The sequence below is a fragment of the Anguilla anguilla genome, chromosome 3, assembly GCF_013347855.1.
Source record: "Anguilla anguilla isolate fAngAng1 chromosome 3, fAngAng1.pri, whole genome shotgun sequence".
Classification (NCBI taxonomy): Eukaryota; Metazoa; Chordata; class Actinopteri; order Anguilliformes; family Anguillidae; genus Anguilla; species Anguilla anguilla.
The window spans coordinates 31704376-31848554 of NC_049203.1; the positions used below are offsets into that span (position 1 = coordinate 31704376).

General features: G+C 39.4%; 2 protein-coding genes and 3 long non-coding RNA genes across 9 annotated transcripts; 4 read left to right on the forward strand and 1 right to left on the reverse strand.

Moving 5' to 3' along the window:
* The first annotated feature begins 2972 nt into the window (after positions 1–2972).
* On the forward strand, positions 2973–63662 carry LOC118223927 (glutamate decarboxylase 1). Of its 4 annotated transcripts, none has more exons than XM_035411012.1 (17): positions 2975–3387; positions 4911–5081; positions 7399–7461; positions 10521–10679; positions 13492–13734; positions 23268–23358; positions 49380–49492; positions 49646–49761; positions 50251–50330; positions 50422–50476; positions 54398–54514; positions 57670–57734; positions 57821–57899; positions 59601–59750; positions 60758–60865; positions 61502–61591; positions 61730–63662. In XM_035411012.1, exons 2-17 carry the CDS (start codon positions 5006–5008, stop codon positions 61901–61903), a joined length of 1779 nt encoding a protein of 592 aa, XP_035266903.1. In that variant the 5' UTR covers positions 2975–3387; positions 4911–5005; the 3' UTR covers positions 61904–63662. The 4 variants fall into 4 exon arrangements, with proteins under 4 accessions (XP_035266906.1, XP_035266903.1, XP_035266904.1 ...); XM_035411013.1 differs by lacking the exon at positions 2975–3387 and adding an exon at positions 3413–3782; XM_035411014.1 differs by lacking the exon at positions 2975–3387 and adding an exon at positions 4641–4667.
* A 25736-nt stretch (positions 63663–89398) lies between these two features.
* On the forward strand, positions 89399–107230 carry LOC118223434. 2 transcript variants are annotated; one of them, XR_004764441.1, is made up of 3 exons: positions 89399–89825; positions 89922–90017; positions 106666–107230. It is a non-coding gene; the product is annotated as an uncharacterized LOC118223434 (long non-coding RNA). The 2 variants fall into 2 exon arrangements; XR_004764440.1 differs by having other exon boundaries at positions 89410–89671.
* LOC118223433 lies at positions 94664–95507 on the reverse strand. Its single transcript, XR_004764439.1, has 3 exons — positions 95283–95507; positions 95058–95125; positions 94664–94882 (listed from the first exon to the last, which is right to left on the reverse strand). It is a non-coding gene; the product is annotated as an uncharacterized LOC118223433 (long non-coding RNA).
* A 13381-nt stretch (positions 107231–120611) lies between the features above and the next one.
* On the forward strand, positions 120612–121293 carry LOC118223430. The gene has a single exon (XM_035409936.1). The coding sequence runs from the start codon at positions 120643–120645 to the stop codon at positions 121276–121278; it is 636 nt and encodes a 211-aa protein (XP_035265827.1). The 5' UTR covers positions 120612–120642; the 3' UTR covers positions 121279–121293.
* A 5277-nt stretch (positions 121294–126570) lies between these two features.
* LOC118223435 lies at positions 126571–127607 on the forward strand. The gene is made up of 2 exons (XR_004764442.1): positions 126571–126619; positions 126869–127607. It is a non-coding gene; the product is annotated as an uncharacterized LOC118223435 (long non-coding RNA).
* Positions 127608–144179: the final 16572 nt, after the last annotated feature.

Consider the following 144179-nt stretch of genomic DNA (forward strand, 5'->3'; position numbering starts at 1 on the left):
GGATGAGAGATGGAACTTCCACTTGATCGGCTCAGACCAAAAAAAAGCACATATTCCAGTGGCCAGGCGTGCCAGGGCGAAGCGGGCTGTCAGTAAGCACCAGAGGGCAGTGAAAGAGCGTTTCGACAGTGTATGAAGAGCAAAAGAAACACTCATCCTACTGTCAGACTGGGTCCGCACCCATAGACCCCAGTGGCAAATACATCACAAATATTATATGTATCTTATTATAAATCATTTATTTACTACATTTTCTATCAACATTTCCACCCTGTTAGGTTTACACAACTAACAGGGGGGAATTTTTTCAACTATGTTAGCCCTAGCTCTGTGAGTAATCATGATCTAGCTAGCATGAGACCCAACATGTGAACAGCATTTTACTTCTTATATAAAACAAGTTTTGAAATTATAAAATGTAATTCATTTTCTTAATAAAGTAGCCTAACAGGGTGGAACTTTAAGGTTGTGACAAACAGGTTGACATTACAAAACTTGGAACAAAAAGATAAAACTGGCAGTTCATACTTACTTCAGTTGGCTCTGTTGAATTCCCTCCAAAGGAAATGATGTCATTTTCTGAACATTATGTCATGGGAAGTGTAGGCTTCTGTAGGAGAAAGACTACAAACTAACAGGGTGGAAAATTATTTCAGGGACACGCAGTAAATCACAAAAATGATTATTAATTTTTTTATTTTCCATGAAAAATATGTATGATTAGAAACATTTGAATTTGGTCTAGGGCGACACATTCATTAGAAGGACAATATCAGTCACGAGAAGCAGAGACATGAATTTACAATGAGTCTAAAGTGGAGTTTGATACTGAATGGGTTTCTGTTGGATGGGGGGGGGGTGCGGAGTTGCTTACACGGATATCAAATATCTAAATATTGAAGCAAGCAACCTAAAAACTGTCTGGGGTGCACACAAAAGCCCGGGTAGGTGTGAAAATGACCCCAGAAGTGTTATAAAGTGAAATTCCCCTTTAAAGATGCTATAGGAAAGTTTTTAATCTAGACAGATTTTTTAAATTTTAATATAAGACATCAACAGAGCTTGCAGAAACATGCAGTGTGACAGTAGACTATGTAGCATGTTTCAGTGTGAAAGTAGACTATGTAGCATGTTTGGGGCTCTGATACATCTCTTAGGAAGGCTGCATTTGTTCACAATTCACATAAATAATCAACCCCTGCAATGTCAGGCTCAGGGGCCTTGGACAAATGAAAGGCAGAAAGACCCATAATACAACACGACTCATACAGACAGCTTTCACTTGTGTACCATACCTCCTGCCCAAGCTGATAAGTTTAAACATATTTACAGTAATCTGTCACCATTACTGTGTCTATCCTGATTGAAGAATTCCTTCCCAGCATCCTGCCATCTCATTCAGTTGTTATTTCCTTTGTATCCCCACAGATTTCTCCCCTTCTGAGTCCAGGTTCTTGTATTACTCCCACAACTTTCATTACACAAGTAGAGATAAGGTTTGTCCTATTGTTACATGTGGCCCAGTTCCAGTCACTCCAGTTTTACAGCATTTCACTTATGCCAGTTATTTTAGTTTTCCTCTTAATCTATTCAGTGATTTATCCGTTCCTCTTACTGGGCTTATGTCACTTTGACAGCTGTAAGGTCTCTGTGCCACAATTTTGGCAGGTTGTCAAAGCTCCATTTGCAGAGATGACTTTTTGATGGACCTTTTCCTAGTAGGTTTTTGCAGTCAGGGATGCATATTGTACATGATATATTTCCTCAGGTGATATAGTTTCAACATTACTCATGTCTTTCACGTGATTTTGCAGGTATTGACGTGTAGCATGCGTGGTTTGTGAATGGTCGTGCCAGACTGAATGCCGTTGTTACGAAAACGAAAGCAAACGCTCTTGGTTTTCATCATCTATTCTGGGATTTTGTTTGACTTTTTACGTCATAACATATCTATTGACGTAAAAAAAAATTTTTTTTTATAAGTCTCAGCTCGATGTATTTAAAGAGTCATTTTGATCTGGTTGACGTACTTGTAGCCTACTTTCATCGGTACTGCCATCACAGAGCGCCATCTATCGAATACTTTGTTCTCCAGCCCGCTGTAACCTTAATGTCGTCAATAATAATTAATTCAAGACTATTGTAAAGACAAGCGATGCTGAAAATATACTATCTATTTGCACTTCATACGAATATTTTAACTAATCAGATAGACATACAGATAAGCTGTACATATTTAAACTATTGTCTTACTTTGCCAAACATAACCTACATGGCTATAATTTAAGTTTATATTAGATTCAGAACTGTTATTTACCTTTCAAAAATAAAATAATCCTGCATAAAATAGTCCTTACGTGAGAGACAATACGTCTGGAAACCGAAGACGTATTTTTAAAACGTCTAATGCACATAGCCAATTCAATTTTCCAAGTGGCCCACGTGCGCCAGGAGCTGTCCAAATCTCAAAGACAGCGCTCATGCCCGGATTTCCATGAACGAACGTGAAAATCTGTACACGTAGGCGAATCTAGAGGCTGTGGGATAGCAATGCCGACTTCCACCGACATCATATTACTCAAAACCCCTAAACACGCAGCCCTCGGTCGCCGGCTGTTGCTTGCCTTGCCTATTTATAAGACTCGCCTCTGGTTTGCAATGTATTTCAGGAAGGACCGATTGAGAATGATTAGGCTTAATCATCACCAATATATCACCAATGTTTGAATTGCTTCGCGTTTCTTTCCACGCGTCAATTCGTTAATGATTTACTTGCATGCATGACGTTATGCAGTTAAACATGATCATCGTTTTTTAGTTTGTCTTATTTCATTAATTTTACCCGTACAGGACCGGTACTGCCTACTTTCAAAAACACACTGTTCATATGGCCGGTGTCTTTGACGAGAATTGTATTTGAATCACTACTGCCACCTTGTGGATTTAAGCTCGAGTCAGCTGTTCAAACTGTTTAATTCTAATGTGGCGTTCATTTTTAAAGGGGAAAACGAAAAAAAAAGAGATTATCTAAAAGAGGATGGTGAATCTTAGAAAATGCTAATTTAAGGGCAGATTGTTACAAAAAAATTTAGAAGTATTGAAATACTGATAAACAAACAAAATGCGCATATTAAATACCCTCTAGTATTTCCCCATTTTCTGTATGTAACAATTATCATCAATATCAGCAGATGAAACGGCCCTCCCCTGAAGGAAAAAACAAGGGTTGTTTAAGTATGAAGCGGAATTGACTTCATGAGGACCAGACACCTGATTACTCCTCTTTCCCCTTCTTCGGTCCGCTTACGAAATGTCTCGGGGACGTATTGTGTTACTCATAGGGTCAAACTTCCAAAGTCCTTCACCATGATCGGGATTTTAATCGAGGTAAGAAGCCCAAATCAATCACCTGGAAATTCGCGTTATTGCAGAAGAGAGACACGTATTTTGCTACTACTTGTTATTTATTTATTTTGCCTACAAATCGGATCTGTAAGATATTGGAAGAACTCCATTCAGCACCAGGGGAGGTGTTGGCGTGACTCATACATGCGTAGTAACGGATAAATAGACGATTAATTTAAAGAAATCTACAAATCAAACACGCCAACAAAAAGGTCACGGTGGATGGAAATTTTGCAGTCTATTGATATTCACACCTTGTTTCTCTTGGAGTGTTATAACTGCACTTAACATTGTATGGCTGTAGGCTTTAATTTGGTCGTTCTGAAATAGTTTATTTGACTCTAATACCTATACAACGGTGGCTGGTGGCAAACACGGTAAGAAACACGAGCTGTCTGTCCTGTGAGATGGTTCTATGAGCAGTATTATTTAAATATTAGATGGACGATTGTAAGCAAGCGTTCAAAATGATAAAATATTAGGTATGTCTTCCTACACATTCCTGGATTTACTCCAGCAAAAGGAGGGTTTTCTTTTGAAGTGTTAATTTTTTATTGCAATTGCAGTTTTAACCGGTTAAGTTGCCAATTATTTTACATTTCCTTTAAATATATGTGGTAAGTTTTTTTGTTGTAGGCTATATCATAAACTGTGTCAGATTATTACTTTGTGATGATTATTGACAGACCTTTTTCCGTATTGAGAAATCCAAATTCTGTTTTGAATATCAACAGTTTCAAGATTTAAGCTGGCCTACACATCAGTGATAAAATAGCCTGTACTGATTAGTTGTTTTGTGTTAAACATGGTTTAAGGTTGACCTTCATAGTACGCTACGGGCAGCTATGGGTGTCTTATTATTTAATAATATGGAATTGAGGTCGATTTTGAAAAATTCTAATTTGTCCTGAAATGATTTATTTGTATTGAAATGTAGTTTATCTGTCACTTTTATGCTGATACAATTAATTTAACTTAACGGTCCTTCGAACCGGTTCTGTTTGCATACACTGGAAGGTTCCAGATTTACCTAAAACAGCGCTTAAGCGTCAGTCTTCGCCTAAAATAAACTTTTACCCATAATTTTGTGCTCAGGTCACGAAATAAGTGGACTTCTGTAAACAAAGGAACTGTAAATGAAAATCGTCATTGCAACCGGATTTGCAGTGGTCAATTCCCATATAATGTAATGCTTGTGATTGTGTCAGAAGAGCATTTCTGCGTTTTTATGCCAGCCGCAACCTGGTCCGTGATTAACACGTGTGAGCAACCTATATGAATAGACATAATAATGTACTGAGAAAGCCTGGTTATATTAAATTTAGTAACAAGCGTCTTCCCTCGCCGTTTTTTTATCTTCCTAATTCATGCTGCAATTAATCAGTGGAAATAACTTCATGTTATTAAATTAATGTACATTTGTAATGGTATTTTGCACAATTACATGATTAATTATCCGTACACATTCTGGGTCAGACTCTAAATAGTCTCTCCTTTCATTGCAGTGAATTGTCACTGTTCGTCTTTGGTAAAATAAGACTGGTTTCAAAGAAAGTGACAGCAAGCGCGGTGGAGTGAGGACTTCTGTATCTCAGGACTGATGGCGGCGTCTGCACCTTCCTCCTCTGGCGGTGATCCGGATCCCAACTCGACTAATTTACGACCGCCATCCACAAGTAGGTCTATCACAGATAAATCGCTGTTTCACTTGTGCTATTTACTCTGTAGGTATCCTCATTAATCACCTCCATGAGATTAAAAAAAAAACAGCACAATTCGAAATATCTCTTATCCAACAAATCATTACAACATTGCCTGCGCAGCGGACCTCCCGCATTTGCTTCGCAGGCGAACCTGGTTGTGAACATTGGTAATGTCCTTTAAAAAATATTCTGAAAGGAATAATAAAGGACGAATTGCTATGATAACATCGAATTTTCTGTGTTGATGAGGAAAGATTAAGCTTTCTGAAAAAAATGTCATACAAATCAATTTGTATAATAATAACATTATTATTATTATTATTATTATTATTATATGACTGACTTAATTTTCCATTTATTGAGCGGATGAAGTCATTCAACGGAATTCTATTTTAGTACTGGTCTGGGGTTTTTAAATCCCTGGTTCTTTTTAAAGCGTCAATCTATGCGTAGTTCCAAGTATAATTACGTGAAAGTGGCACTAATTGGAATCACCCTGAATCGACCCTAATGGCTTTCATTTTGCTCGGACTTGAATTGTGAGGAAGGGAATGGGGCGAAGATAAAAACGGTTAACAGTCCTGTCTCGACAATTTGCACGGTAATGTACAGGAAGAAAAGCGGATGGTATAATTACCAAGCCAGCAGAATACAGCTATTCTAGAAAAGATTAACTAGTCAGATAAATATTATCTTTATGTAGGCAAGTTTCCAAAACAGAATTCTGTCCGTATAACCAGATAATTCTATGTAACGACGTTACATGCCATGCATGACGTACAATGGATTTGTATGTACATATATATATATATATATATATATAAACTATTCCTCTTAGATCCATTATATGTTGTAAATTGTTTCATTCTTTCCTAGACCTATGATATGTTAAAATGTTATAGCCAGAATTTTTTAATCAGTAAGAAGGAAGAGCTTCGTATTAAAATTAAACGATTCATGATGGGAAATCATTTCGAGATTGACAGTTGAAGATCATTTTAAATGTTTACTATGAACAATTTTATTTTTCCCATCAAAATGTCGTGTTGACATGCTTTCTGTTGTCATTGCCATGCTGCCAGGCTTTATCTCGCACTCACTGACCGCACGCTGCTCGCGGTGTCAGCGGCTCTCGGCATTGCTGTCGGCAACATCTGGTCAATTTTATACTACCAGAAAAGTGAACTACAGAAATGATAGGAGCGTATCATTCAACATTAAGTGCTGAAATCATTAAACTAATACAATGTACATCCAAATAAATTATTATTATTATTATTATTATTATTATTATTATTATTATTATTATTATTAATAATAATAATAATAATAATAATAATAATAATAATAATAATAATGATAATAATAATTTATTTGCATGGAGAAGGTGACAATTTTATAAGCAATGTAGGCTAATAACCAAAATAATAAATTGACTGTAGTGGCAGAATTCGCGCGAGGATAGCATGTTACAGTTTAAAAGAGAAAGTAGGTGTGGTCAACTTCTAAAATCAAAATGAAAGTGCTCTTACTGTGCCTTAATCCGTTTGTATTACGACTTTCTTTTCTTTAGTCGAATATCATTAACGTCCATGCATTGTTCAGCCCCCGAATGTGAATTTTGCGACTTTTATGTTTTATATTCTTGTATAGAGGTGTGTATATTGCTGCATACCGTGTAGCCTACGGCATCTGTTCACGTGTTGTTACAAAATGTTGTGCATGTTGTACTGTGTACGTTCAGAGGACGCAGTGCGTTGGTGCGCTGCTCGGATAAATCAGTGCAGTAGAAGATAACGGATCGCCTAATGATCCGACAAGCGCAATAGCAGGGCTATAGGAAGGAAATCTCTCGCGTCCTGATGTGTTTTTGGATCAACTATGTCTCAAGCTGGCCGATGGCTAGTCATGCAAGACCGATATAGTCAAATACTATTTTTCACCCAATTAATTCCTGAACTCTTCCGACCCCATTTCATGCCCGTTTGTTTTAAACCCCCACTTTGCAAGATATGTGCCAACGTTTATTAGACATTTAAGTCTCAGATGGCCTTTATTGATTGCCTGGTGTGACACCAGAACATTTCAGATGTTTGAGAATAATAACAAACCCCACAGAAGCTCCTCATCATAAGTCTAACCCAGAATTGGCTTCGTTTAAATGATGTCAGTCTCAACTCACCTTCAATACATCTTTCCCCCATTACGCGGTTTTTAGTGTGGTTTTATCAGGCTTATATGTAAGTTGCACATTAGGTTATTCAATAGTTTTCCTAAACATTTTTTTTAGCCTATGACTCGTGGTGTGGAGTTGCACACGGATGTACAAGAAAACTCGGAATGAAGATCTGTGGTAAGTTTTAGACCATATTGCATTAAGAAGATATTCATTCCACGGGTGTCTTCGTTATTAATCTATGAAGGGGACGTGATGAGTTAAATTATCACTAAAAGAAGGAACCCGAAACATCATCGTTAAGCCTCAACCGTTTTCATCGCAAAATGATTCCCATTGAGAATTGTTTTGTTTTCTGTTCGTGTTTTGCAAAATGACTGCATATAGTATACGCTACTGAAGTAGGCTATACTAAGATTTAGGTTCATGTGAAAGATTGCTTCGACTGTCACTGGTGGTGTCATTTCTACAAAGGTCATTGAACACTCATTTCGCGTACAGGCCTTGTTCTAAATTCTGCGTTTCATCAGCGTCGGCTAGCCTATATGGCGTTCAGTTTCTGTTGCAAACATTTGCCCAGGACAAAAATCACCCATCAACATATTCTTCGTTTAACTGCAATGATTCCGAACAACCTCAGTGTTCTTGTCATGTCCGTCCCACGAAAACAACAAACGCGTTAAGAAAATCTTATCATAGGCCTGCATGATTGTGCTTGAATATTCTGCCATTTTACCTAACTGCTGTATTTATAGGGGGCGCATGATCCGTGGTGAAAATGTCAACCATTTTAGATGTCATAGCTGCTTTTTAAAGTAAGCCTTAAGGGTCGGTTATTCTTCTTATTTTTTACACAATATTTTTTTCTTAGGTTACGCAGATATTGGACGCGTGTGTGTTTCTATGGATAGGCTATATATAATGGGTTTCGTCATGCATACGCATTGCCAATGTACAAATTTCAATCAGAATGAAAACAATATGGTATTTCCTAAAATAGGCAACTTGTAAACCCAATCTCCTAAAAAATTATCTCCTCATCGCAAGTACCACGTGGTTTTAGCGTGGTTTCCCGTCCGTATAATCTATGTTATTGCCTAACACCGTTTATGCGCTTGTCAGAATAAAATGATTTTTTAAATTATTATTGTTAAGCTGTACTGGTTGTTCTGAGATTACCGTATTCCACTACTCGTCAGGGTCATAGGTAGACACACGAACAATCCGCCCTCTTTTGTTTTTAAAGTAAGATTTCCCTAATCAGACATTAAAATCATTTGATCTTTATAATTAGGGACCGACCAAATATTCTTGAAATACTTCATCAAACGTTTACGTTGTGTGTGTCATCCCTAGAATTTTGAAGGTAATATGGCCATTGTATTCTGCATGGCAATTGAAAATACATATAACAATGTTGTTTCAAACCAGGAGGTCTACCATTTTCTAAACCATTTTTATTTCACCATGTCAGCCCCCTCTGACGCAAGGGTATCTGCTGAACATTAGCAGTGGCTTCCACGGAAGCAGTAGGCTATGATAGACGTTTAATTTATGGACGATAGCAACCCCACAGGCCAGTGCGAAGTCGCTTTGTGCGTAGGGTATAACGTACATAGTCGGGGATCAAATATAGAAAAATCTATATTTTTAACAGTAATAAAATAACGCTTTGTGGTCTATCACGGATTTGCAGCTTGAAGTCGTTAGCCCTTGTAGGCCAGAACACGCTTATACAGGTTAAAATGATTAACGAGAACCTTATTAAATAGCTATTCGTCCGGGTCCTGTTTTTCTGAGATAGCTGCAATTTAGGGAGAGTAAATGTATTATCTCACGAGGATAAGGTTTCAAGTAGAGTGTGATATCGTCAACGTAGGCTATACATTGTTCATTTTTTTTATTTAAGTGAGAAAATTGAGCGTAAATACAATAACCGAATTCAAATGAAATTGCTGTAATTACGTACATCTTAATATATAGTATATTAGCCAATTGTTTTTTAATTGTTTAATTTTAAAGAATAGTTCGATAAATCAAAATATGAACATTGGTCGTTGACGTTCGAACTATATGGTATTCCAAATAAAAGATCTTAGTATTTAAACAGCAAAATTGGCCCTGATTTTGGTCTAAACTGACCATTTAAAATTTTGTGGGAAAATTCGGAGAACATTCATATTTTCTTCATAATATCAATGTTCTGTATTGTCCTAATTAAAACACCTACATAGCTATGAACACGTCTGTGTTAACCCAGATTTTCATTGTTCTGTAGGCCTATACATATTACACGAAACAATACGCTTACCCTGGTCTTTCTGAAGTAAGTGACGTTCATAAAAAGGAGGCTGTGATATTAAATATTTTCTTTGAATTTCTTCCCTGTACACCCGAATGTCACGTATTGTTCTTTTTTTTTTTTTTTTTGTTTTGTTTTCTCTGGCCAAATGGCTTCTGTGTTCTGTGCTTCCTATGATATATTTAATTTGCTAAAAATTCTGGTAGTATATCTTTTCACATTTATGGGTAACAGTTATTATCACACATGAATCCTTAAACCGTGAATCTGTGCAGTTGTTGCAAAACAGTTACTGTGGCAATGTCTGAAATTTGTAGCCAATATAGACGGCTTTGGAACTGGCGTTTCCACATTTCTTTCAATTTGGATACATGATGAATTGTTTACAGTAGCTACACCATACTAATTAAAATGTAGGCCTAGAGTTGCGTTCGAGCATTTCGCTTGATAAAAGTTTAATAAGAACATTCGTTTTTTGTAGCCTATATGTGTTCCATTGTAATATGAGACAATAACAATAATGCCCCGCATTGCTTTTTGCTCAGTCTATACATTCTGGCTGCAGGCTGTACTGGCATTGATTCGTTATGTACTGTGTCCTCTCCAAAGCCTGCTCACCGAAGTGGAATTTGTCTGAGGGGCTTAATAGGAATTTACCACTGGACTAAATGACTATTTGTTTCTGCATGACTGGCTTTTGGTGCTGATGTCACGGGGCTCAACCTCCCACAGGCTGTTCGCCTCCTATAAATATACTTCTCTCGGGCGACATTAGAATAACCTAAAAACAATATAACGGTACCGCCTGCTTATAGTTGAGAGGAAGAAACATGTGTAGCCTGTAAAAATAATTAGTAAGACAACACAACAATAACAATGCTGGGGAGTGGTAACCATCTGTGTCATCCGTCTTCTGTAACATGTAACAACCTAGGGTTCTTGCAGAAGAATAACAGCTTTGAGGAGAAGAGCAGGATTGTCAGTTCCTTCAAGGAACGCCAATCTCCCAAGAACCTCCTGTCTTGTGAAAACATCGACAGGGACTCGCGGTTTAGGCGCACGGAAACGGACTTTTCAAATCTGTTTGCCAGAGGTGAGTGCATTTTCCATTTTGTTTTGTTTTCCATCGTTGTGTGTCTGTTATATATAAACGACTTGTTTGTTCTGACAATTCTACACTGCAGTTTCACAAATGTAAGCACACGGATTCACTAAAAGTTAAAATCTTTCTCGGGTAGTTATTTTGGCGTCTCCCAACGTGATTCTGTGGTTTTAACCGAGTGGGGAGCCCAAGGTGGATTTTACACGGAAATCCACAGCAACTTTTTATAGATCTTCTGGGAAACTTTAGTAGATAAACATTTAAACGTGCTAAATTTAGTTAAAATAGTTTGGTTTCCTTACAGAGCTGCCTGTCTAGTTCCAAGGTATAAATGTAAATATAAGTGCCGCTCAATGTTCCGATTGAGCACGTAAATATAACGAAAAACAACTAGTTCAAAGTTGACTGGTTTTTATAAGATGTGCTATCTTCAGAACGAATTGAATTGCATTTTTAAAAATTCCGACGATTTCATTATTCTATTTGTGATTTATTTAAATATATTTCCAATATGCACATTAGGCATCACGTGAAACTGGGTTTTACCAAAACCACACAAAATTAACTTTTTGTTGCAAGAACATGTACAAGCAAAGTATTCACATTGTATTTGATAGTGCAGTAGTGATAGTGATAGTCCAAAATTAAATTAAAGTGGAAATGCAACACACAGTTTGTGATGCCAAGTCACTATGTCAAAGGGAAAAATACAGAGCAGCCCAGGCAATTTATTAAAAAACACCCACCATACAATAACTTTGTGCAGTTTAATCGGTTGCTGATGTATGGGTCAAAGTTTGTCTTGGTCAAAATTACCCCCAAGAATTCCAGTTCAGAACAGTATGTTCACGAATGGAGCATACTATTTAAATAATATGAATATATCCTTTTTATAAATAATCAATGAAATGCGAGCTGTGCTACACTTTTTAGTTAGTGAGTTAGTGATGGAATTTAACCCTTTTGCGCGCATGCCAAATCTGGCCAATCCTTGCCCATTTAGGGGGTACCCTATTTAAAGCTTTATAACTCCAGCATCACAGAGACGTAAAATTGGCTTAAATTATACAATTTACAATACTAACTTAGATTAGTTTATATTCATAATTTAGGAAGAAATAAAGTGCCACTAAGGCAAATGTTCAGGCAAAAAAGCAAAAATGAATTTGCTCTTTTTTTGTTTGCAATGAAATACTGAGAGACCCCATATATGCAGCAGGTTAAACTATACATGTCCTGCATCAAAAAATACTTGACCACAAATCCATAAAATCTAAGGGTGGATATGTAGAACTACTAAAAATCTATGAAGCAAAAACTAAGCAGTGTACCCAGCGTCTCCAAATCTACCCAAAATGTCTATGTTGTAAATCACAACAAATTCACGTATTTCAATACAAATCAACTGTTTTGACTCAAGAAACTCACTACTGTATCATTTTCAAGTGGGAATTACAAGCTTTCCGTCAGTACAGTGGTCTACAATATCTAGGGTTCCAGAAACATATCCAAAATCTCTCCAAAAATGGATAAGATGCTTTTTGATATCAGATTAAAAAATAATGCAAAAACATTGTCAGAAAATGCGGTACAGTACCTAAATTTGTAATTCTTGTATGGGGATGGGGATGGGACGACATGAAAACAATATTCAACCATCCACCAGGTCTTGGCAATGTTCCAACTCTCTCGTCATAACTGGTGTACACAACACAGAAAACTATTGAGCTACCAGTGAACACTTACATTACAGTGTGAAATATCCTCATTATAAAATACCACTAACCTATTTAAAGACACTCAATTTCAAAAATAACCAAAATATTTTGAGCAGTAATACTTACATAGTGATGAAATGTTATCTGTGTTCAGTAGATAGAGACAGAGACAATGTTGTAGTTCTCTCCTCTTCTGTGTTACTCCAGAAAACGATGTCAGCTAGGTCTATCAGCAAACATATGGTTTAGCTATGCTCAGAAGTCCTCAATAATAATAATATTTTCCAAGAAATTACGAAAATCATTGATAACGTTTCGTCGGGTGCAGTGTCTTTTACTGCTACCACATAGTGAATACATAAGTGAATGCCATGATGAGAAAACATTTGGTTACGCGGAGCTATAAAACGCTATTCCAAAAGCAAAATTAAACGTTATACAGCGTTAGAAAGCTTATACGGTCACCTACTGAATAAATGAATTGTCAATCAAGCCAGACTGTACTAAAAAGGGTGACAACGCCATGAACAACATGTATGTTATGTTACATAAAAGCATTATGTCATGGGTGGGGGGTGTAGTTGCCAATGAGACTGCTGGGAGGGGGTGCTTGTTAAATGTATGACCAGAGCGACAAGGGGGTGCTGCAAAACTCAGAATTCAGCATAGTTGTCGTGTATCGTCTACTAAGGAAACTAAAACAGAGTTTCTGTTTTCAACTCATACTTTGGTTGCAGGAGCAATGAATGTCTGAGTTGAACAATTTGGGCATGCCAGCGTGCCGACTACTGGGGGGTTTGCGCTAAGTGGTTAACGATGACATGGAAAACACTAAATTTAAACTGTGACCCAAAATAGAAGCCTAAATAGTTGAATGAGGCATTTGACACACTTGGGTGAACTGAACCCTTAGTTTGTTTATTGAAAATGGCCACTGCAGTCTTTCTGTAAAGGCCAACTACAATGACTTACAGTAGTATACCTTTAGGTGTACATTTGCTTCGGTAATGGTTAAAGATGTGCTAGCAAAATTTATTCAGAGGACATCACAGTTCTTATGTGTGTGTATATATTCTTAAATATAGACTTATTACCAGCAAAAAATGGGGAGGAGCCGACAATGCAGTTCTTGCTGGAGGTTGTGGACATTCTCACAAACTATGTCCGGAAGACCTTTGACAGATCTACAAAGGTCCTGGACTTCCATCACCCACACCAGCTGCTTGAAGGCATGGAAGGTTTCAACCTGGAGCTGTCAGACCAACCTGAATCATTGGAGCAGATCTTGGTGGACTGCAGAGACACCCTGAAATATGGAGTGAGAACAGGTAGCCGCCACAACACACACACACAGCACCCTGACAAATAAATAGCCCTGCCAAAGATTTTACCTGTCAACATTTAGGCCCTCCAGAGGAGAGTGGGGGGGGGAGGAAATGTCGGTATAGAGCCTCTCACCTGTGAGGACTTTGTGCCAGGCAGGGATTATTTATGTATTTATTATTTTTAAAATTACTTCCTGGGATATGATGTCTGACAAGTACAAAAGAAGCAAAGATTGTTCAACAGTGAGTAACTGCGAAAGAGAGTTGCACCTGTTTCACAATGCTCATTTGTCTGTGTGAAACCATAATGTATTAAACGTCCATATGCTTTACCAGAAGTAAACAAACCTGGCCATGAGGCAGGTGATAACGCAGACAAAATAAAAGGCCTGTCTTATGGAAGATAATACAGATGCTATTCAGGGGAGGTGCTATTCAGGGGAGGAGCACAGTGTCTTCAGCTGAAGAGATAGTTTTTTCCTTTTCTGGTATACATTTTGTATGCATGATTTTTAGCAGCAAAAATATCTTCTACATCTAGCTAGCTAGCAAGCAATAATATACTGTATATATCACTGTTCATATTTTGAACTTGCTGACTAGCAAGTAGTTGTGCTTCCTCAATTTACATGATAATAACTAGCTTATTAATAAAATGAATAAAACGTATTGCGTTGAAAGCATTCTTGAAATGGAAAAAAAATAAGTGACCATCCTTGTATGAGCAAAATCTAGAAGTCCCAGTATGGCGTAGCCTATCAGTTTGTTTTGGAACCTCCCATTCTTGAGCCCACCCAATGTTGAAAAGACAGGTTCCGGTGCAGCTGCCAACACAGAAATATATCATTTTGGAAAGAAAGTTGTTTTAAGAACTCATTTAACAAGGGTAGGCCTATTCTTCAGTTTTAAAAGCATCAAGTTGTTACACTAATAATTCTAAATTCCATAAATGTAGGGCCAATCAGGACACTGCTGTCAAAATTCCACTCTCTTAAACATCTCAATAAGAGCTTACTTTTACTTTAGTAGTAAAAGTTTGCAAAGACAAATGGACAGCATAGAACAAACAGTATGATTTTTGACAATCTCTGGTGTCGCCTTGCTAGTTTTGCATGGGGCTCATTTCAATCACTGATTTTGACTTTTTGCAACCTCGGTCGTTAGCTTAACCCAATGGAGGATGCAAGGAAAGGATGTGGGGGGAAGTTAGGAGGACGGAAGAATCAAGGAAACGTGTATTGCAATGGAACGTCCTTGCTCAGCCAACCATCACTTTGAAGCGACATCAATTACTAATGACGTGTTAGAGCAGCTGTATCACCTCTCACTGGGCTAGTAAAGGATTTTTCTGTAGGCCTACTGTATTCTTGGCTCAGCTTGTATTTCCACAGAAGATGGAATGTACTGTTTTATTAGCCCCTGTTATTCACTGTAAAGTTACCACCATTATTTTAAATTATTTTTCCCATGGAACATGACAGATGCGAAAACTAAATCTGAAATATTGTGCATGTTGTCCCTCACTTAGGCTAAATGTGAGCTGTTCAATTTGCAGTGTCCCATGCACACATTCACAACAAACTGTTCTTTACAACTGTGTGAATAAGGATACATTGTTGAGTCTATTTTTGAGTTATTTGCATTCAACGGTACGATCATAGGCTAAATGTGACATAATGCATAGCCAACATACGGTGAAAATAAATATTGTTTTGAAAGGATTAGGGTTAACATTAAGAATTGAGGGTTGCTTTCCATGCGCAGAAACAAACAAACATAATAATATGGGAAACAAAAATGTCAGAAATATTATACTTAAGCTTAACTATAATGTTTTTGCTCTGGTACTTCATTCACAAACATGTCTTTTGTTAGTCTTAATGAATTATAGTCCTTTATAATAACTGGAAAGGAACAGTAAGCACATTTGTGTTGGGATGTTCCCGCCATGTGGAGAGGTGGATTATTTAGGGAATACGTCATGCATTAGAAAAAAGAAAAAATCTTCCAGAAAGGCTGCACTCATGTATCCTCACTGAAACATTCTCGGGGAGCCTCCTAGCTCCTCACTCCTCCAATGAGCATTTAATGGATTGGAAAGTCCATAAAATTGGCTAACCTCAAATGGTTTCTGGGTCATGCAAGGAACATGTGCTCATTCAAATCACTTATTTTCGCTCCTTGCATACTTTCCTTTCCTCCACTCCTTAGCTCCACCTAATGGAGGATGCAAGAGAAGGATGTGAGGAAAAAATATGAGGACAGAGGAATTGAGGAAATGTGTATTTGGCAAATAGACGTCTTACACTTCCACAGTACTGTTGGAAAATTGTATGGAGGATATTTTTTGCATACTGCCCATCGGGCATGAAAAAATACACACTAAACAGTTGGCAGTATGTTTATTAGACAGTGCATATTTTGAGGACACAGTAGTTAGGAGGCAGAACCAGCTCACTCAATAGTACAACTTACTCATTAGTAGGCTACGCAAGTGTGCTGATTCAGACGTGGCCAAGGACTGATAAAATAAGCGATTGGTAGGAACCCATAAGTCATCTTGAAGCCAGAGGTGGCACAACTTTGTTTCAGGTAAATTCAACCATTATCTTACATGCCCCATAAATGCTGTTGTGAATTTCACTGGCATGGAGAGAAAAAAACCATGGAAAAAAAACTTCAGTACACTACTTATTAGTAACCAGCAGTGAAAGTCACAGGTTATTTTCATACATTTAAGATTACAATCATTTTATTGCAAATGAACTCAACTGCGATTCCCCCCCCACCCCCCACATATCCCCTCTAGTCCCTCTACGTACTCTATTGTCAGAGATGTCAAAGCGCATGGTCAACCACAGTGCAGCACCCGGGAGAATTTACTTGCTCAAGCGCTATGCTGGGGATCGAACCACCAAGCTTCAGAGTAATCACTATTTTCAGAGTAAATTCAGAGTAATCACTATTTTCATGATTTTAGGCTTATTGACTTACATAAAGATTGCATTCCCTTTCAACCGTTTCATAAACTGAACAAGGGACTGCTTCCACCAGTTTCTTTTTCACTTTATCCACTGACACAACTTCAATTCTTCAGCCAGTCCACGCTTGGTGCTCATACAGTTGCCCAGTTTGTGTGTTCGTTTTCGACCACCCACTAATCAGAAGCGAGAACCCACTGTTGTCAGGCTGAATTTCGAGTAATAGGTTTTGAAGCCACCTCTAGCACTGCAGAAATGTATTCTGTCTAACATAGTTATTACACTGAATATGTCACCTGAATATTGCAAGCCACATAATTTGATTAAGTAATGCATATTAATTTCTCTGAAAAAAATTGACAATTATCGATGTTGAAAATCAGATCACCCTTTGGTCATGTTAATGGAAACAATTATTTTCCTATGACATTCAGACCACATTGACCGGGAAAGGGATTTATTTGGAGCAGAATAGCTTAAAGCCAAACCTACCTTTGTAAATTGTATGTAGTCACACAACCAGTCATTATGTGAAATGCTTTGGATAGCATTGTAAATTTTCCAATTAAAATAAAACAATCTGAAAATACAGGCACAGTCTGCAGCTGTGCTTGTACCAAATTGGAACTGTCTGTGGTGCAGATTCTTCCTCATGCGCAGTTGTTTAGTGAGCAATACTTGCTTAGCTTGATATTGCTTTGATTCTGAAGTTAGTATGATTTGTTGACAGAATCACATACTCATGTAAAACATTTATGCAAAGGAAATTTCTGAATAGTTAGTATGTCCAAAGGGAATTTGTGGGTGCAATTAATATATACAGAACTATCATCCAGCATTTTTGTTTTCAAAACACACACACACACACACACACACTCACACAAATACACAAAATATATAGAATTTATATTTTTGGGATAGCCAACATGGTTTCTGCAAGGGAAGGTCATGCCTGACAGACCTGCTGACATTCTGGTCAATGTGCTGTAGCAGTAAAAAAAAGCCAACAGGATGCTGGGATACATAGCCAGGAGTATTGAGTATAAATCTAAGGAGATCATACTCACCCTATACAATACCCCCACACTTTGAGTATTGTGTGCAGCTCTGGGGACAGTACTACAAGAAGGATGTAGAGGCGCTGGAAAAGGTCCAAAGACGGGCAACCAGATTGTTTCCGGGTATAAAAGAGAAGTGTTATGAGGAAAGGCTTGAGATGCTTGGACTTTTCAAGCTTAGTAAAAGGATACTTAGGGGTGATTTGATTGAGACTTTTAAATTTATTAAAGGGATTAACAAAGTGAACTACAGGAAATGATTCAAGTTGAGTTCAGTTAGCAGAATGAGGGGGCATAAATGGAAACTGGCAAAGGGTATATTCCACACAGATGTTAGAAAATATTTTTTCACACAGAGAGTGGTCAATGTGTGGAATACCTTGCCTGGACATGTAGTGGAGGCAGAAACACTGGGGGTATTCAAGGCCCGCTTGATGTAGTGTTAGATACTATTTAGCTTTTAGGTAAACTAAGCATTAAGTACAGTTTAGTGGTAGGAATATACGAGCAGTATTGGGCTGAATGGCCTGTTCTCGTCTTACGTTATGTTACGTTATGTTATGTTATGTTATCTCTTCTCATCGATCTGTTATGTAGGACTAGAGGTTAATATCCCTTAATTGCACACGTGAGACATGCTGCCAAGACTCTGCGGGATGGTCAAGTGAGCGATGGCATCCTCTGGCTTATCAAGTGGCGCCCTCTTTCCTCGATGTTTCACTGATAGGCCCACGACACCTCCAGAGGGTTCAGCAGTGAATCCCGGCGTCCCGGGCTCACCCCCTAGATGCCGTCTGCTCACTTGAGGGCCCAGGTGGAGTCCTTTCTCTTCATCCAGAGCCACTGACTACCCTTTTCAGCAGTTCTGGAGAGGTCTTTGACTGCCTGCCGGTGGGCCTTCCCTCGCACTCCCGTCTCTCGGAGTAGCCTTGATATTGATGTGGCTACAAACCCTCTGCAGCCTACTTCGATCGGTCGGACCTTTGCTTTCCAGCCACATTGTTGCACATCGGCTGCAAGAACAGCGTACCTCAGGTCCTTGCACTCGTAGGCCTCCTCCACTGCATCCTCCCAGGGCACTGTAAGCTCAATGATATAAACGAGATGGAGTGAGGTCGGCCATAGCACAAAGTCTGGTCTGAGGTTGGTTGACGCAATCTCAGCTGGGAAGCAGAGCCTCTGGCCTACGTCTGCCACCATCTTCCAATTGCGTGCCCCGCCTAGCCGCCCGGTGTCTGGTCTTGATGTGGCGAGTCTGGCTTGACCCTCGCCTTCCCGGACAAATGCTGTTGCCAGCCAGTGGGATGATGGGGGAGGAAGGGTGTTGACACTCATCCGCCGACTTTCCAGCACTGCTGTGAGACACCGTAGCACCTGGTCGTGCCGCCAGGTGTATCGGCCTTGAGTGAGGCTGGTCTTGCAGCCCACCAGGATGTGTTTTAGTCTTGCTGGAGTCGGGTAGAAGGAGCATGTGGGGTCTTCTCCGCACCACTGGCTGAGATTTTTGGGAGATGGCAGGACATCATAGACAGCCTTGATGGTGAAGCTTGCTCTGAATGTCTCCATTTCCCACAGCTCTTTCCAGGAGATCTTTCTCTTCTCCACTCCCTCCCATCTCATCCATCCTGAGCGACAGCCTTTGCGCAAATGGATCACTCGACTCTGCTAGTATCATCTCCAGTCTTACTTTGGCGCACTTGTACTCCTCTGAGAGACTGGAAATGGGTAGCTCTAGGACTCCTTTGCCGTAGAGCCCTATGCTGAGGCACCTGGGAAGACCAAACCACTTCCTTGCGTATGAGCTGATCAGTCTCTCCAGCTTTTCCACCTTCGAGATTGGAGCTTCGTATAGGGTTAGTGGCCACATGAAGCATGGAAGGAGCTCAAACTGCATTCACCAGAGCTTCAACTTGCCAGGGTGTGTGGTTCCGTCAATGCTCTCCAGGCCACTGACGACATCCTTCCTGAGCTGATCTACTTGCTCTGTGTCTTTGAGGGATGCGTTGTACCACCGCCCTAGACTCTTCACAGGCTTCTCATCGTCTCATCGCCAATGTAAAAGCGTTGGTCTGACAGCTTCCCCTTGACGATGGAGATGCTTCTGGACTTGCTCGGCTTGATTTTCATCCAAGCCAGCTCGATGTTCTCTTGAAGCTTTCTCAACAGCCGTACAGTACAAGCCTTGGTCGTGGTGAGTGTTGTGAGGTCGTCCATGTATGCTCTGACAGGCGGCAGCCTCAGGCCAGGTCTTATGCGCTGTCCTCCAACCACTCATCGAGATTCTCTTATGATCACCTCCATGGCTATGGTGAAGGCTAGCAGGGAGATGGTACAGCCAGCCATGATTCCCACCGTACTGTCATAATGTTTCAAAAAATTTTCCTTGTGCAAGATACGTTTAGTGTTAAGATATTTACATAGAAACATAGATCAAATAGATCACTAGCTAGATAGCTAGTTATATAGACAGCTAGATAACAGAACTCTAGATAGCTAGACAGATATATCACGAGATAACTAGCTAGCATGTGAATCAACTGAAACCCCGAAATGGTCAGAAATCGCGTTTTTGACATAGAACCTTGTTTATCTGAAAATGTCTCAAATGTACTACTGAAAGAACAGGAGAGAAGAATCCTTAGAATAGCGGTTAGTACAGTTGAACGCAGCACACAACATTTTTGGACCTTGGACTTAAAATGGTGTGATCGTATGTAGTTAGCTAATCAGAATAAAACGACATACCATCACACCTGCCGCTGAAGCACTCTGCCTGGCTGCGAGGATGGGGAAATCCTTATATGGTCATACCGGTCGTAGGACAAGCCACATTGCACGCACTGAAATTAACCCAGATTTGGGATTTTTGGTGGAATTATTTTGAAAAATCAGCCCCAGGGAAGACATTACAAGGGATGGGATTAACTAGTTAAACCATCATGTCTTGTGTAAAAAATGTATTGACTTTATATTTCCTCTGAGAAAATTGGCCTCTTTTCAGACTTTCCCCATTGACTTAACATTGGGTGGGTAGGGTTTCAAGTTCTTTTTGCAACCAGGCGTTGCAGTTCAGTCTGCAGCCACTGGGGTAAAATGCTTCACTAATAGAGGCGAGTTGTTGGCGCTTGGTTTGGGTCCACGTGTACCCTTAGAGGGAAGAGTCACTGCAAATAAATACAAAAGCCACCGCGTTTCCACCGCAGGAACTTTACCCCGGAACTAGGAACCTTTTGAGGAACTAGGGTCTAAATTAAGTTCCGGGGACTTTATTTTACCCCCAAAAAAGTCCCTGTTCGGGGGGTAGTACTTTCCAAAAGTACCGGAACCTTTGGGGTGGGGCGCAAGCGCTGAAAATTTCTGATTGGTCGACTACTTGCAGTGTTTTATTTCAACCGCCATTTAAAAAAATCTGCAGCCGCAAACCGATTTATTTTCATAATAACTTTTATGTTATGCGGCGCAGTAGCCTACTTTTGGTTATAGCCTGCCTACGTCTTGGAATTATAACGTGTGCTCTTCTGTTCTTTTCTTGCTTTAGTATTCGTTTTATAAAATGCTAAGCATTCGTGCTGGGACAGAATATTACGTACCAAAACATTCAAATGGTTTAATTCGGTTGCTGAATATTTTCTTCCGGATTTTAGATTCTTAGATTCCCTGCAGCTTCACACCTCTGTTCCCACTGCAAGAGAGGGAGCCCCTGGTCCCCTCCCCCTTGGACTATGTGCCCAAAATCCACTTCCCACAGTCTCCCAGCCCTGACTCCACCTTACCAGGAATTCACCTTTAACTGGTTCCTGTAGAGCCTGAGTTTTGTGCAAAACAGTGGACTGTGTGGCACAAGGACGCGGGCAAAAGGAGCATGTACTCAAGGGCCTCCCACAGTACAAGACTAGGGATGGAAAAGCCCTGGAGGTGGATGTGGGAAGTGCAATGGCTCCCACTTGCCTTGTTCATCATGGTCAAGTGGAAGTGATTGACAGAAGATGCCCTCTTTCCAGGGGTTAAGGGCCACCTTCCCTCGGCTGCCAAAGAACAGCCATCAGCTGTTTCGCTTGGAGAAAAAACTGGCAGCACTTCCAATCACCACCTTTGGATTACCCACAGGAACTATGTCCAACAAGTTGTTTCGTTTCCAGCTGAATGTAGTGTTGCATCGAGGTATCAGTCTAAAGGTGTTACTCTGTATTTTGTTCCTGTTTGAAGAAAGGTGTTGAACAGTACGTTCATTAGGAAGTTCTCTGTATGGACCTATATGCTTGTTGTAAGGGTGTGCTTATGGGTGATTGTTAGCGACTACGTCTGGTATACTCCTCTGACGAGTGATGACAGGGTCCGAAGGCTATTTCTGTGAGTGGGACACTCAGTGATGGGACAGTGATGCAGCACATCAACCCCCTGAGAAGCAGATCCAGGCTGCATCGAGCAGTTGAAACCCTATCAGATCACAGACCAGACAGTGAAGAATCCCACAGGGTAATGGAGCTTAAGAAAGTGACTGCGGGATAGATGCTACGCTGCACACGCACATCACACTTGTGGCTCCTCCAGATGGGATACTGGCTCTGAAGGACTGTCAAGATTACCAGATGCAACAGGGCTCTAACATAACCCTTAACACAACACAACTGTCTAGTGAACGTCCTCATCACAGGACAAAAAGGACTTTCAGTTAACGCAATGACTGGAGACATCTCTTGTTGGGCATTACAGAATGCAGAGAGATGTCTCCACTACACAGCTGGACTCTGTTCCAAAAGATGGACTATGGTTTCAAGACAGTAATCAAAGGTGGACATTGATTGGAAGAATTGAAGCACTTTGTAAATGCAGTGTATTGTCATGTCTGGTAACCCCCTTCCCTTGTCTTTCTTACTTTTCTGAAAACTGAAGCTACGTGAAGGTACATGTTTGTGTGAAGGGGTTATCACCTATAGGGGTGGTAATAAACACTTCACAGAGAGGGAATGTCTGACATGTAATTCACCATTTGGTCGTTCTCAGCCACAGTAAGCTTCAAAGTGCTCAGCCAGCATAGCCTGGAGAAACGACAACGCAGGAACTGGAGGGTTACAATCTGAGGGTGAATCTGTGTGTGTGTGTGTGTGTGTGTGTGTCAGAGAGGGTGTCCATGCCCCTGCCCCCTCCTATTTTTACCAGTTAAAATATGCGGCTTTCTTTTAGTTTTTACTTACGTTTGGGAAACCTGGAAGCAAGAAGTCTTGTAACATTTGGAAGTAGGCATCTGAGTCCTAACCTAACGGTTGATGCATTTGTGTTTTGTATTGAGAGTGCTGGATGTCAAACAAGGGTGTTAACAGTTAAACTGCTGGGTTCTGAAAATGAAACATATTCCAATTAATCCTCACCTTGCTGGCCATGTGTGTATATATATATATATATATATATATATAAACTGTAAACTGTATAGTTTCTAAGGCTTGAGATACAACTGAAAAGTTTTATTGTGTAGCTAAAGAACATGTTATGTGCCTAGGTCATCCCAGATTTTTCAATCAGCTATCTACTGGACTTGACATCATCGGGTTAGCTGGAGAATGGCTCACCTCCACTGCAAATACTAACATGTAAGTTGCTTCCTTTTTTTGTTTGTTTGCTTACAATTGTACATCACCTACAGAAACATGTTTGCTTTGTCCCAGTCATTGAAGGTGCATACAGTAAATTTAGAAGTGTTTTTTAGAAGTGTAAATAATATAGCTGGGATGCTATAGTGAACACTTTGCATCTTAATGCACCAAATTAACCCATGTGATCTGGAAAGCAACACAAAACAATGAACCTAGCACCCCTATACATGTGCAATTACATGGCTTCCAAAAGCCATGTTACACTTTAAATGCTTCTATTATTGTTACACCTGTCAAATGAATGACAAATCCTCCCAGACAGTGAAATTACACAAAATAGCAATGCTTATTATATGATGTGTTTGAAATCAGGGTAAACCAGGATGAAAACCATTTGTTAATGAAAGGGTGCCATCGATAGTTTGTTTGCAATTTTCAGATAGCATTGCTTTTAATGTCACTTTGTGAGAGGACACTGTTGTACTATTATGGCAAATCGTTACGATTCAGAGTAGTTATAAAAATTGTATGTCAGAACCTTCATTCCAGAGGCTGTGATCCATTGGCACCATAATACCTTGGTTTTCAGCAATATTGTGATTGTGAGTACAAGAGACCTACAGGCAAGTTAAATTGCATATTGATCAGTGTGCACATTTACACATGGCCTAGCTGTGTTTTATGTTATCTGATTTGCAATGTCCACCCATAGAAAGATAAAACCATAAGATACGAAGAGAAGTGGCCAAATTTCTCCATTCAATCTAGACTTGGTGGCTGGACTTTGATTGACTGTAGAACAAAACAGATAATGACTCCATTATTTCTTTCCCTTGGAACGATTAGTTGAAAGAGATAGAATGCTAATAAGGGGTGCAGTGAGTAGACGTATCCTAGATACAGGTTAATGCTCCACTGACCACAGCTCATTGTGAGCTGGTGTTCGCAGATTACCAGCTGTGACCACACAGTCACACAACTGGTCCCCTGTGGTAGTGAAGGAACTGATCAGAGTATCAGATGACCATGTTTTTGTTCTGATGTTAACCATTTGACCCTTCCTCACTGACTCCATTGTGGCTTGAATAGCTTTTATGTCACAGGTATGTGAAACACAGTGCCTCTTGGAACACACTGTCACATTTTGTACTAGTTCTAGTTTTGTACTATTCCCACAAATTAAAAGAGTCAATGGCACTGTAAATTTACATGGGAGTGATGTAGTAAAATAACTGGTATCTAGAATTAATTCTGTTCTAGTATCATATGGCAACAAAAGACATGCCACAGTCTGCTAAATCCACATTGTTTTTGAGTTCATTTGGTAAAATTTTATTCACAGTTGCTGTTTGCATGCTCAGTGGTTTAAGGCTTCTTTTGACAGAAGACATGTTCCCTCTCATTGCAGTGATATTTGAAGCAATATATGTAGGTCATGTGTTCCTTGTGTTTTTTAATGTCTGGAGTATGAAAAATCAAATATGGTCACAGATTCAATCATGCCTTTTCTATAGCTAGCCCCTGCACAATTGAAGCCAAAAAATTGTTAAAGGCTAACTTGTTTTAGGGGGGCACAGAGGTGCAGTGATTAACCTCACAGCAAGAAGGTCCTGAGTTTGGGCCTTTGACCAGGGCCTTTCTGTGAGCATGTTCTCCCCGTTCCATGTGGGCTTCCTCCGGGTACTCAGGTTTCCTCCCACAGACCGAAACATTGTAGTAGGCTAATCTGAGACTCAATATTGCCTGTAGATATGAGTGTGTGTGCCCGGTGATGGATTGGTGATGTATCCAGAGTGTATTCCTGCTTCTCTCCCAATGGATGCTGGGAAAGGCTCCAGCCCCCTCATGCCTTGACCAGGAATAAGTTGATTAGATCATGGATGAACAGATAACTTTATTTACCATCATCAGAAGCTTTATTATTATTCATTCTGCCCTTTTGCAGAGAGATTTTCTATCCAATAAATTGGTCTTTCCTGGACTGGTGAAAATCTCAGTGAGTGTGTGAGCTGTGTGGTAGTGATAGATGTATTACATTCAGGTCGCCGAGTACAGTGCTTTGAAAAAGTATTTGCCCTCTTTTTGATTTCCACAATTATTGCATATTTGCCACACTGAATTGTTTCAAATCTTAGGTAAAATGTAATATTAGACATTAGGGAGTAATGACAAAACATATTATTATTGCATTTATTTAATTAACAAGCACGGAACCGCCCAGACCCACGGCGCAACTCACTTCCACAGACACATTTAACTGGCACCACTTGCACATGCGTCCTAGTAATGAAGCACCACCTGCACATGCGTCCCACAAAATGTCCCTCAAAAGTCGTCCATGAGTGAGTGAGTGCGTGACCACAATTTGCCATGCATAGCCCACGGCGCCAGTTCGTGGTAAAAAGTTATCAAACACCCATATCACCCTTGTGAAAAACTAATTGCCCTTTAAAACTTAATAACTGGTTGCACCAGTAATAACTGAAACCAAATGCTTCCTATAATTTGATTTCAGCCTTTTACATTGCTGTGGAGGAATTTATTCCACTCTTCCTTGCAGATCTGCTTTGATTCAGATGATTCATGAACTGCTCGTAAGAGGTCCTGACACAGCATCTCAGGGTTTCCGCCAGTGTATTGCAAGCCCGGTGGCTATTAGTTCGTTTGTGTGTGAGTCAATGATCACACTGACTTGGAACAAACCGCCGGTTTATTAAGAATATAAAACCTGTGTGTGCAAAAACAACGTTGAGTGAGTCTACTTGCATGACCGAACTAGAACACGTTGATTGGCCTAGCCATGAACACACATACAGGTACAGTGGCTCATAATGGACAAACATAGCCAAATGATCTACATCCCCTTCCTTTAGCTCACACCTCCTATATAAAACAAAATAGCACAGGGTAAATATCAACATTACGGAACATTTTTCTTACCATGTTGTTTTCCGATTTTCGGTAAACAACCCAATGATGATATTCTTGGTTAAACTTAAGATTATCCAACAGCAAATTAAGGTGGATGAACAAATCACTTTACCAGGTAGACCTATTCATAAGGCAGAATTCATCATGGTCAATTTCCACAGACGCGCTTTTGCCTTTCATCTACGATCATTTTTGCATTGCAGAGAAAAGTTCGCGGGAATCAGTGCAGTGCAGTGATATGCTGCTACAGTTGCCTATATATTGCATGACAGAAACAAATTAACATTAGACCTTTGTTTCAATAAGAACAAAATAATTCACCCATATGTAGCCTATGTCCTTTTCCCTGGGCTTCCACGAAGTCCCAGACTATGGCTTATATGTCCCGATTGATGCTTTTTTAAATGTTATCCTTTGTAGCCTATATGTACGTATTTATTGAAACTATCACAACGTCTCATCTTAACGGACTCTTAAAGAGATTAGCAGATGATCTCTAGTAGGCATAGCTTCCTCTTCTGCAATATTAGATTGATGTAAAATGATTATGACAACACTTGTTATATTAAAACGTCATTCACAAGCCTTTACAAGTGAGACAATCGATTCGCTTGGCATCGATTGATAAACTTTTCAGCACCTCAGTGAAGGCCAGCTCCAACTTACGATGTACCTTTACGTTGTACCTTAAGAGTTGCCTTAAGGTATAATCTGGGAAACACTCGTAAAAAAGCGGTTTCCCTTAAGAAGGTATACCTTAAGAACCTTTGTAAAACGTTAATGTACATCGAAACTCGGAAACGCAGCCCTGTTCTTTATCCTCATTGTGCATAGAGTGACGTTGAACACTTGATGCTTCCAACTATCACAAGCTAACAGTACCTAGCAAGGCACAATTTCTTTAGTAGGCTAACTAACCTCGTTACAAACTATGTTATCACTTCATCTCGTCGGTAAGTACATTCTTTTTATATTAACTTAAGCAGTGTGGATGTAACATTAAACTAGTAGCATGAATGTAACGTTCGATACATTGTAACATTACATGATTTATTAATCACCATCGAAATAATGACTTCACTTGTTTATTAATAACTTAGCTTGATGACATTGATGTGCACGACAACGTGGTCATTTACCTAACTTAGCTAGCTAGCCAAACAGTCAGTAACACAGATACATAGTATTTTGTTGTTGTTGAAATGTGCCCAGCAAAGAGAGCAAACTTTTTTTTGGTCAGTGACATTTCCTTCTGACATCTACGACGGCAATCGCAAACACAACATTTATTTAGCCTTTTTGTAGGCTATAGCTATTTCCATGGATAAAATCGCATTTATTATTATTATTATTATTATTATTATTATTATTTATTGGTAAAAACATTTATTTCATATCCAGGGAGATAGCCAACTACTTGCACGTTACATGACATGTGTAGCCATTTAGTAATACGATCGAATTTCAAGCTAAAAAATAACGCGTTAATCCAGAGAAATTGCTGAGTTGTCTTAGAATCTTTATTGCAACAGAATGTATCAAATCTGTTTTGCAATGCGCAGCTGTCCGAAAAACATGCTGGCTTCGATAAGCGGAATCGATAAGCTCGGAGCCATACGATTCCAATGAATAGGACAACTTGGAACCAGTTCGCGATTCCGATCCCTATTTAAATGCGCCCAGCATTCCAAGGCTTGTTGTAAGATTCAGTAGCCAATCAGGACTTGAATACAAGTTTTTTGTAGAGTGCAAAAACTTTGATATTATTTATTTTAATTTCTTTTGTTGTTGTTGAAATGTGCCCAGCATTCCAAGGCTGTAAGAATCAGTAGCCAATCAGAACTTTTTTCAAGTTTTTTGTAGAGTGCAAAACACTTTGATATTATTTATTTTAATTTAATTTAATTTCTTTTGTTGTTGTTGATAACACAGAATTCCCAGTCTGTACATTGTTGTCAGATTCTTTGTAAGACTCTGCTATGCTGTAAATAGTTGTTGATTTTTTTAAATGTGTGTTGAATAAATGACATAACAACATTCACGTTACGTAGTGATATTTTTAAATCTCCGGTCAGCTTTTAGCACTGACTTAATGTAGGGCCCTATGGAATCTGTGTTATGGCTTTTTTAAATTCTCAATTCCGCGATTCCGTCCGTGATTCTGTTATCACAGAAACTATAGGGCCCTACCTTAATGCTGCCATCAGTCGCGGGCCCGTGCTGGGCCCCCATCAAGAAAGACACTTGGCCACCGGCCCGGGCCGGGCCGCCGGCCCCCGTCAAAAGATACTTGCCACCGGGCCTAACAACTTTTCTGGGGGAAACCCTGCATCTCTATTGGGTTCAAGTCCGGACTTTGACTAGACCACTACAGAATTTTTATTTTGTTTATTTTCAGCCATTCAGATGTAGACTAATAATGTTCTGGTAGAGAGCAAAATTCATGGTTCTTTCAATAATGGCAAGTCATCCAGGTCCCGAAGCAGCAAAGCTTCCCCACACCATCACACTACCACCACCATGTTTGATTGGTGGTACGGTATGATGTTCTTACTGGGAAATGCTGTATTTGTTTTAAGCCAGCCATATTGGGACCCCTGTCATCCAAAAGGTCCCTCTTTGGACTCATCTGTCCATAGAACAGTATCCCAAAACGCTTGGGGATTATCAGGTGCATTTTTGCAAAAGTGAGATGAGCATTGATGTTTTTCTTGGTTAGCAGTGGTTTCTGCCTTGCTACTTTTCCATGAATCCAATTTTTGCCCAGTCTTTCTTAGTGTAGAGTCATGAACACTGACCTTAGCTGAGGCTAGAGAGTTGGCAGTTCTTTGGATGTTCTTCTGGAGTCTTATGACTGGTAATTGGATGACTGGTGGCTGCGCCCTTGGAGTAATTTTGGCATGCCGACCACTAATGGGAAGATTTATCGCTGCTCCAAGTGTTCTTCATTTGGAGATAATGGCTTTTACTGTGGTTTGGTGGAGTCCAGAGCCTTAGAAATAACTTTGTAACCCTTTCCTGGCTGATATATTTCAACAACCTTTTTTCTCATCACTTCTGTAATTTCCTTTGATCATGGCATAGTGTGCTAGTCCAAACTTGTTGACTACTTCACTCTGATGGTAAGGTTGATTATGAGTGAGGTTTAGATTCAACAGTGCTGGCTGCAATCTAGCTGGGCTGTGTTCAATCAACTGAATCTAATTATCAATTAAATATGGTTAATTGGTTGATTGAGAAACTGAGAGGGTAATTCCTTTTTCATATGGGTGAAATGGCTGTGAAATGTGTTTTTTTTTTGTTTACTCAGTTTCCCTTTGGTCTAATATTACATGTTGTCTAAAGATCTGAAACCATTCAGTGTGACAAATACCAGGAAGGAAGGGGGCAAATACTTTTTCATGGTACTGTACATGCTAATTATTTGCAGTGAACAACTAGGAAATCCTCAGTTATAATTACTTCTGACATATTAAATATGTTCAGAAAATTGTCCTTAGGGAAATTATCAGGATAATTTCACTGTTGTCACAATTATAGCATGTGGATTTTTTTTTGGACATTGTTCAATGGCCTGAATTATTTTTACAAAGTCTACTTTTGGTTTCCATTTTCTACTCAAGGAGCTATATGCGATAATCTGCTGTGTTACTGTTTTTATTATGCCATGCCATGCTTTAATTGTTTTTAATAGGTCATCTAAAGGCTATGAAATTGCTGGTGAGTAGACAGTGGGAATGCCAGATAGGACAGAGCCAGTAAAGGCTGGCCTGACAGTTAAAACACAATGCCTGGACAGACCATATACATCTATTTGCTCTTATTTCACAACTGAACTGCCAACAAAGGTAAACTTTGTAAGTACAGATTCGTAAGTACTTTGTAAGTACATTTATCATTACTTACACTTACTGTGTAAGTAATGATAAATGTTGATTAAACTCAACATTTATCATTAAAAAAACATATTTAGTGACATATGTATATTTTTTGGTGCCATATGATAGCCTCGAAACCAAACCTTATGGACTACTTCGGTCAAATGAAGGGCCCTGTTTTTTCCCATGGCGCTGCACAGGACGCTGCCGTGGGCTATGCATCGCAAATTGTGGTCACTCACTCACTCACAGACGACCTTTGTAGGAGGTGCGCCTTGGGTATGGACGGTTTCGTGCTTGTTCAGCTTTCTGCACCATAGACTCTGGCTTGTTAGGAGCTTTGTGTTCCTCCAGATCCCTGCAAAGGAAATATAATTCAGTCTATAATTCAAGGCTCTTATCTTCTCAAACAATAAATGTTTTTGCCATTTTCCAGCCCAGTAAAACAGCTCTGTTAATTTTGACAGATGCAAATCCAAGAATTGTGAGATTTAATAAACAATTGTGCTGACCTATAGAATAATCTGAATGCTACACCTCATTCTCATTCATTAACATTATTTAATTACTGAGCTTTAAATCAATTAGCAGTGAATGAATGCATTAACAATCAAATTGCACATTTTATATAAGCAGTTATTTTAAATTACAATATGTTCTAGCAGAGTCCATTTTGCTTTCTGTAAAATGCTGCAACACATAGCATCCCTAATATAACATGACAGGATGCACATTAACAATTAGCTGTGTTAAAAGAACCATGATTTCAACAGTTTTTGTTGTTTTTTTCTCAATGAACACAATAAATGCAGTAAAGGCGATAAAGTATTAGGCCACCTGACACTTGTGTTCGTTTAATATTGACCGGGTTTAATGTTGTGTTTCATATTCATTGTCCTGTCTGAATAAAAATTATTTTTGCAGTAACCTAGATCTGAACGATGTTAGTCAGCTGCCTAGCTAGGCTGTTTAATGTCTAGCTACTGAGTAACAACCAACAACAAAAACATTGTCTGGCTAGTTAGCCAGCTAATGCCTTCAAAGTTATATCTGGTTAGCTAGCTAGGTGGCTAGCAACTAATACATTAGAAAGAAAATGTTATTGTTGGTTGTTACTCACTAGCTAGAAATTAGAAAGCCTAGCTAGGCAGCTTATTAACATTTTTCAGAGCTAGGTTACTGCAAAGATGATTTTTTTTCAGACTGGACAGTGATAACTAATAGTAATGGCGATAACTACATAGCAGAGCCATTGACAATTTCAGAGACTTTTCTTCATGCTGCATTCCTCTTATCGGTGTCTCTGTAGGAGATTTTATTAATTTGGGAAACCCGATACGGCAATTACGAGTTAGGTCGTCCATTGTGGAACGATAGAATGCGGAACTAAAATTAGAAAAATAATAGGGACAATTTACTTGACGGATCATTAGATCAAATCAAATTAGTTACCACAATGTGGTGAGGGGGTCAAAGTTGAACTTTGGCCATCTCTCCGCGTCCTCGCCGCCTCTCGCCACGCTGCTGGCAATCCCAACATGCCTTGCGGGGTCTGGCCGCCACCTCTCCTTCAAAATGAATGGTGGCAGCGCCACCACGCGGCAGGGCCACGTATAGTGTGGCTTCACCGTCAGCCTAATTTCTTCTTCTTTGCCATTTTTCTTGCAACTTCAGTGCCTATTTTACTTGCACTATAGGCTAGAGGTATTAGGCTACCTGAGGTTTTAAAAAATCTATTCCACTTAATTTAATTACTCCTCTGCCAAGCACTTTGAAAAATGATTGGATAGACTTCCAATAATTAAATTAATTGTAACTAGACAATTCCTGCAGAAACTGTGAAGTGTGGTTGCTGCCAATGCAAAGTCGACTTTGTGCTGAACAGAGTGAACAGTGCTAGGTAGTTGCTATGTTGTTCTGGCGGTGACTATGGTGTTTTAGGTGGTGTCTAGGGTGTTGCTATGTGGTTGCTATGGAGTTTGAGGCGGTTGCTAGGGTGTTGCCAGGTCGTTCTATGGAGTTCTAGGCGGTTGCTAGGGTGTTCTAGGTCGTTGCTAGATGGTTGCTATGGAGTTCTAGGTGGTTGCAGGGTGTTGCTAGGTGGTTGCAATGGAGTTTTAGGGGGTTCCTATGGTGTTGTTAGGTGGTTGCTATTGAGTTCTAGGCAGTTGCTAGGTGGTTGCTATCAAGTTCTAGGCTGTTGCTATGGTGTTCTAGGTGGTTGCTAGGGTGTTGCTAGGCAGTTGCTATGGAGTTCTGGGTGGTTGCTAGGGTGTTGCAAGGCGATTGCTATGCAGTTCTAGGTGGTTGCTAAGGTGTTGCTAGGTGGTTGCTCTGCAGTGGTAGGCGGTTGCTAGGATGTTGCTTGGGGGTTGCTATGGAGTTTTTGGCGGTTGCTAGGTCTTTACTGAGTCCAATGACTCGACCTATAATTCTCTATGACAAACGGTTAAAAATTTATGAAATTTCAAACATTGGCCAATCAGGAAAGGGGGCGAGGCTGATCTACACCGATGGACAAAGGACACTCTATGATGTCCAATGAGGCATTGCACAATTTGTGGGCAATTTTGCCCGGTACAGATGAATGCAGAATGTTCAAAGCCTGAGAGACCAGAGTACAGCTGCTAGAAGACAGAGCATTGTGACATCACAAGGGTGAGAAGGCAGCATTGTGACATCACAAGGGTGAACGTTCTGCCATTCATTCTCTATGGGAAAAATTGCCCGAAAAACGTCAAATTTCTCAACAACCGTGCAGCAAACGTGTACATATTGCACGGGTATGTGGTGCGAAAACTCTGGGAGGAGTAGCGTTCCAAAAAATGGGTGGAATAAATAATAATAAATAAATATGTGAGATAATAGTAGTGCCAAAGGCAACCACACTAACTAGACCCTAACCATAATTCCTGCAGAAATTGTGAAGTGTGGTTGCCGCCAACGCAGTGTCGACTTTTTGCTGAACAGAGCGAACAGTTTCTGTAGTATAAGCAGAGACATTTTGTGTACATGCTATAACATCACGGCAACGAGTTCAATCGTGACACATATAATCAGAGCTAAATTATCCCTTCATCAAAACTTGAGATCTCAGTGTTTTACTTGCGGTATGCGGTGACGAGTGACGGCGAATCATAAAGCTGGCTGGCATGTTCAGAGGGTCTTGGAAAAACTGCAGGTGGCCTAATACTTTGGCCTGTAATGTCCATCTCCAATCTCATGAAAAACACATTTTCAACTAGGGCTGGGCGATATATCACAGTGATAATTATTACATGCAATAACTTTCTTTTTGTCTTTAATTATACCTGACGCGATAGCAACCACGCTTTTGGAGGCCGCATGAAACACTTTCCAGAAAAAAACGTCACCTATTGCTTGACCGTAAGGCTAGATTCCCACCAGATCAGGCAATGCGGCAAAAACGGCAAGTCTTCCCATTCATTTTAATGGGGGTAGTGCGTTTAGGCTGTGGCAGTGGGGACTGCATGGGGTGCCAAAAAAAATGGCCTGCGGCAAGAAAGTAGAACCAGAATCAACTTTTGCCGGGATGCAACCTGACGTCACACTGCAGTGGCCAATCACGTAAGTTGTTTAAACTACCATGTAGCATTCCGCTGTTTCCCGAGCAACTGTCAAATTAATTACTGACGTGATTCATTTCCTAAGATTTGATTTTATGATTGTCATGGTGATTTGACAGTACCGGGTAATGGGACGAGTACCGAAACAATAATTACTAGCTAAATATCAATTCCGAACGTCGGAATTAAGCTGTATAAAAGATTTGCTATTTAGCAGTTCTTGCATGTTAGTTTATTGTACCTAGCACTAGTTCATGGTACCTAGTTCATGGACCAAACGATCATACTCTCCCAGTTGTGTCCTCACTTGGTTTATTTTGTGTACCCAGCTCCGACGTCTGCGTCTGGCTGGCAGTCTACGCTGCAAAATAACTATAGCAAGAAGCTTCCTTCGGTTTGCGTTTGTGTCCATTTTTTTTTTTTTTTTGGGTTAGAGGACTGGAGGGGGTGGGTTAAATTTCACAACATGACGTCACACATATGTGTAATGACATGCCTACACCACCACACAACCCTGCGGCAAGGTGCCACATTGCCTGATCTGGTGTGAATGCAGCCCAAGACAGCCAGCAAGGCCTTGCAGCTTCCGCGCGATTGGCAGAAACACATCCAGATGTATGGACACACGGAGGACAACAAATAACGTTACAGAGGTGAGGACATGCCATAGCTAGCTAGCTATATAGTACAGAGGGCAAAACGGAGCTTTACAATGTCGCCAGCAGGACAATGTCGTGAGCTCAACAACACATCTCTCATAGAAAAGGTAGTTTGTAGCCTTTTTTTAGTTCATTACAGTGGTGGTACAAGTGACAAGAAGTGAGTGGTACTATGCTGTTAGCCTTTATTGATTGCAGTCCAAGGTTCATGTAAAGTAGCTGGCACAATCTGACAACACTAAACCATAAAAATGTACTGTGGTACTTGCTCAATCGAACAGTAAATGTGAAAAACATTCCATTACAGTCAGCGGCACCAAAATTTTCTGTCACACCCTCAATAAACGGCAAAACTCCCAGTAGAAGATTGAATTAAATCTTTTAACGTTATATATTTTCTGAAATGTTATCGATTCCGCTTATATATAGCGTATAGAGGGTATGTGCTGACGTCACTTTCCCACCGGAATATGCCCCCTCAGTCGGACTGAAGCCAGTCACCCTCCGCACCCATAGCGTAAGCGGCGCGAAACAGCACGGCGCGGCGCATCGTGTGTCTGCACAGGTTTCATTTGTGTTGGCAAAGTCTTGGTTAAAGCTCTATATTCCTAGTAGCTCTCGCAGTCTGCTAAGGGATTACATCGTGTATTTCACGTTGTGACGAACCGGCTCGTAGGTCCGACACATGAAATCACGCAACAACCGAGTGAAGGAATAACAAGAATTTATTACACAAAAAACAAACAGTTACAAAGAACTGGCTGGAAATGCCAAAATGTGCAGCGCAGTGAGTTGGCAAATTGACAAGCTGGCAAGCTACTACGCTGGTGAGTCAAAAAAAAAGGCAAGCTGGTGAAAATGAAAAGAGAGCTCGAGCTGGTAGAACTCGCAACCTTTTTAAAAAGCATGATCCCTGCTGACCACGGTTAAGCAACCCGCGGTCCCGCCTTCCAGCTGGAAGCAATTAAAGGTGATCGCTGGCTTCCACGAATGGCGTCAAGAGATTACCTGCTCAAATGAATATAAGAAAAGGTGAAAAAACACAGGGCAGGCGCCAGGCGTGACAACGTTTGTCCATGACTGTTGATTATGTGAATACTTGGTGAGACACCTTTTTCAGTTTGTTAATTTGGTAGCCTAATATTTTGATAACTCATGTAAATACGTAAGAATGTTTGTGCTGAAGCTACCAAAACATGATGAAACTGGATAGGGAAAAAGATTGCTTACTTCAAATCAAATCAGAAATATGTAAACGCTTTAAAGAATTACCATAAGCTTAAATTGCAACGTAGCCCACATAATAATCAATCTCTCAACTGTATTAATTTATTTGCTTGGTTAACAAGCGTGCCAACTTTATGAAGAATATGTAATAATAATAATAATAATAATAATAATAAAAATAGTAAAATAATAATAATTAATAATCTGTAATCAACCATTGGGAATTCCCGTGTTGTCTTGTTATTCACGTCAAAACATTTAAATGATCAAATTTAATAAAATCAGCTAATCATCAAAAAGATAGTGTAACAGTTTAAACTTGAAGGGATATGGAGCGATTTTTAAATGGTTTTGTCCTCATGATCATATACCTTCACCTAACATATCTACTGCATCGCCATGGATGTCTCCGAGCCGCTAGGCATAAAGACCTTTACTATGTCGTAACACTGAAGGCTGTTTTATACTTCTGCATAGTACACGTAAAAATGGGTCTGTGTAGGGGTTGTGCGCAATGTGCGGCATGTGCGGTTGCAGAGGCATACTAAAAGAATCATAATAAAATCTATTCAAGTCCTTCCATAGCCTTTTGGTATGGGTACCGTACCAAAACAAATGTGTTTCTGGGAGCACATCACCCAGAGGCCACCTAATTTGGAGAATATGTATTGAGGTATGAAGTTCCAAATCAATGTGGGACTATTTAGAAATTGTTTAATCCAGTTGACTTTGAACGTATTATTAAGAGTGGTGAAGTCAAGGAAATTATGTCCTCCTGATTCATATGTATTCATAATAACAGCTTTTTTTAACATAATGAGTTCTGTTTTTCCAAATGAAATCAAAAAGCATGTTATCAATTATTTTTGAAATCTTATTACTAACATAAAGTGAGATATCCGCATAAGTTAGACGGGAAATACCCTCTGCCTTTGTCAACAAAACTCGTCCTTTCATAGATAAATCCCTCTGTAACCAATGATTCAGTTTTTTCTTGGTTCTATCTATAATTGGATCAAAATTTAAGGTACATCTACAATATTTGTTCTTGATAATCTTTATGCCTAGATATGTAACTGTTTTATGGGTATATTACTGATATGGGGTATTTCACAGTCTTTAAGGACAAGTAACTCACATTTAGCAAGGTTCAAACAGCCCAGAAGCTTTAAAAAATGCCTGTATGGCATTTATCGCAATAGGAACCTGAGTGGCTTCTTTTAAAAAAGGGTAGTGTTGTCAGGTAAATGATTAAGAATAATCATTTCAGCAATTGATATCCCTTTTATGATACCACTTTTAATATAAATATCGAGAAGCTGTGTACAAAGAAGGAAAAGATATGGGTATATCAGGCATCCCTGCCTAATGCCATGCTTTAATTGAAACCTAGAGGATGTGCCAGAATTCCATTTAACTGAACTATTACCATTCACATACATGGTTCTAATGGCCTTGCAGAAAAACTCACCAAATCCAAATTTTTCAAGAGTGCGGAAAATAAAATTGTGTTCTACTGTATCAAACGCTTTGTAAAAATCTAGGAAAAAGACGAAACTATCATCAGAACACAAATATGAATAGTCAATTAAATCTAAAACCAATCTAATATTATTTAATATATGTCTATTTCTCATGAATCCTGATTGAACCTCATCAATAATTGGATCTAGAACTGCCTTAGTTCTTTTTGCAATTATTAATGCAAACACTTTGTAGTCGTTATTGAGAAGACATATTGGCCTCCAGTTATCAATCAGCAAATGGTCTTTTTGGGGTTTAGGAATTAGACTAATAAGCCCTTGTGTCAAGGTAGGAGTCCCTTTCTCGGTACTTTCTATAAAAACCTCCAAAATGAATGGTGCCAATTCTTCTGCAAATGCCTTAGAAAATTCTGCAGTGAGACTATCCACTCCAGGCGATCTATTATTCTTAAGATATTCAATCGCAATCGAAATCTCCTCCAGAGATATAGGACCATCTCTTAATTGTTTGTGATTAATTCAATTTGGGTGACATTACTCACTGTATCCAGGAAGCTGGAGGTTGATTCTTCACAGTACTTTGAATTATATAAGTTACTATAGAAGTTGGAACAATGTTTCGATATCATATTTGGGTCATCAGTTACTACTCCATTGATATTAAATTGCTTAATTGTACTTTTCCCATGATATTTTTGAAAATTAAAAAAATAAGCAGAGTTATGTTCCCCCTCTTCAACCCATCTTTTCCTGGATGTTACAAATGAGCCTTCTGCTTTCATTTTATAAATTTCATCCAACTTATTTTGATGTTCAGTTAGCTCAGTTTTTTCTGTTTATGATAAACTACCAGGGGGTTGTTGATAAAGAGAAACGATTTTAGAGACCAGATTCTCTTCTAATCTACGGTCCTTTGCTAAATGACTACCATATCTTCTCTTGTACTGTGCTACTTCAAATTTAACCCTCTGGGGTCTAAGGGTAAAATGAGGCACACTGGTGATTGTGAGATGCTCTGACATTTGTGTAAATTTCATCAACTTTATATACAGTGATTCCAAAGTGTTTCATATCTTTGTTTTCAGCACAAACTCAGCTACAATAATATGGCAGCAGTAAGTAGGTCATAATCATGTGTGGATTGTAAACTGCTCTAAAAACACACAAACAATTGTTTTGAACATGCACAGGAATGTTGTAATAAAACACACTAAACAATTATGACTAAGACTTTTGGTCAGTGAAATGTGTTCATCAAGGTCTTGGGTATCAAAAGATGACAAAATATTTTAGCAAATCCAATGAGAAATATAAAATACATTGCTAAAAGTTAGTGTTGTGACTACTATTTTTCAACACCAGGTGAGAATGTTGCAAATGGCCTTTCTGTAATGAATATGCATTGGGTAGGACGACCTGCCAGCTAAGTAGGCTATTCACACCTGGCCGCATGCCTCCCCACCACAAAGACTCAGTGAGCCATTTAGAAGACAGAAACAAAGACATCTTTTGATTTTCAGAACATTTATTGAAGCAGACTGTACGCATGGAAGATGAGATGAGACTGGTGTACTCTTGCAACGCTTGCGTGGCCTCTTAGCTAGTGGTGAACTAGGCCTTGTTTCTTGATCAGCATCTCTGTAAATATGATAAAAACAAAATTGTTAGGAAATGTGACATCAAATCAAACTTTATTTATATAGCACATTTCCTTCAACAGGTGAAAATTCAATGTGCTTTACAAAAAAGGGGCAAACCACTAACTAATGAAAACAAAACTTCGGAAATGTGACATGGTTACATCATATACAAACAAAGAACCAAACAAACACAACCAGAGGCAGAGAGGTAGCCTATAATTTTGAGAAGCAATGGTTAGAATCGTTCGTAGTGTGGGAATTTACAAGCGCGCATATTAGTGAATATTCCTACAAACACAGAGAATGTAATACAGCACACATTTACAAATAATGCAAGCTATCAACGAAACAACATTAGCTAAACTAAATAAACATTGATATTCCAGCTCAACTACACGCAACTCATCAATAACAATGCCTAAATCTGAAGTAGGCTAGGTCTGTTTAGCTAAGTGGTTATTATATTGCTATTTCCCGAATTTACTTACAGTATGCTAATATTGATTGTGCGAGGACATCAGTTTTAGAATCCTAGCCACGCCACGGGCTATTTTTACCAATATGATCGAAAAACATACAGTCTACCTGATACTTCTAACACACAACCAGATGCAGAGAGCCTAGCCTATAATTTTGAGATGCAATAGTTCGAATCGTTCGTAGTGTGGGAATTTACAAACGCGCATATTGCTGGATATTCCTACAAACACACAGATGCGTTGCAAAACAGTACACATATTTACCGATATGATCCTAAGAAATATACTTACGCATGAAGTTGATCCTCAGCTGGATCAGTTCGCTGTTCGAAATGACACCGCTCTTCATCAGTGTCGGCTTCCGGACGGACCATTTTCCAAAATTAAACGAAATGTTCACCTCAAAAGAAGTGAATTAGGCGACACTTTGACATTCTATCACGCTTTCGCAGACTTGGCATTTCTCACATGGATCTCGCATCGCCCCTCCTTTAGTCTCCTTCTATGGAGAGTAATTATAATGTTGTTAACATGTGAATGCGATTTGGGCGGACTTCCTGATGAGCGAAATTCACATAGTAATGAGTAAAGTTTAACGAAGCATACATGGTCTAATTAATCAAATTTAAAACGTTTAAAACAATTCATGTTATTTGCCAAGGGGCGCATTGGAAAGTCGCGATTCTAAGGTTTCTGTCAATGTTTTGTTGCATCTGTATGATAACAGCATGTGAAGTTAATCATCCAAATAGAAACGAAAGTTAATTTCATCTTGTCGAGCTCCGCCGGCGGAGCTCTCGACCCCAGAGGGTTAAGGAGAAATCTCGTCGTAGCCATTGGTTAAGCTTTTTTCTCGTTTTGTAAATAATTAAGCTAAAGTTTTCGGAACATCTTGCTTCTTCATTTTTTATAATGGTAATTCCCAAATAAGTAACCTTTTCTTTAATCGGTATGTTACATACACAGGGCATGTTACCTTCTTTAAGAGAAAAAAGCTCACATTTGTTCAAATTCAAACAAAGTCCAGATGTTGCAGAGAATGATTCTATAGTTTTGATAGCAATGGGTACTTGACTAGCATTCTTTAGAAATAAGGTAGTGTCGTCAGCAAGTTGACTAAGTATAATATGTCTGTCTGCAATGGCTATTCCTTTTAATGTGCTATTTTTAATATGATTGGTAAGACGTTGTGTACAAAGAATGAATAAATATGGGGAGGCCGGACAACCCTGATGGATGCCACATTTTAAATCAAACCTCGGGGATGTGCCACTTTTCAATCTGATGGAGCTATTACCATTAGTGTACATCGTTTTAACGGCTTTACAGAAAAAGTCACAAAATCCAAATTTTTCCATGGAACGAAATATGAAATTGTGTTCAATTGTGTCAAAGGCTTTATAGAAATCCAGAAAAAAGAATAACGCTATCATCAGGACATAAAAATGAATAATCAATTAGGCTACATCTAAGACAACGAGCTTGGTATTATTGGAAATGTGTCTTTTTCTCATGAAACCTGATTGAACTTCAATAATTGGATCCAATACACTTTTAATTTGCTTAGCAATTATTGATGCAAAAAATTTGTAGTCATTATTCAATAAGGAAATAGGTCACAAATTATCAATAAAAAGATCTTTTTTGGGTTTGGGAATCAAAGTAATCGAATCTTGTGTTAATGAAGGAGGAAGAGTTCCTTTTTCAATACTTTCTAAGATTACATCAAGCAGAAAAGGAGCTAAATATTCTGTAAAAGCCTGATAAAATTATGCACAGAGGCCATCAACTCCAGGTTATTTATTCATTTTGAGATGTTCAAAATTGCATAAATGACTTCTTTTATGGTTATAATTTCATCACATAGCTTTCTATTATCTTGATTGATTTTAGTGATATTATATATTAAGGGAATTCAACAAAATGTTGATTGCAGACAATACTTAGATTTATATAGATTACTATAGAAATTAGAGCAATAATCAGCTGTTCTTTTTGGATCATCAGTTACAGTGCCATTAACATTAAGTTGTTGGATTATATTAACTTTCCCATGAAACCTTTCTAAATTGAAAAAATAAGCAGAATTTTTTTTCACCTTCTTCAATCCACCTTTTCCTTGATCTTACAAAGGCACCTTTTGCTTGATTTGAGTATATTTCACTCAGTTTAAGCTGTTCTGAAATTAACTAGCGTTTCCTGTTCAGACAAATTTGCAGGGCTTTTCTGTGATCAAGTAATTATTTAGAAAACACCCTTTCTTCCTCTACTCTAAGATTTTTTGCTAAGACACTACCATAATTTCTCAAGTATTGGCTTGTTTTGAATTTTAATAATTCCCAATTACCACAAAATGAATTTTCAGATTTTGCTTTGTTCCAGAATTGCATTATTATTTTTAATGTCCAATTTAACTATCTCGTGCTGTAACAGCGAACTGTTAAGCTTCCAGTAAGCGCTTCTGCAAACCTTAGTATTGGCAGAGTGTAAAAAAATAGAAATGGAGAGTGCATTATGATCTGTTAACGGTGTTGTAATGATATTAACTGATATCTTGTCAATGTTCATATTTTGAGAAACTAGCCAAAAGTCCAATCGTGACTGTCTGGTGGCACTTCTATTACGCCAAGTGAAAGCATGTATGTTAGGATTGTTATTCCTCCATATGTCAATTAAATTAAAATTTTGGATAAATACCTTTAAGTTTTCATTTACTGAAGTAGTCTCGTGGAGACCAACAATCCATATTATTATCTAATATCATGTTGAAATCCCCTCCTATTGCTATACCAGAATTTGGAAAGTTATTAGGAGTGTGTTGAATCTGATTCTCCAATGTTTCAAGAAGATTATTATTCTCAGATTTAGAGTTATAGCCATACATATTAACAATGATAAAAGTGAAGTTGTCAATGTTAATAACTTGATAAAGAAAATGACCTGTTGTGTCACAGACAGAATGTAGAATAGTTCCAGAGAATGTGTGTTTTAAAGTGGCAACACCAGCAGAGTGTGCCGATCCATGTGCCAGCCATAGCTCGTTACCCCACTGAGACCTTCAAAATCAAGCGTGACTCTTGAATAAAACAGAAATCAGTTTTGTGCTTCTTAGCAAAAAATATATATAGCTTTGCGGTTTACAATATTTCTTAACCCACTGGCATTGAGCGCAATAATAGATAAAGACGTATTAACAACAATAAAAGGACTAGAATAAGAAGTAAAGTTAGGATGAAACTAGGAAATTTAAACCTATTGTAAAGAGCTGCACCATTTTAACTTTTATATAAAGTTACTTAGTGAAACATAGTATAGCTATGAAATTAACAAGGCATCTTAGTTTCCTGTTGATAAAAAATACTACAACAGTTATTAATCATTCAGAATAAAAAGAATGTACAAATATTAGAAAAAGTAACACTGAACTGAATGGGCTTAGTTAAATGATGCTCACTTTCAAACTTATTAACCTGAGTAGCATTCTTTTCAAAATTTCAGGATAATGATCCGTTTCAAGGAAGAAACAACTCGGAAAAAACAAAGAAAATAAAACACTTTGGTTATTGAAAATCAGCTTTTTCTTGGTTTTAAACATACATCATCACGTAGGGGATGATCATCAAACCTCAAGTTGCAGGAGTCAGTTCAGTACCGTTAGCATAGGCTAGTCCACCGATAAAATATGCTGTCTTTCCTTGTTCGCGTGCCTTCGCCACCAGTGGCCAGAGCTGCATCCTTCTCTCTCTGACAGACTGTGATAAATCTTCGGCAAAGCGCAGGTTTTTGTTATGGAGGAAAGTGGATTTTTTGCTGCTTTCCAAACTGCATCCCCGTAGATACGTGAGGTGAACTGAATAATAATCCCCCGAAGCTTGGAATCATCTTTTCTCAGTTGGCCGAGGCGATGCACTGTATCAATGCCATCAGGAAACTTGGCCTTGTGCTCGGGTAGGACCAACTGGGAGATCTGTATAACCTCTCTACGGACGTTTTGGCCCTTACATTCAACTACTCCGTAGAGACACAGATTCCATCGTCATAAGTAGTTCTCAAGATCAGATAAACATTCCACCAGGTCTGCTTTCTTCTCTGCCATGCATACTCGTTCTTCGATGTGTGTCATTTTCCCTTTGACATCTCAAATCTCAGAAAGGTCAACCGTTTTCTTTAGACCTTCGATCTTCATTGTGTTGTCGGATATCAACCTCTCTACGTTCTTTTCCAGAGCATCAATTCTGGTGTTAAACATCACTGAGACTTTCTGCACAATGTCCGCGCTGTCTATGTCTAAAGTACATTGCTGCTTGGTTTTCTTCGATGCCGGGGGTTTGGAAGGAGTTATAGGTAAGGGAGGAAATTCTGCATCCACGACTGATAACACAGGTTGGTTTGTTATGCAGTAGTCGTGCATGTTGTTCACGAGTGGATTTTCTAGTGCTGACTCCATATTGCTGTTGTTGTAGCTAACAGTGCTATTAGCTTAAGTTTGTTTTATCAGATAAGTGCATAAACCGAAAGATATCAACGATGTGAGGTCACTAACACATCAACATAAATCACATAACACCGCTCTAAGACGTGTTGTGAAATATAATATCTAATAGCTATGTTTCACTAGTTTTATAAGGTTTGAGGTGACCAGCTCCTGAAAAAGTGTGTGCTCACGTCGCCATCTTGGCTCGCCCCCCATGACAAGAGAACCAGCCTGCAGTGAGCTGGGGAATCTCCACCAGGAGAATCTCCACGAAGAGAGAGATTGCGTAACCTCCACACCACAAATCTACCAGGAGCACCTCCACCATCGATCTCCACGGAGAGTACCGACCGGAAAGACGTGACCTCCATGTAGAGGACCCAATGAGAAAGCGGAAGGACCGGAGATTGCGTAACCTCCACACCACAAATCTACCAGGAGCACCTCCACCATCGATCTCCACGGAGAGTACCGACCGGAAAGACGTGACCTCCATGTGAAGGACCCAATGAAAAAAGTGGAAGGACTGGAAATTGCATAACCTCCAGATCACTATTGGAAGTCACCTGACCTCCTTTATTTAGGAAACAAGTTCATTTGTAAGATGTTACCACTTGTATATTGAGTCGTTTATGATTGCTTACCAGTTTTAATTAACGGTCGATAATTATCTGGTTACAACACAGTATTTAGCTACGTTAAGATAACACCTTTATTGCTCCGTACTAGGCTAATAATCCTGGCTTCATGAGTGTTAATGTATAAATTATATATAATGCATATTTTAATGACTGTTCAGTTAAATGTACACATATTCACTGTAGCCTTACAGTAGGCCTATAATTTGTTTTGTCTCGGTATGCTGCGACCCCGCAACATCCTATCCTAGCATCTACGATACCATTTGTTTACCTTAAAAGGGAGTTGTCATCTCTGGAGACTCTCACACCTGCTTGTCTGCATTTACGATAAATCCGTCTGGTGTTTCTCATGGAATACAACTGATAGCTTCTAATGATCAATGAGTTTATGACAATTTAAGTATTCATGTCTAATTACAATATTTTTGCTTAAACTCATTTTAATCATACCCAAGTCTCTCAAGTATAAATCTCACTCCTGGATTAGATGCACCAATGCTATTTAAATATACGCTTTCATGTTGCTGAAAAGCAGATAACGATTGGCCACATTCAAGCATTGAGTCATAACCGTGGTCACTTAAATCCCAGATGTAGTTGTACACCAAAGAATCATAATTCCTCAGGAAATTACGCAGCAATGAGACATGTCAAAATTTGAATAGGCATGATAAAATGAGACAAAACTACTTGCTACGATAGATTTTTTTTTAATCAAAGACTATCACATTTCTTCAGCCTTTAATGGTGAAGTCTGGCTGGCCATGGCAAATTCTGCCCGATAGCAGCTGAAGCTCTCATTCTTTTCCCAATGATGACCTTTAAAACAGAAAACACAAGTCACTAGTCCCCTTTACACATCAATGTTTGTTTATCATGTAACCAATATCAGACAGCAATAACTCAGCATTCACTTTTTACCTCTTGAAGTATGACATCAAAGAGGTAGCCCATCATGTTGATTTCACCTCTGTCAATTTTTTCTTGCACACTGGTAGCAGATGCTATCAGGTTCATGAGCTTGACAGTCTAAAGATTTAATACATTTACATATTTAAACAATCTGACATAACTTATTTTGTATTGCACTTTTCAATAATTAGATAATATTAAAGAGAATTGTCAAGCTTTGCAAGAACAGAGTAAAACAAATGTCAGATTAATTTACCTGACTACAGTTTTTGGTGATTTGCTCTTAAAGTGGGGGAGGTAGGTATCTGCTCTGACAAGAGGATTGCCTCAGCTAACATGCTGGAACCGGTCAGGTAGAAGCAAACAAAAAAGGCATATCAGGCCAGTGCTGTATGTACCACAATTAAACCATGAGTGCAAGCCCAGTGTATACTGGTAGCTATATTTATAAATCAATGACAAACTATGTTCTACACCATATCCGCCGATTTACCCACCCAGATATAATTTCTGATTAACAATGTTGTACATTTTAAGCCGTCATAAAATGCCAGTAGTACAGATTCTGATGTAGTCAGCTGAAAGGAGGTACAGTAGAATGAGCACATCCAATTTGTTCAGGTGTAGGGCATAAACAATATGTACAGTAAAAAATAAGGTCTGATGTTTGAACAGACTAGGCAGAATTTGTGTCATTTCAAATAGATTGGAATATGGGTTTAACATCAGCATGCATTTGTAATGCACTGTTTTGAATGTACGTCCACACCTCTGAATATTTGCCTTTTTGTTAGTTTGAAGGTTGGGCATAGCAACACGTGTTGCATTCTTTAATTGTTGATGGAGAGCCATCATTCCATATGGATATATGATATAGATTTAAATATTATTTACAGTAACGTTTATGTGTTCCAAATTGTAATTACAAGGACAGTGGTCATGATACCACTTCACAGCATGGGGCTAATCATTTGTTCACATAATAAAAATATGCTTGCTAGCATTTAAGTTTGGATTAAAAACCAATGATTCCTAACAAGGGTGTATGCACCTCTGATGACTAAATATGACAATCAAAGATATTGGGAAATAAATGTAATTTATTATTGGCTGAATAAATGTCAGGCTATTCCTTCCAACCTAATGTACCGCCAAACAATGTCACTGTGGTGTAACAAACAAATAGCCAATGTAAACAAAGAAAACAGTTTAAGTAAACATGATTTTGGCATCATAAATGGATGACCACTTATAAGAAGGGCATTAAAGGTTTTCGAGGGAAAGGCTGTATAATTCAAATATACAGAACATCTAGCTAACTTTATTATCGTCTTCAACATGTCGTATATTCGCCCGCACTCATTTGCTGAAGTGACACCGAGTAGCAATGACCAAACAAACGTAGCAAACATTTGCATAAGTTCAGCCAGCATCTGCAGACAATATCCGCTCACCAAAGCATTATAAAATAGTTTCCACGCTATTGGAGTGGGGGTTTCTAGAGAAGAAGAGCAGAGAGTGGAAGCCCTCCAAAGGGACCGAAGAGAAGTAACAGAGATTTGTATTTATAAAATTATTTTATTATATTCCTACCTGGTCTGCGCAATATGAACAATACCAATAAAACACAAAGTGGTATTTACATAGCAGCTCTGTGCTTTACATGTAGCAATGTTACTGTAGTTTGTAGTTTGATGAGTTATCGCAGTGTAACATGAATCATTGCCTGGGAAACGTCAGCGACACGACTGAATGATTATATAAATACTATATAGGAACAGTATCATGCAGCGTTTGTCCGTTCTGGGCTACTGTAGAAACATGGCGATGCAACATGGCGTCTTCCGTGGAAGAGGACCTGCTCCCTATGTAGATATAAAGGGCTCATTCTAAGGTAACAAAAACACAACGATTCTTATTTTCATGGGATTATACACTAATTAAAACTTACTTTGTGTATTATATTCCATTTCTGCCAAGTCCGTTCCGCTAAATGTCACTAAATTCTACACACTGCACCTTTAACTTCTTGCTAGTATTCCAGCCAGGCTTGCTACCAAGCAAGACGTCCTGTGCCTGTGAGTCTCACACTGACTAACGGCCACTGCGATCTACTGGCGTCAGCTGGTATCGCACTAACAGAGATACAAAAAGATACACTGAACAAAAATATAAATGCATCAATTTCGAAGATTTTATTGAGTTCAAAGGTAATAAACGTAAATCACTCAACTGAAATAGATTCATTAAGCACTTATCTATTGATTTCATGTGATTGGGGATACAGATATGCATTTATTAGTCACAGATTCCCCAAAAAAGATACCATGAGATGAACAGAATACCGATCAGTATCTTGTGTGACCACCATTTGCCTCATGCAACGCAACACATCTACTTCGCATTGAATTAATCAAATTGTTGATTGTAGCCTGTGGAATATTGTCCCACTCCTCTTCAATAGCTGTACGAAGTTGTTGGATATTGGTGAAAACTGGAACACGCTGTCGTATGCGTCGGTCCAGAGCATCCCAAACATGCTCAATGGGTGACATGTCTGTGAGTATGCAGGCCATGGAATAACTGGGAGAACATGGAAGAAGTTGGCATCGAAGGTGAGCTCTTGCCCACTCATGTCGATTGTGATGCCAAACTGCTGACAAATCAAGACCCCGGTGAGGACGTCAAGCACGCAGATGAGCTTCCCTGAGGCGATTTCTAACAGTTCGTGCAGAAATTCTACGGTTGTGTAAACCAACTGTTTCATCAGCTGTCCGTGTGGCTGGCCTTAGACGATCCCACAGGTGAAGAAGTCAGATGTGGCGGTCCTGGGCTGGCATGGTTACATGTGGTCTGCGGTTGTGAGGCCTGTTCCAAAATCTCTGAAACGATGCTGGAGGCTGCTTATGGTGGAGAAATTAACACCCATTACTCTGGCAACAGCTCTACAGGACATTCCTGCAGTCAGCATGCCAATTGCATGATCTCTTAACTCTTGAGGCATCTGTGACATGGTGTTGAACAACAAAAAACTCAACATTTTAGGGTGGCCTTTTATTGACCCCATCATAAGGGACACCTGTCTAGTGATCATGGCTTTTAATCAGCATCTTGATATGCAACACCTGTGCAGGAGATGGATTATCTTGACAAAGGAGAACTGCTAGCTAACAGTGGGCAAAAACAAAACAAATTTGTGGGAAAATTTTGAGACAAATAAGATCTTTGTGCACATAGAACAAATTTTTGAGGTATCATTTAAACACATTAAAAATGGCTGCAAAAATAAAAGTGTTGTGTTTATATTTTTGTTCAGTATACTTGCAGTAAGTGAAACTGTCCCAGAAAGGTTTTACATATGCAAAAGCAATAGTTTAAATGTTGTATTTTTAGTTAGACAGCAAGCCAGTGTACTGAGTTAGAGATTTGCTTCAGTCGGAGGGGGGGATTTAACCAAGTCTATCAGTCCTGCAAAGGCACTACCCACTAGGCTACGAGGGAAGCAGACATCAGAGCTGGCAAGTTGTACTGTTTTAAACATGAACACTTGTATATATGTTCATTTTGTGTTTGTATCCAATGTTTTTATTGGTTGATGTAGGTAAAATTATCAATGGGGAGACTTTGTGGGCTATGAGAATTTGTGGCAGTAAAAAGAAGAAGAACGAGAAAACGCAAAATCCCCTTAGTTTTGGGTTTTATTGTGTGGACGTGTGAAGTTGTTTATGAACTCTGCCTGTTGAAATAAGGTCAGAATGTACAGAAATGAATGTTTTTAAGGGCTGAAAGTCTGTGGCTGTTGCAGTTAATTTTGTGGGGAACCCTGGGAAGTGCCAAACTCTCTGTGCTGTATAGGTATGGGGCATGCCCCGTCAAGGCGTAACTTGACTGGATGGCATACCTGCCATCCCAATGAGAATTTTCAGGAAATGTATTTTGTATTTGGTTTAACTGAGGTTTCTTATAGGTGAAATATGCTGATTTGTTTCCAAGCACAGAGGAATGTAAATGAAAGTAATTTTGTATGCCAAAAAACAGCAACTGAGATTTTTTGTTAGCATCACTGATGATTGTTTGTGTGTGGGGGGGTTTGATTTGTCCTGCAGGTTCACTTATGAGATTGCCCCAGTCTTTGTGCTCATGGAACAGCTGACCCTGAAGAAAATGAGAGAGATAATTGGCTGGCAGGGCATAGATGGAGATGGGATATTCTCACCAGGTGATTTCTGAACCAGATCATTATTCCTGATTCAACATTAACGGTTTTTAGCATTGACATTAGATATATACTCATACAGAAAGTTATGAAATGCATTCAATTCAATTTTACTCTGTTGGACCAAGACAAGAAATATTCTTGTTCTGTCTGCAGGGGGAGCAATATCCAACATGTACAGTGTGATGGTGGCACGCTATAAGTATTTCCCAGAAGTCAAGACAAAAGGCATGTCTGCCGCCCCCAGGCTAATCCTCTTCACATCGGAACATGTGCGTATATTCTGTCTACCAAACATCCACTCTCAACCATTTCTTGCTTCAGCTATTGCCTTGTTCAGACCCTTTGTTGCACAGAGGAATCCTCATGTGGGCACATGCCCTGATTTGGTCACATGTAGGTATATCCCAGTCTGGCCGACCAATCATTACTTTTGTAACATGGTGCTTATGGCACTCATCTCTTGGCACTTATCTAAAGTTTTTTAGCCCTGGTCTCTGTCAAATTCCTAAACTGGCTATCTCAATCTGACCACCTAACCATCCACCTAGATTTGATTGGCTTCACAAATCCATTGCATTCCCTATCTATTCCCAGCTTGATTCAGCTAGGTCATCACTGAAAAGATGAAGTGACATTGACCATTATTTGACCATCCCAGTATAATAAAGGTTCAGTTAAATATAAAATGTCAATGGAGACAGATTCCTGATACCAGAGGGAATTAAACATAGTGAATTTGTGTCATCTCTGTCTGACAGAGCCACTACTCAATAAAGAAAGCTGGTGCAGCTCTTGGCTTTGGAACAGAGAATGTGATCTTGCTGAATTGTGATGAAAGGTATGTTCGCATATATCCCATGCCCTCAGTGTACTCGAACCTCTGACTGAGAACATTATTCACATGTTTGAATGTTTACTGTCTGTTTCAGAGGAAGAGTCATTCCAGCTGATCTGGAGGCCAAGGTCATTCATGTCAAGCAAAAGGTCAGTTTCAGATTACTGTTTCTCAGACCTGAAATGTTTTCCTGGTGAAACAGAAGGAGTGCGCCATTGAATGTGAGTAGTATTACTCAGCAGCCCAGCAATGAGGCGATGTATGTCCACCTCCAAGATTGGGATGGCAGGTATGCCATCCCACCAAGTTATGCCTTGGCGGGGCGGCATGCACCATACCTATACAGCACAGACAGTTTGGCACTTTTCAGGGTTCCCTACAGAAATAATCGCAATGACCACACACTCTCAGCCCTTAAAAAAAAAAAATGCAGTTTTGTACCTTCTGACCCATTTCAACAGAGAACTCACACCTTCACATGTCCACACAATTAAGCTCCAAACTTAGGGGATTTTGCATTTTCTCCTTCTATTTCCTGCCTGATTACATCATCAATGCTTAAAGCCCACAAATATGTCTCTCCATTGGACATTTTAGTTACATCAGCCAATCAATACATCGGATGCATACGCAAAATTACTGTACATATATAGAAGTGCACTCGTTTAAAACTACCACATTTTGGTATTCCTTTTTCTCTTACACGGTTAGCTCACCGGGTAGTGCATCAGCATGCGAAATTTTTGCGTAACTGACAGGCGAGGTTTGAGCCTCCCTTGGACTCATGAAAACCTCTCTTCACTTATTACACTGCCTTGCTGGGTAACTCTAAATATAACAATAACTCTACTGCTTTTTCATCTGTATAATCACTGCAGGAAACAAATTTATATTTCTAAAATAGACGTAAAATACACCCTCTGTCACGGTACGGGTAGGGGGGACCCAAACGCAGAGGGAAAAAAAACACAAACTTAAAAGGGAAAATTAACAAAGACTTTACTAACACGACAGGCAAACAAGTAGGGAACAGAGAAGGCCACGAAGGGCAAAAACACAAACTCAAAAAATATCTAATGAAACAACAGGAACTCAAAAACACAGGCAGGACAGAGTACAAGTAAGTCAAACAAACAAACACAAACAGGTCACAAACACAGGCAGGTACATACGGTCGGCGCAAACATACGTAGGAAACAAACACAGGAACAAAGGAAATGCAGAAACTCCAAAAAAAAACACTAGAAAACCAAGACATGGGCAGGAACACATGGGGCAGAGGCTTACGCACAAACAATCTGACATAACCACAAGGATCCAGCACCTGAGTCAAGGGAGGGGGAAACTTAAATAGAACAGACACTGAGGAGACACAGGAGGGCACCATGAACAATCAGGCCACAGAGAGGGAAGGGAAAACGAGACAATCAAGAACCAATAATGAGACAATTGAAAACAATCATACAATTAACACAAGGGGAGCAGGACACAAAACAGAAGTGCCGCCATCTGGCGGCCCAACAGGGGAAACGCAGACAAGAACACAGGACCATGACACCCTCAATTTACACAATTCTGCTTTCAGCATTTTTACCGAGGTTTACGTTAGCTACCTTGCTTACCACAAGACAGACTGTACAGTATTACTACGGCAGACGGCTGTGAAATTAATGAGCACTAAAATCAGCGTTGCACTTCGGTCCGGTAGGTAACGTTACTGGTCATATAGAAACTGCTGCAAGATACTGACTTCCTCACGGGAGGTGTGCCGCAGGGGTTCGGGGGTGGTAGTGTAACCACAAAAATAAGACAAAAACTTTGGACAGTGGCTGCATGCAATGTTATTGAGAACGGTAGTACAAACTCATTAAGCTGCACACGTCACATACAGGGTACTTCATTCAACATGTCTACAGTTTTATTAAGCAAGCCCAACAATTGTATTTATTTACTAAATCCAACTATTTCGTCCTTCAGTCTACTTAATAATACTGCACACAACCACTAGCCAACATTTTGTGTCTGTGTGTGTGTGCGTGTGTGTACTACATTTCTCTAGGCTAGCATTGCGCAGAGTTACTACCTTAACTAGCCTACCTTTTCCATTACCATGTGTGTACTTTTTATTTCTAAAATCAAGTACCTACAATTGTAGGCTAGCTGTATTGGCATAAAAGTACATTTGTTAGACCAGCATCATTTCTTCACTTTGAAATTCCCAGTTTACATTTAAAATCCCATTGTCCATCGGATATTGACAGCAAAACCTAAAATAGACCACATCATGTCACTAACACGATTTCCTTGCACCAGTTGCACTGGCAACGTTTGTTACTATCACGTACAATATGAGCCACATAGTATGGCATAAAAGTTAATTCATTACACCAATATCATATCTGGACAAAATCCCAGGTTTTACATTCACACCATTAATCGTCGTATATTTTCAGCCAAATTCCCTGCAAATGGACTTGATTTATCCTCTTACCACAACTGCTCTGCCCTATATAAAGTGCAAGTAATCGCGTTGCTGTCGCGTCATGTAATATTGGACATTTAAGTTACCATACCACAAATGAATGGACATGCTTAATGTAGCAAAGTTCTCAACAGCAGCAGATTGGTCACATTTCACGTCAATCAACCGTATCTGTCTGTCAGGCAGAAAACGGCAAGAATTCTGCATTCTTTAAAACGACACGGTGATCTACCAGCATGGCCTCTGCGATTGACGTATTGGCCACCCCTGACATACAGTACACTTTCATTTCTTTGTAATTCATGGTCAAGGAAAAATTTGTGAATCCATGCCTATGTGTTTATTTCATCCACAATGTGTGTTACCATGCATGTCTCTCGTAGCCTAAATTTATATATGAATTCCTATTATCACTATTACTATTATTATAACTCATAACAAACACAATACAGAAAGATATGACATCTGATGAAAAACATGTTTTCAACATACAAAAGTTATTAACAGATACAAAGCACTATCTATAAGTCATTACTTAAAATCTAGGCCTGCCATTAAAAGTGTTGATATCAAAATTGTGCCAAGTTACATGAAACAATATTGGCTGGCTTAGCTCACACTCATTAAAGAAGCTGTATTCCGTAGCAATGCTGCCCAGTGTTTCCTAAATTCTTTTAAGTAATTTGGCCCTGTGTTTTCTTTATCTTACCATCTGATCACAATGTTCTCATTCAAACTTTGTGTCACATCAAACTGTCTAATAACAAAAATTGCCTCATGCGTGGAATTTACATGACTGTATGAAACTGCTGGTCAATACCTACAGAAAGGATATTCCTCCAGAAAGGATATGTTTATACTTTGTCGTCGTGTTCATTTTACATGAGTCCTTGTATATTTGCAAATTCAAATAAATACCGATTGTACAATAAATACTATACATACATATATATATGCAAAACTTCATTATCCCCATGGGGACATTTCCCTAGCAGCATGTAACATTCACATTTATAAACAGACATTTATACCAATACACATACAATCATTCTTACTACAGAAGAGGGGGGGGCATAAATACAGATATAAATTACACATATTGAGGCCTATTACATAAATATGGAATCTTACAAATGTTTTCAAATGTCACTTATGCTTGCCCCATTAATGCACTGTATTCTTCTACACACAGGGCCAAATTACTTGAAAGAATTTAGGAAACATTGGGCAGCATTGCTGTGGAGTACAGCTTGTTTAATGTGTGTGAGTTAAGATTGCTTCATGTAACTTGGCACAAATTTGATAACAATACTTTAAATGGCAGGCCTAGATTTGAAGTAAGGACTTACAGATAGTGCTTTGTATGTACTAGTAACTTTTGTTTAGTAAGCATTTTTGTACATTGAAAATGTGTTTTTCATCAGATACAGTACTTTACCTTACTTTACCAGCAATGCCAAAGTAAAAATTAGTTTACTGTGCTGTGATTCTGTTGTACAACATTTGGCCTTCTGATAAAAGTTAACAATGTGATGCACTTGCTCAATGCACTTAATAATGATTTGTGTTATGTGCTACATCTTTGCAGGGCTACATTCCACTGTTTGTGAATGCCACAGCTGGCACCACAGTGTATGGAGCCTTCGACCCAATCAACGAGATTGCTGACATCTGTCAGAAATACAACATGTGGCTCCATGTGGATGTAAGTGCGTTCTGCACCAGCTCAGACCTCAAGACCCCTAGCTTCAGTATGTCCATGTGTGGCTTGTTCTCAACATATCCCACAATAAAGTACATCATTTTTACCCCAATGGGCAATTTTCTTCGCAGCATGTCAGATAAAATTTGACACAGACAATAACCACATAGAATTTTCAATATACAAGCCAGTAAACAGGTCATGACTAAGCAATGAATTCAGATTACAATTTAAAATGTCATACTAGTACAGAAAGGAATCCCCTTATCAAATCTGGACTGTGCCCTGGAGTCTGAGGTTTTCTTTCAACCAGGATGACAGTCAGGTGTCACTGCTGGGGGGTGTGTCAGTCAGTATTGCATAGTGCAGTACAATCCTGGTGTAGCTCATTGGAACTTTCGGGTCAGTCAAGTCTACATTTGCACCATTCACCGCCCACCTGCTTGGAACACGTCTACCGTGTAAAGTGCAGGCCATTGTACAGTGGATTTCTCATTTCGGGGCTTTCCCATGCAATGCACTGCATGATCAAAGCCTATTCAAAAGCCAATCAAAGGTTTTCTTGGATCATATGCTATCCAATTTGACTTTGATATAAATACCAGCAGTAGAAATGCAGACTTTGCATTTATTTTTTATTGCCTTTTTAATCATTTTCATTTTAATTGTCTATGGCTGTTCTCATACTGCATTGTGGTCCCTAGGGTATTGTATTTTGTTCTTTTTTCTTACATCCATCTGTAATGACAATAAACGTAACTTGAACAATCTTTTCATTTTAATTGATTGTAGTTAAAATGATAGCTACAGCACTGTCACAAATTATGGATAGACTGCCAAACAGAGTTCATGTAATATTTTGCAGTAATCTCTCTTTTTGGCATAATAAATGTAATATGTAATAAATGTAATATCGACATAAAACTAAAATGTGGAAACAATTAGCATTTGAGTTAAACAAGTAATAATTACAAATTCCTTTATTTATTATTTAATACCAACCATTGAGCAGTCCAACATATCTTACTGGTAGAAATGATATAATCAGCTTGAACATGTATTGCTTTGTCCAGTATTTTTCTACATAAAATGATAATATTTGTGCAAAAAAAATTTTTTTGCCTTGTATACTGCTTGTATACTATACAAACATACAAATATACATTGTATATTTCAGATTACTGATGGTCACAAAATGTCATTATCACTTTATATTGATAAATGATTAATTGGAATCAACCAAAGTCTTAAATGTTTTAAATAAAAAAAATATTTTCCCAAAAAACAGGTTCCACAATTATTGGCACCCCTGGTTTAATACTTTGTGAAAACACCCCTGGCAAAGATGAAAGATGACTTTTCCTATAATTTGTGATAAGGTTAGAGAACACATTTGGAGGGATTTGTGCATTGCTCCATGTAGAACTTTTCAGAATCATTGATATCTTTGGGTTTTGCGCTTATGGACCCCCCCTCTTCAGTTCAGACCATAGGTTTTTGATGGAATTTAAGTCTGGAGACTGAGATGGCCATTTCACTTTAGCATTTCTGTTTAGATTTTGATGTATGCTTGGAATCTACCTGACCAAGTCCTAGCTTCTTAGCAAAGACAACCAAATTTTCTGCCAGAATTTCCTGGTACTTTGTTGAATTCATTGTGCCATTGATCTAAAATAGGACCACTGCCAGCAAAACATCTTCAAAATATCAATGATCCACCTTCATATTTGACAGTAGGTATGAGGTGCTTCCTCTTCCTCTTTTGCCGCCAAACATGTCAAAGGGGTGTATGGCCTAAACGTTCAATTTTGGTCTCATCTCATCAATAGCACTCTCTTCCAGTCATAATTCCAATGAGGTTTGGCAAGCTCCAGATTCTTAGTTTTGTTTATTGTGCTCAGTAAGGGCTGTCTTCGTGCCACCCTTCCAAAGAGTTAGCTGGTATGGAGGTGCAAGCTCCAGTTACCTTCCCAAATTCTCCCACATCACTCCTCTACTGCAATCACTCCACTGGCTACCGGTCGCTGCCAGGATCAGGTTCAAAGTCCTGACCCTCACCTATACTGCAGCCAACAAGATGGCCCCTATCTACTTGCAGGACATGATTCGATTCTATACGCCTGCACGACCACTCCGCTCTGCGGCAGCAGGGCGCCTTGTACCCCCTCCCACCCGAGTAAAGGGATCACAGAGCTTCTCCACCCTAGCTCCCCAGTGGTGGAACGAACTCCCTGTCCCTCTTCAAACCTCTCCCTCACTACCCATCTTTCGCCATGGTCTGAATTCATCTCTTCAGGCTATACCTGGACTAACTACCATATGTATATCATTTCACTTTAAATCCCCCCTTTCATGACACTCATTACATGTACCCCATTCCAGCACTTTTTGGTAATTTTATTTGTCCTAATTTTGTAGCTTGTTCTTCTGCTAGTTGGCTTGGCAGAGGTTAGGTCAGAATAGTGTTCACTGTGTGAACTAAATTGTGTTCTTGGCTAGAAATAGCTGTACGAAATAAGTATTGTATCTTACTGAACCTGTGTTTTGTAGTTGTCCATGTCCATGACCATGACCATGCACCACACCCACTTATAATATATTCAGTATAATCCAGCTTTGTTTCTACGTGTTCGCAGTGCGCTTCTTGCCTCTGGTTCCAAAAATACCAACACTGACTAGCCATGGCCTGTGTGCCCACGCGCTCCACCATTGACTGCATCCATGCACCGTCCGATATTGATTCCAGAAAATAGAGCCTGAAGTGTCTTCCTCTGACTCACTTTTGAACTGTAGTGTGATGAGAAGCAGTGGCTCACATCACATACATTTGAGGAGAACACCAGCTTGTCTGCACTTATCAATTAACAACAGAGGTTGCAGTGAGGGTAACAGTGTGAGCATGACTGGGTATTCCAAATCGGGGGGAAAATAGAGAAAAGCATAAAAAATGCTTGTTTCATCAATAAATTCCAGTGGTCCGCCTTCAAGTATGGTTTTCTATTGAAGCTACTATGTCCTTTCTATAATCAATGGCCATAGATTTGCTTTTTGCTGATATTTAATTTTTAAAAGAATAGTCACACAATAAACAACTTCTCCAAAGACACACTGCATGAGCATTTTATAGGCAATGAAAAATGTTGTTTGTGTTTAATTAGGGTGCCTGGGGAGGAGGACTACTGATGTCTAGGAAGCACCGTCATAAGCTGAGTGGCATTGAGAGGTAATGTAACTTATACATCCAGAGGTAAAATGTATTTACACATCTAGAGTGTTTGTTGTTAATGTTTTTTGTCATTATTTTTGTAGGGCCAACTCAGTCACCTGGAACCCACACAAGATGATGGGAGTGCCACTGCAGTGCTCTGCTATCCTGGTCAGAGAAAAGGTGATGAGTTCATACTTGTACTCAAACTACACATTCTATAACATTTACACACCAAATACATGCATGCACCAACACTATTAGGCACACAAATACACATATACAGGGGTTAAATTGGGATTTGGGAGGTGGGTGGACCCTGAGATCCGGTGGGAGGTGGGTGAAAAAAGGTACAAACCAATGAATGTCTCAGCTCAATATAGTTGTGCACATAATTGTAATTAAGGAAAACAATGTTTTAAAAAGAATGTATACTATTGATGCAAGCTTTTACATAATATATTTCAAGTTTATTGAGTGTCATCAATGCTGAGAATTTTTTTTACTTAAGAAAATAATCGGTCCTCCTCTTGTCCTCACTTTCTTCTTCCTTTATCCATCTTTCTTAAACTGGTGAGGCGCAAAACTTTCCTTTAAACTAATCATTGATCTCAAACTGTTTTAATTAATTTTCAGTGATTAACAAGCATGCAAACATCTGACTAATCAATTGGAAAGGGACACAGCTTCTTCGCATTGTGTTAGGGAGATTATAAATGATAAATGCAATTTAGAAAAATCTGTTTTAATCACTAAGCAGTGGCGGAATCTTACCATGATCTTCCTTGAGTATTAATCCGCAAAATAGTCTACTCAGTACTATCATATATAGCCAGCTCTCCCCAAATAGGCAGTTTTAGCGAGTAGCCTAGGCCTTATAGCCTACATTTATTTTCATTTGCAGTACTAAATTGTGCACATTTTTAATCAACATTATTTGCGGATACATGCACTTCTTTCTCCGCACTCGTATTCATGGCAAATATCTGCAATGCGTAGATTGTAAACAAAATTGAAGTGCAGGTTTTGTTTTTGCTTGTTATTCTGAAAGCTAACACGGTAGATAACAGACTGGTGTATCTTGTTTGTTAAGTGTAGACTACTTGGTGATTAAAACGGATTTTTAACGGATAAATTGAATTTATGATTTAATCCCCCTAGCACGGTATGAAGATGCTGTGTGTTAGGCTACTTGCCATTTGATTAATCCAATCGTTGGCATGCTTGATTACAAAGGAAAATTACTAATGAAAACAGGTTGAGATCAATGATTAGTTTAAAGGAAAGTTTTGCGCCCCACCGATTTACAGCTCACCAGTCGCCGCTGAATAAAACGTTATGTATGTGGGAAATATTCAATCCTAGCTTAGCTGCTGACCAGAAACCTGCTGATTTTGCTCAAGCAATCAAAGTTGCCGTTAATAATAGCCGGCGTTCGTGGGGGCTGTTTATTCATCTCTCTTTAAAATGTTGCATAGATGAAATTACATGTTAATGAAATTACCTACCGTGTCCGCTTCCAAACAATCAAGACAATCAACGATATTTTTCTTTCTGTGGCACTCTATATAAACAACTGTTCCTCCTGAGTTTTTTTTTTCTTTGGATTTTTGATTGGTTGAGCGAGTAACTGGCTAGAGGGAACACATGGACTGGAGCGTACGAAAAATGGACTGGATTGTCATAGTTATTTGCAAAACTACTGGTCAAAATTATTTATTTATTTACCGTCCACCCGCGTCCACCCCCAATTTAACCCCTGCACATATATATGCGTAAGACATAAAAACACACACTTTTCTCAATGGACTGAATAGCAGAGCTTGTCTCCTGTTGTGTTTCGGTATTTTATCCATAATCTGACACTGCGAATTATACCTGCAGGGACTTCTCCAGGGTTGCAATCAGATGTGTGCTGGATACCTCTTCCAGCCGGACAAACAGTATGATGTCACCTATGACACTGGTGACAAGGCCATCCAGTGTGGCAGACATGTGGACATCTTCAAATTCTGGCTAATGTGGAAAGCAAAGGTGATGTTTAGTGTATTAAGTCTCACAGATTCCAAGGTATTCACACAAAGATAAAATTATAGTGACCCAAACATAGCCGACAAAGATAAGCACGAGTTGCATTGTTAAAGTGAACTTCACCCGTAATTATTTAATATGTTGGACTTCCCCTGAAGAAGAATTATATCCATGTAATTTTGTGTCACATATAATACTTTAGCCCACAACAAAGCCCCCTTTACCCCAAGCAGTGATCATTGATGTTATCCCTGTTGCTGAGAATTGATTCAGAAAATGTAGTGGAGGCTGCAGTTCCCATGAAACTAAGTCAAAACCTTGTTATGTCTTAAGTATCATGATTAGGTTTTCATAAATACAGTGATTTCAAGATTTGTTGCCAGTAGTCTCTGTTCTGACAGAAGTTAATTGATTTTAACACCTCCATTCACTTAGATGATAAGAGAAGTAATATCCCAAAGACATCTTCACCTCAAATGATTTTTGCAGATACAGATACATACAGCTCACATCAGTTATCCTGAGGGTAATACAAAACATTCCAAACTATGATATTTTGGTGAAGCTGTCCTCAAAGTAAAATTTTCTTATAAAGCTGTGTTCTGTAGCTGTAACAGTGCTAATAAAACAAAATATGAGGGGGTGCCATCTGACGTATCTATACATAATGAGTCATCAGAATTCACAGGAAGAGATAGGAATTTATTTACTAAAAATTGGACAAAAACCCATAAGATTATCACATTTTTGTATCATAACAACCTGAATGGAGTCACATTGAGGAAACATTAGACAATGTTTCCTCAATGTGACGAATCATTTTAGTCCTGTTGCCAAACGTTGTTAGCTGAGACTTAGCTAGCACAGTTAAGTTAGTCATTTGTTAGCAAACTAGCTTAATAGCTGTTACAAGTTAGGAAGTAGGAACAAACAGAAGGCAGAACATGTATTGGATCTTTGCAATTGCTGCTTTCAGTCGTAGTTGACATTATGCCTACTTTATTCTACAGGGTACAATTGGGTTTGAACAGCACATCAACAGGTGCTTGGAACTCTCTGAATACCTCTACACAAAAATAAAGAATCGGCAAGGGTATGAAATGGTGTTTGAGGGAGAGGTGAGCCTTTTCCCAGCCTTTTCTGTTCTGTTCTGCTCCAAAAAAAAAAACAAACATGGACAATGATGTTTTCATGATGCATGAAGCATTAATACAGATATAATGAATATGAAGAGGACCTTTGTCACTCTGCATACCTTATAACTGTGTGCAAGGAAACTTAATGTAGTGAGCTCAATGTGAGAGATTGCCATCTGCAGTACTGAGCGATATTCTGGTATAATTTATGGCCTAACAGAAACTCACATATTTGTGTTCCTGTCACTGTGGCTCCCTTTCTCAGAACTTGTACCACAAAGGGAAAGGAAAACGCTTTTACTTCCAATTCATATACTAGAGAAGAAATTAGCACAATTCAGGGAGATGAACATTCTCCTACATGTACAATATCAAGCATCTAGAGAGAAAAATAGCACAGTTCAGAGTTATACATTTCAGCTTTCAAGAAACTTTTAGTCAACAGCGCTTTTGGTTGGATTATACAGAATACGTTTTCTGTTTTTGGAGAAAAAATCTGAGGAACTCAGAACTAGTTTTGTTCAATTTTCTGTGCATAATGTAATGTAAATGTGGGTCACATGAATGTCTCCTTCTGGTAGGGGGGCTGGCATCAATGTGAATCTGTTCTCTCTGCAGCCTCAGCACACAAATGTCTGCTTCTGGTACATTCCATTGAGCCTGCGCGGCATGCCGGACTGCGAGGAACGCCAGGAGAAGCTGCATAAGGTACAGGTACATCCTTCCTCCTTTGTGAGTGTACTTTCCTTGGGCTCACAAAGACAGATTTTGTTTTTTGTTTTTTTTCAGAAGGTATGTGTATAACTATTGGATTTGTTAACTTTTCACATCACTGTTGCAAAACAGGTGGCACCCAAAATCAAAGCAATGATGATGGAGTCAGGGTCCACCATGGTGGGCTACCAGCCTCAGGGAAACAAAGTCAACTTCTTCCGGATGGTCATCTCCAACCCTGCCGCTACTAGGTCAGACATTGACTTCCTGACCGATGAGATTGAGAGGCTGGGGCAGGACTTGTAAGGGGGCTGCCCTGTTGGAAGAGGCGTTTTCTTTTTTCTTTTGCAGGCAGCTCTAAAATGACCTGCTCTGGAAGAACCTACAGTAGCAGTTCCCAAGCAGTTGTGTAGGATTCTGAATCTTGTAGCCAGTAGGTCCTTTTAGGTACAGGTAAATATCAAAAAGCATATTGTCTTGTGTGTGTCCCAGCCCATTAAGTCTCATAGCAGTGATTGTTTTGTCATGCGATGTAACTGGTATTTTATAAACCATTCTGAAAGTTGAAACAGCACGTATTTATTGAGCAGCATCTGTGGTGTGTAAGTAGGTCAGGGTAGAGCAGAGGCCCTTAGACAACACTGTGTATAAACTGCTGTAGGAAGGATATTAACTATATATTCTGGTTTCTCTAGAGGTTTGACTGATAATTAGATGGGTGAACGCCACACTTTCCCATCAACTTGTATTATATTGAATAGCGGTGCTTTTTTGTGTGCAAGTGATTACAGAGCCAGATGTGCTACCCTATATCCTAGCTGTTCTTTGGTGTCAAGTATTGGAGAACATGTGACACAGTCATTGTGACAGATTATGTATTCTATTTCTGTGTTTTTAGAGATAATGAATTTGGTGTAGATTGTGTATAGTATTGTTATATTTACCTTTGTGAAAAATCTGATAAATGTCATAGTTTTACAGTAAGATATGTTTAAATAATAACAATTATATATAGTTATATAATTTAAAATGTTTTTATTCATATTGAGAAATGACCAGTGTTCAAGAGTTGTCAAGTATTTTCCATTTTAATGTATCTTTGTGTGTGTGTGTGTGTGTGTGTGTGTGTGTGGGTGGGTGTGTACACTCAGTTTTAATAAGGTGAAAGGTATTTTAGTGTATTTGTAGCCAAAGAAAGAGAATTTGTCATATTTGAAAATGTATGCTATACTATGCTGTCCTTATAGAACTAATAAACATATATTGACATAGTGAATATCTAAATATTTACAAATATTTACATTATGATCAGATTTTTATGAGACAACTATTATTTAACACCCTAAACCTTATTGTATTTTGTGTAACTGATATGTTATTTACTGAATGTTCTAGTCATCAAAGTAGCTAACACTTGGATTAAAAACTAACTCAGTAGCATTGCTGCTGGTACTTTAATTAGCGAGAAGCACAATGTAGAATCAGCCTGTGGAATATTTTCCTCAGGAGGTTGGAGAATCGTGTTTACTGTATGTATTTTAAATACTTTATTACAAAAAAATGTATATTTATTTTAAATATGTTACTTTCATTAATAAGGCCATTCAATCAAATGTATCACACTTACATTCAAAATAATCACAAAAATAATACTGTGATTATTTTGAATATAAGTGTGATACATTTGATTGAATGGCCTTATTAATGAAGTAACATATTCAAAATGAAAATGATTAATGTCTTTGTTAACAAGGCTATACAATCAAATGTATTACACTTATATTAAAAATAATCACAAAAATAATATGTGGGTTTTTGGCACAACTTTCTAGATTCTGTTTTCAACTGACATGACATGTGGAGGGAGAATGATTATGACTTTGATGTGTTCTGGACCAAAATATTAAATGGCATGATGCAGCAATTTCTGTGATACTGTTGATTAAATTAAATCCTTTGTGTGGGATCAGCTTTGTCAAAGCAGGCACTTTAACATGCAATCATGTCATGTACAAAACATCTTACTGTCATATTTACAGTCCTAATAAAAAATGTATTTACAATACTTCACACACTTCTGTCAAGTTATTAACTTTATTATGCTCTGTGTGGAAACAGTTAGGTTCCCTATTAGTTGTACCTATGTTTAAGAATTACTGACAATTGTATTCCAGCAAATGGAAGCAGGAACAGACCTTCAACATTTAGATATCATTTTTCACAGAATTTCAGAACATTAAAAAAAAGAATAACTTCCATTCACTTTCTCCATTGCAAATTTCATGTATTGAAACTGCTAACACAAGCACTTTCAAAATGTTTCACGTGAAATTTGTAACGGAGAAACTGTGTATAAGTTTTTTGTTTCTACTGTCTGTTTTTTTTAACCTCCAGCACTTTTCCTGAACTTTTTAAGTGTTAGTCCTCTCTACTGAATTTCTGAATTAAATGTCATAAACAAGACTTGACACTAAATAAGAAACTGAAGCATAAGTTTCCATAATATTTTTAAGTATTGTACATGATAGCAATCATACACAATAGTAATCATACACAATAATATTTGATTTGTAAATGTCAGGGTTCATGTTCAGTGTTTCTAAGTGGTTTTTTGGGACTAATTTTCCAATTGAAATCAGAAAAGTCACATTAAAAAGCATTTTTGCTTAGTGGCTTTATTGTGCTTCCATTTAATTTATATGGATTTATTCAGCTTCCCTTGAGCAACTGTATATAACCAAGGTAAATAGTGTATGTGTGCTACGACATATGTATTTAATAGACTTGTACAGGAGGTTCGTCCATAGAGGACACAGAAGACCATCCTAATCAAGAATTTGGATGGGGGAAAAAGTATTCTACATTGTAAAAATTACACTTAGGGAGGACGTCCTCCCTAACCAATCAGCCATTTAGATTTTTAAAAAATGACATGCTGTTTCTCCAATTAAAGTAGGGGTTTGTCAAGTGTCACAATGTGTGCAAGCCATCATGCTTAGTTTTAGTGTGAGATTTAGTGAAAGATAGCTACAGAGAGAGAAGCTCATGATAAAATATAGTTCTGCAAATTTATAGATATTTTAAATTGTAGTTTTTAAATTAAGTGCAGTAGGATGAGAAAGAGAGGTTGTTGGTGTTATTTTTGCTATTCATTTAGAGGCGCTCTGGAAAGTTGCATGTTTTTTCTGACACTACAAACATTAGCCAACGTAATCTAGCCAGCTAGTAGAGAGAGAAGCTTGTTATAATATAGCTGTGCATATTTACAGATTTTTTTATTTGGAGATTTTTTAAATTGTAGTTTTTAAATTGAAATTAGTAGGGCAAGAAGACGTTATAATTATTTTTATTATTCATTGTTGGAGAAGCTTGGCAAAGGAATGTATTAGCACTAGAGTTCTAGCACGTATTATCAACAGGGTTTGCACAGAAGATAGCTAAATTTAAACATACTTGCAACTGTATGTACACATAGGTGAAATATCACCCTGTACCTTAGTTATGCAGAAAAAAATGTTATCTTTGTTATCCTCTGGAGGCTATATTTTTCAATACTTTTGCAGTTCTTTTCTGTGCTGTCAAATATGTTGGAAGTTGTCCAGCTATATCATTAGCTGCTAAGGGGACATGTGCCAACCACCCATCACAATTATTGCAGCATTCTTTCTTTTTTCCAGTTTGTTGCAAGTGGAGCCACTCTAAACCATAATGCAGGCATCCATTCAACTCTGATGTATTAACTACAAAAAAATAGGTTAATGGTTCCTCTGTGTCCTCATTAGATGGACCTCCTGTGAGCTCCATAATGACTTTTTATTCCTGCTGGATTTGGCCCTGTACTCCACAATTTTATATTTGCAATCAAACAATGCACATGTGGTAAAAGTGCAGGCTCTACAGCTCCAGTTGTACATATTGGTATTATTTTTATATATTTAGTTTAAGATTATAGTATCTTTCCAATGTCTTCTGAAAAACACACACCTATTAAAGCTTTTGCATTTCATAAATTTATGGAATTTCATTCATTATTATTCAGTGCCATGAAAAAGGATTTGCCCACTTCCTGATTTCTTGTCATTGCATATTTTGTCACACACAGTGGTTTCAGATCTTTAGACAAAATGTAATCTTAAACAAAGGGAACCTGAGTAAACACTAAATACATTTTTTAGTTATTATTTCATTTATTTAATTAAAAAAAAGTTATCAAACACTCATATCACCCATGTGAAAATGTAATTGTCCCCTTAAACCTAGTAACTTGTTGCACCACCTTTAGCAGCAACCAAGAACTGCAACCAAACACCAAGAAATTAAGAATTTTCTGGTACAGAGCAGAATATGTGGTTCCTTCAATAATGGCAAGTTGTCCAAGTCCTGAGGCTGCAAAGCATCCCCACACCATCACATTACCGCCACCTTGTTTGACTGTTGGGATGATGTTCTTACTGTGAAATACTCTATCTGAAGAAAAACACACTAACACATACAAAGCAATGTCTAGAAGTCATTAAAACTTAAAATTAGCCCAGGTTAGAAGCGACAATATTGGCTCTCTTAGCTCACACAAAGTAAATATGCTGTGTTCCAAAGCAATGCTACTACCCAATGTTTCTTAAAATATTTCAAGTGACTTGGCCCTGTGTTTTTTCATCTTACCATCTGGAAGAGAATGCGGTCATTTGAAGTGTATGTCACATTACGTGTCAAGTGGCAATAAGTAATAGTGGAAATAATCAGCAATTCAGCTGTGTTACACCTTTTTTTTAAAAAGTTATTTTATTCTTTTGCATTGTAGAAAAATTTTACTATTGCACTTGTGAAACTTTACTTGACCAACAAGCCTTCAGTACATTAATGGGGTAAGCACATGTCTGGATGTGTTTAGAAAATTCTACTTTTATTTCATAGAACTCAATATTTCAAATTCAAAATGTATTTATTTATTCCCCCCTCCTTCTGTCATGTGAATGATTGAATGTTTATTGGTATAAATGTCTGTTTGTAAATGTGAATATTATATGCTGCTAGGAAAATGCTGTCATGAGGATAATGAAGTGTTCTATGTATGTATGTATGCATGTATATATGTAATTGTATGTACAGTATCTACAGTATTTTAAAATCACAAATGTTGCAAATGTACAAGAGCTTGTACATCTTGTAAAATTTACTTGACAAGCAAGTTTAAACATATCCTTTCCATGAGGCAAATATTTTATGTGATACTTTGTTGAGACACATAAAGGTTACCAGAGGATGCACAATAAGCATTTTTGCAAGATAGGGGACCGAGGTGCTTAAAACATGGCCTGAATGACAGCAGTTCTGCAAGGAAGGTTGGTCAGACAGGCTTTTTGACCTTACAATTTGGCCTCCAAAACTAGCTAACAGTTGTGACAAATAGACACTTGGCATTGGACAACAGCATACACAGACATTTTCCCAGCAATCTTTGCATATAAGAAAATAACAGTAGTACGAAATAAATTACCACAAATTATTTAATTGAACAATGTTTTCTTGAGAATGGTCTTATACAGTAGGTGAGGTTTGACACGATCACAGATCGTTGTACAAAGCGCATTACCCATGACTGAGATGACCGAGTTCAGTTTGCTTATTGAAGGATATAAAAGACAGACAGGCCAGCACCATAAAAGTATTTTCTGATATTTAAGGAGTGTGTCAAATGCAAAGACCCATACATAAACGTCTTTATTTTTCATGTAGCATAATGTGAGTTATGAAAGTATCATAATTTTAAACAGAAGTGTTTTTAAAGAGGTGTTGTAGATATGACAGACCTACTATTTGTTTGTGTGTTGATAGAGGATAGGGTTAATTTAGAAATGTGGCATTTGCTGGAAACATTGCCTACAGCAGCCAAGTACAAAAGTAGTGAAACCGAGAAACGCCACAGCGGTCAGCCGTCGTCACGGCTGTCATGGCATGAAACGCATATGGCGCCCCGTTTGTGATTTTTGCTTAACATACGCATTGAACATTCTGATATAATTTGAATGTGAATATTGCATAAGGAAATAAACACCTATTTAGTTAAATGACCATGAAAGGCTTTGTAATAAAAAGATGTTCTTTAATGCTGTCCTTTGCTCATGATTTTAAGGAAGGTAGCCCAGTAAGCACAAGCCCAAATATAGACGGAATCTAGATGCCTAAAGGGGTGGAAATCTAACTGTACAGATATTTTGACATAAATAGACTAGCTCAACTAAAGCATAATTCAGCTCAGGTTTTACTTCCATATAGCCTGGCTATATCCGAGCCGGAGAGGTACAGATGTTAATGTTTTTAGGGTTGAGAGTCTGTCATCAGTGTGGATATTTCTGTAGGTATTTCTGACATGTGCCAAACTGTCAATGCGGTATAGGGCATACCGCCTCGCCAAGGTATAACAATTTGCTTTACGCCAGACATAATGGGACTCTTATCATCCAAAACATTCCACTTTTGTCTCATCTGACCAAAATGCTTTGGTATCATCTAGGTGCTTTTTTGCAAATGTGAGATTCATTCAGAATGCTGCAGCTTGTCTGGTCTTCAACCTCCCCAGACACTCCCACTTCACTCCCCTGCTCACTACCCTCCACTGGCTGCCTGTTATAGCTCGCATCAAATTAAAACATTGGTCCTAGCATACCAGGCAGTCATGGGATCAGCCCCAGCATACCTCCACAAGATATTCAAACCCTACATGCCAGCCAGATCCCTCCGTTCTGCTACCTCAGGACGCCTGGCACCTCCCCCTCTTCGCACCTGCGCTTCCAGAACACGTCTCCTGTCTGTTCTGGCCCCACGATGGTGGAATGACCTCCCCGTGGAGGTCAGCTGAGACACTGACCCATTTCAAGCGATGACTGAAGACACGTCTTCAGGCTGCACCTCTCCCCATCCCTCCCTACCTCCCTGTAATCTCTTAGGGCTTAGGGTTGTAACTAGGTACCTGTTTCGTAGGTGACTTAGGTGCATTAACTGTCTTAACTACTGCTTGTATTTTTCCATAGACTGCGTTGTTGCTGTTCTCGTTTGTGTTAGTGCTAATCAGTTTAACCTTCAGGGTCCAAGTTGAACTATGCGGTTGTTCCCTGCACTTGGACTGGTACTTCTCTCTAGGGTTTTCGTCATACTTGTTCCTGGTTATGGTTATACACTTTGTTGTACGTCGCTCTGGATAACAGCGTCTGCCAAATGCCTGTAATGTAATATGTAATGAGATGAGCATTGATGTTTCTCTTGGTTAGCAGTGTTAAAAAAGTAATGAACACTGACCTTGGCTGAGGCATGCAGTTCTTTGGATGTTTTTCTGGGATCTTTTGTGGCTTCCAGGATGAGTTGTCGCTGTACTCATAGACAAAGTTTGGCTGGCCAGCCACTCCGGGGATGATTCACCACTGTTCAAAGTGTTCGCCATTTGGAGATAATGGCTCTCACTGTGGTTCAGTGGAGTCCCAGAGCCTTAGTAATGGCTTTGTAACCATTTCCAGACTGATATATTTGGTATAGTGTGATTATAGAAGCTTTGTGGTGACTACTTCACTCTGATGATAAGGTTCAATATAAGTAACCTGCAATCAAGTCAAGATGGTTCAGTCAGTTGAACCTAATGATGAATTAAATTTGGTTAATTGGTTGATTGAGTAACTAAGGGGGCAATTACAAGAAAACCCTGCTTTTTACCATTATAATAATTTGCTTTTTAAAGCTGTGTTTAACAATGACATGTATGTTATACAGCCACAACAGGCTTTTAGAATACTAAGGTAAACAAACAGTCAAATAAACTTTCAAACATAGACAATTTTCTTTTATAAATCAAAACATAGTTACTAAATCCTTACTTTGTACTGCATAGTATGAACTGCATGAACCCCACCACCACCACCCCAGCCTGAGGAACACTGAGGTCAATTATACACAAGAAAAATGCTTTTGTAATTCAAAAAATACCTCCTCATCTTCATTTTGAACTACTGTATGAACTCCTAATGAAATTAAAGAACCTCCGAATGTGAGGCTAACATGTTTTGTTGTTTTTTGTTTTTACTACTTTTTACACAAACATCCCTAAGTTGTGTTTTGTGAAGACAAGCTCCTGCACATTCTTGGAGCAGTCTAGGGTCTGATTCTCAAGTGGTGTGTCGCGACCCAAAAATGAGTCGCGGGGCCATTTTGAGTGGGTCGCGGATGTGTGGGTGAAAAAAGAAAAACAAGTTGAGGGAAAAAGTCTACAGAATTTCTGATGCTGCGCTTTTATTTTGAAGGACATACATTTCCCATGACTCAGCGCGCGTGCAGTAGCGTTTGCTGCTAGCGTTGTAATGTCAGTAACGCGCTCATTCGAGCATTTGTAAACATGGCGAAATGCAAATACGACACCGACTACATTAAATATGGGTTTTCTTACATTGAGGAAAAAAAAGGACCAAAACTTCAGTGTGTTGTGCGCAGCGAAGTGCTGGCACATGAAAGCATGATGCAATGCACAGCTAGTCCAGAGAATACGGTAGGGGAGCCGAGCAGCATTTAAAAGGAAACTTGGATTTCCAATATGGCAGCGTCCCTGGTGTTTTGGAGAAGTGGCATTCGGAAGCAGCTCCGATTTGTGAAAGTGAATCCAGCTCTTTGTAAGTAATTATTGAATGAGGTTCACTCGTCTGATTGTGATGTAGTTGCTTCTGTACAGGGTACTGACAATGCTGTTGTCAAGCCGGGCTGTGTCATTTGTGTGTGTGTATTTTAGTTTTGAAGGCTATGGTCAGCTGGTGCAGCGTGTAGCCGGTTTCAGAAGAGACGGTTGTGGTGTTACCTCGGTACGCATATCATTATGTTCTTCAAACCTTTGGTAACAGCCCTCTGTAATAATTTATTGTTAATGTACGAACTGATGATTGTTACTCTTTGTAGACTGCTGTAGGCGTCTTGGTGTCAAGCCCGGTGACACGAGGGGGCAAGAGGGGGCTTTGCCCCCTCAGTTGTATTTTCTCTCCCCCCAGTTTAAGTTTCATGCACCCTATCCACGATATTTCGAAACCCCCACGATTACTTGGGCGAATATGGGCAAAACGTCCGGTTACCAACAACCAGCTGTTAAAACCAGCTGTCAAAACAGAAAACAAAATGTGGGATCACGTTATCGGTGAATTAAAAAAGGTGACATCCCATCCCCCACCCCTCTGTTATATCAGATTGGGAGAATGACATGAAAAAGTGACGGTCATTGACATACGGATGTATTTTTCTATACTTTGTGGAAAGTATCTCCGTTGATGGCGAAGCTATGAACAGACACAAGGGGTCAGAGGTGTATCCTACACAGAAACAAAATTTGACCCGTTTATGTTAAGGCACTGGGTGACTTAATTTACTTAAAAGCTGAAGTAGAGCCCAGCCAAAGACTGAAGATCGGCAACCGCTGCGTTTCCCAGAGCCTCCGTAGCGCTACGTGCGTCGTAAGGTATACCTTAAGGTCTTCCTTTAGTTGCTTAGCTGTTTCCCAGCGCCTCCTTAAGCGTGGTCTGAGGCACTCATAGCTGTCCCTTAGCAATGCGCTCCGCTCATCCTGTCACAGTTTTAGCCTTATTAGGCCAACATTTTGCTTTTCAAATCGACAGTTGTACTATAGTGCGCATCTAGTAGCCTACATCCGCATGCACAAATTACATAGATAGTTTAATATTAACTTTATGAAAATTAATTATCCAACCGTTTCTGTGCATAGCACATCATGAGAATGTTGTCGTTTCACCTGTCTATTCCGATCATGATGGTAATAAAGTATAGGGCCTATCCATAATACTAATCCAATTTGTGCGGGGAAAAAAGCTTATATTATTTTTACGTAGTGGATCTTACTGAGGATATGGCTTTTCTGACTGCACACCCTGTAGAAATTAGTTTGTTTGTGTGTGAGTCAATGATCACACTGACTTGGAACAAACCGCCGGTTTATTAAGAATAGAAAACCGTGTGAGCAAAGCCAACCTTGAGTGAGTGCACTTGCATGAGAAATGGACGGAACTAAAGCAGGTTGATTGGCCTAGCCATAAACACACACATAGGTACGGTGGCTCATAATGATCAAACGGGACAAATGATCTACATCCCTTTCCTTTAGCTCACACCTCCTATATAAAACAAAATAGCAGTGGGTAAATATCAACATTACAGAACATTTCTTTCTTACCATGTTGTTTTACGATTTTCAGTAAACAACCCAATAATGATATTCTTGGTGTGAACTCTCTCAGCCAACGGGGGGGTTGAGTGACGGAAGTCCAGAAGAACCAGATCAGTGAGTCTGAGGTAGAGGTTAACAAAAAGTACTTTAATTGTCGTAATGAGTGGGGGTAGGGGGAGCCAAAAAACAACTAAAGCGTCTTCCCGGCTGGGGTATCGGTGCTCCACTCCAGGTACTCAAACGTCCTTCTGGAGAGAAACGAGAAACACACAGGTTAGGGGGGAGAATAGGGCCTGGTCAGTAAGATCCGGGTCCGGCTCCTTGCTCCGGGCGCCGGCTGGTGATCCTCCAGTCCCCAAGGGGGTGTACCTCCAAAGTGAGGTAGCACTCCAATCCTTCCCCAGCTCAAGCTCTGAGCTGTTCCTGTTGTTGCCCCCTGTCACACGGTCCACTGGAATCACTGTTATTCTTTACACTTTACACTTTCCAGTTTGTCACAACTATTCCTCCACTTTAAGAGAGTTGGCCCACGGCTGCTTACAGTCTCAGGTGCAGGTGTAGCTCGGTAGGAAGCCCCAGCAACTCTGCCATTCCTGTGTTTGTGCTGGTCTAAAAAGCCTGCGTGCTCGTCAGTGCAAGCAGCTTCAGGTGGGCGGCGACAGCCAATCCATCAAGCAGCTTCAGGTGTGCTGCAGAGTGGAAAATTCCACCTACCTCCCCTCTGCTGCAGCCCTGTCCATGGTTCTGGCCGGTGTCACCTCAGTTGGTCTGCCTGGTGCTGTCCAGGGTCCTGAATGTTTCCAGACTGTGGTTTGGCAGGTAACGCCCACTCACAACTTTTCCTAGCGGCCGCCGGTGTCGATGGGCTCGGCCGTCCTGGTGGTCTCGTGGGGAGCACCGATAAGGGATCGGGACGCCACATTGGTTAAACTTAAGACTATCCAACAGCAAACCAAGGCGGATGAACATATCACTTCAACAGGTAGGCCTATTCATAAGGCATATCCGTATAGAATTACTCATGATCAATTTCCACAGACGTGCTTTTGCCTTTCATCTACGATCATTTTTGCACTGCAGAGAAAAGTCAGCGGGAATCAGTGGATATGCTGCTACAGTTGCCTATATATTGTGTGACAAAAACAAATTAACATTAGACCTTAGTTTCAATGAGAACAAAATAATTCACCCATATGTAGCGATATCCTTTTTCGTGGGCTTCCAAGAACTCCCAGACTATGGCTTATATGTCCCGATTGATGCTCTTTATTTTATCTTTTGTAACCTACAGTTTATGTATTTATTGAAACTATCACAAGGTCTAGTCTTGACTCAAAGTGATTCGCAGATAATCTTTAGTAGGTATAGCTTCCTCTTCTGCAATATTAGATTGATGTAAAATGATTATGACAACACTTGTTATATTAAAACGTCATTCATAAGACTTTACAAGTGAGACAATCGATTCGCGTGGCATCGATTGATACACTTTTTAAGCACCACCGTGAAGGCCAGCTCCAATTTACGACGTACCTTTGAAACTGTCCCTTAGCTGTAAAAGTCAGACTAGTGGGTCTATATTTAACGTTAACCTGTAGCCTACAGTTTTAATTTAATAAAGTTTTTTGGTAAGGGGTGGCTTTATGGTTTTAAACACGCGCTATGATGGAATTATTAAATAGAAGTGGGTGACTGACAAGCGTTTTTATGTTTTTATGCATGGTAGGTTTGATCTAAATAGGCTACATTTACAGAATATAGCTGAAATCCTCTACGGAAAGCAACCTCACAGCGATCTTCCTGTTATGCATTTTAAATGAACATTTCCTAGATTAATAAACTTGGTTTTGTACTAAAAGGAACATGGTCTGTGTGCCTCTTAATTCAAGATAAGTCTGCCTTTTTATTTCATTGGGTTTTTAGCCCTAGTTGCACTTTTGTTGCACTTTTTTTTTGTTTAGTTCATGTTTTTAACAGTGCATGAAGGCATTGTGTATTACTGCACTATTTTTTTGTGAAATCATTTTGAGTGGTTCAAAAATTTCAGAAATTTGGGTCGCGACTTAATGACTAAGGAAAAATGTGGGTCCTGAGGCGACGCCAGTTGAGAAACACTGGTCTAGAGCGATGAGGACACTCAACATCCCCCATTATACTAAAAAAGTTCCTTGGAGGAAACAGGGCAGATATTTTATAGCCCCATAAGCCAGTGCTGGGTGCGTCATTAGCCAGAAACCTTTTTACTACATATTACTGTCACGCTGGACAGTGGCGTTAGATGTATCCTGCATTACAGCACCAATTTCTGGACTAGAAATGACCTAATTCCATAAATATTATTAAACCACATATGCAAAACTATTTTCTGGAAATGAAGGACACAACTGAATCAATTTCAACATTTGTATTTCTAAATTACAGATTTGTTATATAGGCTAAGGAAAAATGCATTGAGGTATATTACAGAAACACTGAGAAAAGCGCAAAAATGTGCATGACAAAACTCAAAATGGAAAAGGTAATTAAAGAAACACAGTTAAACAAATTTTGTCAGTCATTCAGCACATTTCTCCCTCCCCTCTACTTGCAGCGTGCTTTTACATAGCCTATGCACTATCACTCTCCTCTTAAAAGCTGCAAGCACACAAATCAGTTACATTTCACACAGTTATCATGTAGCCACTCCATTCAGTTTATTCAAGTGCCAGGGAAAACCTAAATATATGTTTGTGGGATTATCTCTGAAGAATTCGAAGCCATCATTTTCATTACTACAGCATCCACAATTATTCATCCCCAACCTGAAGGCTTTATCAACTTCATCACACAATTGCAGTGAATTAATTTTGTGTGATTATATGTACAAAATTAGTTTTGATAGCGGTTTTGATTAGGAAATTATTATCAAAGCTCTGGTCATTCAGTTGCTGTACAGTATGCTGGAGTGGACAGCAACCACGCATCTGGATAAAAGCACCTTTTTCTACTCTCTGGCAGGGGTGGGGGGTTTGTGAAGAAAATTGCACAAGCTGCCTGTATTTCCATACTGAGTAGATTTATAAAAAATAAAAAAAAATTTGTTATTTTTAGCTCAACATTTATGATAGTCAAGGAAGGAGGACATAGCATTTACAGTGTTGAAGGAATTATTTTTTTAAAGCACCCAGTGCCTGATGGCCTTGCTGTGGACTATCTCACTCGCTTTCTCTCTGCCGGTGTGTCTGTGTGTCTAATTAAGAAACTTGATGCTGAGTGAATCACATCAAAGAGGACGGAAAAAAGATCTGGATCCATATAATTGCCCAAATTTGGGAGAAGATATTTGTAGAGAATGCATTATTTGAGAGTTGCCGAATATGTTCGTATTCGGCACCATGGGTAATATGGGTTTTTGATAACTTTTTTCATAAAAATTCTTTTAAAAAGTTTTTGTGTTTCTTCAGTTTTCCTTTGTCTAATACTACATTTTATTTAAAGACCTGAAACCATTTAGTGTGACAAATATGCAATAATAGAGCAAATCATGAATACTTGATTATATTAATTACAAATGCTTTTTCTTGGCACTGTACATGTACAGTCAATTTTGTACGAACGAGTCATCTTAGAACTTTGTTAGTGTTCAAATCAAGATCAAAGGTTTAATAGTGTAACTATTTGATAGCTTAGGAGTTAAATTCTGTTTGATTTAACCCCTCTTTTTGGTGCTCAATTGTTGGACACAAATAGTTCTGTGCTCCCCTGTTTTCACATAGCCACACTTACGATACAATGATACACAAAATAAAGTACATAAGATTGGGTTTAAGCCTCAGCTAAGCTTTGCATTTCACAGATGTGGTATACCTTGAGGAAAGGTTTTAGATTTGAGAGAAGTTGGCCCATCATTTTCCACTCTAACCATGGAACAGCTTGCCCCCTGAGGGAGAGGGCAGGTCAAAGGCCAGGTGAGACAACATCTGCCTATCACAGACACCACTACTATGGCTCTTGGCTGTCAACGTTGGCAAAAAATGATGTTGGAATGGATGTTCCTTAAAAAAACACATAAGTTGGAATACATTCAAATATAGACAGGTGACAAATTAAAGGTAAAACCAACATAAAGTATCTTAGTGAGGTACTGGGCCATCACGAGCCACCAGAACAGCTTCAATGCACCTTGGCATATATTCTACAAGTCTCTGGAACTCTACCATTATTCCAAAAGATACTCCCTCATTTGCTGTTTTGATGATTGTGGTGGAGAGCACTGTCTCCCATAGGTGTTCGATTTGGTTGAGATCTGGTGATTACAAAGGCCATAGCACATGATTCGCATCAGTGACCCTTCATGCCCAGTGGATGGGGGCATTGTCATCCTGGAAGAGACCACTCCCATCAGGATAGAAATGTTTCATCATAGGATAAAGGTAACTTTGTATTGATTTGCAATGACCCTTCCCTCTGAGGAGACAAGAGGATCAAAACCATGCCAGGAAAATACTCAATGCTTGACCCCACCACCTCACTGTAGGGGTCAAGCATTCAAGCCCGTACTATCCTCTTGGAGTACGCCACACATGCACTCACCCACTTGTTGAGAATACAGTGAAGGATAACTAATCTGACCATATCACTTTTTTCTACATTTCTGTAGACCGGTGCCTATGATTTTTCCACCACTGAACTCTCAAAAGTGCATTCATCTTTGTAATGAGGGGTTTATGCACTGCAACCCAACAACATCTCCCTTTACGTAATTGTTGAAAGACTGTTCTTGCTGACAGTCTGATCATTGATATTCTCATTCATAGAGTTGCTCTTCTGTTTTTCCTTACATATTGCCGTAATGCACAAGCATCATGGTCATCAAATGTGCTTCTGACAACTATTTTCTGACCCTATTTACTGATGTATCTCCCATAGATCTAAATGCACTTCAGTCACTATTCCTATTGAAACACTAGGCAGTTGAGCAGCGACTGAAGCTTCTGCCATCCATGCCCCAATAATGAATCCTTCAAAGTCCATTCAAAGTCATTTTTCGTCTTGCCACCTGCCATCAAGGTCAACTGGACCTGCTCAACATTTTTATACATGCCAAAGAGCATGATAGGATGCTAATTGCTTAATTGTATCATGCAGTAAACCTGTGTGGAAGCATCAGCATTCCTTATATTTCTCCACTCATTTATTCAGCTTGTTCCTATAACTTGTCACCCGTCTGTATATTACAATTTTAAACGTTGAATGGCATGTCAGAATTTGTGTTAATTGTGAATTATATCCCTAAGACAGCAAATCAATACAATGAGACTTTTTTATTTGATCATAAACTTGAACACAGTTAAGTTGGGGAAAAAATGTTAATATGAACATTTGAGATGGCTTTTAATATCTACGTACAGTACACTTTTATAATCAGATTTTGACGTAAGTGGTAGGAGAGAATGCATGCACAGCAAAAAGATTAAAATGTGTGGCAATTTTATGTCAGCACGAAATAAGTACCTAAAAATACACTATCTGACCAAAAGTATCTGGACACCCCTTGGTCTGGGGCTGTTTTTCATGGTTTGGGCAAGGCCCATTAGTTCCAGTGAAGGCAAATCTTAATGCTACAGCATACAATCACATTCTATACAATTCTGCGCTTCCCCAATCAGTGCCCAACCTCAGCAGTGTTCTTCTCGCTGCAAATCCCTGTGGCAATGCTCCAACATCTACTATAAAGCCTTCCCAGAAGAATGGAGGCAGTTATAGCAACAAAGTGTGGATCAACTGAATATTAATGCCCATAATTTTGTACGTGATATAGGATTTCAGGTGTCCACATACTTTTGGCCATGTATATACATACCTGAAATGGATACAATAAAATTGTTACACATTTTAATATTTTTGCTGTGTATGCGTAGGCAATTTGTGTTCAGTACCATTATGTCAACCGATTTATAATGCTTTTGTTTAAATAGCATTAAGCTGGACAATTTCCAAAAATGTGACTAAAATTAATTTTTGATCCTCGTTGATAATTTACAATTAAGTGCTATTAAAAGTGAGAAGTATATTTTCTTGGACCTTTTGGAGAGGGTCCTAAGATCAGCATTGTTTTAAAGTTATCCTCCAAAATGATACAATTCTGAAAATGCTAGTGTGGAAAAAGAAATGGGTAAAATTAACTTAATTGGTTAAGAATGTAATGGCAATACCAAGCCTGCAGGTTATTTTCCAAAAACACCAAATGGTCCACTTGCGATGAGGCCAGTTCCAATATCCTTTTTATTGACTTAATTCACTATATTGCCAGCGGTGGAAAAGACATGTTCTAATTTCACCAGGGATGAAGAGAAAGTGTTGTGTCCATCCAGCAGCATTGTAATGCCCTGACCCCGCAACTTTCATTTTCAGCAGAGGAGACGCTAAAATGCAAGATTTACTTTTGGCTTAACACAGCTATGGTTAAAACAAAGATGGCTGCAATAAAGACATGCTGCATTTTTTTTACATTTAACTTTTTTTTTTCATGCTGAAATGTCTTTTTTTCAAATATCATTTGAATATCAATCCATTGTTTTATAGCCCTAGACCCTAATGGTCAAAAGCACAATGCCCCTATTCCCATGCATCATTTCCCTGACAAGCCCTTAGATACCAGAAACTTTATATATTTATAATATGTATTACATATTTGATAATATCTAAAAAGAAGTAATAGAAGTGTAAGCACTCCCAAATGTCCTAACCTGTAACTTTTACTGAATTGCCCAGGCTTTCAAATTTTAGAATTTATCCTGCGAAAGCATTAGCATTTAGTCTGATAGTTAGTTTTCAAAGGCCATGGCAAGATAACAGCTAACTGTACCATCTGTCAGTGACCATACACCCCTGAAGGTGGCCGTTATGAAGAGGAGTGAACTGGCACCAAAAAGCCAAGTCTGCAAGTCTCTATTTCAGAGATAATCAGAGAATAGCAGTCATTCAAAGTAGTAACACAAGGCTGAGGCGAATTCCAACGTAAAAGAGCTTTATTGGCTGATCATCTCACAGCTGCACATTTCACAATACATTCTTGCATAACACACTTTTCATTATTCACACTTTTGTTTTTATAATAAAATCTTCCAAATGGTGTTCCGCTATGGCCTTTAAGTGTTTTTGACAAGAAGCCGACTGAAGCTTGTGCTTGCATGCACTTCATTGGGATTGTAAAATGGTGGTTTATCATGGCAGCAATTTGGTTCCTTATTTGATCCATTTTATTCCCATCAGTGCCCTAGTAAGTGCCCTGGCATTTTTGGTAAGAGAAGTGCAATTTTGAGCTGTACCATCCCTGAACATGTTGGATAAACTCAACAATAGACTGCTGTACATTACATGAATGGGATTTACCATGAAATTCTTTAATAATGGTCCTCCTTGCAGTCATAAATATAGCTGTACACTTACCAAACACTTACATAGTCTAAGGCTTTTTATTTATTTTGGGGGGGTGGGGTGGTGATTGCAGTACTTACCAAAGACGGCAATTGGTTGTTTGTATCCAGTTAATTGTGATAATATTGTCTAAGCTAAATCAAATTTATGCATAATTGCAAGCCTAATTTGGAAGCAGGTGTTTCAGGCATACTGAGTTAATTGGAAGTTAATGAAAATGAAAGAGACTGTGCCTGACCTAGATTCCTTATCAGTTAATATTTGCATTTTTAGTCTGGTTACATATCCTCTTCCTTAGGCAAATGGTTATTTACATGAATTTCTTCGCCTTGGTCTTGTCACAGAGACCAATCCTTATCTTTATTAAAACAGAAATGTTTTTGCTATTTCCAGAATTTCCATTATGATCCTGCTAGCTTCTTATTGTTGTTATATATATGCTATATATATATATATATAGAAGGGGGACAAATTAAAGAAAAAACCTGAATAAATGGAGAAACATAACGAATGCAGATGCTTCCATACAGGTATACTGCATAATACACCTGACTCCTTTGTCTATCAATCAAGTTCTTTATTGTCATAGACACAACGATTACAGTGAAGCAGTCGTTGGCAATGAAATTCTTAGGTCTCCGGACCCCTCGTACAATGCACAATAAAAATTAAAATAAAAACAGCAAAAAGTACAAATAGCGCAAGGCAAGGCAAATTTATTTGTATAGCACATTTCAACATTTCAACAATTCAGAGTGCTTTACATAAAACATTAAAAGCATTAAGACGAAGTGCAAAAGAAACACATCACAAAATGACATTATTAAAGAGTTGAAATTAAAACCCTACTCAATAAAAATAAGATAAAAATACAGATGAAAAAAGAATACATAGAATGCATAAAGTTATAAACTAGATTTCATAGAATGTATAAAATCAAGTAATAAAAGTTACAGTGCAGTGCAAGAAATGAATCAAAAGCCACAAATTTGGTTTAGTGAAAGGCTGCGGCAAACAGAAGCCTTAATTTAAAAGAACTGAGAGTTGCAGCAGACCTGAAATTTTCCGGGAGTTTGTTCCAGATGTTCTGATGTGGCTGTTGAAATTTAGGTCCGAGTCCATGACTACACCAAGATTTCTGGTTTGGTTTGTGGTTTTCGTCATTCTTCTTTGGCTCCAAAAATAATTACTTCAGTTTTGTCTTTGTTTAATTGGAGAAAATTCTGGCACATCCAATCATTTATTTGTTCAATGAGTTCAGGAGTTCAGCAAAGTCATCAAAGAAGGTCGCACAGTATTTAGGTGGACTGTAAATATTTAGGAACATAGCTCAAGAGGAGGAATTCAACTGAAGAGCCACATATTCAAAAGAAGCAAAATTTCCATAAGATATCTGCTTGCCTTGGAGGGAATCATTGAACAAAATGACAACTCTACCTTCTTTCTTATGCACTCTAGCTTCACTCATAAAACTGAAGTCGGGAGGGGTTGACTCGATAAGAACAGCTGCACTGTTATCTTGGTTTAACCAAGTTTCAGTTAAAAACATAAAATCAAGATTGTGCTTGATAATAAAATCATTGATTAAAAATGTTTTCCTGCCAAAGACCTAACATTTAATAAAGCTAGATTTAGTGTGTTAAAAGCATTATCTGCCCAATTTTTTGGGACAGGCTGTGGCTGATGAGGGATGGATGCTAAATTTGATAAATTTGCAGAATCGGTTGGGTGCTTCCTGTTTCTTAGCAGATTCACCATTCTTTTTCTATTACTTATCAAGACAGGAATTGAGGAAGCTACCATCACACAGGGTCCCAGCAGCGGAAGGGAGTGGCTTAAGCTAGAACGGGAAGTGGAATGCCATGTGGAGTTGTGTGTAAACAGTCATGCATGGGAGCTAATGAGGATGCCATGGAAAATGTTGGCGGAGAGCATACGTGAACCCGTTCGTTTCGTGTGCAGACCATCCCGTTTAAAAAAGGCAGAGCGCTCCCAGAAAAGATTAAAATTGTCGATAAAACCGAACTTTTGTGCCTCACATTGCGCCTGGAGCCAAGAGATGAGGCTAAGGAGTCTGTTAAAAAGTCCAATCTTAGACTTAGTGTGGGGATGGGACCGGATATAAACATATCTTTCCCACTGGTCTTTAAAAATTAAAAAGATCCATAAAATCATGTTTAAGTCGCTCAGATTGTTGGTGGGAGATATCTTTAGTGCCAATGTGTATGGCGACTATTTTAACCGTGGGATTCTGTGTTAGCAAGCCGGGGAGTTCAAACATCAAATCGGCGACTTTAGCGCCTGAATAACAGAGAGTCGTTGCCGACTTCGACTTAATGTCTCTGATAATAGAGTCACCGATGATGAGCGTTGGAGGAGGCGAGGATTGCGACCTAGTTTCCCGCGGTGGAGATAGACCCCTGGAGCTAGCCGTAGGCCTAGCCTTGTGATCGGAAGGTCGAGCTAGTGGCTTGGAGCGACGGACCATAGGCAGTGGGCAACGCCAGGCTAGGGGCAAGGTGCCTTTTGATAGCTCGGAGGGATGGGCTGTGGATAGTGGAGAACGCCTGGCTACAGACAGTTTAGTCCCGGGAGTGGAAGGTGAGGAAAATTGGGTCTGGCCAGCCAAAGAGGGGAACTCCTGCAAGTCCAAGATGTTAAATCTGTTCTCCAGTAGAATGTGTTTTGGTGGAGATGGGCGAGAGAGGCGCTTGCCCCTACGCTTTCCCCTAGAGGCAGAGGACCAGGGCACTACTTGGCTAGGAATTGAGCTAGCGGAAACTTTAGGTCTAGTGCCCAGGCGGAACCATGGGTCATGGAACTGGATAGGGGCAGCCTCAGGACACGGAGCGGTGGAATTAAGTGGAAGCCATAGCACAGTGCTATCCAGTTCTCCAGCAATGGAGGCGGTTGCAGGGTCCAAGGCAATCATGGAGTCGAGGAGCAGCTTTTCGTCCTTTAACTGATGAAGCACTGATATTCTTCCATCTAATTCAGCGATTTTCTGGTCCTGGTGGCGACAGCCCTCACAAGCCGGCAGAGAGGTATAGGCATAGTTACTTGCCTTCTATGGTTTTCTATACGAAATTCGCGGATCTGCAGATATATTATACAATGTAGGCGTTCTTCGGGTTTTCACAGTGGATGTCACCGTAGAAAATAACAACTCGCCAGTCTCTGTTGCTACTGGATTCTTCAATGGTCCCGCAAAATACCAAAAAATATAATAAAAATAAAACGTCGACTATGATCGAAAATAGGCATAAAATATTGTTGTCTGTAGGCCTACAGTCTAAAACGTCTGTATTATCTTAATGTTATACGGGGAGGAGCATACAGGAAAGCGACTCACATGCACTGTAATGGGTGAGATTGGAATAAAATAAGTATAGAATAAAAATATAGGAAGTGTAACAGTAGTGGCGGTACCATGGCAGTAAGTAAAGTGACAACAGTAGTAAGTGACAAGTAAGTAAAGTGACAGCAGTAAGTAAAGTGTCAGTGTGCCGTGCGCAACAGAACAGAGCAGACGGGGTCTGCAGATAGTATGTGTGTGTTCAGTGTGTCGAGAGAGAGGGTGATCCAGAGAGATGAATGTGTGTGTGTGTGTGTGTGTGAGAGAGAGAGCGAGAGATGAATGTGTAAGTGTGTGTGTGTGTGGGGGGGTCTATGTGGTGTGGTGGGTGCCGGAGCTCAGGAGTTCAGCAGTCTTATGGCTTGCGGGATGACGCTGTCCCTGAGCCTGGTAGTGCAGGTCTGGATGCTCCGGTACCGTCTGCCAGATGGTAGCAGACAGAACAGTTTGTGACTGGTGTGGCTGGGGCGATCCTGTTGGCCTTCTCCCTCCATGGTTGGCAGCTCCGTCCTGGTGATGTTCTGGGCTGTTTTCACCACCCTCTGTAGTGCCTTGCAGTTGAGGGTGGTGCAATTGCCATACCAGGCGGTGATGCAGCCGGTCAGGATACACTCAATAGTGCGCCTATAGAAGTTGCAGAGTATCCTGGAGTCCATGTTGAGCCTCCTCAGCCTGCGGAGGAAGAAGAGCCGCTGTCTCGCTATCTTGGTGATGGTGTCAGTGTGATGAGTCCAGGTGAGGTCCTCGCTGATGTGGACCCCGAGGAACCTGAAGCTGCTGACTCTCTCCACCATAGTCCCATTGATGGAAACGGGGGCATGTCCTTCTCCTTGTCGCTTCCTGTAGTCCACAGTCAGCTCCTTTGTTTTGCTGGCGTCTAAGCCCCCTTGTGGTCGGCACACTGGTGTGCCCAGATTGCTCAACTCAGACATTCTTTGCTCCTGCAACCATACTATGAGTGGAATCAACGAACATTGTATTTTAGCGGTATTAGTACAAAAAACACTACAACCGTATCGCTTGTACCTTTTCTGTCCAAAACCCTTGAGTGAGCAGTGCTTAAACAACTAACCTCTTTTCTCCATCAGAAGAACCTGCTAGACCCTCACCAGTCTGGCTTCCAATCCGAGCACTGAACAGAGACTGCGCTTCCTGACTGTGACGGAGGCCCTCGCCACTGCAACAGCCTCACACCTCTCCTCTGTCCTGATCCTTCTTGACCTGTCTGCAGCATTCAACACGGTCAACCACAAAATACTCCTCTCCACCTTGACTGAGATGGGCACTGCTGGGACTGCCCTGTCTTGGTTTGCTTCCTATCTTGTAGATAGGTCCTACCAGGTCACCTGGATGGGGTCTGCCTCTGCTTCTCATCCCCTTGTTACGGCAATACCGCAGGGATCTGTACTGGGTCCTCTGATGTTCTCCAAATACACCAAATCTCTTGTTCAGTTATTAATTCACATGGCTTCTTCTATCATTGTTATGCAGATGACACGCAACTCTTCTTTTCTTTCCCCCCCTAGGCCTCACAGGTCGATGATAAGATATTTTCCTGCCTGGCTGACATCTCTACCTGGATGGCCAGCCACCACCTGAAGCTGAACCTCAACAAAACTGAGCTGCTCTTCTTCCCATACAAGACCTCCTTACTACGTGAGCTCTCAATCACGGTTGATAGCACCACAGTGACTGCCGTTCACTCTGCAAAGAGCCTGGGGGTGGTCCTGGATAACCAACTGGACCTCAAGGAGCACATCAAGGCAACATCACGGTCCTGCAGATTCCTTCTGTACAACATCAGAAGGATTCGACCATACCTGACTACGCACTCTACCCAGCTGCTCGTCCAGGCTACGGTGACCTCCCGCCTTGATTACTCCAACTCTCTCTTTGCAAGCCTGCCAGCTTGTGCCATACAGCCACTACAGATTATTAAAAATGCCGCTGCCTGACTCATCTACAGTCTTCCCAAAGTCTCCCACGTCACTGCTCTGCTGCGATCACTCCACTGGCTACTGGTCGCTGCCAGGATCCGGTTCAAAGTTCTGGCCCTCACCTACACTGCAGCCAACAGGACAGCCCCTATCTACTTGCAGGACATGATTCGATCCTATACGCCTGCTCGACCACTCCGCTCAGCAGCAGCAGGGCGCCTTGTACCCACTCCCACCCGAGCAAAGCGATCACAGAGCTTCTCCACCCTAGATCCCCAGTGGTGGAACGAACTCCCTGTCCCTCTTCGAACCTCTCCCTCACTACCCATTTTCCGCCGTGGTCTGAAGACTCATCTCTTCAGACTATACCTGGACTAACTACCACCACTCTGTATATTTCACTCTAAATCCACCCCCCCCCCCCCCTTTATTCATGACACTCATTACATGTTCCCCCATCCCAGCACTTTTTGGTAATTTGTATTTGTCCCAATACTGTAGCTTGTTCTTCTGCCTCTACCTTGCAGAGGTTAGGTCTGAATAGTGTTCACTGTGTGACTAAACTGTGTTCTTGGCTAGAAATAGCTGTACAAAATAAGTATTGTACCTTACTGAACCTGTGTTTTGTAGTTGTCCATGACCATGAAATGCACTTTTTGTACGTCACTTTGGATAAAACCGTCTGCCAAATAAATGTAATGTAATGTAACGTACAACAATGCAAAATACCGAGTTTCTGAGTGCCACTATTGTCACGCAGGTTGTCCATTTAACAAGCACCCCCTTCCTGCAGTCTCATCTACAACCATACCCCCCAAGCATAACACATTAGACAATAGTATCCATCAGGTTAAATAAAAATATAATTTCGCCACCAAAAATTTGTATTCCGTCATAGCAACAAATAAACCAACAATAGCGTGAAGGTATGCCAATACAGCAGTGGAGTAGCAAAATAAACAACAGGAAGTTTTATGGAATAACACCATGTCCTTCTACTATCAATATTTGCTATATGGAATCAATACTGTATATAATCATACCATTGGTTTTACATGCAAAGATGTCCCTTTCAAAATTCTGAGGTCATTTCTTGTCTTGAACAATCTGCTTGAGAAATAAACACATAAATAAGAAGCAGGAGTAGTTATTTACAATGGCTATGTGCAAAACCCCATTGTAGGCCACTGTAACTCCTATCAGTTTGTTCTGATTTGATTGATAACTCCTTATCTTGTAGAGGACAATACAAGCTTTCCAACAGTATATGGAATGTTTTTTTTTTCTCCAACCACCTCTTTGGAGGACAACTTTTTTTTTTTTTTTTTTTACAGAGTACATGGTTTACACATCATTATGTTTTACATTTGCACATTATCATTTATATTGAAAGTCCTCCTAAAGAACGCAAATTTTCTAATTTCTCTTCTCCATTTTTGTGGTAGGGCCGCAATAAGTTGATTGAATTTTTGTAATGGGCAGACATTTCTGTAAATGTTGATAAATTGTTTGTAAGTCATAATTTTACCTTTGTTGTTCACAATAGCATTTATAAAGATAATGCCATTATCGAACATGTTTTTTCCAAAAAATAAACTTTCTATCTATCAATATATTAGAGTTAAACCATATGATTTGTTGTAAAATTTGTTCTGTATTTTCTGGAGGATAAAACTGGAATTGTAGCCAGCTTTGTATGGCTTCTTTCAAAAAGGAGGACACTTTAAAAAGTATATCATCATTAATCAATGAGCACTGGGTAGTCTTTATCTGCAGAAAGGGAAAAAAATCCCCTTTGGAACATTGGTTTAGTAATCTACTAGAAAACCAGTTTGAATTTTAAAAAAGTTTCTGAATCAGGCAGTGGCGTCCATAGAGGCACTTCTAGCAAAAGTGCTAGAAGACGAATATTTTTCCAAAACTAACAAAACGCTATTGCCAAATAAAAGTGCTAGAAGACTAATATTTTTACAGTGACCCTTATGTAAACTGAATATAAATGGAAAATTACAGGAGGCTATAAATTCTGTAACTTGTATGCTTAAAGAAACATTACAGAATAAAGACTAATATTTGTTTAAGGGAACGTTGGGGTAACATTCCACAATAACGTTATCATCTAAGAACAGAAAATCATTGTGGTGCCAAGAAGGTCAGGCCGACCCAAGAGCAGGAGATTAAAATCATTGTGGTGCCAAGAAGGACAGATGGCTGGTATTTTAAGAAATGTGTTAAGGGGAGTTGTGGGGTACATTTGTGTATAAAATGAATGTGAAACTGACAATCAAGGTTCAATTCTGCAGAACTGATCCGACTTTGTGCACCTGTGCAAATAAAGTCTAACTTTTCTGAAGAGCTTGCTGCTGTGGTGTCTTTTCCCTCGTGAATTCCCAAATTAATGATTGGACTTTGAATTCTGTCGGTTCCTAGACACGACATTGAACACACAAATTCTAGGCATTTGTAAACAAAATCCAGACAAACTTTATCAAAGGTTTATTCAAAGTCTGCTATGAAAATTAAGCTGGCTTTCTTTGACGTCTCATTATGCTCTATAATTTCAAGCAATTGTCATATATTGTCCCCCATGTATTGTCACTGTAAAAAGCTTGACTGATCATGGTGGACAATATCAGACAGGACCCTTTCAATACGATAGGCTAAACATTTTGCTAATATTTTAGCATCGCAACACTGTAGTGTAAGAGGCCTCCAATTTTTTAAGTGAACTGGATTTTTATATTGACCGTTGGCCTCTTGTTTTAATAACAGAGAAATTAAACCTTCTTGTTGATTATCAGAGAGTACACCCTTATCATATGAATAATTAAAACATGCAAGTAGCAGATCTTTAATTAGTTCATAAAATGTTTCATACACCTTGATCGGGATGCCATCAAGGCATGGCATCCCAGTGTTTTTCCCTGACTGAAATGACCTAATTGCCAGGAGGAGCTCATCTTCTGTAATTAGGCCTTCGCAGGACTCTTTCTTGTATCCGAGACTTTAACATGTTTTTTTTTTTTTTTTTTTTAAATACATTGCAATATGCATCATCTAGCGGAGTTGGTGGAGATTGAAATGAAAACATCTCTGTTAAATATTTTGCTTCCTCATTCAATATTTCAACCAGGGCAGCAAGAGTTGCACCATTATTTGTAATTCATTTCTGTATATTCTTTTTAGTTGCATTTCTATACTGCAGATGTTTTAAAAGAATTATTACATTTTTCATCCGTTTTAATCCATTTTGCTTTATTTCTATAGTATATATTACTTGATATTTCTTGAATAAGTTCTTCCAGTTCTTTCTGCTTTCCATCTAATTTGTCCAACACATCTATTAATATATTATCAGAGCCATCAACAAGTAATGTAAGCACAATTTCTTTTGTCAGTTTTTTCTCTTTTGATATGAATTGTTTTTGTTTTAATGAAGAGTATTGGATTGAGTGGCCTCTAAATGCACATTTAAATGTATCCCACACAATAAGAGGATGTGCTGATCCTATGTTATGAGAAAAAAAATCTGTAATGAATTCTTTTGTTTTGGTTATTGATATATTGTGATTGAATTTCCAATGTCCACGACCCCGAGGGAATTCAGAAAGTACTAGGCGGAGTGCTAAGAGCTGATGATCTGATCTCAATGTGTCTTCAATCAACACCTTTCTTATTTTAGGTACCATAGAAAAAGAAATAAGAAAATAGTCAATGCAATTTGCTTGATTTTGTCTCCTCCAAGTAGCCTATATTTAGTTCGATCTGGATTTTTAAGTCTCCATATACCTACCAGATCCATTGTATCCATAATATTTAAGATCTCTTTAAATGCATGTGGATGATAATTAGTAGAATGATTTCCTTTACGATCAGTTACAGTGTTTAGAACAGTATTGTAGTCCCCTACCATGATAAGGTGATCATTTGTAGCTTGTAAGCCCAGTATATTATTATAAATATTCTCAAAGTGTGAATCATCATTATTTGGACCATATAAGTTGATAAGACCAATTTGTTTATCATTAATTAATATATTTAGGATGATCCATTTTCCCTGAGAATCTGTTTGACAGGATTGTACCCTAACATCCAGTTTATTTTTGAAAAGAATCATAACTCCTTTAGAGCTTTTTAACCCATGAGAAAAATGGATTGGTCCCCCCATTCCTTCTCCCAAATAGCTTCATCTGCATGTACTGAATGTGTTTCTTGTAAACAGATAATATGAAATGCCTTATCTTGAGGATGAAAATTGCTTGTCTTTTTTATGGTCTGCTAAACTATTGCAATTGTAACTCCCTATACTAATTTCTCCAATTACCATATTTAGGAACTAAGGTTTAAGATGAAGAGATTCTTTACGCTAGTGGGTAAAATATGGCAATGTGAATATGACATAAAAGAAAGGGAAAAAAGAGACAAAAAGGTCACTGAATTAAGTACATTATCAGTTGTCCCCTGTCCCCTCTCCCAATACCTTCCCCTTCTCACCAATTTGTGTGAACAAAAGAAAAAAGTATGTGATAATACTGCTGGGTTAGGCCCATATGCATTAACATTGTCTATACAATTCAAGACGAGAGACAAGAGAAAATAAGTGTGTGGGCTAAATTAATCAATATAGGTTCCCACCGCACTCGCAAAATCATGCCGTGGGCCTATTCAATTTATTTTATTTTGGCTCAGTTTATTTTCAGAAATAAGTGTCAAACATTGCATGATGAAAAAATAAAAAAAACTTATACTTATAGCCAGTCTGTTACGTTTGGATCTCGGAACCATTGATGTATAATTTATCCACATTTAGGCCCTGTCCACACGTATACGGATTTTTCTGAAAACGTAGTTTTAAAAAATATCTCCGTCCACAAAACGCTAAAACGATTGCCGCATGCGCAATACACCAATTGCCATGGTAACTGATGCGCGAGTTGATGTCATGATGTCAGCGTTTTCATAAAGCTCCGTTTTTCTTGTGCACACGAAGACAGAGGAACCAGAGTTTTGAAAAATCTCCACCTTGGAAGGCGTTTTCAAAAAGCTTTGTTTTCAGTGACCTAAAACGCCGTTTTCGTGTGGACGGGAGGCGATTTCATTATTGGGAGAAGTTTGTTCCATCTTTCCACAATCTCCGGTGGATAGTGCTCATTCACCGAGTAAGGCTTGTCTTTTAGTTCGCGTCCTCTGTCTAGGATTGCAATCTTAACCTTAAAGTTAGAAAATTTTGCCACAATCAGGCGAGGTCTGTTGGCATCCTGCTCTTTGAGTCCCATCCGATGCACTCATTCAAATGCCATTTCTTCGGCGGAGGTGACTGCTACTTTAAAATCTTTCTTCAGAAATTCCTTTAATATGCGCTCCGATGATTCAAATGTTTCCCTTTCCTCCTCCTTTATGCCCATGAAGACAAGATTGTCCCGCATGCTCCTACATCAGAGGACTGACATGATACGGTCTGCTTCTGTAAATTCGTCGGTGTTTGATCCTTCTATTTCACTGGAGGTAAGTGCGTCTCGGCCTCATTTTGCATCGGGCTTACTTGGCTTACCATGGCTATGTAGGAGTAGCTGTCGATAAATGCCTCCAGTTCCTCAATATCCTCCGCATTTTTTGCAGCTATATTTTCCAATTTCAAGCACAATTATTTTACTTTGATTTAGATTTTTTTAAAGCTTTTTAGGAGCGTGAAGAAAAATAGGGTGAAAATTCTCACGCTGTCATTGCAGAGTAGCCTGCTCACTCAATGTTCGTCGATCATGTCATGTCATGTGCTGCAGACAGGAAGCGGCTCCACACTGCCCTTTTAGGAATCCATGAGCTCTCCTGTATATTATTACTATTACTGTGATTTAAAAAGCTGGGCTTAATTCACCTTACCATGCCATGTATATGGAATGTTTCATTTGAATTTTATTACAAAGAGTGAGTGCTCCACGTGTCTGAGTGAGTGGTTTCTTCAGCATAGCTTTGTGATTCAACATGATGCTGTAATATACAAGCACTCCTTGCGGCATAATTGTTTTTTTCCATTGGTTTTCGGAAGATTTTACTAATTTTACTACTTTTGCCAACTCATCAGCATGGCTAAAGCAAATTCTTTGGGGAGTGGGTCAGAAAAACATGAATCATGAAGTCTAGCTAGGATATGTATGAACATGTACGTAATGTTGCTTGTAACTTTTCAGTTATTTATGTTGTCACATTTTTGATATTCAGGGTTTCCGCCAGTGTACTGCAAGGCCGCCGGGCCTAAGCATCAGGGAATTTTTTTTTTTTTAATTTTTAAATTATGTATTTTTAAGATGTTTTTTAAACTACAGTTACAGTGGGGCGGCTCGGTTTAAAAGCTCACCAGCGACATCTGTTGGTTAAAACATGAATGCACTGTAGGAAAGCAGGTCTGAGACGAATGCTGCGTCCCAAATCATTCCCTATTCCCTATATAGTGCACTAGTTTTGGCATCAGCCATTTTGTAGTGTCCCATCTGAGAAACAGAATTGTAGCACACTATATACAGTGAACTACTTCTGCCCCACAATGTACTGCAAAATGTAGGGTACACGCTATGTACACTATCCAGAAGCCCACCATCCCACAATACACTGCGGTAGAGCTTTACGGTTTATTTCAACAAAGATGGCGGTTGGAACAAGCGAGCAGTAGCTGCTAATATAAATGCAAGTTGTCCATAGTTTTGTCAAATCATGAATTATATTTGCATATTCGATACAAAAAAGTCACCAATTTTCGTTAGCGTGCCAAGTGTAACATTAACGGTTTTTCTCCAGAGAGCTGCTTGCTAGCTAAGAAGCTAGCTGATCTCGGTACCAGCATTGCAACTCAAGCAAAACGTAATTTTCCGTCCTTGATAAAAGATTTTTGAACAGTATATTGCTATACATTTGGTCGATGCCAATATGAACCAATATTTAACCGAGAATTTCACATATACATGTACAGATTCAAAACGTTCAAAAAATATTTTATCAGGGGCCAAAAACAACGTCACTTTTTCGCCACATCAATAACGAACGCAATTTCCGTTATTGTGCGACAGATATTCAAAAGATAGTAGCGGCGCAGGGTGATGACAACAGTGTCCCAAACAGAGACTGTAAAAAATATAGACAAAGCTACTGTGACGTCACCCATTGACTTTTCGTGGGTCTCTAAAACACGTTTTGAAGCTCAATGGCGGGCGCGGCCATGTTGTCGATTTGGAGCCAAAACCATAGAGTTACGCGGTTCTGTGATTTTTACAATGTGATTGACAGTCTGGTGCGGAAAAGCCCATCAACCTGAACGAACGATTGCAGAACAGCAGAACTTGAGGCTAGCTGACTGTCTGCCGTTGTTTTAAAACATATTATCAAATGTTTACAGAGTTTAATTTCCATCCGTGACTGTACTGTGTCATGTAAGAACGTTAAATGTATGACATTAATAATACAATTATGTTCAGTTATCTTCAATTTATGTTTCTCAGCAAAACGAATATGCTTAGCTAGCATATCAGCTTGCCAGTGAGCTAGGTAGGCTATCCATGGTTAGCTCACGCATTAGCAATATGAACCACAGGGGAAGAACACTGACTACACTGATGGTCAATCAATCAGAGATGTGTAGGCTACTAGTGATTTGACTTGGCTAAGTTTTGTAGGTTTTCGCCACAGTCAGTTAATGAGCCAGTAACTGCTACTAGCTACTCCATCGCCGTTTGTGGTGTTCACTTGCTGGGTGACGCTAGCTAACCGATCGTTTGCAAGTCACTTTCTACCGAATAAAAATTAACACTGTCAGCGGTGATTAACAAATCTACCAAGTATTTTAATAACTGATCTGCAGGCGTGTAAATATGACAACGCACTTTGTACAGCAAGTTTTCAACCTGGTGCATGAAGACAAAAATAATGTACGTTGAATTTCTAATTTTTATTAGGCTATTAATGTTCTTTTCTTGTAAATCATTAAAACCAATGGAGAAAAGCCAATATACGCAAGGAGCCCCCAGGACCGATTCTGAGAACCACTGTCTTAAATGCCCTTGTCGGTCTCATTAAAGGCTAAAAACATGTTCCTTTCTAAATGCAGTCTTACAAAGATGGTTAATTTAGTTAAATTCTGTGTGTGTGATTTCATCATATGTTGTATGTTATTCAGCAAAAAAACATTGAGACTCTTAATTCGCTTTGTGAAACTGAAAATTTTGCAGCGTTTATCCCAAAATTGGGATTATAGTAGCTTTGTCACATCCATGAAGCATGGCCCAGGTAGACATTTACGGAATGTACACGACTGACAAGCCATCAAACACGTTTGACAGATTGAATGTTTGCCGGTTAGGGTTAGTTAGCTAGTCAAATGGCTTGGTAGCCGAAGTTGCGAACTGTTTTAGCATAGGCTACTGGACTACCAAATATAGCAAGCTGATTACACTTTCTGCCAACTAATTATTTGGTTAAGTAGGCCAAAGGAAATAGTAAAAATGACTCGGCTACCGAAAAAACTTCAGAGGAGGGTTATTTTATGGTCGTCTAGTGCAGCTGTAAATAGCACACGCCATAATGAAATCACTACGAAATGGGATGCCTGCATTTTCTGACTTCGCACAGGTGGACCGTGGTCAGAACCGCAATGTCAAGGCCAAGAGGCGCCACCTCCCATCCCAGTGACCATAGACTGTAGTCCCTACTGTAGCTTAGTCCTCTGCAGCAATCAGGAAGTGACGCAAACTGTACCTCATTGGTCCACAACAAATATTATAACAGTGCCCAAATGACGAAATAAATCATGAAATAAATCACAAAATCATTCATAAGAGGATAAAATACACATATTGTGACTATTTGTTCTTGTGAGAAAAAAAATTGACTTTGTATTTTGACCGCATTTGTACCGCAGACTTACATGGAAACCGGATATGAAAACTGGAGCCAACCGCATTGGCGCTAGTGAGAAACCAGGAACAACAAGACCAGGAAATGAGCTTCAAAAACGAAGTCTGGTTTTGGCCGCTTGGTCTGAGATCAGTGTTCTTTACCCTTATTGTGCGTAGTGACGTTCAACACTTGACTCTTCCAACTATCACAAGCTAACGTTACCTAGCAAGCCACCATGTCTTATTTAGTAGGCTAACTAACCTTGTTACAAACTGCGTTATCACTTCATCTCGTCGGTAAGTAGCCTACATTATTTTTATATTAATTAAGCAGTGTGTAGGTAACGTTAAAATAGTAGCATGAATGTAACGTTCGATATATTGTAACATTAATCGCCATCGAAATAACAACTTCACTTGTTTATTAATAATGTTATCTTGATGACATTGATGTGCATGACAACGTTGTCATAAAATTTTTCCCGACCGTGAAAACTGCCTGACTTGTTTACATTTTGGACAGATGTGGCTACAGAGTACCCAGATAGCCAACGGATCTGGCCCGAGGCCGTTTTTGAGTCGGCACACTCGGCGCACAGTCGCAGTTGTAAACAGACTCGAGTCCAGATCCGGTGGAGTGTCACCTTTTGACTCATTAAAAATCTCATCTGGTTTTTATCTGGAACTGATCTGGGAAACGACCTCCTGTGTGGTGGTGTTGTAACTGTATTACAACAGAGTTCTATGCCACATTCGTTCACGCAGCGGTTTAGACATGGCAACCGACTGTCTGTTTAAGCAGAGTTGTATTATGCCAGGGGTGTCCAGTCTCCAAAAAGGGCTCGTTTAGCTGGAGGTCTTTGCTTTATTCCAGCACTGTGACACCTGATTCAAGGGATTCTTCAAGACATAGGATCATCGATAAATCGATTCAGGTATCCTAGTTTTTTTTAATATTATTTTAAACCTGCTCCCACGCCAGCCCTTTTCAGATAAAGAATGAACATCCCTATATTATAAAATGTGCCAGTTACAGGGGTGAAAACCAACTAATTGGTTGTTGCTCATTTTGGAATAAAAACTGTTGCAGTAAAAAGCCATGCATTGTATCACGAAATGCTTGGCAAGTGTAACACTCAATTACTTGTAATATACAGTATGCAGGTCCTGGACCTCTTAATAGGCAAACAGCCACAAAAAAGTAGCAAAGTTTATTACTGACAAAATTGTTTAAGAGTATTTAAGAGGCAAATTGGATACAAAAAAACATGACAATGGTGCCTAGTATCTGAGCAATGCGCTTTGTACTGTCTCTTTAAGATAAATCGGCGCAAGCCTCACACAAATTAGAAAGTGGTTTAAATTGCCGTAATGCCGTATCTCAAGGAGAGTAAAAGTGCACCAGTGCTATCGGTTTACAAAATATAAATTAAAGTTTGACCCATCTGCATCGACACAGTAAGACTAAAGCAGCGGCATACACACAGTCTGTAGGCACACAAAAGAAACAACATTACCACAATTAACAATAGTTAAAATCACAGGTCTACAATGTGTGCTCAGAATAAATATCACCAGTATAAGCATAATTCAAATATTATAAAATACAAAAATACAATACATGTACTGCCAATGTATGTTCACATTTAAGGTTGCCACTCACCCCCAATAGAAGGCGACGACAACCCTAACACAACAGCCGTCCGACCCGCGACCAACAGCATTCAGGCACTACAGTTGAACAGTGAGGTATTAGTTACGTTCTAACATTGTATCGCATCATTAGCGTACATGAAACATCGCAAGCCAAAGGAATCAAACATTTGAATTATCACAAAACAAATAAACATAAAATTAAAATACATGTGTAGCGTCAGCTTACGCATACCCTGCCCATCCATCAACATAACCAATTAAGGTTTGTCTGTCTATGAACGGAATGCTTGTTCAGTTCATATAACCATCAAAGAAATATGAGCGATTGCAATTGAAATATTAGTTTAAAAGCGTAGGCTGCAATATGCCCGCCATACACGAGATTCACCAGCGCAGCAAACACAGCATCTCGGTCAAACAAAAGAGAGAATATGCCTCCATCATGGAAGGCGGATATCATAGGTGCACAGATGTAGCTCACCTTAAGCTGCCTACCTGACACAACGGGATGAATATTAGTTCCGCCTTACTACACAAGTATATACGCCTAAGCAGACACAACTGAACAAACATGACGCTTCGTGACATAAACCCTGCACGATGTTACCCCGTTTTATATATAATAATAGTCCCAGAAGAATTATTCACAATCGGGGACAACTTGGCTGTGTAGGCTGCTTCGGGAGCCTATTAGTCGGTAAGCTCTTGCTTAAAGTGGGCTAGTGAAAGAGGCTCCGATGACAGTAGCTGCTTGATGGAACTAACGCTAAGGTTACTGAAATATTACTAGTTTTGGTCGTTGCCAATGAGGTTGTTTACAACATACCTTTTAAAGGTATACCTTTAAAAGGGTGGTCTGAGGCACTCGTAAGCTGTCCCTTTGCGACGCGCTCCGCTCATCCTGTCAGTTTTAGCCTTATTATGCCAACATTTTGCTTTTCAAATCGACAGTTGTAGGCTACTACAGTGCGCATCTAGTAGAACATCTGCATGCGAAAATGACATACAATTTAATATTAACTTTACGAAAATTAATTATCCAGTCAACGTTTCTGTGCATAGCACGTCATGAGAATGTTGTAGTTTCACCTGTCTATTCCCATCATGATGGTAATTAAGTACAGGGCCTATCCATAATACTAATCCAGTTAGTGGAAAAAATAAATAAGTTTTTTTTTTTTTTTTATATGTAGTGGAGCTAACTGAGGATATGGCTTTTCTGACTGCATACCCTGTAGAAATTAGTTCGTTTGTGTGTGAGTCAATGATCACACTGACTTGGAACAAACCGCAGTTTTATTAAAAATATAAAACCAGTGTGAGCAAAGCCAACGTGGAGTGAGCCTACTTGCATGACCGAACTAGAGGGAACTAGAGCACGTTGATTGGCCTAGCCATAAACACACATACAGGTACGGTGGCTCATAATGAACAAACATAGCCAAATGATCTACATCCCCTTTCTTTAGCTCACACCTCCTATATAAAACAAAGTAGCACTGGGTAAATATCAACCTTACCGACCATTTCTTTTTTATCATGTTGTTTTCCGATTTTCGGTAAACAACCCAATAATGATATTCTTGGTTAAACTTAAGACTATCCAACAGCAAACCAAGGCGGATGAACATATCACTTTAACAGGTAGGCCTACTCATAAGGCATACCCGGTATAGAATTAATCATGATCAATTTCCACAGACTCACTTTTGCCTTTCATCTACGATCATTTTTGCACTGCAACGTCCACGGGAATCAGTGGATATGCTGCTACAGTTGCCAATATATATTGTGTGACAAAAACAAATTAACATTAGAACTTTGTTTCAATAAGAACAAAATAATTCACCCATATGTAGCCAATATCCTTTTTACTGGGCTTCCAAGAAGTCTGAGACTATGGCTTATAATTCCCGATTGATGCTCTTTATTTTATCTTTTGTAGCCTATATGTACGTATTTATTGAAACTATCACAAGGTCTCGTCTTGGCTCTTAAAGAGATTAGCAGATGATCTTTAGTAGGTATAGCTTCCTCTTCTGCAATATTAGATTGATGTAAAATGATTATGACAACACTTGTTATATTAAAACGTCATTCATAAGCCTTTACAAGTGAGACAATCGATTCGCTTGGCATCGATTGATAAACTTTTCAGCACCACAGTGAAGGCCAGCTCCAACTTACGATGTACCTTTGGAAGTGTCCCTTAAGGGAACTGTTAAGGTATAGTCTGGGAAACACTCGTAAAAAAGCGATTTCCCTTTTAAAGGTATACCTTAGAAACCTTAAAACGTAAAACGTTAAGGTACATCGAAACTCGGAAACGCAGCCTTGGACAATTACAGGATCAGAGAATTGACTTGTAAAAACACTCCGTCTTTAGGACTGGAGTAATATCTTTTAATGAGTGATTCAATTCAATTAAATATTTTAGCACTTGTTTTAGTCGATCTTAGCGCATCAACTGCTGCAGTTCACACTTGTATTAGAGCTCCCTCTACTGGATAATTCTAGTAAATAGCAATTACAACGTTCGAACAGACAAGTACAGATAAATAATCAATGTTTTTTTTGTCTATTATACTTATTTAAAAATCGGGACACATCGGCTGCATAACTGCAAATCCTGATGTCGTCAAAAAAGTCAAATAATGGCCGATATAACCGTCGGGCTCTAAATTTTATATTATTTGTAGATAGACCACATGGACCTACCACAGTCATGCGGCTTTGTCTATTAAACTAGAATTGCTGTGCTGTAACTTATTTATATGTTCACCATCTCACTTCACCTATGTACGTGTTGACTGCATTTGCACATCAGTAGGTGTTCCCACACACAGATATTCTCATTACTTGAATTTCCTAATATTAGAAAATTAAAGTGCACTGTTAGTAATGTACCAATATATTGTTACAATATATAGTCTTCTCAGTAATGTTTACAGCTTTTGAAGTTTTTACACCATAGGCAACTTCAAGAAACTTTAAAGTACTCCCAGTACGTTATACCTCACTATTGCGTGGGGCTGGAGTGTTCCCCACAAGTTTGCACTATCTATTGACCTTCTTATTTGTGAAGAGCTCAAAACACATGGTAAACATTTTTGAAAATGTTGACATTATAAAATGAGGGGTGACAATTCAAATATTCCAGTCAGGTTGTGCGTTTTTAGACTTTGATGTTACCGACTTAAGCTGTTTTCTACACACAAGTCTTTTTTGTTTATGCGGTAGTGATGGACTGGCGGAGAGATGGTTTAGTGCTGAGCCAACTTATTATTTTCAAAGGTAACAACTTGAGTGATAACTGGCTGAATAATCCCAAGTAACAGTCTGGAAACAGTCTGCAGACAGGTATAAAGGGTTCATCCATCAGAGGATTCTAGATTCCAGAAATGCTCTTTCCTTTGAGCATCCCAGGTGGAAGTGATTGCTAATTGATAATTAGAAAGCTTTTGATTTTCTGGATCAGATATGTTCCAGCAGGAAGAGATCTAAAACATGCAATGAGAAACACTTATACTGAGGACTGCTGAAAGTAGTAGTGTGCCAATACTATAATGTCAGAAATGCAATGTAATTTGCCAGTTTTCAAGCCCAGTTGTTGAAGAAGAGGTAGCACTCATTCGAAGTCATGCAGGTAAATTTACGAAATTGGTAGGTTTGCCAAGATATGTGATGGGGGGGGGGGGGGGAGTAACAGGCTTGGGGTATGTGAAACATAAGATCTGACTGAGTCCTAAGGTGTTGTATGCATAATAAACTGTGTGCATTGCAATGGTTTCATCACTTTTGTACTTGTTGGTGGTTGTGTGGATTTGTATGTATCTGTGTTCCAACATGCTGATATCCAGATTATATTTCTTTTTTCAGGTTATATATGATGCATTTTGTCCTATTCAACATTGCTTGTATCAACTATACAAAAGGGACTGACTGCATAACCATGTGAGCTAGATACATTTATCACAGACCGTACTGTTCCAACTAGGGCTGTCATGATATCACATTTTCATAAAATGATGATCTTGGAACAACATATCATGATAACAATATTATCAACATCTACAGTAATAGTAAACAAACTTTAAAAAAGTGTGCTATCACTCAACATTAACATTTAACTTAGTGTTGAAGCATATATCAATAATATTCCTGACAGATTATAAACATTCATAGTTAATACAATCTGTCAATTAGTTTTTCTTCGCTTTTCTAAAGGACATAAACAGTGAACTGCACGCAACCTGCTTGACTTGTCATTGTAAAGGAATAAAGACAGAAGTATGTTGGTCTGAGAAATCAATTTGCAGTGCTACTAGTTTTATTTTACAGTTAAAAATGAAATGCTTTCAATGTCCGGCTTTTAGTCACTTCACGTGTAGTTGCACTGTCTACAATGTTTGGCTTAATTACCTCAATGCCCAGATGGCAAGAGACTCTGGATTTTGGCCAATTCTAGCTATCTGTGACTCTCTTGTAACATCACGAACACTTCATTTGCAGTCAGTTTTCACTTCATCATTGTCAATCTTTGAATTACTTTGCACAATTTTATATGACTGGATTGTAGCTAGCTAACAGAATAACTAAAAAAAAAAAAATCTAATGGTGCTGCCAGTTAGTAGGCAACATAAACGCGTTCAAAATGATCAAAGCATACAGGCAAGATGACAGTCAATTTGAACGTCCATTGCCATTTCACAAGTGTTTATAGCTATTTCCTTATGAAATACTGATATTCAAATATAAGGTGTTCCCACAAGATACAGATCTTATGCACAGAAGACGGATCTCGTATCTATCTTGTGCAAACAGGATAATGTCTTGTGCACACAATATTTAAAAAAATTTATTTTCAAGACTTCGGGAGCTCCGTAGTTACAACTTGTATTATGAGCACGTAACAAGTGTCAGCTCATATTCAAACCAAGGACCTAATATGCATCATGCATATAAAGTTACTTATAATTTGATTTGTGACACGTGTGAACAATTTATGAGATTGTAAATTAAAGCTGATCCTGCATTTCACATTGAGGACTTCAGATTAGGAGTAAGTATAACTCACGTTTTAAATTCTAAACCCGATTGGTTGTGAGACAATGAGAGATTCACTTTCAATGGTCGAGGCAATCAATTATGACAGTGGCGCATGTGATCATAATCATGTGATGTAATAAAGTGTCAGCCAGATGATTTTGTAGTTGACAATGGGTGCTGAGGTTGACAGGATACCATATTAAAGGAAGTTGTCCAGTGAAGGTTCTTCAAGCAAATCACACAGCAAGGTTGCCTCTACCCACCACTGCACTGTGTGTGAAGACATCAGAATATCAGATGCATGTCACTCAGGTGAGTGTATGAAATCAATGAGCTGTCCATTACATGTAAAAAGCACAGTTTCACAACTTAATGATTTCTGATACAAGGTGTATGCATTATCTCTGCATATGTCCAGTGCCCATCTGAATAAAATCAACATGAACAAGGCATCCATATCTAAACAGAGATCAGCGCTAGGGGTCACTCCATATTGATGAGCAAGGTGCCAGAGTGCGACCATTTTGATCGCACATGCGACCAAAAGTCTGTCAAGTGCGACTAAACATTTTCATTGGTCGCACCGGTGCGCCTGACATTTAGCAGGTCTGTCTCTGTGTGTGTATATGTGTGGCGTTATTTTTTTCCTACCCGCATTCTGCGAAGACCCGCCCCTACTCTGCCTCTGATTGGCTCTGACCGTGATATTCTTCTTCGATGAATGTGGGTGGGGGAAAAAAAAGGAATGTGTGTATTAGTGATGCGCGGATCACAGTTACATCTGCGGGCACCGCGGTTAATCCGCTGATCGGGCGGCCGAGTCATAAAAATTAACATTATGATTAAAAGCGGATGGTTGTGAGTGGGTGAAATCATTAAGGAGGAAAATATTAATGACATTCTCTAAAATGTGAACATATATTAAGCTCAATTTTTCGTCAGGCACGAATTAGCAGACTAGACTCTCAGTGCGCCAATTGCGGCGTCCATTTGTCTTGAGCAGAAATGGAGGCAAAAAAGATCCGAGAGAAAATTAAAAAAGGAGAATTTAGAAAAAAAGGAAGGGCAGAAAAGTTCCGTGTGGGAGCGATTTAGTGAAATACTTAACCATGACGAGTCAAGTGCTGGGTATGTCTGCGAAATAATGAGAAATAACGGTAATGTGTGATCGGGCATTAGGGCCACATTGAGGGGGAAAAAAATCAGATTTCGAGAAAAACGTGGTAATATTACGAGAATAACATTGTAATATTACAAGAATAAAGTCTTAATTTTACGAGAAAAAAAAGTCATAATAATACGAGAATAAAGTCGTAATTTTAGGCTACGCGGGGAATATCAGAAGAGCAGCCTGTCGCCTGCATTAAAATGAGGAACGTGGAGCATCTTGTGAAGTTATTCTTTAGTAGGCTATAGGTTTCACAAATAACGAGAGCCTACTTAATCTTTTAGCACATCAGCACCACATTATCATAAGAGGACTTTGAAAAAATTGTGTAAGAAACTTTTCTATTCCGAAAAAAGAACCACACGGACTTGGAGGAAATTTCAGGCTCAGGCTGCCATTAGACTGTCCTCTCGCCCGTTTTGTTGGTTGCTGGTAATATATTTTCCTAAAAATAATGTTTTTTTCCTCAAAATTTAACGATTTTATTCACGTACTATTATGATTTTTTCTCGTGAAATTACGACTTTATTCTCGTAATATTACGACTTTTTTTCTTGAAATATTATGACTTTATATTATTCTCATTAAATTATGACTTTATTCTCGTACTATTATGACTTTTTTTCTCAATTACGACTTTATTCTCGTAATATTACAACCTTATTCTCAAATCTCCGATTTTTGTCCCCCTCAATGTGGCCCTTATACTAAGTCGTAGGGGTGCGGGTCTCTAAATAGAGGGTATGACATCACTTTTCCACTGGTATACGCCCCCTCAGTTGGGACTGAGTGGCTAAACATGCTGCCACATGGATGCCTTTAGTATAGGAAACTGCAAAACCGGGAGTAAAACAAACGATTATCTGCTTAAATTAAAGGCAGTTGGACTTGACGGGTGATCCTTACAACCAGAGGTGGGTAGAGTAGCCAAAAACTGTACTCAAGTAAAAGTATTGTTACTTTAAAATAATAATGACTCAAGTAGAAGTAAAAGTAGTCATCCAAATAATTACTTGAGTAAGAGTAAGAAAGTATCTTGTGAAAATACCACTCAAGTACTGAGTTACTTCATACTGATTTAATGTTGAAATAAGCAGAGCAAGATGAACGTAAAAATCCAAATGTCCAAAATATAAAATTGTAAATGCTTGTCCAATAGAAATAAACAAAATATAAAATAGCCACGTGCAAATTCAAATATGGCCTAAATCATATCCCTTTAAATAAAACAATACACAGGAGGTTCGTCAGAAGAGGAGGATTTTCGCTTTCTGTTGTACTCTATTAAGTCTGTATACCTCATCAGTTTGTTGGGGTGAACCCTCCGTTGACAAAAAATATCAATGAGGCTACAGGGGATTTATCCATTAAAATAGACTCATCATCACAACAAAGAGGAGCCTGCTCAAATTCAAACAGAAACTTTATATGTGGAGAACATAATGCTTTGTCACACCATTATTGTACCTTATGATGCACTTATCCACAATATTCCAAAGTCCCATGATGCCTTGCGCGGAATATGTACAGAACTTCCGGTTTAGCGTAAACAAACTTATGTATGCTATGCAATGTTCCAGCGCTCACGTCATGACTGTTGCATGCTTCACAAAAACTATTACACTACTAACTAACGCTTACCTTACAGTGTGAAATATCCACATTAATACCAGTAACCTATTTAAACACACTCAATTTCAAAAATAACGTATATAACCGAAGTATTTTGAGCAATAATAGCCTACTTACATAGCAATGATGAAATCTTATCTGTGTTCAGTAGATAGAGACAGAGACAGTAAATCAACAATACAGTTCAATCCGCTTCTGATTTGCTCCAGAAAACAATGTCAGCTAGGTCTATCAGCAAACATGCGGCTTAGCTATGCCCAGAAGTCCTCAATAATAATAGTATTTCCCAAGAAATTACGAATAATATTTGACCACGTTTCATGCTGCGTCTTTTACTGCCGCCACAGAGTGAATGCATAAGTGAATGCGATGATAAAAAAATTTTGGTTACGGTGACCTAAAAAACGCTATTCCAAAAGCAAAATTAGACATGTTATACATCGTTAGAAAGCTTATACTCTCACCTACTGAATAAATGAATTGTCAATCAAGCCAGACTGTACTAAAAAGGGCGACACCGCTGTAAACAACGCCTGTGGTATTAGGCACAGCTATTTTGGAAGGTACCGAGGCAAATGCGCGTATATTTCACAAACGGATTGTCCAAGACAATAAATGACCACTCAGTCAAATAGTTAGCTATCCACAGCCAAAACTAACCTACAACTTACCGCCACATATTTTCTCAAGTTCGAAGTTGAGTTCTTGTAGGCTGAAATGTCCACATTTCTAGGCAGACAAAGAAGGCAGCGCATAATGTAACTACTGTTTTTGGTAGTCTGTAAGTAAAACATAGTTTGAACGTGAGGCCAGGGGTGTTCTGCCTCCTACGAATCACCCGCCGTTGTTTCAGCCATTGTTGTCGCCCACTCATCCTTCTGTGTGCTGTGACTGGCTACGTTTGATTGGTGAAACGGAGTCATTTGGGGCTGTGACAGAGCCAAAGCAAAGACCAGTCAGCCTCTTTGGCTGAAGTCTCTCTGAGAGAATGAAACAAACAGAACGTGCATTGAATAAAAAATGGATAAAAAATAAAAGTAACGAGTGGAATGTAGCCGAATATAACGGAGTAAAAGTAACATTTTTTCTTCGCAAATATACTCGAGTAAAAGTGAAAAGTATGTTGCATTAAAACTACTCTTACAAGTACAATTTATTCAAAAAGTTACTTAAGTAAATGTAACGGAGTAAATATAACGCGTTACTACCCACCTCTGCTTACAACTTACCAAAGAACCAGTGGTCCATGGACATTCAACAAGAAATCGGAGCTATCTTTTTACAGACTGCCGAAAGCTAAAAAAAGAGAAGCAAATTAATCGCTGGCATTTGCAGAAACAGCTCGAATCCAGGCACCTAAACGTGGATTTGCGGTTGTTATTTTGTGTCAGGAATGTTGGATTTTTGGGTAAAATCATACCTTAATAATTTATATGCTTGGCTAGCTAATAGCCTACTATCTAACCAATGATAGGTTTCAACAATTAAGTTCCTTCCTGTGTCTTAACCTCATCTGAACACACATTCACACACGCATATTCTGTAACTGCTTCCTATTGTTAGAGGCAAATGGCTACAATCAATCACCGTTTGTAAGAATATACAATTCAATCACTGTTTGTAAGGATATACAATAGCCACAGATCAAAGGGGTGTCACCGGCAGCAGGCCATTTGGGTGTCTTCCCAACACCATCCCCCCTTTGTAGAACACAAGGCTCATCATCATGGGTGTTTTTTAATAAATGCTGACAAAAACTTTACAGTTACATATAAATGAAAGATGCTAAATATTTAATTGATGAGTAGTCAATACAGTAGCCTACATAACATTAGGCTTGATTTTACCCAAAAATCCAACATAGCTACCTGACACAAAATGACAACCGCAAATCCACGTTTCAGTGCCTGGATTCCAGTTGTTTCTGCGAATTGCAGCAATCCATTTGCTTCTCTTTTCTTTAGCTTTCGGCAGTCTGTAAAAAAGATAGCTCCGATTTCTTGTTGAATCTATTTGTACAGTCAACAGCTCTCATTTTAGATGTGTTTTTTGTGTTTTCACGGCATTCAAGCTGAACGCTAACGCTATCACTCAGTAGTCTTTCTGCCACTCAGTGGGTGTAACCGCAGTGACATCCACCTACTGTGACGTCATGTGCATACCCTCTATTCAACAGAGAGAGCTTGTTGAGCTGCTAATTAGTAGAATCAAGGGTGCCAAATTAGGGTTTAAATGAAAACCTACAGCATGGCAGAACTCCAGGAACACGGTCGGGCAGCCCCGCTTTACACTAAAGTACCAAACCAAAATGGGTTGCACAAACATACAAACTAGCTTTTACACGGAATAGTAAGCTACTAAACGTTACAAGTACCCCTAATTATGAGTAAATAAAACGAAACCATGGCCAATTTTGTTTGAAGGAGGCTAGCTAAATAACCATACCCGTTATTTTGAAATTCTGTAGCCATTCGGTTGTCACGAGGAGACATCCAAATGAATTGTAACCGCTAGTCGAAACCTTCTCCAGAAAACAGTTTTACTTTATGTGGGCTACATTCCATGTGTTTCCATGCAGTTTCATAAAATTTTAAAAGCACGGTCAAAATCTACTAGCTACAGGCATACCCATGACGGCTCTAAAATCCAAAACGGCGCTATAACGATTTTACAAACTTTATCACGAAACTTACGTATAACCAGTGCAACACAGTCCAGGGCAGGTTAGAATGACAGCAGGTCAGCGGGGAAGGCCATTTATTTAATGTTGTGGTCAGACGTTTACCATAGTTGAGACGAGACTGCTTTTTTGAAAATCCATCCATGCATAAGGCATTTAAATTCGCTTTGTTATGGCCAGGACTCCTCTTTCGTCTCATCTTCACTTAGCTAGTACCATAGACTCTAGCGGACATTAAAATTTTACCGCCAAAAGCTGCACACTAGATCATCACATAGTAAAAAGACACGTGACAACAAGATGCATATCTCCCAGAAACCTCTTTGCATGTCTGAAAAGACAAGACTTCTGCCAAAATAAAGTACCACAAATATAAATTACGTTTTTGCAATACATAAGTTCTGACATGCTATTATAAAATTTAAAAGTCCATTACCATGAATGTGATTTTTTAAAGAAAGGGCTATATAAAACACAAATGATTTGTATATGTAGCCTAGTCGTTCATATTTTATGCGCCAAATCCACGCTTGGCTGACAGATAGGTAGTTTACAAACTTCATACCTTTTCGATTCAATAGCCTAATGGGCAAAAACACATTTCTCTACAGTGCAGCAGTAGCCTACAGTGGAATAATCTTCCCACAAATCTGAAATTGCGTGTTTCACAGAGCACGTTTAAAGTGGCCTAAAAGAAATCGTTAAAGTACCATGTAGCAATTTAAATTTTAAATTTTATGACCAAGAAAGCATGAGCATGTTCACATAGCTGCCCGCCGCCTGCTAATTATACGTTGATTGTATTCGCTTACTGTCTTATTGTTGTCTTGCTTTTATCTTGTAGTGTGTTAAGTGTTATAGCCTACTAGAGGACCGCAATGGAAATAAGCCTTCGGACTTTATTGTGTTTTCATCCTCGGTGATTTTTAATGTAGGCTATGTAATGACTGCAGTGCAGTGTTATGTGTTTTTTAATCATCAAATTCATTCATTCATTGACCCTCCCCCTTACAGCGCTTTGTGCTGGCCAGTCGAAAAACGTGGGCACTCCTAGTAGGAATATTTCATATTACTTTTTTTTCACAGACGCAACGAGAAAGAACCCTGTGTCAAGGGCCGCCAGTGAGAAAGAAGTAGAGGGCTACACAATTCGCTGGCTGAATTACTCAAGCGACCGAGGAGATGGACGAAGGAATAGGAATAGGGAGTTTAGGCGTAACCAGAATTAAACCATATTAATCAACTTATTTCTTTTTAGATTTGTTGTTAAATATTAACCAGCAGATATAATAAACATTATTATTGTTATTGCATTTTTGTTATTGTCATTATTGGTATTATAGTTTTTCTTATTAACAATACACAAATAAATTTCTTCACTCTTACTCTTGACTGACAGTTAAGATATAAGCAGCATCGCTTTCCCCCGATGTTAAGTGCAAGCAGTGTGAAATCGGATAGTCTACTTAAGCTAGTAAACCTACATAAAATCTTAGTGAGATATTTAAATCAATCATCAATGGCATCTGCATATAAAGAGATGCCATTGACAACCTTAGACAGTTTTTTAAATGTTTAAATGTGCCCAGCATTCCAAGGCTTGTTGTAAGATTCAGTAGCCAATCAGGACTTGAATACAAGTTTTTTGTAGAGTGCAAAAACCTTGATATTATTTATTTTAATTTTATTTTTTTGTTGTTGTTGAAATGTGCCCAGCATTCCAAGGCTGTAAGAATCAGTAGCCAATCAGGACTTTTTTCAAGTTTTTTGTAGAGTGCAAAAACTTTGATATTATTTATTTAAATTTAATTTAATTTCTTTTGTTGTTGTTGAAACCACAGCATTCCAAGACTGTACATTGTTGTCAGATTCTTTGTAAGACTCTGCTATGCTGTAAATTGTTGTTGATTTTTTAAAATGTGTGTTGAACAAATGACTTATTTATAACATCATTCACATTAGGGGCGACATAGCTCAGGACGTAAGAACGGTTGTCTAGCAGTCGGAGGGTTGCCGGTTCGATCCCCGCCCTGGGCGTGTCGAAGTGTCCCTGAGCAAGACGCCTAACCCCGAACTGCTCTGGTGAGTGAGAGGCATCAATTGTAAAGCGCTTTGGATAAAAGCGCTATATAAATGCAGTCCATTTACCATTTACATTACCTAGTCATATTTACAAATCTCCAGTCAGCTTTTAGCATTGACTTAATGTAGGGCCCTATGGAATCTGTGTTATAGCTTTTGTAAATTCTCAATTCCGCGATTCTGTCCGTTATTCTGTTATCACAGAAACTATAGGGCCCTACCTTAATGCTGCCATCAGTCTGTCGCTGGCCTGCACCGGGCCCCCATCAAAAAGACACTTGGCCGCGCTGGGCCGCTGGGCCCTGTCAAATGATACTTGCCACCGGGCCTAACAACTTTTCTGGGGGAAACCCTGATATTGCTATATGTTCGCATTGGTTGTGAGAGACAACTGTTAGCACACTGTGTGCTGATAAGTGCTAGATTAACATAATAGTAATATGATCATTATAGTAATATGTCATCCCATTCCCATGCAACAAAAGATTACATACTCCAGTGTACAGAAAAACATACAAGTAAATTATTACATATTTTGGTATGTGTACTACTAGGGATGGTGCCAAATACAAATACCATATTCAGCAAAACTCGAATAATGCATTCTCCCTGAATGTTTTCTCCTCCCGAATTTGCCTATTAGGCCTATTATTCCGATTCAGATCATTTTTCCTATCTCTTTGATGTAATTCCCTCAGAAATCAGCACCAATTTGCTCAATTACACACACAAACACACACACACCTGCAGAGAAACAGCAAGAGAAACAGCTTTCTGCCTCATATTTCTGACAGTGTAGCATAACATGTTCTACTGTTTCCTCTTGCCCACAGTAGTCGCACCTGCCTGTATTATGCTTACCTGTTTTGAATAGTGTACTGTTTAGACCAGTATGTCCAAATCTCTTCTGTTCCTTCCTGCCCCTCTCATTACTCCCACTTTCCTTTGAACTCTGTAAAACTATCGTCCTTTCCTCTCTTCCGCCCATTGCTTTTGCCACCTTTCCTTCAATCTCTGCTTAATGATACCCTTGGTTTCTGTCTTGCTTAAGCTAACTACCAAATCAGTATGATTATTTTTTGTGGCCTCCTTTGCAACCTTATCTGCCATCTCATCTCATGTGCCGATACCCATAAAAATATTACTCTAAGACCCATCATTTGATTTCTGTATAATGTTTGTTGTACTTCTGTCAAAATATCTGGTCTGCTGTCTGAATGACTGTACTGTAAACTGGCTAATGATGAACTTGAATCTGAACAAATGATTGCTCTCAATGGTCTTATATCCTCTATTCACTGCACTGCTAACAATATTGCAAGCATTTCCCCTGTGTTAACTGATACTTCCTCACTGGTCCTTTTCCCTACTTTGACACAAAATTCTGGCACAATAAATGCTACTCCTACTTTATTCACTAAACTCTTTGATGCATCTGTATAGATCTGGACGTAACTGTGGTAACTATCAATATATGCCTGTATGGTATGTGAATTAAAAATGAACTCCCTATCCTTGTTCTTAATTTCTAATAATGTAAATCTAATCTACTGTGGCGTCCGGAAGTATCCAAGGTGGTATTGCTGGCAATGGTACTGTTGGACTAAATTTTAATTGAACTACTTTAAGTTCTATTGCTTTCTGTGTCATTGTCCTTTCAAAGCTTTTTGTTTCCCTCCTCTCCTTTTCCCAACAAGGTTTTAAAGTGTCTTTCGTTGGGTGATCGTGACTATGGCCCTGTAAATTAACCCAATAATTCAGTGATATCCTTCTCATTTCTAGTGGCATGTCCCCCATTTCCACCTGTAATGCTGCTGTTGGGGTTGTTTTAAATGCACCTGTACATAATCTCAAAGCCTAACACTAAGATGAGCTTGCTGCTGATCCATACACCACACAACCATAATCTAATATTGATCTAATTAATCCACTGTATATGGCCTTCAAAGCAGGTCTGCCTGCCCCCCATTCCCTTCCAACTAAACATCTCATTATATTTAGTACTTTCTTACATTTGTCCACTACTTTCTGAATATGTACAGCCCATGTAATTCTTTCATCAAACCATAACCCTAAAAGTGTTTCATTCTCTCTTATTCTTGATTATACAATTTTAGTTTTACCTCATCACCAATTCTTTTCCTTGTAAAGACCATTGTCTTTGTCTTATCAACTGACAATTTAAAACCCCATTTATATGACCACTCTTCTACTTTCGTAATAGCCCCCTGCAGTTTCTTTACAATTAATTCTAAATTTCTTCCCCTCTTCCAAATTGCCCCATCATCCGCAAAAAGCGACAACCCCATCTCATTCTCCATTCCCACAAATACATCATTTATCATTATGGAGAATAATAAAGGGCTTACTATGCTTCCTTCAGGTGTTCCATTTTCAACAACAAATTTTCCTGAATAGCTCTTTCCTATTGTTACTTGTATTAATCTTCCTAGTAAGAAGTCCTTAATCCATCTACCTTTCCATCGACCTTTGATACCTAATTTACAAAGTCTGATCAATAATCCTTTTCCCCACATCATATTGTATGCCTTCTATGCCCTCTATCAAAAAAGAAAGCCAGTACACTTTCTCTGTTTATCTGTGCTTTTCTAATTTCATGTTCTAAACATACAGCTGGATCCATGGTATATCATCTCTCCTAAAGCCACTCCGGTATTTGGATATATGTCCTTTATTTTCTGTATGATATGTTAACCTTTCATTTACCATTTTCTACATTATTTTGCAGATGTTGGATGTTAAAGCAATTGGTCTAGAATTCCCTGGGTTTGTGCAATCTTTTCCTGGTTTGCGCATTGGAACTACAACAGCCTACAACAGCTTTGCGGCAATTTCCCACCCTCCCAAACATGATTATATAATTCCAATAAAATATCCTTGGATGATTCACTGAGATGGTTTATCATTATATAACAAATCTGATCCTTGCTTGGTGCTGACATCTTGGTTTTCTTTAGAGAGCAGTTCAATTCTGTCTTTGTAAATGGCTTATTTAGTAGGTCATTAGTTTCTTCATTCTCTGCTATCGTAGTTTCCCTTTCTCTTTTCCCTTCTTCACTAATATTGTCCGAACTGTGAATTTTAACAAACGTTTTTGCCAGCATCTCTGTTTTCTCTTCATCTCTCACTGCTGTTATTTCACCATCATTTAAGACTGGATACCCATACTCTGTCTTAAGCCCATTCATTCTTTTTATCATTCTCCTTATTTTACCAATGTCTGTCTCCCTTCCTACTGAGTTACAAACTGTCCTCCAAAATTCTTTCTTTGCATTTTTTATGATTCTCCTTACATTTGCTTGCAGCCTTCTATATTCAATAAGATTCTGAAAACAGTGATTCCTTTTCAAAATTCTAAAAGCTTTGTTTCGAGACTTCATTGCTTTATCACTGTGGTAGGGTGGGCGTGGTTTTGCGTTGGCTGCAGAGAGAGAGTGGGCGGGGCGGCTCTCGGAACTCTGCGCCACAGGTGTTGGGGATTATTAATCAGCACTGATGGTTAATTGTTTGATTGATGGACAATGTGCTGATTACCTCGACAGTGAGCCTCGACGCTTAAAAAGCTGGTCTACAGAGACAGAAGCGGACGGACTGGAGACGGAGGGAGAGCTGACGGACAGTCAGCAGTAAAGTGTGTGTATTCCGAACAGAAAGCCGCATGGCGGCCGTAAAATAAAAAGACGCATTTGCGTCCAAAAAAATAAACTTTCGTCTCTCTCATCTCTTAAACGAGCGGTGGCACTCGGCTTGCTACAATCACATTCCTGTGATTTCATGGTACAATCTTCTTTTTGTTCTTACCCCCCTTTTTCCGAATGGACTTCTCTGCAGCCTCTCGCATAGCTTTGCAAAGAGAAACATTTAAATTATCAACATCTTCATTAATATCAATTTTTTCAATTTCTTGATCACTATTACACCTAAATGTCTCCCAATCAGCACTACTGAAAGGCCATTTCTGTAATCCTCCAGTATCATATTCATCTAAACTCAATCCTACTTAACTTACACTTAATTAGGATAGTGGTCACTTCCTACAGTCGTTTTTCTAATTACTTCACACGAGCAAACACCTGCCAATGAATCTGACACTAGTGTAAGATCTATGGCCGATTCTTTGCCTGTTCTGATATTGATTCTTGTACCCATTTAGGCATACTAGATTTTTAATCTCCATTAACTCTTCAATCACCATTCAATTGTCATCATTACAATTACCCCATAACGTGCTATGGGCATTAAAATCTCCACAACATATCACTTTCCTTCCTAAATGTACAGCAAGTTCATCCATTAACTCTATTGAAAGCCTCTTACATGGATTGTAAAAGTTAACAATTTTGATATTTCCTTCTCTTGTCCAAATTTCAATTACTAAATATTCCAACTCTGTTCCTTTCCCAAAAACTCTATATTGTATTCCTTGCTTTAAAAATATTATACATCCTCCTCCACTGCCCTCCCCTCTATCTCTGCGGATACTATCATAACCTTTAATAACAAAGTCTAATGTTGGCTTAAGCCAGGTTTCTTGAACACATAGGATTTCTGGTTTCTTTTTAAGATCTTTAATGAATCCTTTAAACTCTTGGCCAGATGCTATTAGACTTCTTGCATTCCATTGTAGAATAATCAGACTGTCTTATCTCCTGAGCCTCCCGGCTTCCCATCTGCTTCAAGTCTTTTATTGATATGCTCCCAGGATACATCTTTTATACCCAAAAACTTCTCAGCTCCCTTCACAATTAATTTAATTTCCCCTTTTTGTGTTTGACTTGATCGGTACAATTGATTACATATACAATGAACAAAATAAGCTTATCCACTGTCAGTGCTGTTTTAGTTTTCTCTGTCTGACCTACCTCTGATCTCGAACATTAGTTAACTTTGTCAGTTTCCTCCCTTCCCCTTTGTCCTTGTACCGTCTTCACTGCCTCTGCATAGCTTATGTTATTAACTGCTTTCACTTTCTCAATTTCCACCGCCCTCTTCCTGACTTCACAACCACCACGTGTTATCCTGTGTTGGCCACCACAATTACAACATTTATCCTGCACATTATCTCTGCAATCTTCAAATCTATGATCCCCTCCACATCTGGGACACCTCTGCTTTCCTTTGCACACTGCTGCTATATGCCCATACCTCTGGCATTTGTAACAGCGAAGCAGGGGAGGGGTATAGGGCCTAACTGGAAAGCTCATGTATCCGATTTTAACTTTTTCCTGAAGTACGGACTCCTTAAACTCCAGAAGCACAGACAAGCTATCAACCCTTTCACCATTAATTGTTTTTAGAAATCTCTTTATTCTACTCCCCTCACCCCCATAAATATTTCGTTTGAGTCTTTCCAAATCTTCGTCTACAGGAATATCTGTTATCACCCACCGTGTCACTCTACTCTCACCCAGAATCCTTCTTTCACTTATCACTTTCTTGCAAATACTTTCAATACGCAAAGCTTTATTTTTCTGTTCTTCCGATTTACTTATTACCAACAAGTTTCCATCTCTCAAAATCTTAGCTATTTCCACTTCTCCTAGCTTCTTTTTCAATTCCCTAGACAACGCTACCAGACTTACATTGACATGCTCATCTTCCTTTCTGAATTTAAGGATTATTTTAAATTCCTCTCTCACAGCCTTTTTGCGAACAACTCTCCTGTCTTCCTCTGAACTGTTCTCTTCCAAGCTTCTTTTACCGCTTTGGATTACTTCATCTTGCCTATTTTTCCCCTTTCCCTGTCCTCTCTCCTTAGATACTGTAGCTCAGTCATCTAACGCTGATTCCATATCATCATCATCTTCCTCTCCTACCGGAGTCGTCATCCTGCTCCAGTCACAAACCAGTTTATGCCAAGCACCACTCATGCGTTCGCTTTGTGTGTGGAACGATATCAAGGCGAAGCACTGATCACAATTTGAAAATGTTTGAAATTCCGCGCTCTTCCAGAACTGCCATATTGGAAATCCGAGTTTCTTTTTAAATGCTATTCGGCTCCCCTACCGTATTCTCCGGAGTAGCGGCGCATTAGGTTCCTGTACCACAGTCTCTGGACTAGCTGCGCATTGCATCATGCTTTCATGTGCCAGCACTTCGTTGCACACAACAGGTTTTGGTCCCTCTCTTTTGTCCTCAATGTAAGAAAACCCATATTTAATGTAGTCGGTGTCGCATTTGCATTTTGCCATGTTTACAAATGCTTGAATGAGCTGTCATGACAACACTGGCAGCAAACGCTACTGCAAGCGCACTGCGTCATGGGAAACGTATGTCCTTCAAAATAAAAGAACAGCATCAGAAATTCTGTAGACTTTTTCCCTCGGTGTTAGACCACACAGAGTATTGTGTGCAGTTCTGGGGACCGTACAAGAAAGATATAGAGGTTGTAAAGAGGAATAAGTTAAAAGAAGAGCAAACAAATTGATTCCTGGTATGAAAAATAAAAGCTATGAGTAAAGACTTAAGATGCTGAACCTCTTCAAGCTTAGTAAAAGGAGACTCAGGGGTGATTTGATTGAGGCTTTTAAATTCATAAAGGGGATCAACAAAGTGAACTACAAAATATTCTTCAGTTGGAGTCCTGTTTGTAGAACAAAGGGACATAAATGGAAATGAGCAATTAGTACTTTTACTAAGCCTGAAGAGATTAAGCATCTCTCTTTCCTAGCAAATGCAGTTCAAGCCATATTTCATTCTATTGGTTCAAGGTGAAAGTGAAAGTGCACTTTCTGGGACGTGGAGTTTTATTTCCATGCGATGTTTCCATGCAAAGTACCCAATCAAGGATGATGTAAATCCGACGTGAATACCACTATGTGTCTTTACTGCTTGTGTAATAAAATACGAACGTTACTAGCTACTTATATATTCTATCGCTATTTACTATTACAGCTACTGATCCATTGATTAACAGGCGATACTAAACCTGCAGTTATTCTCACACTGTTTGGTACATTGAGATTTCATGTCACTTTCACTTTTTAGTTTATGACAAAGTTTATGGCAAAAATAAATAAATGAAAATGTGTACAAATAATTATTTATAAAGTTTATTTAATCATATTTCATGCAAATTTATTTATATTTTATATTTGTTAAACATAATCATTGTTTGAATTGGTTGCAGTATCATAATAATAATAATAATTATAAGTATCAAAATAAAAGAAAATAGTTTTATTTTACTATTTCAGTTCTCTGAATATATTTCTGCCAGGTACTATTGATATATTAACCCATTATAAAGCAATGGTATGCTGTATTAACATGGCTCTATGATATTGATACTTCATACAATCTATACTTATAATGTAAGACAATACACTTGAGCTGACACTCTTGGGTTAGGTGATGCAGTCAAGTGAATGGATTTTTTTAGTAAGCAAAAATGTTTTTTTAAACCCTTGGTCCCTAAAAAGTTTTTGGCCTTTTTTCACTATCTTCATTTTTTCAAACAGTTTTTTACATGGCAATTAAGAATAAGCCCCAAGTATTACATACCAGTTTTATTGGAAGTCTCTTGGCAACCCAAATCTACCAAAGAATTCTATTTCTATGAGTTAGATAATCAGAAATAGCAGTTCAAAGCAAAAAATTTCATTTATGTTTTGTGAAAAAAATGTTTTTTGTAATGTATTTCCAAAAGTACATGTCTGCAATGTAAGTCCAGGTGTATGTAGTACCCACCATGGGGGTTTCTAGGATTCAAAGACATCAGGGGCTTAGCCCCAAGGGGAGTTTTAGTTTGGTGCGCGCATTTTCCAAAAAGTGCAACATTTTCCAGTCAATTTGAAAAATGTATATTTTATTAAAGTTTCTATATTTAAGAATATTTAACTTATAAGCAAACAAGTAAAAATAAAAATAAACACACAAATAACTTTTTAGATTAAAAAATCAGTTTGTATGTATTTTTATGAATATTATTATTATTGTTGTTGTTGTTATTAATTTGTTATTATTTCTTAGTATCTATTCTCAGTACATTAATAATATTTTCTTATTCCTACTACATGATCTCAAAGAGTAAGACTATTTAGCGAGCTTCCCTGTTCATAAGAATTCGGTGGTGAAAATAACTACAATGCGCTCTGGCGTGTGACTAGATGACACACTCGCTCGCAATAACGCATTAGCTATTGACACAGCCTCATTATTTATTATTATATATTCTCAGTAAGTTAAATGAATTATATTTTCTTATTTTATTTCTACTACATGATCTCAAAGAGTAAGACATTATCTAGCGGAGCTATAGAGTGGATCAAGTGTAACGTTAGATGAAATTAAATTGACTGGATGAAATACGTGAACAAAACTACAATGCGCTTTCGTGCAGGTTACCCGCGCTAACTGTTGGTTGATTCACTTCTCCAACAGCAATCCTTCTCTCGTTATCACGACAAAGCTAGATAACATGGCTTAAATGATCCATGTTAGAAGTGTTTTATCGGCGTTTTTACTGCCTGGTTAGCTTGCTACGATGACGCGTGACTAGATGACACACTCGCTTGCAATAACACGTTGGCTATTGACACAGCAGCATATAGTAGCTAATATCATCAAAAAAACAAATGTGTGATGCATTCAATCACCATTTTATTTTGGCTGGTTATTTATTTGAGAATACAGCGATGTCCTCTGGAAATGTAGATCCTACGCTGCTTCTGTGCTCACTGCCACTTCATAAAGGCTTGCTAGCCAGCTAGCTTGCTAAAGTGAACCAAATATGTTAATGAAAAACTTTCACTAAATATACATACCTTTATTGCAGCAATCGAATCTGTGCAGACAAGTCTTGCAGTGGAGAATATTGGATGAGGCACGAGTGACACGTTCCTATATGCCTGCTCGACCACTCGCTCTGCAGCAGCAGGACGCCTTGTACCCCCTCCCACCCGAGCAAAGCGATCACAGAGCTTCTCCACCCTAGCTCCCCTGTCCCTCTTCGAACCTCTTCCTCACTACCCATCTTCCGTTGTGGCCTGAAGACTCATCTCTTCAGACTATACTTGGACTAACTACCACCACTCTGTATATTTCACTCTAAATCCACCCCCCTTTTTTCATGACACTTGTTACATGTTCCCCCATCCCAGCACTTTTTGTTAATTTGTATTTGTCCTAATACTGTAGCTTATTCTTCTGCCTAGTTGGCTTTGCAGAGGTTAGATCAGAATTAGGGTTGAGCCAAGTACTCGGATGAAACGATTATCCGGTACGGATAATGTACTTTTTACGAGCACGAGTACCATCCCAGTAAAATGTGTAAATATCCGTACTTGTGATAGGCCAGCCACACACAGCTCCTCCTCTACACAGAACCTATACAAAGTTCACTGTTGCTGTGCCACACAACACAATCTTGTCATCGTTACAGTGTACGGGGCGACATAGCTCAGGAGGTAAGACCGATTGTCTGGCAGTCGGAGGGTTGCCGGGTTCAATCCCCCCACCCTGGGTGTGTCGAAGTGTCCCTGAGCAAGACACCTAACCCCTAATTGCCTGGTGAATGCAAGGCATCAATTGTAAAGCGCTTTGGATAAAAGCGCTATATAAATGCAGTCTATTTACCATATATATAAATGCAGTCCATTTACTTATACATCCACTGTACTAATGCAGTATCACTTTTGTGCAAATTTAGACGTTGTCGCTCACCTGAAATCACAAGACATACAGTACATTGTGGTTAGCCAACTGTAACCTGGCACGCTCTGTCTACTACTGTCTTCACACCGTCAGTTCATTAAAAAAACTAATAAACCAGAGTAACGATAAAAGCGTCTTTTACTGCTACCAGAGAGTGAATGCGATGATAAGAAATGATTTGGTTACGCTGACCTATAAACGCTATTCCAAAAGCAAAATTAGACATGTTATACATCGTTAGAAAGCTTATACTCTCACCTACTGAATAAATGAATTGTCAATCAAGCCAGTCTGTACTAAAAAGGGCGACAACGCCGTAAACAACACGTGTGGTATTACGCACAGCTGTTTTGGAAGGTACCTAAGCATCACAAATGCGCGTTGTGGTGGGGTGGGCGTGGTTTGAGTCTCCGGGAGCGAATGCCGGAGAGAAGACGGAACTGCACAGAATTACCGAAAACAAAAAAAGATCTGTGTTACGTTGTAGCCAGGCGAAGCCGGTGGCTTAATAAAAGAGCACGCAGTGCTAAACCCCAAAACATTGTCTCATGTGAGTCTGTTGGTGGGCAGGAGGGGTGGCACTCACTTGCCACACGCGTATATTTCACAAATGGATTGTCCAAGACAACATATGACCACTCAATCTCAAAAGGGACATCTCTACGCGTAAAACCAATGGTAAGGTTGTGTATTTATTCAATATTTAGTCCCAGATATTGACTGTAGAATGACATGGTATCATTTTTTAAAACGTTGTCTTGTTTATTTCATTACTCAGTAAGCAGCGGTTTCACTGCTGTATTGGCATATCTTAGGGCTATTGTCGGGTTTATCTTGTTGCTATGACGGAATACGATTTTTGAGTGGTGTGTAGTGAGCACTGGGGGGAGAGAGGCAGAATCCCCTGTGGCAACACGCCCACGTTCTCAGACTCACCTGACAAGTGACGTGTCAGCCGGGAGGTAGAGATAAGCCGGGGGTTTAGCGAGAGATGAGAGAGCTTCCTGACGTGGCAGTCTGATTGTATGTTTTCCAGAGCGATCTGCTCGAATAAAGTTGTTTTTGCATACTTGAAAACCAAGCCAGTCGTTTTTCTCTGCAAACTCCACATTGGTGACCCCGACGCTTCTTCGGACGATTCCGAAGTTGTTCTTTTCTCTGCAAAAGATGCACGCCGTCGCTCTCAAGCTCCCGGAGTTCTGGCAGGAACATGCCGCCGTTTGGTTCGCTCAAGCGGAGGCTCAGTTCGCGTTGAGAGGCATAACACAGGAGGACACGAAATACTATTACGTGGTTGCTGCTTTGAATAGTTCGACAGCATCGCGGGTATTAAGCCTACTCCAGGATCCTCCGGAAGAGGATAAGTACTTGTCTCTCAAACAGCTCCTTTTGGAGACTTTCGAGCTGTCAGAACCTGAGCGTGCTCGCAAGCTCCTTACGCTGCCTGGTTTGGGTGATTCTAAACCTTCGGAATTAATGGACCACATGCTGACACTTTTGGGTAACCACCAACCTTGCTTCATATTCCGGGAATTATTTATGCAGCAGATGCCCAGTCAAGTGCGTGCAGCTCTGGCAGGTTCCCCGTTGAAAGACCACAGGGCTCTGGCCAGGGAAGCTGATAAAGTTTTAAACTCCAGCCGGCTGCCCGGTCCTGCAGTAAGGGTGGTTGGCGCTGCTGATGTGCAGGCTATCCGGGAGGATGTCATCGCCGCTGCCCAACAGCAACGACTTACAGCGGGCCTCTGCTACTATCATGCCAGGTTTGGCCCACGCGCTAAGAAGTGCCGTCCACCTTGCTCTTTCGTGTCGGGAAACGGCAGAGCCGACGCTCATTAGCTGCGTTGAGTGTCGGCCAGGCTAGCAGTTTGCTTTTTGTTACGGACTCTGTTTCTGATCGACGATTTCTATGCGACACAGGCGCGCAGGTTAGCGTCCTCCCTGCGTCTGCTTTGGACGTACAGACTGGGGGTCGTGGACCACCTCTGGAGGCAGCCAATTGCAGCACTATCCCCACTTTTGGCAGACGAGCAGTGGACCTGTGTTTTGACGGACAACATTTCCAGTGGGTGTTTGTGCTAGCGTCTATGTCTACTCCGTTGTTGGGCGCAGATTTTATGTGTGCTAACAGCCTGCTGGTCGATGTCAGGAACAGATGGCTGGTGAATGCGGAGACATTCGCAACGCTTCCGGGTTCTCCCAGCAGCACCGGGACGTCCAAGCTGTCTAGCGCCCTGTCATCTGCGGATGTGTTTCAGCGCCTCCTGGTGGAATTCCCGGACCTCACCACGCCCACGTTCTCTTTGGCAGCCGTCAAGCATGGGGTGGAACATTATACCGCCACTACGGGTCTGCCGGTCCACGCCCGGGCAAGGCGGTTGGACCAGCAGAAGCCGGCTGTGGCTAAAGCGGAGTTTGACTCCATGGAACGCTTGGGGATTGTGCGTAGGTCCAGCAGTCCTTGGGCCTCACCCCTCCACTTGGTTCCGAAAACAGGGGGGGGGTGGCGACCTTGCGGGGACTATCGACGACTGAATGACGCCACGACCCCTGACCGCTACCCTATACCATACATATAGGATTTCTCGGCTCGATTAGCTGGGAAGGTTTTTTTTTCGAAAATTGATTTAGTCAGGGGTTATCACCAGGTTCCGGTTCAGCCGCAAGATATCGCTAAAACCGCAGTAATAACCCCGTTTGGGCTATTTGAGTTTTTACGAATGCCATTTGGTTTAAAAAACGTGGCCCAAACTTTTCAGCGCTTAATGGATAGGGTTTTGCGGGATATGCCTTTTCTTTTCGTTTATTTAGACGACATCCTGGTAGCCAGTGCCTCCAGCGATGAGCACTAGGCCCATCTCCGGGCCCTTTTTGCGCGCCTCAGCGAACACGGGATAATTATTAACCTTGCCAAATGTCAATTTGGGGTTCCCGTGGTGGATTTCCTCGGCCACCGCGTCACCAGGGAAGGTGCGGTGCCCCTCCCTTCCAAGGTCGAGGCTATTCAAAATTTTCCGCGACCGGTTACAGTTCAGGCTTTGCAGGAGTTTTTGGGCATGGTAAATTTTTACCATCACTTCATTCCCAGAGTCGCTCAGCTAATGCTGCCCTTGTACGCGGCCCTTAGAGGGGCCACAGCGAAGCAACTGGTAAGTTGGTCGGCCGAGATGTCGCATGCTTTTTTAAAAACTAAAGAGGCATTAGCGAATGCTACTCTCCTTACGCACCCTTGGCCGGACGCACCGGTTTCTGTAACTACGGATGCATCAGATTTTGCGGTTGGCGGGGTGCATGAACAGCTAATAAATGGGGTTTGGCAGCCGCTTGCTTTTTTTAGCCGCCAGCTCCGTCCTGCTGAGCGCAATTACAGCACGTTCGATCGCGAGCTCCTTGCTCTATTTAGCTGTGCGCCATTTCCGGTTCCTGCTCGAGGGCCGCAGGTTCACGGCCTTTGTAGACCACAAACCTTTAGTTCTAGCTATGGCTAAGGTTTCGGAGCCGTGGTCCGTCCGTCAGCAAAGGCAGTTGGCATTCATCTCCGAGTTCACCACGGACATCCAGCATGTCGCAGGTAAGGACAACGTGGTGGCTGACTGTCTTTCGCGGTCCATAGTGGACGCGGTCAATTTAGGGGTGGATTACGGGCAGATGGCTGCTGACCAGGCGTCTGATCCCAAAGTGCAGGCGTTACGCACAGCGACTACAGGTCTGCAGCTGCAGGAGGTAAGTTTTGGTCCTTCATGCACCCCACTCCTTTGTGATGTGTCCACCGGGGTCGCCAGACCAGTGGTGCCCGTGGTTTGGCAGTGGCGTATTTTCGAGGTTTTACACAACCTATCCCATTCGGGCCGCAAGGCGTCGCAAAAGCTATTGTCTGGAAGGTTTGTGTGGCATGGCCTGAAAAAGTACCTTATTGAACCTGTGTTTTGTAGTAGTCCGTGACCATGTGATGCACTTTTTGTATGTCGATTTGGATAAAAGCGACTGCCAAATAAATGTAATGTAATGTAATGGGTGATTTGTTTACATTAGGGCTCCTAACTGAATGGAATGATATTTGGTGCTGTATCTCTTTTTTTTCGGTACGAAAAAGATCCGGGGCTTCAGCCCCGGAAGCCTATCTTTAGTGACGCCACTGGTACCCACACCAAATATCATGTCAGTTGAATGGTAAATGGACTGCATTTATATAGTGCTTTTATCCAAAGCGCTTTACAATTGATGCCTCTCATTCGCCAGAGCAGTTAGGGGTTTGGGGTTAGGTGTCTTGCTCAAGGACACTTCGACACGCCCAGGGCGGGGTTTGAACCGGTAATCCTCCGACTGCCAGACAATTGGTCTTATCTCCTGAGCTATGTCGCCCCATGTCCATTTACCAGATCATAAATCCCACAATTTACATGAAGCCAATAATACCAGTGATACCGTAACAATAACTTCCCTAGATGTATGCAAGGGCTGTCAAAAGTCATTTCAAAGGCTGATTGGAGCAGATCAAAACAATGTCAATTACATTACAACATGAAATCTAAGAGCAATCCAACAATGCCTAATCCAAGTGTAGATGAAGTTGTTTTTGTCAATGAAATGGAAAGCCCATGTCTCACATTCTCTCCTTTCACTGTGCAGCAAAAAAACACTTTGTTCAAAAATTAACATCATCCACAACTCACCTGAATATGTTGATACACAAGAACCAGTTCCAATGAATGTCCCAATGAATGATCCTTGTGAGACAAAGGCTATTGTAGGTGATGGTAACTGCTTTCTCAGAGCTTTGTCATTTTCTGTTAGTGGAAGTGAAGGTCATCACAGAAAAATCCGGCTAGCTGTGGTTAAACATATGGAAACAAACGCATCACAGTATTCTCCTATTCTCAGAGATGGATATTTTTCTGTTGAAAACTATTTGAAAGCATCACGCATGAAATATGTTCAAACTTGGGCAACTGAGGTGGAAAAACAAGCAGCTGCAGGTCTCTTTGGAGTTGATGTTTTCACATACAGTCGCAACAAGTGGTTCAAGTATTCCACAGCAAATGGAAAGACAATTCACACAGCTATATACCTAAAACACTGCAACGCATCTCATTACGAAGTAGTTACATGCGTGAAGCAACACAATTCTGACCAATGCACTAAACTCTGCAACAAATCCAATGAATGGCCACAGTCACATCAGATAAGGAGTTCTTCAAGTCGATGTGAGCTTGACAGAAAAAACAAGCAATATGAAATAAACAAACAATTCCGAGATGCAAAAAATAAAAGAGGAATTAAAAGATAGAATGAAGATGAAAACTACAAGAAAACCATCAAAGAAGGCAGCATAAACAAATACGGCACTGATGCCCAACAACAAATGTGAAACAATACAGTGCACACAAATATGCCACTAATGAACAACACCGTGCAAATAAGAAAAAGTGCAGCACAGAAAAATATGCCACTGATAAACAACACCGTGCAAGTACAAAACAATACAGCCTAGACAAATATGCCACTGATGAACAACACCGTGCAAGTACAAAACAATACAGCCTAGACAGATATGCCACTCGGGACCAACACCACGCAAGTACAAAACAATACAGCATAGACAAATATGCCACTGATGAACAACACCACGCAAGTACAAAACAATACAGCATAGACAAATATGCCACTGATCAACAACACCGTGCAACTACGAAAATATACAGCATAGACAAATATGCCACTGATCAACAACACCGTGCAACTACGAAACAATACAGCATAGACAAATATGCCACTGATCAACAACACTGTGCAACTACAAAACAATACAGCATAGACAAATATGCCACTGATCAACAACACAAGGAAAATCTGAAACAGTACAATATTACCAGAAGGATTGAATCAAAGAAACGAAGACAACAAATGGATTACATTGTTCAGGAATTCAAAGACAAGGTTAGCACTGGTCCCCAATATGTATTCTCCATATGCCATCGACAGCTGTTTATACATCAAGTCATACAATGTAAAAAAGACACATAGGGAAAAAGAGGGAATGCTATAGCTTCATTAGCCAGTAAATGCATTACTGAAACGTACCTTCACAAATGTGAAAGCACCTCTGTAAAACACTGTACAGATCCTAATAGTACACTGTGGATTTGTTACACATGTCACAAGAAAACTTCTTCATGGCAGAATGCCTCCAGAAAGTGTTGCAAATAATTTGGTTTTGGATCCCATTCCACCACAGCTGAAGAACTTAAATTTGTTGGAACAACATTTGATTGCAATAAACATTCCTTTTAAGATGCTTGCTTTACCAAAAGGGGGACAAAATGGTGTTCATGGACCTGTCACATGTGTATCATCTAATGTCCCTCAAATTGCAAGTATACTTCCAAGACCAGAGCATGATGATTTAATGATCCGTGTGAAATTAAAGAGAAAGTTAACATACAAAGGCCACTATGAATATCAATATGTAAACACTGCTGCTATTCATAAAGCTTTCTCGTACTTGAAACAACATAACCCATGGTATAAAGATATTACCTTCAACAACGAATGGATTAATCCACTGAACAAAATTGAACAACCCAATGAAAATGATGACATACATCAGCACACGTGAAGCTATGTCTTTTGACAATGAAACCTGTGTTGAGGTTAATCCAGAAAACGCTAATGATGAACAATCCATTGAAATAAAACCAGCTGATGAAGACATTGGTGAAACAATACATGATACACAGCAACATGGAATGTTCAATGATACATGTTTATGACCTGTTGATATTGTCCAAGAGGTGATGGATCAGCACTTTGAGAGAGAGACACAAGAGAGAGAAATGGGATTATTGCTACAATGAGCAGAAAAAGAGACCTCAAATAATATTGATGCCAAACTAGCCTTACGGAAACTTGGCAGTGTTTATCTTCATAACCGAGAAGTATCTGCACAAGAGAGCATATACCGATTAACAAATATGAGACTCAAGAGGGATCAAGAAAGGTTCAGTTCATTTCAACTGGTGAACATCCTATCAAAACGAGTCTTCCACTTCATCTTCTTTAGAAAAGACTCAAATGTATTAACACTGAAAAAGACAGCATATGGATGAACAGCATCACAGACAAATACAAAGGAAGACCAAAAACAGAAGCATTTCCTGAAGTGTGTTTTGCATCAGAGTACAGAATTCTGTCAAAATCAGACAAGTCATCACCTAACACCATAAAACTGCATAAGGACTTAGGATTTGTAATGATGAGGACACGCACAGACGCTGCATTGGGGGGGGGGGGGTTATGCCCACTTCTTCAAAACCTTTGAAGACTTCTATCACACAGGCTTTGTCCAAATGATGACCACTGAACTTAAGGCTGTGAAATTTCTGGTTGACACAAACCAGAAACTGTTTGAAAAAGAAGCTGATTTGACAAGGCTCAAGAAGATCTAAACAGAGATGGACCACCAGTAGATGCATGGGCGCTAATTTGCGCAGAATCAGAATTACAGCGTCTACAGTGTCTGGAAGCAATGACCGATCATGTAACTAATGCAGAGGACACTGATGAAATTCTTCCCGATCTGCAGCCAGATGAAAGCAACACATTCACAACTTAACCTAGGTTCTGTGGGTTGAAAAAGGACGCTGCAATTTGTCTGCTACGGTCACTAAATAAAAAACAGTTGCAGTTATTTTACAAGATTCGCCAGTGGTGTTCACAAAAACTCAACAATGAAAACCCAGATCCATTTTATGTATTCATCACTGGAGGAGCTGGCACAGGCAAGTCCCGCCTGATAAAAGCAATCAATTATGAAGCATGTCGTATCTTATCAGAGCTATCAGAAAACCCAGATGACACGCATGTGTTACTGACTGCTCCAACTGGTGTTGCTGCTTACAGCATTGATGCTGCAACAATACACAACTGTTTTTCAATTGGAATAGATGTCTCATTACCATATCAACCACTTGCAGAAGAAAAAATCAATACTTTGAGAGCCAAACTCAACAAGCTCCAAATACTGATTATTGATGGAATTTCCATGGTTGATCATAAACTTCTTACATATATCCACGGACGATTAAGACAGATCAAACAAACAGGTGACTATTCCTCTTTTGGTAAAGTGTCAATCATTGCAGTAGGAGACCTATATCAATTGCCACTAGTCAAAGGAAAACCCTTGTATACACAAACAAGTGGTGTCAACTTATGGGAAAATCATTTCGCTGTAACAGAACTCACTGAAATTCTCAGGCAGAAAGACACAGACTTTACACAGTTGCTGAATCACTTAAGAAAACACAACAAAAAGCAACCACTGCAACAACAAGATATCAACATGCTGAAAAGTCGTGAGACAGGAGAAGGAGAATTCAGTGAAGATCTTCACATTTATGCAACAAACCAACAGGTTGACACTCATAATTTTCAGATGTTGGACAAAATGTCTTAACATTTGTCATAAAATTTTCCCCTCCCGTGAAAACTGCCTGACTTGTTTACATTTTGGACAGATGTGGCAAGTGACTACATCTATCCCTGTTTCAGTCACAGCACTTTCAACACAAGCAATATCGGAAGCGCCATCCATATTTTCATACATTTTGAAAATAGAAAATCAATATGCACCACAATTATATCAACAAATACCATCTTTGGGGAAAAAACACTATATTCTGTAAATACATTGCACTACTTAACCCATTTCCAGTATGAACTGTCAACATGATTTCTTGACGATGAACAGGGTAAGAGCATCATTATTACATTACCTTACATTATAGGCATTTAGCAGACGCTCTTATCCAGAGCGACGTACAACAAGTGCATAGGTTCATGATGTAGAGGTGCAAAAGAAACACTAGAGTGAAGTAAGGATCGTAGTGCCAGAAGTGACCACATCGATCAGGACTCCAACCCTGTAGAGTAAGCTTGTTCAGCAAGAAAGAATCCTACCAAGTACAAACTAGCACTGGAATCACATCTAATCACACCTAATCAGACAAAAACAATCCTGCCAGATACACTAACATAATCATATTATCCTAACTAGGTACAGTGAGCTGAACTATAGGCTAGGGAGGGGAGAGGTGCAGCCTGAAGAGATGAGTCTTCAGTCTGCGTTTGAAGGTGGTGAGATTCTCTGCTGTTCTGACCGTCACGGGGAGGTCATTCCACCAGCGAGGGGCCAGGACAGACAGCAGACGGGAGCGGGAAGTACAGATGCGAAGAGGGGGAGGTGCCAAGCGTCCAGAGGTGGCAGAACGGAGAGGTCTGGCTGGTGTGTAGGGTCTGATGATCCTCTGAATGTACCCTGGTGCTGACCCCTTAGCTGCCTGGTATGCAAGCACCAAGGTCTTAAATTTGATGCGAGCCATAACAGGCAGCCAGTGGAGGTCAGTGAGCAGGGGGGTGACATGGGAATGTCACTTTGAAAAGCAACAAATAATTATGCATTTTCTTTATATTACTGCACTTTCTGGTTTTCCTTTTTTCTTTCCTTTATCTTTTTTCTTTCCTTTATCCTTAGGTGAAAACAGACCTCCGAAACCAGCTTCAAGGAACAACACCTGGCTGCCTACTTCAGCATCTCCTTAAATGGACCCCATCCTGATGCCTTCCCATATGATAGTGCATTGGAATATTTTCCCACAAAGCCCTATAAAATAAGATGTTGAAACAAACAGTACACACTTTGCAACAAGTAGGCTGTGCAGCAGTCACTTAAAGTGTAGCAATGCAGCACTCACTGTATATTTTCCCACTTATTTTACACAAAGTGTTGCCAGTGGAGCACTGTATATTTTCCTGTTATTTCACAAACTTTACCAATTGAGCACTCACTGTATATGTTTTCCAGTTCTTTCACACAAATTAAAGCTATAGACCACTGTATATATTTCCTTATTTGTTTGACACAACTTGAAGCCATGGAACTGTATATATTCTGTTATTTTTTTCTCACAAAGTACTTCCCAATTCAAATATTTCCAGTGCCCACCTTATATGGTATTATTTCATAACTCATTTTAAAAAGCGTGTGCCTCCTCCCCCCAGTCAGCTACCACTAAAAATACAATCTCATTCTGTGGAGAGGGGCATACAGGGGATGACCAATAATTGGATGGCCCATGTGCGTTATTTTGTATATTACATTTACATTTATTTTCCCTTTGCGTTTTTGTGCTCTCTTGCCATTTTACTTATGATTTTACTCTGTATTTTTTTCTTTATTTATATTACAATTAAAACAATTTACTTAATCTTTTTGTGATCTCTTGCCTTTTTCATTTGTGATTTTCCTTTTCACGTTTTATTTCCATAGATTTTCACTTGGTGTTTTCTGATCTCTTGCCATTTTGTTCATGATTTTCATTTGTCTTTTCACATTTTTTATTTGCATACATTTTTACTTGGTGTTTTTCTCATCATTTGCCATTTATATGCCCCCCACTACTCAAGCACTACAAATCACCTGTCGACCAGATGGTGCCACTATAACAAACGTCATGCTTAAAAAGCCCATAAATCCCACACCATAAGCCACATAAACACAAAACTGCATTCACCTATGCATCTGAACATGCTCTACAACTTTACCTATGTCCACCATATTCTTTGCCCACCACTTTTACTTTTTTGAAAAGCAGGTTTTTCTACAAGGCTTTTTCAATTTTGCCCCACTCAGCACCAAATCAGATACACAGCCTCAGCAGAACAACCTACATAAACGCAATATAAATGGGCCCAGTCACATACACGTTATGCCCGCTGTCAACGAACACACTTCTCTAACATCGACAAAACATGTCTCTTACCACAAAATTGCCCATAAGTCATCAATATTTCCTACAATCATCATGATATTCACTACATATGTTGGATGAACATATATGATCATGACAACAAAACCATTTTAAAATCGCTCCATAGCAGCCACAATACTGCCAAAAAACACGTATGTCCAATGCTTGGACCCCTCCCAACGCCACTTGCAGCTTTAATTATTGTTGCAACGAAGACATTCACCTGACAAAAGCGCTTTTAGTCGCATATTTAACGTTGCCTATCGGTTTTCTGAATCAACTGTTATAACCTGTTAGTCAAAGCCGTATGCCAGTGACCTCATGCCAGCAGTCAACCAATCATCTTCTTTATGGCGTATGCGGGCACTGGTTACTAACTACGTGCTTTTAATTTCTTGAGGAGGTCTGCATCTTCAAAGTGGCCGTGGTCTGTAACCGTCGCACATGCCGCACATTGCGCACAACCTCTACACAGACCGATTTTTACCTGTACTATGCAGAAGTATAAAACAGCCTTTAGTGTTATGACATAGTAAAGGCCTTTACGCCTAGCGGCTAGGAGACATCCATGGCGATGCAGGAGATATGTTGGGTGAAGGTATATGATCATGAGGACAACACCAGTTAAAAATCGCTCCATAGGGGGTGCAATTGTGCCAATGCCTGGACCCCTCCCAACGCCGCTTGCAGCTTTAATTAGGGGTCCAAGCAGCGAAGCTGGTGGAACCCTATTGTATCTGTTAGGATTATTATTATTAGGGGTCCAAGCAGCGAAGCTGGTGGAACCCTATTGTTTTTGTTAGGATTATTATTCTTATTATTTTTCTCCGCTAAAAGTGTCTGAGGCTCAGCAACCATACATCCTAGAGCAACCAAATTTGGCAGGTGGGTTCCTATGGCCCCCCACTACTCAGGCACTAAAAATCACCTATGTCGGCCAGATGGTGGCGCTATAACAAAGGGTCATGCGTAAAAGGCCATAACTCCCACACCATAGCTTAGATCAACACAAAACTTCATCGACCGATGCATCTGAATGTGCTCTACTACTTTGCCATTGGCACGTAATTCCGCCATATTGTTTGCCTGCCATTTGGACTTTTTTATTAGGTGGGGTGCGGAAGAGCTGGAGCTCCAAATCTAAGTGTTACGACATCTAGTAAACTTCTTTACTGCAAGCGACATCCATGGCGAAGCAAGTAATTCGACACCGTAGGGTCTAGTTTTTATCAGTGAGGGGAGGGTATGAACGTCGGGGAAGCAATGGAAGACAGTGCCAGCCAGAGTGCATGCTAGGCTACCAAAAGTTTGTTAGTAAAAGCTTTTTGAGAGGATGAATAATTACTTTTCTTGAGCATGGATCCATTTGAAGACAGTATCGGGTGAGTTCGTTTAGTCTTTGAATCTGTCATTAAGCTGAGAAATAGCTAAACCATTTTATTGATAGGCTTTGAGTTTCTGTGCAAATGTGCGAAAACACGCTGGTATAATAAAACAATGACGGCAATACATATATAGTCCGCTTCGTACCGTTGCTACCATAATATAACAAACTTTCTTGTGTCTACAGCTGCAGTTTCTTGCTGCAATTACTAATATTGAATATGAACAAGACGCAATTTATGCTGTAGTCTGCCAATGTCGAAATTAAAAATACGGTACTATGCAGGAAGCACACATGTAGGCTACACTGTAAAAATGGATTTGGCTTGTTTGTTATCCTATTTTTTTCATGTCAATAGGATGTGGGTTCATGGAAAAAGTTGTTTTAACTTAAAATAGTTGACAACCTCTCAACTACATTAAAGTTTTCCCATTCAAAATACGATGTTATCTTAACTATATAATATATGTGGAGTTGAAAATGGGGCGAAGTTGGCAACGTGTGCATCATCACGTGGCTACGTACCTCGTGCGTCAAGTGGCTTATGGGAAAGCAGCGCGAAGTTGGAGCTGGTGTGAGACAACAGAAAGCCGAAAAAGAACAGAAGAATTACAGGTGAGTACAAATTGTTCTAATCATAATATTTAAAGTTGTAGCGTTTTATTCAATTCCACCACCTCCCCGTGACTTTTGTGTGTAGTAAACGGAACTGCAAAAAGGAGGCTAACAGTTGCCTTGTGGTATCGTAGCCCCATCCGAACCCTAGTTAACTAACTAGCTAGCTGGCTTGCTAACGATGGTTAGCTAACAAGAGTTCTGATGGGGCTATATGTATGATAAATGAGCGACAACACAGTAACTTGCAAATTAACGGTAACATTATGAAAGTGGACGTCGGGTGGAAGAAGAATTGCAAGGTGAGTACAAATTAAGTTATAATCATTTGTATAACGTTAGCTAGTTAATATTAAAAACTGTAGTTAGCGTATAGTTAGTTAGCTAGCTAGCTAACGAGGCTTCGGGTGGGGCTAGCATGTATGCTAATTTATGGTCGACTACACAGTAAAGCTGCACACTTCCATTGGAAAACCGTCTGGGTTTCTGTATCTCTCCTATGCAGCCAAAGTTCGCCGAAGTAAAAAAATATTTTAATGTGTCAGTTACTTGTACACTGCGCTGAATCAAACCAGACCTGAATAAAACATCTGTATGCGTTATTTAAAAAAAACATTCTTACGAGCCGGCAGTACGAAATACTATGGTGAGAAGAAGAGCCTGTAAAAAAATATGGACAAAGCTACTGTGACTTCCCCCACTGACTCTCCGTTTTGAAGCGCAATGGCACAATGGCAATGGCCATGTTGCCGATTTGGAGCCAAAACCATAGAGTTAAGCGGTTCTGTGATTTAAAATGTGATTGACAGTCCGGTGTGGAAAAGCCCATCAACCTGAACGAATGATTGCAGTACGAACTCGAGGCAAGCTGACTTTCTGCCGTTATTGTTTTAAAATATATTATCAAATGTTTATGTAGTTTAATTTCCATCCGTGACTGTACTGTGTCACGTAATCACGTTATATGTATGACATTAATAATACAATTATGTTCATTTATCTTCAATTTATGTTTCTGAGCAAAACGAATATGCTTAGCTAGCATATCAGCTTGCCAGTGAGCTAGGTAGGCTATCCGTGGTTAGCTCACGCATTAGAAATATGAACCACGGGAAGAACGTCGACTACACTGATGGTCAATCAATCAGAGATGTGTACTGGTGATTTGACTAGGTTAATTTCATTTAACTGTCTGGTAGACCTGCTGTTACCGAGCAAGTTATCACCGCAGGTTTTCGCCACAGTAGGTTAATGAGCCAGTAACTGCTACTCCATCGCCGGTTGTGGTGTTCACTTGCTGGGTGACGCTTAGCTGACCGATCGTTCGCAAGTCACTTTTATACGAATAAAAATTAACACTGTCAGCGGTGATTAACAAATCTATTTAACAACTGATCTGCAGGCGTGTAAATATGACAACTCACTTTGTATAGCAGGTTTTCCACCTGGTGCATGGAGACAAAAATAATGTACATTGAATTTCTAATTATTATTTTTCCTTGTAGATCATCAAAACCAATAGAGAACAGCCAATATACGCAAGGAGCCCCCAGGACCGATTCTGAGAACCACTGGCTTAAATCAGGGCTCGAAATTGCGACCATTTTGCTCGCATATGCTCCCGAAATTTAATCTGTGCGACCTCAAAATATAATTGGGAGCATTTGTGCGAGTGCAAATAATTGTTCTGGTGCGACCTTTTTTTTATTTTTATTTTTCCAGTCGAACGTCTCTTTCTCTGTACATTAGCTAGTTAGTACACTCAGTCTGTGCCTTGTGAACTGACGGTGACCCTTCTAACCAATCGTGAGCTTGACATTCTTACTTTTAATGCTGATTTAAATTGGTTAATATTAGCCTTCAATCACTTCCTTTCGCTGCACTCTAATGTCAGAGAGCTAACGCGTTAACTAATGTTACCTGAAGACAAAAGTTTGTGTTCAATTTATTAGCCTTATCGAAAGCTGAAAAGTTGAAGGGAACGATTACAGCATTTTTTTTTAAACGTTAACGTAGGTGTTTTGTGTAGCGACCCGGTTGAAACAGCTAATTTCTCCGATGCAGTTTACTGGCGGTTGATTTAATTAGCGGTATTAATGTGACGAGAAGCGCTTTTTCGTTTGAATGCATAACACGCAATTCCTTGAAGAGTCGACACATTTTAGGCGTGACAGTTTAACTGTTACTTGTAAACCGTACTGTTATATTGTCGTTTTTTATCAATAAAAAATATATTGCATATATTGTTGGTGCTTCTTACATTTTGGTGGGTGCTACTAACTTTTTGAAGTTGGGAGCACCAGTGCTACCAAGTAAAAAAGTTAATTTCGAGCCCTGTTAAATGCTCTTGTCGGTTTCTTAAATACTAAAAACCTGTTCCTTTCTAAATGCCAGTCTTACGCCGGGCACCCACCGCACGCGTCGCGTAAGCGTCGCGTAAGCAGCACGGCGAAGCAGCACGACGCGGCGCGTAGCGTGTCTCCACTGGTTCCGTTTGTGTCGCGCAAAGGCTTGCGTAAAGCTCTATATTCCTAGTAGCTCTCGCAGTCTGCAGTGGGATTACATCGTGCATTTCACGTTTGTTCACGACTGTTGATTATGGATTAAGTGAATACTTTGGTGAGAGACCTTTTTCAGTTTGTTAATTTGGTAATATTTCGTTAACTCGTGTAAATACGCGAGAAAGTAAACGCTTTCAAGAATTACCATAAGCTTAAATCGCAACGTAGCCTGCATAATAATAAATCTCAAACTGTATTAATTTATTTGCTTGGTTAACAAGCGTGCCAATTTCATGAAGAATATGTAATGATCATAATAATAATAAATAATCCGTAATCAACCATTGGGAATTCCCCTGTTGTCTTGTCATTCACGTCAAAACATTTATAGGATCAGATTTAGTAAAATCAGCTAACCATGAAAAAGATAGCGTAAGGACACTGCCGTTGTACCCTTGAGCAAGGTACTTAACCTGCATTGCTTCAGTATATATCCAGCTGTATAAATGGATACAATGTAAAGTGCTATGTAAAAAGTTGTGTAAGTCGCTCTGGATAAGAGCGTCTGCTAAATGCCTGTAATATATATATATATATATATATATATATATATATATATATATATATAATATAGCGTAACAGTTTAATCTTGAAGGGATATGAACACCACAACGCCATGAACACCGGAAGCTTTGAAGTACAAGTGCAATAAAGGCTTGCTTACAACTTCATTTATAAAATAGGTGCATTTTCATCGGCAAGACCACTAAATAATCTGATTTTTTTTAAAGCTCTGTGGATTATCTGATTTTTATTTACAAGCCCTTTTTGAAAGCACGGCGAACGAAGACATCGGAGAAGTAAAATAGTTTTTAACCAACCATTGCTCAGCCTACCTTCCAACACTCGAGCTAACAAACCGCTGCTTGGTGCATTCACTTCTACGTCATTCAATAGGCTACGTCTTTCTGTGGTGTATTTTCAAATTTACCCCACACCCTCCACAAAATAAGACAGCGAAACTAAGTTTGCCTTTTCCCCAGGTTCCAGTTATTTATTTATTTATTTATTTATTTTTGCAAAACGAAAAGGCTTGTATTTTTTTAGCTGCTTATAAAATATCTGGGAGGTAACTAGGGACACACCCCCAGTAATATAAGGATGAAATATATATCAGAGCATGTATACCTAGCATTTTAGAGCATATTTCTGTGTATAAACAGGCCATCGTGACGCGCGACAAGCCGGAAAAATAGAACAGAAGCGAAAAACTACGCTTCAGTTCGCTTGTGTCGCGCGAGCTTCGCAGCCGGTACGCGACGCGTTCGCATCTGGTGGAGACGACTACGCGTATCGACCGCGAGCGCACTACGCGCGTATTATGCGCGTAACTGAAGCGTAGTTGAAGTACTGTTATTACAACGGCAGCGGGCGACGTCGTCTCCACCAGATGCGAACGCGTCGCGAACCGACTGCGACGCTCGCGCGACACAAGCGAACTGAAGCGTAGTTTTTCGCTTCTGTTCTATTTTTTCGGCTTGTCGCGCGTCACGATGGCCTGTTTATACACAGAAATATGCTCTAAAATGCTAGGTATACATGCTCTGGTTTATATTTCATCCTTATATTACTGGGGGTGTGTCCCCAGTTCCCTCTTGCAGTAGTGGAGAACAAGATAAAACCAGATAAACACCAGATATTTTATAAGCAGCTAAAAAATACAAGCCTTTTCGTTTTTCTATTGTCCTGGCAGGAAAAAATTTTTTTAAACTGGAACCTGGGAAAAAGGCAAACTTAGTTTCGCTATCTTATTTTGCGGAGGGGCCGGGGTAAATTTGAAAATACACCACAGAAAGACGTAGCCTATTGAATGATGTAGAAGTGAATGCACTGAGCAGCGGTTTGTTAGCTCGAGTGTTGGAAGGTAGTTTTTAACCAACCATTGCTCAGCCTATTTGACTTTTCTGATGTCTTCATTCGCCGTGCTTTCAAAAAGGGCTTGTTAATAAAAATCAGATAATCCACAGTGCTTTAAAAAATCAGATTTAGTGGTCTTGCCGATGAAAATGCACCTATTTTATAAATGAAGTTGTAAGCAAGCCTTTATTGCACTTGTACTTCAAAGCTTCCGGTGTTCATGACGTTGTGGTGTTCATATCCCTTCAAGTTTAAACAGTTACGCTATCTTTTTGACGATTAACTGATTTTACTAAATATGATCATATAAATGTTTTGACGTGAATAACAAGACGACATGGGAATTCCCAATGGTTGATTATGGATTATTTATTATTATTATTATTATTATTATTATGATCATTACATATTCTTCATAAAGTTGGCACGCTTGTTAACCAAGCAAATAAATTAATGCAGTTTGAGATTGATTATTATGTAGGCTGCGTTGCGATTTAAGCTTATGGTAATTCTTTAAAGCGTTTACTTTCTTACGTATTTACATGTGTTAAAAAATATTACCAAATTAACAGACTGAAAAAGGTCTCTCACCAAGTATTCACTTACCCATAATCAACAGTCGTGAACAAACGTGAAATACACGATGTAATCCCACTGCAGACTGCGAGAGCTACTAGGAATGTAGAGCTTTAAGCAAGCCTTTGCACGACACAAACGGAACCAGTGGAGACACGCTACGCGCCGTGCCGTGCTGCTTCGCCGTGCTGCTTGCGGTGGGTGCCCGGCATTACAATGATGGTTAATTTTGTTAAATTCTGTGTGTGTGATTTCATCGTGCGTTATAGCCTAATAAACCTTAAGACGGATGTGACAAAGATACTATAATCGCGCTTTTGGGATAAACACAGAATTTTTTTTGCAGAATTTTGCTGCAGGATTCAGGAGTGAGAGCGCGCTCTGCTGGACTGGAGAACCCACACTGTAAACTGCAGGGACTGGGGTGAGTACAAACAGAAACCCCTAATAAACCTTAAGACTCTTAATTCGCTTCGTGAAACTGAAAAATTCTGCAGTGTTTATCCCAAAAGCGCGATTATAGTATCTTTGTCACATCTGTGAACCATGGCCCAGGTAGACATTTACGGAACAAAGCAGACTATATATGTATTACCGTCATTGTTTTATTATACCAGCGTGTTTTTGCGCGTTTGCACAGAAACTCAAAACCTAGTAATAAAACCATTTAGCTAGTTCTGAGCATAATGACAGATTCAAAGACTAAACAAACTCACCCGATACTGTCTTCAAATGGATCCATGCCAAAGAAAAGTAATTATTCATTCGCTCAAAAAGCTTTTACTAACAAACTTTTAGTAGCCTAGTATGCACTCTGACTCTGTCTTCCATTGCTTCCCCGACGTGATAAAAACTAGACCCTACGGTGTCGGATTACTTGCGTCGCCATGGATGTCTTTTAGCCGCTTGCCGTAAAAAAGTTTACTTGATGTCGTAACACTTTAGATTTGGAGCTACAGCTCTTCCGCACCCCAACGAATAAAAAAGTCCAAATGACGGGCAGCCAATATAGGTGGTCCCAATAGCAAAGTTGTAGAGCACATTCAAATGCATCGATCCATGAAGTTTTGTCCTTCGCTGCTTGGACCCCTAATTAAAGGGGAGAAAGGGGGAGTGAGTCTTCCGGTCCTCTGCTAGTCTACCCTGAGTAACTACAACAAAAAGGTGCAAAAGAAAAGAAAACCTTACCACATGGTCTATCAAGTATACAGACGTGATATTTGGTTTGAGAACAATGTTGACTGTTAAAATAACAAGACACAGCTGTCGCAGCTCTACAAGAACAATGAGAGAGCGAGCTGTACCAAATCGCCATCTTTTATGGTGGAGGCAATTTGGCAATTTGCACCCAGAACCAACCAGCGCACACACCCATGTGCGCACCTGCTGCAGCCTACGGAGAAAGAGCGATTCCTACTGGAGAAAAGAAATAAAAACTACTACAAAACGAATTTCCGCAAAAATAATAACAGGAGCACATAACTGTGTGCACGTGTGTTGTGTGTGTGTGTATGTGTGCATGTTTGTGTGTGTGTGTGTGGTCTCCACAGGCTGGGTTTGTGCACCCGCTGCAGCCTGCGGAGAAAGAGCGACTCCAACTGGAGAAAATAAGAAAAACTACTACAAAACTAATTTCTGCAAAAATAACAGGAGCACATAACAGTTTGCACGTGTGTTGTGTGTAGTTGTGTGTGCATGTTTGTGTGTGTGTGTGTGTGTGTGTGTGTGTGGTCTCCACAGGCTGGGTTTGTGTAATCTGACAGAGGGCTGCTGTGATGCTCTGACCTCAGTCCTGCGTTCTCTTCACTCAGAGCTGAGAGATCTGGAGCTCAGAGACAATGAGCTGCAGGATTCAGGAATGAGAGCGCTCTGCTGGACTGGAGGACCCACACTGTAAACTGCAGGGACTGGGGTGAGTACAAACAGAAACCCCTTCAATCAAAAAGGGCTCCAATGTACTACTAACACTGATGTTAATAATATTACTAATTACTAATATTTTTAATGTTAAAATAGACAAGAGTTATTTTTCTTCACAGAAATATAGCAACATTTTCCTGTTCTTCCCATTGACACACACATATTAAATCTCACATCAGTTGGAAAAACATCATTTTGAGAAGCGTAAAATCGTTTCTATTCATACATTCTTCAAAATTATGAAAATGAATTGAATCTGTTCAAATTTAGTGTAACTGGTCATTTTCTTAAATAGTCATGATTAATTCCAGAGCCCCGTTATTTTATATTGTGTTATAGAAGGTGTGTAACACACTGCTATGCAGTGTTGGGCCGTCAGCAAGGCCTTCTCTGCTGGCGTAGAGATTGTCAGAATCAGAAAATTACATTTTTCGAATTTAATATATATTTTCATTAATGCTATGCATTTTACAAAGTTCGTTCCAATCAGTCTATTAACGTCTTTCATTGCTACTCTCTCCCTCAGTTGCGCTGCTTCCAGTGCAGCTCATATAAATTAGAGCTTTTATCCAGTCAGATTTTCCACCTGTGCTGTCTCCGGGTGAAAAATCTACCCTGAGGCCTTCAGAATTTCGAGTGAATCCCGTCTGCTGTTGAAGCAAATGGGGACGATTTTGTTGATTGTCATATTCTTTAACCAATCATATTTCGAGTTTGCCATGTTGGGCGTATTCTTTGGCACGCTGGAGCCTTCTAGCTGGCCTTCCAATTAGGTTGCTATGTCAGCATTTTCGTGTGGTGTGATCGACGGGCCAGTTAGAGGGTATGCGCTGACATCACTTTCCCACCGGAATACGAACCCCTCAGTCGGACTGAGTGGCAAAACATGCTGCTGCAACATGGCTAGGTAAAACTGCGAAACCGGGAGAAAACAAACGATTATCAAAACGAAATTAAAGGCAGTTGGACTGGATAGTGATCCTTACAACTTACCGGCAACTGGTGAGCTGAAAATTGGTGGGGTCGCAAAACTTTCCTTTAAACTAATCATTGATCTCAACCTGTTTTCATTAATTTTCCTTTATTATCATGCTTGTTAATCACTGAAAATTAATTAAAACAATGATTTTTGATCAGTGATTAGTTTTAAGGGAAGTTTTCAGCTCACCAATCGCCGCTAAAAGGCTAAATACGACAGTGGGAGCTAGACAGCTCAAACACCTGACCATGTCGCCACTTTTCATTGAAATATCGTCTCAGCGCCGTGACGCAAGATGGGTTGCCAGGTTACTGGCATGTAAATAACACAGTACAAAGTTTTGGCATCCGCCACTTGTGAACCTCACAAATTTACCAGCCACTCCGCAAAATCACCCGCATTTGGCGGGTGTTAATTTTACACCCTGGCTGTAAGGTGTGTAACACACTGCTATGTGTTTGACACACACAGTCCTGCTAGTTCATATTAATGTGCTGTAGGGTGTATAACACACTGCTATGTGTTTGACACATACAGCCTTGTTAGTTTATATCTCATAAAAAACACATTTTCAACGTACAAAAATGGCAAGTTACTCACACATACAAGACATACACTGTCTATAACTCATTCATTCAAAATGGCACAATCTAGGCCTGCCATTAAAAGCACTGATATCCAAATGATGCCTAGTTCCTGTACTACAATCAATATCGGCCTCACCAAAATTAAATAAGCTGTATTCCAAAGCACTACTACCCAATGTTTCCTCAATTGTTTCAAGTCACTTGGCCCTGTGTGGATAAGCATGCAGTACATGGACAGGCCAAACATATGTGTGGATGGGTTTGTGAGAGTCTAGATTGATTCAATAGGAGGCTATATGTCCAGTTGTGTGGGTATGTATGTATTTAGCTGCCCAGCCTTTGTGTTTCGTGAATGATTGTATATTTCTTGGTATAAATGTCTGTTCGTAAATGTGAATGTAAAATGCTGCGAGGGAAATGTCCCCATGGGGATAAAGAAGTTTTCCATGTATGTACAGTCAGGTCCATAAGTATTTGGACACAATTTTCATCATTTTGGCTGTGTACGCCACCACAATGGATTTGAAATGAAACAATCAAGATGTGATTTAAGTGTAGACTTTCAGCTTTAATTTAAGGGTTTTGTCAAAAATATTGTATGAACAATGTAGGAATTACAACCGTTTGTATATTGAGTCCCCCCCCCCCCCCCCCCCAATTTTCGGGGCTCAAAAGTAATTGGACAAACTAACATAATCATAAATTAAATTGTCATTTTTAATACTTGGTTGCAAATCCTTTGCAGTCAATGACTGCCTGAAGTCTTGAACCCATAGACATCACCAGACACTGGGTTTCTTCCCTGTTGATGCTCTGCCAGGCCTCTACTGCAGCTGTCTTCAGTTCTTGCTTGTTCTTGGGGCTTTTACCTTCAGTTTTGCCTTCAGCAAGTGAAATGTATGCTCAATTGGATTCAGGTCAGGTGATTGACTTGGCCATTGCAGAACATTCCACTTCTTTGCCTTAAAGTCTTGGGTTGCTTTCGCAGTACTCTTCGGGTCATTGTCCATCTGCACTGTGAAGCGCCATCGAATAAGTTTTGAAGCATTTGGCTGAATCTGAGCAGATAATACAGCCCTATACACTTCAGAATTCATCCTGCTGCTTTTGTCAGCAGTCACATCTAGGTTTGCAGAATTCCAGGAATATTCAAGGATGGAAACTTACCATGGGAATTAACGGGAATTTATGGGAATTAATGGGAAATAACGGGAATAAATGGAAATATAGCTTCATTTGCTCAGGCTGCATTTACCATGTCATATCTAGATAGATACTTTTTACCATTTCATAAGAAGTGTTGGTTCTGAATGTGTTTACTTTGACTTCAGAGAGTTTCAAAGACTACAGAAGAAATAATTAAATTACATTTTATACACAACTTGGCTTGTTTTTCCATTGGTGTGACATAATGTCCTGTGGTGTGACAAACAGAAACGTAAGACCATAAAAGGTATTTTGATGCACAAGTTCTTGAGAAATTTGTTGAGCAGAAGTGGGGTAAAACCATCATTATGCAGAAGTAAAGATTAGAAAGTTAAAGTTTAATTCCATCAAGGTTCCATACAATTATAATAAATATATCCCAAACTTTTATAAAAACTCCCCACGTGTACATCATTTAGTAAGTGAATGACATGTTTTTAAATTTAAATTTGATACTGTTATTGATGATATATAATCAGGACAAATTGATCATTATTAAGCATATATTTCTTGTTTGTCTGTTAATCTCCGAATCAGATATTATCAATAGAAATTATGTCACTCCAGAGGACATTTTTTAGGACTACTACATGAAAAAGTTTGTAAAATGTGAAATCAGTAAGGAAACGGATGGGACCACATTCAGTTTTGAGTTACTCAGATTTAAAGGAATATGACCGTTATTTCACATTGATTTTAGAAATGCTTTTTTTCCCACTTTGTATTTGAGGTCACGTCAACCACCCATGTAAGTAGTACTGCTCAAAATATTTCTGTTATATACGTTATTTTTTAAATTGAGTGTCTTTAAATACCGAGACGAGAGTGTTGGAACATTGCCAAAACGTGGCGTGTAGCTGCCGTCAGAGTCAGTTATACAGTTTAAGTTCATTTAATAATTTTGAGTTAAATATAAGAATAATTTACGTTTTAATAAAAGAATATTTTTGTTAATTAACATTAAGGTAAGTAAGAACATACGCAAGAACGTAAATCTAAAAGGACCTTAGCGGAACCAATGTGTTACAGTGGGGTCGGGGCATTATTTTTAGTAGCGTTCTACGCATTGCCAGGAGAAGCAGAGCTCTCATCAGGTTCAACGGAGGAGGATGTTGTAAGTTACGTTGCTGTGCATAAAGATCAGAATTTTCGGAGTGAAGACTCCTAAAGCTTGAAGTTTCTTACCCCCCTTGAGTTAACGCAGCCAATGAGGTATGCAAATGTATCCGTTTCTACATTATGCTTATAGCTATTGAATATGTTAACGGGCTAGTTAACGATGAATATGCTTGTGGAGTTCACATGATAGCAACGTGATAGTCAAGCTACGTTTCGGTGAATGTTTAGCGAACTAAATTGCGTAAATCCGTAAATTGAACAGCTTATAGCCTTCAGAGCTAACTGATTATGCAAGCTGTATTTTGTGTTTGTGAGATATGTTTCAATGGCTATTCTCTATGAGAATGATCTGTATTGGACTCATTTTATGATTTGTGTATCTTATTTCATCTAGTTCTCACGGCATGCTTGACGGCATGGTTCTGCTAATAAATGCCTGTAACCAAAAGAATGCCTTGCGTTCGTGATTTAACTGGAGGGTTACATGGTGGACGGTTGAAAATTGTTTTCCTGTCCTCCCATCCCCATCCGTCATTATGCTGAGAAATAGCTAAACCATTTTTTTTTTAAATGGTATTTGAGTTTCTCTGCAACGGGCGAAAACACGCTGGTATAATAAAACAATAATGGTAAATTTAGCCTAAATTGTCCGCTTCGTTCCGTTGCTACCATAATATAACAAACTTTGTTGTGTCTACAGCTGCAGTTTCTCACTGCAATTATTAATGTTGAATATAAACAAAAGATGCACTTTATGCTGTAGTCTGCCAATGTCTAAATAAATAATAAGGTAGGCTACTCTGCGCGCAGCACGCATGTAGCAGGCATGGCGAGTTGATATTTCGTTTTTCGTTTTGTTTCGTTTTTTTCAATGTTGAATTTATTATTTGAAATATGTATTATTCTATCTGTCTCTGAGGTGCTCTGAAATGTGCATTCTCTGCTAAGCTGGATTGGAATATGTGTCTGACGTAGTGTTGACCAGTATACCGAAACTTCAGCACTTTTTCGGTATTTAAAAAAAAAAAGAAACTGTTCGTATTAGAAGTTTCCGACGTTTGGTAGTTTTGGGTCAAATGTAAAAGCCAGGGAAACGTGTCTCCCTCATTACTGATTGAGAGAACGAAAAGTGTAATTTGTCACAATCTTCGTTAGATGGCAGTAACAACTAAGGTAGCCAAGTCAGGTGACGTGCACTTGTGCATTCATCATCATTGATACAGCGTAAGCTTCGGCTCAGGTCACTTCCGTAGCAATAGGTGTTCTAATTTGGAAATATTTTATTATAGAAAGATGCTGTATTGTTATTAAAACACGCTATTTTTAGGTCTATTTAAAAGTGAAAGACCTTAGTTTACAAAGATTTAGTTTACAATTGTTTAATTTTTGAAATATATTTAATATTTTTATATTGTTTAGTGTTTTAACACCGTAGGCCTATGCTTATTAATATGTTGATCAGGCTTCAACATAAAGGTTGTTAATAAACTGTGAATTCGAAAATTTCTGATCTAAACTCCTCAAAAAAAGTTTGGAAATTTGTGTTTGGTCGATCATATTTCTGTTGTTACCAGAGGAGGTTGCTCCTCCTCTATTTTTGAGAGGCAAAGGGGAGATCAAAATATGAAAGAGTAATTGGTTGAAATAAACCATTACCAAATCTCAGTATCATTTATAAAATATTTTTTTATTGGTTCTTTGAAAAAAATCCATTATTGAAATTCTGATTAAGATGCTTCAACAGCAACACCTGCAGGGCAGGAAAGAGGGGAAAGGGCAGCCTGTGTGAAGTGTTGGTGGGGGGCAGAGGAGGACGGGCTCCTGCTGTCCTCCTTAGGGCGGGATCTTTTATATCAATTTAATGTACTTCATTTTTTTTCATGCTAATCTGTTATTGGCCAAAACACGTAAAATGATGCTCCAAGGGAGGTTGTCCTCCTTAACCAATCAACAACCAGAATACAATATTGACATCGCGTTGGTCCAATGATAATTTCCAAATTTCATCTTCAATTCTCTACCGCTGTATTGTATTATAACGTGCAAATTGCGAACTACTTTTAAAACACATCATTAAAAAATAGCATTTTATTTAAGCCTTTTCAACCAAGGATGCTGGTCCATAGAGGTAGAGGAGGTTGTCCAAATTTCCTTTTTTCAGATTTACGTTTCCCTTTTTTACCGAGCAGTAGCTATAGCTACTTGCGTTAGCCAACGCAACAGTTAGCTTGTTGTAGCAGCCCTGAAGGACTGAGATAACGGCGAGAATGGATTTTGAGGAGAGTGGTGCTGCTATTGCTAACGAGGCAATTAACAGCAGCGTGACTGAGGGGGTCACAGAGAGGCATGGACACGCAGAGAGTGGGATGGGGAAGAACATCTTGTGATTATTTGTTGTCACAGCCATTCCACAGTTTACGCAGAAGCTGAGGATCAAGACTGCTGGACGACCAGCTCCACAGATAACCATGATCAAAAATGTTAATTCTAGTGATACATTCATTCTCATCCAGAGCCCGCAGTGATTAGATGTGTCTTTCCCTTTCGTTCACCTGGCCCCTTTTTTATATTCATCCTTTGTGTTGTAATATGATATATGAATAAACCACGACGGGCTGTCCCGTTATTGGAAAATAATGTAGGGTCGCTTAACCAGCCCTGAAATAGGCTAGGCTACATTATTTTCCAATAACGGGACAGCCCGGTGGGTTTATTCCACTTATACAACGGGTTACCAACAATGACTATATATGGTTACTTTTATATTTATTGATTTTTATTGATTTAATCGGCTGAATGTGAAATATTCTTCCGCGAGCGTTTGGGCATATTATTTGCACTGTTGTTAAGCAAAAACCTCTGGTCGTTAATTTTATGAAAACAGTGATTCTATCAAGAAAAAATAGTTCCTTCTCGTTTTATACCATATACAGTTAGGACCAATTTTGGTCATTTTTGTCATTACATTATTTAATAAAACTGCATGAAACCAAGTCAATCAAATTCATCTCCCTAGCACTGTCTTATTTTTTAAATGGTGTGGTCGCATAATGTTTTTCTAAGACCCTCTGAAACGGGTTTTGAATGCCAGCTAGCTTTATGACAGGTTCGCCGTCACTTGTCACCTAGCCAATATTAAAATTCTTGTTTAGGTCCCTGTGTCTCCTCACGGCATGCTTGTTATCCCGGCTAGCTAGCTAGCTAACTATTGAATTGTATTCAAAACAGCGG

Coding starts and splice junctions, on each gene's coding strand:
- LOC118223927 (XM_035411012.1), top strand. CDS start 5,006: ATGGCGGCGTCTGCACCTTCCTCCTCTGGCGGTGATCCGGATCCCAAC. Junction 5,082..7,398: donor TTTACGACCGCCATCCACAA/GTAGGTCTATCA, acceptor CATTTTTTTTAG/CCTATGACTCGTGGTGTGGA. Junction 13,735..23,267: donor GAAATATGGAGTGAGAACAG/GTAGCCGCCACA, acceptor TTATGTGCCTAG/GTCATCCCAGATTTTTCAAT.
- LOC118223430 (XM_035409936.1), top strand. CDS start 120,643: ATGGGGTTTGGCAGCCGCTTGCTTTTTTTAGCCGCCAGCTCCGTCCTG.